At 32.5% G+C, this 122,811-nt stretch overlaps 9 protein-coding genes and 1 long non-coding RNA gene across 16 annotated transcripts; 6 read left to right on the forward strand and 4 right to left on the reverse strand.

The window, feature by feature from the left end:
* Positions 1–2,474: 2,474 nt before the first annotated feature.
* On the forward strand, positions 2,475–4,954 carry LOC100801053 (pollen receptor-like kinase 4). The gene is made up of 2 exons (XM_003546853.5): positions 2,475–4,007; positions 4,108–4,954. Exons 1-2 carry the CDS (start codon positions 2,660–2,662, stop codon positions 4,752–4,754), a joined length of 1,995 nt encoding a protein of 664 aa, XP_003546901.2. The 5' UTR covers positions 2,475–2,659; the 3' UTR covers positions 4,755–4,954.
* An 8,743-nt stretch (positions 4,955–13,697) lies between these two features.
* LOC100801601 (U-box domain-containing protein 35) lies at positions 13,698–17,955 on the forward strand. Of its 2 annotated transcripts, none has more exons than XM_041009760.1 (10): positions 13,698–13,900; positions 14,539–14,660; positions 14,774–14,895; positions 15,063–15,274; positions 15,366–15,411; positions 15,485–15,767; positions 15,963–16,067; positions 16,154–16,582; positions 16,969–17,724; positions 17,809–17,955. In XM_041009760.1, exons 1-10 carry the CDS (start codon positions 13,711–13,713, stop codon positions 17,953–17,955), a joined length of 2,412 nt encoding a protein of 803 aa, XP_040865694.1. In that variant the 5' UTR covers positions 13,698–13,710. The 2 variants fall into 2 exon arrangements, with proteins under 2 accessions (XP_040865694.1, XP_014622904.1); XM_014767418.3 differs by having other exon boundaries at positions 17,798–17,937.
* Positions 17,956–21,284: 3,329 nt separating this feature from the next.
* LOC100802127 (transcription termination factor MTERF2, chloroplastic) lies at positions 21,285–25,197 on the forward strand. Its single transcript, XM_003546855.5, has 5 exons — positions 21,285–22,187; positions 22,264–22,377; positions 22,638–22,820; positions 23,755–23,972; positions 24,723–25,197. Exons 1-5 carry the CDS (start codon positions 21,300–21,302, stop codon positions 25,069–25,071), a joined length of 1,752 nt encoding a protein of 583 aa, XP_003546903.2. The 5' UTR covers positions 21,285–21,299; the 3' UTR covers positions 25,072–25,197.
* Positions 25,198–27,302: 2,105 nt separating this feature from the next.
* LOC102663671 (uncharacterized) lies at positions 27,303–53,624 on the reverse strand. 5 transcript variants are annotated; one of them, XM_006597017.4, is made up of 22 exons: positions 53,324–53,622; positions 52,429–52,813; positions 51,900–52,016; positions 51,729–51,808; positions 51,217–51,363; positions 50,975–51,123; positions 48,291–48,421; positions 48,064–48,186; positions 47,877–47,950; positions 46,823–47,422; positions 46,590–46,701; positions 46,346–46,483; positions 38,732–39,055; positions 37,149–37,422; positions 35,746–37,001; positions 34,548–34,950; positions 33,525–34,444; positions 33,370–33,435; positions 33,167–33,292; positions 30,315–30,559; positions 29,034–30,238; positions 27,303–27,702 (listed from the first exon to the last, which is right to left on the reverse strand). In XM_006597017.4, exons 1-22 carry the CDS (start codon positions 53,455–53,457, stop codon positions 27,686–27,688), a joined length of 7,026 nt encoding a protein of 2,341 aa, XP_006597080.1. In that variant the 5' UTR covers positions 53,458–53,622; the 3' UTR covers positions 27,303–27,685. The 5 variants fall into 5 exon arrangements, with proteins under 5 accessions (XP_006597080.1, XP_006597081.1, XP_040865695.1 ...); XM_006597018.4 differs by having other exon boundaries at positions 52,429–52,805; positions 53,324–53,542; XM_041009761.1 differs by lacking the exon at positions 53,324–53,622 and having other exon boundaries at positions 51,729–51,827; positions 52,429–52,566.
* Positions 53,625–60,767: 7,143 nt separating this feature from the next.
* Positions 60,768–62,360, forward strand: LOC102664241 (uncharacterized). Its single transcript, XR_418200.3, has 3 exons — positions 60,768–61,252; positions 61,347–61,526; positions 61,612–62,360. It is a non-coding gene; the product is annotated as an uncharacterized lncRNA (long non-coding RNA).
* A 1,831-nt stretch (positions 62,361–64,191) lies between these two features.
* On the forward strand, positions 64,192–69,167 carry LOC100789593 (E3 ubiquitin-protein ligase MARCH1-like). The gene is given in 8 exon segments (NM_001253187.2): positions 64,192–64,290; positions 64,514–64,832; positions 64,950–65,035; positions 65,247–65,393; positions 67,581–67,683; positions 67,875–67,987; positions 68,256–68,351; positions 68,838–69,167. Coding segments are annotated over 6 exon segments (774 nt in total). The 5' UTR covers positions 64,192–64,290; positions 64,514–64,600; the 3' UTR covers positions 68,349–68,351; positions 68,838–69,167.
* Positions 69,168–71,405: 2,238 nt separating this feature from the next.
* On the reverse strand, positions 71,406–75,217 carry LOC100820076 (uncharacterized membrane protein At1g16860). Its single transcript, XM_003546062.5, has 5 exons — positions 74,921–75,217; positions 73,505–74,390; positions 73,075–73,230; positions 72,233–72,444; positions 71,406–71,846 (listed from the first exon to the last, which is right to left on the reverse strand). The coding sequence occupies exons 2-5, from the start codon at positions 74,363–74,365 to the stop codon at positions 71,654–71,656; spliced, it is 1,422 nt and encodes a 473-aa protein (XP_003546110.1). The 5' UTR covers positions 74,366–74,390; positions 74,921–75,217; the 3' UTR covers positions 71,406–71,653.
* A 3,268-nt stretch (positions 75,218–78,485) lies between these two features.
* On the forward strand, positions 78,486–96,686 carry LOC100802659 (calcium-transporting ATPase 9, plasma membrane-type). The gene is made up of 33 exons (XM_006597023.4): positions 78,486–79,137; positions 79,218–79,334; positions 79,417–79,456; positions 79,699–79,817; positions 79,906–80,037; positions 80,162–80,251; positions 82,787–82,856; positions 83,723–83,793; positions 83,865–83,948; positions 84,178–84,255; positions 84,334–84,405; positions 86,007–86,090; positions 86,204–86,286; positions 86,380–86,488; positions 86,564–86,619; positions 86,734–86,776; positions 86,872–86,955; positions 87,708–87,845; positions 90,309–90,374; positions 90,465–90,563; positions 90,798–90,908; positions 91,226–91,393; positions 91,820–91,879; positions 92,095–92,259; positions 92,444–92,560; positions 94,097–94,195; positions 94,799–94,936; positions 95,033–95,133; positions 95,204–95,249; positions 95,332–95,466; positions 95,534–95,641; positions 95,719–95,810; positions 95,888–96,686. Exons 1-33 carry the CDS (start codon positions 78,931–78,933, stop codon positions 95,979–95,981), a joined length of 3,276 nt encoding a protein of 1,091 aa, XP_006597086.1. The 5' UTR covers positions 78,486–78,930; the 3' UTR covers positions 95,982–96,686.
* A 145-nt stretch (positions 96,687–96,831) lies between these two features.
* LOC100789772 (protein MANNAN SYNTHESIS-RELATED 1) lies at positions 96,832–100,118 on the reverse strand. 2 transcript variants are annotated; one of them, XM_006597024.3, is made up of 6 exons: positions 99,822–100,118; positions 99,273–99,402; positions 99,128–99,198; positions 98,970–99,055; positions 97,539–98,118; positions 96,832–97,364 (listed from the first exon to the last, which is right to left on the reverse strand). In XM_006597024.3, exons 1-6 carry the CDS (start codon positions 99,924–99,926, stop codon positions 97,107–97,109), a joined length of 1,230 nt encoding a protein of 409 aa, XP_006597087.1. In that variant the 5' UTR covers positions 99,927–100,118; the 3' UTR covers positions 96,832–97,106. The 2 variants fall into 2 exon arrangements, with proteins under 2 accessions (XP_006597087.1, XP_003546222.1); XM_003546174.4 differs by having other exon boundaries at positions 99,273–99,408; positions 99,822–100,113.
* An 11,342-nt stretch (positions 100,119–111,460) lies between these two features.
* On the reverse strand, positions 111,461–115,457 carry LOC100778035 (receptor-like protein kinase). The gene is made up of 2 exons (XM_003546237.5): positions 112,103–115,457; positions 111,461–112,016 (listed from the first exon to the last, which is right to left on the reverse strand). Exons 1-2 carry the CDS (start codon positions 115,005–115,007, stop codon positions 111,661–111,663), a joined length of 3,261 nt encoding a protein of 1,086 aa, XP_003546285.2. The 5' UTR covers positions 115,008–115,457; the 3' UTR covers positions 111,461–111,660.
* Positions 115,458–122,811: the final 7,354 nt, after the last annotated feature.

Genomic DNA, 122,811 nt, shown 5'->3' on the forward strand with positions numbered 1-122,811 from the left:
ACTATATGCAAATAAACTTAATTGGATTGAGTTTATTTTTTTTATTTTGTCAATTCAATCTAATTCAATCTAATTCAACTTTAATTGGATTGGATTTGTTAGGCCATTAAAAAATTGTCACCTAAGTCTAGGAATTTTTTTTAAGATATAAATAAAAACTATTATAGTGATTTGTATATATCCATCAAATGAAATATAAAAAGGATAAATCTTAATTTTTACCTCTATGATTTTAAATTCATGATTTTAGTCCCTTATTTTTAAATTGAGATATTTAGCTCCTTTATTTTTCAAAATCAATTTCAAATTAAATTCAAATTCAATAAAAAAAAATTGTTAATTAATTTGTCCTTAATTTCAGTGAATTTTTCCTTAATTTGTTTTTAAATTTTTAAAATTATATGCAATCATATATTTAATTAAAAAAATACATTTAATGAATAGATTTAAATTGGGCCTAACAAGATTTAAAAATTATTTATATTATTATAAGTAAGCAAACCATATAAATTATTTGAATTTTAATAAATACACACTTTGACTAAAATATAAGAAAAAATTATTTAAATAATTAAGAAAAATAGATAATATCATTTAATTTTGATAATCTCAATAAAATATAAATTCATTTTTTTAAAGTACACTTCATATTTAATTGCATAGGACAAAAAAAGAGATAAGACTGTTGGAAATAAATATCTAATATTTTGGATATGGTATATTAAATAAATAAAAATTAGTTAAAATTTACTTATTTAATTTATCACACATAATTATTTTTTGCTTAAATTTTGGTCCCGAAGAAAATATATATATTTTTTAGAATTTGTATAAAAAATTTTAAATTATAGTTAAAGTTATATTTTTATACGAGTCATTATTTCTATACATCTGAAACATTATAAATTTGTTTTTGTTGTTATCGCGATAATCATCATCACTAAAATTCTAAATATTGAAGGTCTATGTAATAATAAATTTTACTTCTTTTAAAATTATTGGCATTACTCATAACACTAATTAAAAATTTAATGATAATCAGTCAAATTAATATGTTCCTGATCCTAGAATTACAAATATTTATATTAACACTGGGGTATGTATAAAGAAATAGGAGAACATAATAAGATAATATTTATTAGATATTTAATTTCATTAAGTGATTAATTAAATTTTAAAGAAAAATAAGAAAAGTCATAAAAGAGTTGTAGGAAATAAATCTTAACATTATAAAATATTATACATATAAAACAATACTATAATTTTAACTGTTATTTTAATTTTTCCAACGTTTTATTTTAAATATTATAATTAATCATATCTTCAACCAATTATTTATACTTTACAATAGTAATTAATAATTTAAAATTTGTTACACTTTACAATAAGTGATTAATATTTAACACGATCCTTTGTATTTTTTTTCATAAATCCTAATTGAATTTTTTTACTAATATGCTTTATGATTATGTTTTCAAAAACACGAGATGAGAAAAAAAAATCCAAGGAATAATGTTATTACTGTCCATGCAAATATGGATCTGGGTACCATTTTAAAAAAAATAATTATATATAATATCAGAATCTTATTAAACTAAAAAAAGTAAAATATGAATTATAAATAAAAAGTAAAATACTTTCTTCATTCTTAATTATAAGACATAATTAACTAATGTACACTTATTAAGTTAGTTAACTTAGTTATTAGCATTAAATTTATAAGTTAGTTAACTTAGTTATTAGCATTAAATTTATTTTATTTTTTAAAATTTATCTTTAATTTTATGGTGAATTTATTCATCTTTTTCAGGCTATATAAGAGAAAAAATAGATAATTTAGCGTATTGTAATTAAAAAATAAGTAATGCACAAGAGAGAGATAAAAAAATATTGGCAATGGCATGTAAACAAGAACGGATGGAACGCATATATTTGTTGGTACAAATATTCATGAATGCTTGTTAAAATATAAATTATAAATAAAAAATAAAAAATAAAACTTAAAATAAATACTTTTTGAACATATATTTAGACTAAAAAATTATAGACTATATAATAAACATAAATAATTTGAAATATATATATATTTATACTAATAAGAAACTAGAACAAATGATTTTTTAAACTAAAAAATATATTGAAAAATTGTAAATTATAAATTTAGCATCCATGAGACAAATTATTATACTAGTTAAACAAATACATACGAATCTAATAATGGAATTGGAAAATCCAATTGCAATCTAAGTCAAAGGACACGGTTTGCTATCTTAAATTACATACGCTGAAAAGAAAGAAGGAACAAAATCAGAGGACCTCCTTAGACCTCTCGCGCAAACAGCTCAACTTGTGAGAACACCCAAAATTAAGATGTCATGAGACGCAACAAAAAAAAAAATTAGCACATTCTCCGCTTATTTCTGTCATCTGTTCTGGATCTGTTCTTACTAGCCTCTTTCTTAGCCCATAATAGCTCCATCGCCATTGGCCTTTGGCCACTAATGATCAGAGATGGTGTTGTATAATAATAATAATAATAATAATAATAATAATAATAATAATAATAATGATAAAGAGATCGAAGAATGACATATAGTTGAATCTTGACTTGTGGGTTTTGGCTCTTTCATCCCGTCATTATCATTGTAATTGTCACTCAATGGTAATGGGCGCGCGCTCTGCTTCGCTCGAGCGCGCACCATCAAATAATGTCGTCAAGTTGTGGTTCACCTTAATATTAATATCATGTTCGTGCACATCAGCGATGTCTTCAGATGCTGAGGCACTGTTGAAGTTCCGGGATTCTTTGAGAAATGTGATAGCCCTTAGTAGTTGGGACCCATCCATAAACCGAAAGCCACCGTGCTCTGGCAACATCCCCAACTGGGTGGGCCTGTTTTGTATGAATGACAAGGTTTGGGGGTTGCGGCTTGAGAACATGGGCCTAACAGGCAACATCGACGTAAAGTCTCTGGGTTCAATCCCCGCTCTCCGAACGGTTAGCCTAATGAACAATACCTTTGTGGGTCCCTTGCCTGACGTGAAGATGCTACCAAATCTCAAGGCCCTCTACTTGTCCTATAATCATTTCTCCGGACAGATACCGGATGATGCGTTTACGGGTTTGAATAGATTGAGGAAACTGTATATGTCCAACAACGAGTTCACAGGTCAAATTCCTTCCTCTCTTGCCACCTTGCCCAGTCTCCTCATCCTCAGGCTCGACTCAAACAAGTTTCAAGGTCAAATCCCCCAATTTCAACGCAATAAAAGTTTGAAGATTATCAACCTGTCTAACAATGACTTAGAGGGGCCCATCCCGGCCAATCTAAGCACCTTCGACGCCTCCTCATTTAGCGGAAACCCGGGACTATGCGGGCCGCCCCTGACCAACGAGTACTGCCAAAGGGGAGCCCCAGAGGCGTCCAAAATGCGCCTTCTAAAAATTTTACTTGCTGTGATCGCCATAGCATTGATAATAGCCATCATCCTGGTTGCAGTCCTATTGGTGATATGTCGGTTGAGGTCACAGAAACATCATACGTTGCAGGGCCAAGCCTCCCAAAATTACGCTCCTCCCATTTATGTCAAAACTAAAAGCCTAGCTGATCACTATGCTGCTAGTCCCAGGCTGGTTTCATCATCAGATCGCGGTGGCCATGGACATTCCAGGAGGGGGGAACAAGCTGGCAAACTGACATTCCTCAGCCATCACCAACCCAAGTTTGATTTGCAGGATTTGCTAAAGGCCTCCGCCGAAATTTTAGGAAGTGCCGGTTTTGGGTCTTCCTACAAGGCCGTTGTTTTGGACGGTCAAGCCGTGGTTGTCAAGAGGTACAAGCACATGAACAATGTGCCAAGAGATGAGTTCCACGAGCACATGAGAAGGCTGGGCAACCTCAACCATCCCAATCTTCTCCCTCTTCTCGCCTATTATTATCGAAAAGATGAAAAGTTTTTACTCACTTCCTTTGTTGACAACGGTTGCTTGGCCAGCCATCTTCATGGTACGTACTTCATCAGTTACTTATAGATCGCCTGTCTTGTCTGTTTATATATACTTTAGCAATTAATCATCTTTTGTATTATTTCATGTATACTATGAAGGTAATCGTGACTATCAAAGGCCAGGACTTGATTGGCCCACTCGCTTGAAAATCGTGAAAGGTGTAGCCAGGGGTTTGGCTCACCTATACAGTTCCCTCCCAAGCGTGATTGTGCCTCACGGTCATATCAAATCTTCCAACGTGCTTTTGGATGAATCCTTCGAGCCCCTACTCACTGATTATGCCCTCAGTCCCGTCATCAACCTTGACCATGCCCAACAAATCATCATGCCTTACAAATCTCCCGAGTATGCTCAACTTGGTCGCATTACAAAGAAGACTGATGTGTGGAGTTTTGGAATTCTGATACTGGAGATCTTGACCGGCAAATTCCCAGAAAACTATCTCACACTTAGGCATAATACTGATTCTGACATAGCCAGTTGGGTAAATACCATGATTACTGAGAAGCGCACCACTGACGTGTTTGACGTAGAGATGGGAGGAATCGGAAATAGTAAAGCTGAATTGCTCAAACTTTTAAAGATTGGCTTAAGCTGTTGTGAGGAGAATGTGGAAAGAAGGCTAGATATCAAGGAAGCTCTTGAGCAAGTTGAAGACTTGAAAGAGACTGAAAATGATGCCATTATTGGAGAATACTCCTCCACTCTCATCACCACCGAAAGAAATGCTTATATAGCTGTGTGATTCTCACTAGCTTTTCTTTTCAGCTGCTTCACTCCGACTTTATTTGGAACCTACACATTTGTACCCGTGGAAGGTGGCTTTCCCCATGAAGATGAACATATGCCATCAATTAATCTTAAATTCCTTTAATTAATTAATTAGTTTTTGTCTCCATCTGTTTTTCTTGTTAACATAACTTTTTAGCCATTTTTCTAACTGAACCATTTTGTATTTTTACTCCTCCATATAGAACTAGTTAGGAATTAGGCAACCTCTTTCTTAATTTCACAAATCTCTGTATATATAAACATTTCTCCCAATTTTAAATCTCTAGTGCTAGTCATTGTGCAAAACACGCACGTATTAACAAAAAATATTAATTGCTAACAAGTAGTATATGATTAGTAAGGCTAAAGGGATTGAGTCCTAAAAATATTTCATCATTCTCTATTAGATAAGTTACTTTGATTAACTTATAAGTTTTTTTTTGTTAAAATAAATTTGTTTGGTATATATGTTTATTTTAGTAATTCAAGCATGAAAAATAAGTTAGTTTATAATTTATTAATTTTTCTTTTTTTTCATTTTATTTTACTATTTTATTCAGTTTAAATTTTTTTTTATCTTTTTTGTTTGTTGTCTCCAAATTAATTAATTTTCATATCTAATTTTATGTTCTTAAACACACAACACACATGATAATCAACTTGACAATGTTCATGCTACATTATTTCCTAAGATTAAAAATTCTTTAAATTATATCAACTTTATAATTATTTATTAAATTATTCTGTTTTTTTAAATTATATGACCTAATTTATTTTCTTACATAATTTTTATTTTATCAATTTAATTCGTAAAAATGAAATTTGTTAATTAAACTCTACCCACAATTGAATTGATGATGCCCACCCTGAGCAATTGGTACCAAGTGTGCCTTTTTCAATCCATAGGATTTGCTTTGGTCAAAGAAAAAAAAGTTTCCTATGAATTGGTGGTGTACAATAAAATGTTTGATCATCTGATAAAGGCAAACCTCTCACACCATCACATCATCACAAATATTAGAAATATTAAATATGTCATTATATATCATTTAATATTTATTAATTAACCTATCAATTTATCTTATTAAATATTTTCAATTAAATCAGTTAATTTATAAATTTTGAGTTAATATTTAGTTTTTCAGCTCTTATATTATAGTTTATAAGCTTTCAAGTAACAAGTTGATTTTATCAAACATATGAAAGTATCTTTTTATTATCTTATATTTGTTCAGCCATTGTAATCAATTGATTTTGTTTTATATATATATAAAAAAAAACTATAGAGAGTATGTTTGTTAGAGATCTTCGAACTTGAAGAAAACTCAAGAGTCTAATAAGTTATAGTAACATGGTAAGTTATAGTAACATGGTACCTAACATGTGTGAATTGAACATGTCTATTTAAATAGGTTTTCCCCTCTAACCATTCTTGTGATTCTCGGGAGATGACGCAAAGGGTGCCTTGGCTAGATTCCCAGATCCATTAAACTGGATTCATGGATCTGAGGTCCACAAATCCATTGAAATATAAGATTTCTCCAAATGGTGATTGCATAAAGGCTTGTCGACCATACTAGTAGGACAACCATACAAACTAAAACAGCCCGTAAGACCATGTGTGATACTAATTTTAGTTGGACAATCCATATATAAATAATCAGCTCAAGGCTTAATTATGGTAAATATATATTAAAATAATTTGAGATATTCAATGAAGACTACTACCAATTAATTCATATTGAATAACTTCAGGGCATTTTTCTTCTAAAATCAGTATTTGATCAAGTGTGTGCACTAGAGAAAAAGAGAAAGTATTGTTGTAGCAGAAGGAGAAAGAGAGGAATATGTTAATACTAGTACAAGTCTAAGCAAACTTAATTACACTTTTAATATCATTTTATAAATGATAAATATTATTTATTTTACTATTGAAGCATGCGATACTACAATAAAGAGTAAGTACGTGTATTAAATTTTAGCTAATTATACATTTATAGATGATGCGTTTAAAATGGTCACAGATATGAATCCATAAGTAACATCTCATTTTTTAAATTAATTTAAAAAGAATTTTTATTTATAAATAAATAGAGTTTTAGAAAAATAATGAGATTTTTATAATTAAATAAATAAGGAAAAATAACTTTATTAATTAAAGTAATGGTTTGAGAGAAAATAAAAAAAATGTATTTTATTTATTCAATTGATAGAGAATAAAATAGAGTTTTTTTATAAAATAATAAAAAATAAATAAATAGAGTTTTGTGATAGGAACCAATGTAGGGATTCGATGAGATTAATCACAAGCGCGATGAGATAAAATTATTTTGAAAACAATTGAGGAGTCGTGTGTTTTGTACAGTTCATAGATAGAGTCTGTGTACTAAAATGTTTTCTGGGTTGGACCTGAATTAGGAGGGAGAGACTCTAATGGACTCTTCGGAGTGTAGGCCTTGGGGATAAATACACCCGATTTGAGTGGTCCTTTAAGCCTATGTTGATCTCATGTGGTTGGAGCATTCTCGCAAAATAGCGTGATCCTGACTGATCTCCCTATGATTTTACCCAGTGAGAGTGACGTGACTTGATAGTGTGTGATTTGTCTTGTTATGTACTCTTAGGCGCCTGACGAAGTTTTTCACTGACATGGTACCACATTGCATATAGGATTGAGTCTTAGTGTATCTGTTGCATAACACTTGTGTATTGATCGATATTGATTGATTTAATGATATTGTGTTTTGATCATTGAGTACGTTGTGAAAACTAATGAGACGTGTGGTGTTGTGATGTGATGTTGTGGGACAAAGTGATGAAATAACGTGAGTTATGCTTAAGTAAGTTGTATTTTGTTTATATGATATTTATACATATATGTTATCTTGTTTCTCTCTGTTAATTAGAAATGTGATAATTCACTCCCCGTGTGCTATTTATGTTTGGATCTTGTGATGATCTCGAATTTTATGTTCGTAGGAGTAGATGATTAGGTGGATGACTATGAAGAACCTCATGCTAGAGGATACGGGAACACAATGCTCTGATAAGATGTGACACTGGAGTATAGGTTTCTATATTAATTGCATGAAGTCTTGGACGACCTTGTTTTGAGCCGAGATCATTTATTATTTATTTAGACAAGTTTTATTATGATGTTAGAAAATAGAATGTGAGCCTTTTACCTTTTCAAAGACTTGTATTTAAATGTGTTTTAAATACTTCTTTTATTATTAATACATATATGTGAGGGATAAAGGGCGTCACACAAGATCTGATATCTTTTAACTGAGGTTAGACAATGATGCAACCAAAATGGATTTTCTGATTTGGATTGGTCGCTTAATGATGTTGACCAAAGTGTACTCCAATTGGATCAAAATACCTCTTAATTGAGAAGAGACCATAATAATTTTAATATTTAATTTATTTTTCCAAAGTTTATATAATGGTGTTTAATTTTATACATTCAAGAATCAGACTTATATTATTATATACTTAAAAGCAAGATTAGATCGAGATAACAATAACAAAAAGAATAAAAATGAGATATGAGAGAAAAAAAAGAATATATGAATGAATGCTAGTAATAAAAAAAAGGAGAATAATCTTATAGTAAGTCTCAAAATTAAAGTTATCACTTTACTATGTGTAAGTTTATCTCATAGATAAAGATTAATTATAAAAAATATTCAATTTCTCGAATCAATTATATAAAAGAAAGAATGATAGTAACAATATAAATATTTATAACCTTTAAAATAATAATACATTATAAAAGTAAAAGATATTAACAAATAAAATAAATACATCGAATAATTGAATATTTTGTTTTAAAAAAAATATAGTTATTTCAAAGATGAAGACTATAAAAGAAAAATATTTTTTTATAAAAAATATTATATTTGTCTAAAAAGAGAAAAAATGTTATTATTTTTGTAATGAATACTTTTAAAAACAAAATAAAATGTTTTGTTAGGAAATATAATAAAATAGATAAATAATGCTTAAATATTATTATTTCTATAATCCAAGTATTTAAATAAAATAAAAAATAAAAAATTGTGCCCCCCTGAAAATCCTGCGAAAGAAGTTCTTCCGTAAGAATTCCAACCTATGACTTTCAGGTTGTTAGTACAATGATTTAACCAACTCATAATACTAAAATTTCTAATGTATATTTAATGAACATGTAAATTTAAATAATAAATTTTGTGATAATTAATTTTGATATAAAGCATACGAATTATTTAATCCGTATTTTTAAAAAAATAAAAACATTTACTATTACAAAATTTAATATATATTATTGATGTGTCATTAATTATTTAATATATATTTAAATTTTGTAATAGTAAAAAAAATTAATGACACATCAATAATATATATATTAAATTTTGTAATAGTAAATATTTTTTTTATTTTTTAAAAAAAATATACAGATTAAATAATTTGTATGATTTACATCAAAATTAATTGTTACAAAATTTATTATTTAAATTTACATGCACATTAAATATACATTAGAAATTTTAGTGTTATGTATAACAACATTATTTATTTTATAACGCAATTGGCTCATTAGCTTAATTGATTAGAGTGTTGTGCTAATAACTTGAAAGTCACAGGTTTAAGTCTTGCTTGGGCTATTATAAGAGTGAACGGCAAAATTGGAAAAATGAGAAATATTGGGTGCACCTAACAACACCCTTAGTTGAAGTGTACTCCATGTGAATCGAGGTTGGTGATCCCATGATTGAAACACTATACACAAGGATAAGTAGCTACAATAGGGCATGTATAAATAATGATAAAAAAATGTTATGATTAAGTAGGTGTGTTATGTTAGTTCTTTACATATATTTTTATAATTATTATTAATGTGTTATATATTTATATATAATTCTATTATTATATATATTATATGTAATTATTAATTAAAATAAAATGTAATTAATAACTTAATATATAATTTATTTAAAATGTATGAACAAATATTTTTTTAAAAAATGTGAGATGAACTTCTCACAGATTTCCCTAAACTCAATAGAAATGAAATTGTGTTTCATTTTTTCACCATTGTGGAGAAGAGAATAAGGATAGACAAACTCACCCATTATTATCCCTGTAAGGAAATGTTGGCTAAATTATTTGAAAATTTTATTATAACTCTCATCCTTAGTACTATTAATATTTAGAGCAAATCACACTAACTTTTCTTATATTTTTATTCATCCCTTCTTATTTTCACCCTACACTAACCCCTTAATTTTCGGTCATGTGTTACACTAAGATCCCCTAACACCCGTTAATAAATTTAACAAAAACTAAGCAGGTGACTAGCACATGCTTTTTAATGATTTATTTTCCCTAAAATATGCTTATCCTCTTCCTTGCCCTTGTAAACAAAACAACACACTCCAAAAAATTCATCTATCAAGTTATACCTGCTTTACTTTCTCGATCGTTCCTTTAAAAAAGTGCCAAAACCAACTTTAAATAATGCCACCACCAACAAAGGTTTCGTCCTTAAATTTTTTTGGTTGTTGGTGCAAGCTCTTGGAAGGTATGTATCCGAGCTATAACAAGCCATAATACACAAGTAATAATAAGGCTTGGTTCTGTTCAGCAAAAAGCAATAAAAATTGAATAACATCCCACTTTTAAAACTATAACAATATTTTTTTAGAAGAAAGAACAATTCATAAAAATTAAAAGGAGAAAACAAAAATTAGGATAAAAAAATCCTTCTAAAACTAGCATCAGTAGCGGTATGAGAAGTTCCACCAAAAATTCTTTTCCCTCTTAGACACCAGTAGTGGCATTGAAGAAGAAATTACCCAGTCATAAAAAGAATTTCTACCAAAACATCAATCTGAGTAAAAAAACCAGCCAAATCCCAATACTTAAATTGAAACCCAAATCACTGAAGATCTCAACTTTCAACATGACTCTCATCAACTTTAAATTAAAAAACCTAGCAAGTCTATGATGAGGAATTGTTGTTGATGTAATCGCGAGTTCCAGTTATTGCTAGATTGCAAGTTTGCAATAGGGAAAAAAATCAAACATATTAGCTGCCGGCGATCTTGTGCGCGTTGCCGTTGCCGTTGCCGTTGCCGAAAAAGTGCAAATCCATGCACGTCTATGGCAGCAAGAGACGTTGGAAGTTGAAGTTGTTGGTGTGTAATCCAAAAGTCTGAAAGTTAGTTAATATAGTTACAGATTTACACCATCCAGCTGTATGTAGTTGGATATATAAAACTCATTTCTTGTATTTGGATATAGTTAGTTAATGAGAAAAATCTCTATTCTCTCATCTTGCATTTCCTCTTCATGCTTCCTCTTATTCCTCTTAGTGTGCATATGTGTATCTAGCAAGAAATACAATATACCAACTAAATTGGACTCAATGCATGAACGACTTGTGATAAGGGTGGAGATCAAGGCCTTGTTTCGAGGACAAGGTACCTCCTGTGCATAAGCCTTATGGATAATTTCTTTCTTATCTTTTTCATTCATTGCAACCTTATTTATACATTACTAATAACAGGAATTCAAATTCTATAACAAACTCTGATAATAGAATATCCTAACAATCATTGCTTCTAGAATATCCTAACAGAAGCTCTCTTCTAGAATATTACTATAATTCGTAAATTGGTTGCATCTGTGCTTTGAGGACTCTTCTTCTGATTCATGTAGTATAGTCCTTCAAGTAGTGGGGTGGCCGTTTATCTCTGTTGGGCCTTGCAGTGTGTGTGTGTGGGTGTTACTAGTAGTACCCCTGGCCGTGTGAGTGTTCGTGTTGCTATCAACTTGAGATTGATGGACTTGTATAAACTTGTCTTCAAGTAAAACTAACCATGGGGTTTTTGAGATTGATGGAGCATTGATAATTGTTGTGCATTCTTAATTTTTGTATTTAATTTTCACATCAATTATCTTAATTTTTTTTCTCATTTATTGTTTAGTTTGATATCACTTAGTCAAAATTTAATGCTCTTGTAGGTTTTAGTTTCGTGTAGTTAATTTTAAATTTTTTTTAATTAGCTTTTATTGTGTTTTGCAGGGTGTTAGTATATCTAGAATAGAAGTTGAAGATTTGAAGATTTTAGTTGATTAAATAGCGGGTTAATTCACTTGCTCATTGAGGAAGGCGCCCAAAGAGAGAACATGTGGCAGGATGGAAGTTGAAGAGGTCATGTCAGTGCTTGAACTCATCAAGCGAACAAAACTCCCTGTCAAAAAAAGAATTAGGGAGTAGAGATTCTCATCCTATTTAAGATGTCTTTTCATTGGATTAGTATCAGAGTGTCCTAGGATTCTATGTTTGCGGTTGAAGCTCATTTTAGCATTGTCTCTTTATTTCTTCACCTTTACTCTTCATCCCCCCTGTTCTTGTAATTGTTGGTGATTTGTCATGCCAATGAGGAGTTATCTTTCTTGTATTGGGGATTTTGTGTATTAGCAACTATCATGTAATTATTCTCATTATTTATTTAATGAATATTCAATATTATTATTATTTTCTTGTTCTTAATGTTAGTTTGTGATTTGATCAATCATTTGCTTATCTTGTGATTTTTATTGTTATTGGAAAATACTTTAAAATTAGATTTTGAGAATAGTATCTAATGAATACTTCCTTAGTTTATTAGACTCTTAATAATTGTTGATCGATCTTGCTAAATCATTAAGTATACTTGCTAAGGTATTAGGAGTGGGGTTAAGTGAATTAACTTCTCTCACTTGAGGAATCAATGTTAAAAGACATATGTGAATTTTTATTAAATGAAGAAAAACTTTTAATATTACATAGTTATTTGTCTAGTAACACCAAATACTCCAACTAATTTGTTTAATTGTTGCTATCAACCCTTGTATACCAACTGTTTGATTTATTGTCATTGAAAAATCTACCTTATTTTTGGCTTTGTTAAGAACGCGGAATTAAATTTTTGGAACTTATTTATTAAAAACAATACATTCCATTGCCTAGATATTGAATTACACAAATAGCTAGATACAAATAAGTCCCTATGAAGACAATTTTGTACTCATTTTATGAAAATACTATACTAATTGGTATGCTTGCCAACAATATAACAAGCATCTCTCTGCATTTTAATTACCGAAATGGAACCAAATTCATGATGATTGGGTTAGTGTGTTAATAATGTCCACAAAGTACATTAAATCAAATAAATATTAAAAATTCTGATCTGCATTACTTATTTAATTTGAATAACCTATTAAATAAAGTACATTACAAAAATTGAAGAGAAAAAAAAACCTAAATAAATATCAACAAAAGTAGAAAAGAAGAAAAGGTAAATTTATTTGGATGTGGAAAATGGGAGGAATGAAGTTAGAGAGGAGAGAAATAAAGAAGAAATAAAATATTTAATTTTGGCAACAAATGTATTTAGAAAATAAAGATTATAAAAAGATAACAAAATGTTTTTTTATAAATAAACGACACCTAAGTACCATATAAAAAATATCATACATATGATTTTTTATGTATGATATTTCAAAAAATATTTTTTAAAAAAATAATCGACACCTAAATACTATTATGTCTAAAGCCAAATTTCACTAAATAAAAGCAATTACTTCAATATAAATATATCATACATATAAGTTTTTATTTTATGAAAATACAAAAAGTTAAAGGGTAAAGAACCCCAAATATAACATAGTTCCGTTATTGATGCGGCACTTGTTTTTAATTTTTTTGTGTTTCCCTCTAACTGATAGGATAAGAAAAGGAAATTTTGATTGATTGCCCATAAATTAGGGATGGCTTTCTATATATCGTTTTCGACATTCGGTTAAGAACTATTTTGTACAACAATCTTTTTACCTAATAGGATATTTATTAAGATGCACATGAAGAGAAATGTGTGTTAGCTGAAAGAAGAGAAATGTGGCTTCCCAATCCTAAAGCATCAGGGATTAGAAAGGGAGGAGGAGGAAATGGATTAGTGGCAGTGGCTATAGACAAGAATAAAGGAAGCCAATACGCTCTTAAATGGGCTGTTGATTGTCTTCTTACCAGAGGTCAAACTGTTATTCTAATCCACGTTTTGCACGGGACATCCTCACCCGTCTCTAGTAAGTTCTCCTATTTATCTATTTTTTTATTTATTTGCAAAACCGGCCCAGGCCCTTGCTAATTAATTTATTTATAAAAAACGATCATAATTCATTTCATTATGTTCCCAATACTCTCTTCTTCATCCTTTGAGAGCTTCGAGAACGATGTTCATGATGATTCAGCCTTCAGGCAAATTCTACTATGGTCCACGGGGTTTAAACCGTTGGATGTCAACTAAAATAGACAAACCGTAATAATAAGTATTTTTTGTACTGAATAGTCGTTGTTAACCCTTGGTCTCAAGATTGGTGGAGACATAAACATTGCCGAAATATTACAGAAGACACAGTGGAGCAGTTGAGGTGGCCAAGCTGATGACGTGATACAATATTGACATTTTAAAATTCCGGCAAAATTAAAATATATAAATTCACAAATACATTTAAGAAAAATAAATTATTAAATGCTTATCCACTATGTAAATATTTTAATTTTATAAGCAGAATATATATAAAATAAATAAATTAAACCAAACAAAATGTTACTAACAAATTAAATTTCGACCTCCATAATATAAGACTCTTACAGAAACTAGAGGAATGTAACTGCATACTACATAGCATAAAACACTTATAATTTTTTTCAATTGCTACAGGGGGTAAAGAGGTCATTATATGTAACATCAGCAATTCATCTGCATCTCCGGGGAGTTACCAACTTGATAACACTATCAAGGATCTGTTTCTCACTTTCCATTGCTATTGTACACGCAAAGATGTAGGTTTGATAGTTTTTTTCTGCTTGATCTTTTTACTCAAATTAGTAGAATAACATGGCATCAGATTTTTGTTCCCACATTAATTACTTACTGCTGTTAAATATTTTGTTAGATACAATGCCTTGATGTCCTACTTGAAGACACTGATGTTGTGAAAGCAATAACAGAGTATGTCTCTTATGCAGCAATTGAGAACTTGGTGGTTGGTGCAACATCCAGGCATGGGTTTATTCGGTAAGATTCAGTATCTCCAACAAGTTAATTAAGATTGGATTCATAAGTATTTTTAAAAAGGAGAATAATTTTGATATTAGCGGACAGAGTCCTTTTGTGGTTATAGAAGCCAACAAAGGCATTGTATTATGCATAACTGCATATAATTATGCACCTATATTGTGCAGATTTAAGTCATCAAGCGCATCAAGTAGCATTTCAAAGGGGGCGCCGGATTTTTGTACTGTGTTTGTCATTTCAAAGGGCAAAGTCTCTTCAGTTCGGAATGCTACTCGCCCGGCCGCTCATACATCTCCACTTCTGAGCCATATACATGATCTAATTAGCCAGGTCCAAACTCAACCTGCAGAGATATCCTCCAGACGTATGAATTTGAGAGGTTCGTTTCTGTGATATATAGTACTAAACTGTTTGTTGGGCATCTATCTATCCTTGCATTCCACTTATAATCACATGCATACATGTTGCAGACAGGACATCAATCAAACCTCACAGCCAGGCGGATGAATCTTTTAAGTAAGTCTTCAAAGCAATTAAATTTCCTATCCCTAACCCAGAATAACATAACAATATGGTTTCCTTGAAGCAGGTCTCCATTTGTAAGAGGAAGAGGCATGGGTGGAATGTCATGTGTGGACTTCCCAGAATCAGACACAGACATATCATTTGTAAGCTCTGAGAGGCCAAGCAGTGGACGTTCATCCTCCGTTTATGACTACATTGACACAGGCCGAACTTCTCGACTTTCTACCAATTCAGATCATAGCTTTGGATCAACTCGATTGGGACTCAAGTTCAACCCCTATTCACCAGATACGTCATTCTCACATGAAAGCTGTACAACATCATTTTCATATTCATCACAGAGCGTGGTGAGTGAGCACATTTCTTTTTTATATACACCACTTCAATTGATTAGCTATGAATATCTTCTTTCAATATATTAGAGTAGCCATCCGATGGCTAGCAGGTTACGCTATTTGCTTTTAAAAATTCTAGTTTTTCGAGCATATCTTCAAACACGTGACCATTAAAGGTAACCACTTTCTTTTGCTAAAACAATTTAGGATGAAGTAGTAGAAGCTGATATGAGGAGGCTGAAGCTTGAGTTAACGCAAAGGATGGAAATGTACAGTACAGCATGCAGAGAAGCATATATATCACAGCAGAAGGTAGAATCTGAAAAGTATATATAGTCCCTTTTTATATAAACGTGCTATTGCGATTTCAATTGGTACTACTCTTTTGTTTGCTACAGTTTATGGAGTTGACCCACCAGAGACTTGAGGAAGAAAAAAAAATAGATGAGGCACGATTGGCTCAGGAAGCTGCAATGGCAATTGCTGAGAAAGAGAAAGCAAGATGTAGAGCAGCCATGGAAACTGCTGAAGCATCTAAGAAAATTGCAGAGGTGGAAACACATAGAAGAGCGAGTGTTGAAGTTAAAGCTCTTAAAGAAGCAGAGGAAATGAGGAAGCTATTGGAAAATCTAGCCCAAACTGATGTGAGATATAGGAGATACTGTATAGAGGAGATTGAAACAGCCACAAACTTCTTTTCTGAATCCCAGAGAATCGGGGAAGGAGGTTATGGCCTTGTTTATAAATGTTACCTTGATCACACTCCAGTTGCTGTCAAGGTTCTACGTCCAGATGCTGCTCAAGGGAAGTCACAGTTTCAGCAAGAGGTGATCAACCAATGGACATGAGTAATTCTAAACCACTTTTGTATTTAACTGCATCACATGTTTCCGTCGCGTCCAGTTCACTTGAATGAGACCTTGAAAAATCAGTTGAGAGTGATATCCATATAGTTGGATAGTGTCTCTACTTTTCCACATTATTTTTTCTATCTCAAACTTCCCCTTACGTCTCTCTCTTCTTTTCCTTTTCCAAAATTGGAATGGAGACTGCTCGATCATGTAGTGAGTAGAGAGAGAAGGGAAATTTTGGATCTCAAGGGTAAACCTAAAAGCATGCATAATTAAAAGTCTCTAGTTATTAATAATGCCAGGAATGAAATGAATAGCCAAATATGTTGTGGGAGTAATTACTTGTAATCTTATATATGCAGATTGACATACTGAGCTGCATGCGACACCCAAACATGGTGCTTCTTCTAGGAGCGTGTCCGGAGTATGGAATATTGATTTATGAATATATGGCTAATGGAAGCTTAGAAGATTGTCTGTTTCAAAAAAAGAACAAGAGTGTTCTGTCTTGGCAGCTGAGGTTCCGAATTGCTGCAGAGATAGGGACGGGATTACTATTCCTGCATCAGACCAAGCCTGAACCTTTAGTGCACCGTGATCTGAAACCAGGCAACATTTTGCTAGACCAGAATTATGTGAGTAAGATAAGCGATGTTGGATTGGCAAGGCTTGTCCCAGCTGTAGCTGAAAATGTAACACAATGCTGCATGACATCAGCAGCTGGAACACTTTGTTATATTGATCCTGAGTATCAGCAAACAGGAATGCTTGGTGTGAAGTCAGATGTTTATTCTCTAGGGATCATATTTCTTCAATTATTGACAGGCAGGCCTCCAATGGGACTGGCTCACCTTGCTGGAGAGTCTATCGAGAAGGACACCTTCGTCGAAATGCTGGATCCATCTGTCACCGGGTGGCCTCTTGAACAAGCCTTGTGCCTTGCAAAAATAGCAGTCAAGTGTGCTGAACTCAGGCGAAAAGATAGGCCAGACCTCGCCAAACTAGTGTTGCCAGAGCTAGATAAATTGAGAGACTTTGCCGAACAAAACATGAGCATGCCTATCTTTTTAGGATGCACTGCATCTTCACCCAGCCACAGTGAAGCTTTCGTGCATCAGGTATGTACCTTCATTTCTAGCTCTCATCATGATATGTATATATCGGCCTTTCAATTCCATTACCTTGTTGCAGGATGTGATCAGCGACTTGCGGCTTGTACATTCGGAAAGCTCATCGGCTCCATCAACGCCCACAGAAGGAAAACCTTAAACATATATATAGTCGAGGCCAGATTTGTCTGTTTCCATGTATATAACGTGCATGCAGGGGCCATCTCAATTCTCAACTAAACTCCACTACCACTAGAGTCTAGAGATAATGTACGCATTCAACAAGAACTTATTTCTGTTCAATGATGTGTGGGGTGCAAATATAGGTAGAGCGGGCATCGCAATTTTTGTATTATGTAAATATCTTGGGCGATCTCCAAAAGGGGGTTCTTAATGATTCCTTAACCTGAAGAAACGGTTTCTTCAAGAAATTTTCCACTGGAGACTGCCTCCGTGGCAGAACGCGTTCCTTCAAAATAAGATGCACTTCTTATATAACAAACCGATGCTTAACATTAAAATATTATCATCCAACATCAACCCACCATGCACAAAAAAGAGAAAAAATAACGGTGAGAACAAGAACAATCAACACATTCTATCTGGATTCACGACAACAGAAAACCAAATGAAATTTCACAAAAAAATATATATATATTTTTAACCAAACAAAATGGAATCACTCGCAGATCATGAATACAAACCAAGCAATCCCATCTCAGAAAATGTAAATCCTGCAATTTCTAATTTATATACCCTGACAAAAAGTACGACAACTCTTGTTATATGAAATGACAAAACAAGCAAACTGAGAAATATGGAAAGGTAAGAAAATATAGTACTGGATTTTTATAAATGCAAGCACGCATTACGAGCATGCCACTGGCTGGAGGTGGCAGAGCTAGGTGGTTTTGGCAGCAGCAAATAGATGCGTGTTGGAGAACTTAGAGCGAAGATGGCGGATGTTCGGCTGGAGCGAGGACAGAAGGGTAAAGGGAGAAAATAAAATTTTATAGTGGGAGTATATTTACCTACCGTTATATTAAAAATACTTATTTTAAATGTGTGTGTTTAGTTGTAGTTAAAAACCTCCGGAACGTGTCAGTAACATAGATAAGATCATAAGACATCAGACACAATTAGCAAGATTTTTAAATGTGCCAGAATAATTTATTGAAGGCAAAATTCGTTAAAAAGTACAAATGTTGGAGATAAAAGTGTAACTAAATCTTAATAAAAATAATCATTATTTTTTACAAAGACTATATTTTTTGTCCCTTAAATTTTTATATAATTGTTTTTTATTTTCAAATTCAAGTTTTTTTAGTCTTTTAGTTTCAAAAAATATTACTTTTAGTCTATTTCCAGAAAAAAATCTCAATTATCTTGAAATTAATCTAAGATTCTTTTATGAAAAAACTGTAATAACCGTTAAATAATTGTACTTTGATAATAGAAAATAAAATAAAATTGTCTTTAAAAATAATTATTTAGTTGTTATTTATACTTAAATATTAAAGAATTGATGTTTCGTTAAATTTTGGCTGCAGATATAAAAAATGGAAAATAACAAAGAAAAAAAAAAGAAATCAGAAAAGGCCCAGTCTAGTGTTTCGCTCAGCGCGCAACAGTCGCTCAACAAACAAAACAGAAGGCGCTAAGCACGCAACAGACGCTAAGCGGGCAAAACAGAATGTGTTAAGCGCACAACAGGCGCTAAGCGCGCGTAACAAAACAATACTCGCTAAGCGGGAGGAGCTCACTAAGCGCGCGATGTAGTCTGCGCCGAGCGAGGAAGGGCGCGCTTAGTGAGCCTACGAAGGCCCAAAGTCCATTTCAACAGCTATAAATAGGGAGTCAGGCCACGAGAAAATGACACATCGAGTCTTAGAACACTCTCACTACCACCTGAGAACTCCTACTTTCTTCTCTCTTTTGTATCCATTCTTTCTCCCCCCCTCATTGTAAAGCCCTCATGACCATGAGTGGCTAATCCACTATTTAGGGCCTGGTAGGTCTAAAAAGTCAAGCAATGTATGGTGTACTTCAGATTTATCAATGCAAAATGATTCCTTTTGAGGTTTTTCTATTCTATTATCTTTTCTATTTTATCTTGCATTTTCATCTTTACATTCTTTTGGGGTTAGATGCTTGAGAGATGATAACTTCTAATAAGATTTAAAGAAAAGGTGTAGACATTAGTTTTAGAGGTTAGATGCAAGAGAGGATAACTTCTAATAGAACAATAAAGAAAATATATCATAAGAAAATCATTGCTAGACACATAATGGTAATTTATGCCCATGCATTTAGCAAACATCTAGAATTTATTCTTCATGCATTTTATTTATTGAGTCTTTTCAAAGACATTTGAGAGATACATGAATAAAATAGGTTTGTTATCGTGAGGTACCAGGGGACAAGTAAATAGATAGATGTGGGTAGAATAAATCCAATTAAATTGATAAAGAAAAATCATAAATTCATACATCCTAGCTAAACAAGACATACTAGGTCTTAACATTCACATCTCATTTAATTTTCCTCTTTAATTATTCTCCTTTTAATTATCTTGCTTCTTTCTCACTCATTGTTCCTATTACTTCTCCTACTCCTTTCTTTACTGTTTTTTCTTATACATTAAAAGTTATCTCATTGAAAATAACATTTTTAAAAATTGAGGACTAAAAAGTTAAATTTAAACTTAGGAGATTAAAAACAAAGTAACCCAAATTTAAGAGACCAATAAATATGAGTTTTTATTTATAAAAAAATAAGTTAAATTTTAATTTTTTTTCCCTTTTTAATTTTGATCCAGATTTCAGTTTCCACATTTTTTTAAATTTGTAATTTCAATATAATATTTAGTTTTACAAACATTTATTTCTCTTATTTGTATACTTTAATTAATTAAGTTATTTCATGATGATATCTTAAATATATATGTTAAATCCAAAGTTGAATTAAATCAAAATAAAATAAAAAGAGCAAATAAAAAATATAAAATTTTAAATGTGAGGATTAAAATTAGGAAAATAAATAAATAAACAGAATAAATCGCATATCAAGAATTTAAGGAGGAAGAAGGTTAAAAACACATTTTTTAAACATATTTCTTCAAACATCTCTTTCTAAAAAAAACTTTATTTTGGTCTTTGAATGTATTAGATGGTGACAGATTGATCCATGAAAAATGAAAAAGACAAATTTAGTTACTAAATATCCAAAAAATATGATAATTGATCTTGCTGATAATTTAATGATAAATTGATATTTGAACTTTACATTTTAATGTCAAATTAATTATAAAAAAATATAACTTAATCCTTAAATATTATAACTTAATAATAGAATAATCTCATAAATTTAATAATAGATAAGATCAATTTGTCACAATTTATATAAATTAAATTAAAATATTTTATTTAGTGACTGAATTTTAATAAGGAGCAAGATGAGTACTTCACCTAAAAACTTTATGTTGGATTATTGGAAAAACAAAGTTGGCCGGGCCCACTCCGCTTATAGGGTTTAAGATATAAAATGGGTTTTAGGACATGGAAGGGGACGGTTGTAATGTGAAGATGTTGGTTAAAATTCACACAAATTGGTTTGCCCCATTTGCGTTCCCAGTCCGACTGGCACACAAGATTGAGGGTTGTTTTGAGTTGAGTAAGTACGTGTTATTCACGCGTCCTCCCATATCTTCATCATTTGAAGTGGATAACGATAAAGCAAGAAAAAGAAGATCAAGTTGGCGTTGTGGTTGTGGTTCGGAGGAAGCTCGTAGGGCCGTTTCAAGTTACCTTGGAGAATTGGGGGTGTCGGAGGAGGATTCGGTGTGGATCTCGTCAAAGTCACCGGAGTACGTGAAGATGTTGGTGGAAGGTGTGAGGGATTTGGAGCAGTGGCAAATTGCGCTTGCTGGGTTGAGCTTCAAGGACAAGATTATTCATATCGCCGCTCAAAAAGGGGACAAGGGCAAAGTTGCCTACTTAGAGAGTCTGGGCTTTACTCTCTCTTCCTCCATGAACATTGCCAGATATCTCCCCTCTGACACTCACACTCTTCCATCTCTCATGCACAAGGTTACTCGTATCAAGCAACTCTTGTTCTTTTCTCCCACTCCCGACCATCACTTGCTTATCAAAAGCATTCGCCTCATGATGCGCCACCTCTCCATTTCAATTGATGAAGACCTTCAACACACTCTGTCCTTTTTCGAAAAGCTCCAAGCAAAGCCTGGTGGTCTTGGCATTTTGGCTTACAAGAATGCCGCTTTCCGTTCCTTAATCGAATCATTTCCTCGTCTACTTCAGTTATCAGTGGACAACCACTTCACACCCATACTCCATTTTCTCCACAATTTTGGAATCCCCACATTTCGCATCTCAAACATAATACTGGCTTTTCCTCCTCTTCTCTTCTGGGATCTTCAACTCCTTCAAACTAGACTCCTCGTCTTCAAGGAGGTAGGTACTTTCCACTCATCATTTTAATCTCAATTTCCACCTTCATTTAATAAATTTTTATTATATGATTTTGCAGATTGACCTGCCTGATAAAGATTATGCTAAGCTGTTGCTAAAATATCCTTGGCTTCTATCTACAAGTATTCAAGAAAACTATACGGAGCTCCTTGCCTTTTCATATTCTATCAAGGTTCTGTCATGGTTGCATGTGTCCATTTCATTTTGGATGCATATGTAACTGGAGTTATCATCGCTAAAAGCAAACTAAGGAGATTAATTTGAATTTTAAGTTTTTTCATGAAAACATATTCTATTGTGAAATTGAACAGACTTGTCTATACCTTGAAATAGAAAGAACTAATGCATCATATTTAAGAACAACCTCTGGATACCATCATGGAAGAGGGATTTATAGAAGCATTGAACTAATAATAGAATGCTTCATTATAGGTTCCAAAGACACAGATAGACCGTGCAATTGAAAGCCACCCTCATCTATTGAGTTGTTCAACTAGCAAGCTGAAGTCAATGGTGGATCAGTTTGCTGAACTAGGAGTTCGAAACAAAAAGTTAAATCAGGTTATTGCTAAAAGTCCTCAACTACTATTGCGGAAGCCCAAAGACTTTCTACAGGTATTTATTTTTAGCTTCAATCAAGTGTATGATATTTGACAGAGATGTTATAAATGTATAAAATCATTATGCATGTTCACTCAACAATGTAGTCTGTGTTTGGTTTGTAGTTGACACAACTTTCAAGACACCTCAAGGAAAAGCTTGTGTCTTGTTGCTTTGGGTCAAACCTCAGTTTGAGCATTTCAAACATGAAACATTCGTAAGCTTTTGAGATAGCATGTTCATGATATGGTATGACCAAGTGGCCTAGAGTTCAAATCCTTTCTTCATCCATTTTTTCTAGATAAGAAAAGGTTGAAATTTTGCACAAGGTAGGCGGCTTGTGCACGATCTGCCCTTCAAGCCCAAAGGGGTCTTGTGTGAGGGAGCAAATTAAAGAGGTTACTAAAATAGTCATGCGTCTTAAATTGATAACTTAAGCTTTTGGAAGGTTCTTCGTGACAATATGCATGCCATTATTTTTAGCTGTCCATTTCTAGAGAAAGATGTCAGTTTTGTTTGGTTTGCTGTGGGGCGAGCAGAGAAGAGATAATTTTGTTGGCCTGGAGGTTTGTTGCAGGCTTATGATGGAAGGGTGTTTGGTCTTGGGAATTTGGGGTATATAAACATTACTTTGGCGGCAATGTGGCTATGGTAATTTCCTTTACAAACTACCTTGTCTTGGCATCAAGTAATACAGAGATTCCATGACCTTATGGCAAGTTGGAAATGATAAATGTCCAATATCCATTCACTGGTTTGAGGGGAAGCATTGTAGTAGTCCCACTAATTACTTTATAATTATTGTAATTTATTAGAAATGGTTACTATAAGTTTAGCCTTTTTTAGGAAAGTGTTTAGTCTATATAATGTATCACTCTGTCCAGTTTTATTATAGATAATAATATTCGGAAATTTTCCATTCAAGTCTCTTGCTCATTGTTGTGTACAGATTGTTCTATTGTTTGAAAATATGGGTTTTGATAAAGAAACCATCGGAAGAATACTTGCTCGCTGCCCTGAAATTTTTGCTGCCAGCATTAATAAAACTCTACAAAGGAAGATTGAGTTCCTTGGTAGAGTTGGTGTTTCTAAAACTTTCCTTCCTGGGGTTATCAGAAAGTATCCAGAATTACTTGTTTCTGACATTGACAAAACTTTGCTACAAAGGTATTGTTCTGACTCATCTTTTTTATATTTTGCTTACCATTGCTCCAGTATCATATTTGTTTACTCTTTCCCAATCAATGGTTCAATTCAATATTTTGTTTACTCTAGTATTATAAAATAATTCTCCATGCTTTAGATTTTTTGATGATATAACCATGGTATTGTTCAGTGCAAGTTTCACTTTTCTTTGATCATTAGATATGAAAAATAAAAGAAAATAATGATTTCCTGATTTCTTCAACTGCATCATGAGTCATGACCACTGCATAATTGTTACATCGCATCAACAGAAAAGTGAAACAAGAACCTTGTTTCTCACCTGGAGTGATTGAATGATTGAGGTGGTGGATTGCCTTAACTAGTTCTATATGGCAGCATAGGAATCATTTGATTTTCCAAGGAAAACCTTTTGATCCCTATAAAGTCATGGAACATGCTATTTCTTTAGCTTGGTCATGGTTAAAGGCCAATGATAAAGATTTTAGTACTAGCTTCAACCACTGGTCCTCTAATATATCCAATTTCGTTGCTTAGTTGGGTTTGGGCCTGGTTGTTTTTTGCTGCTTATGTTGATGTTTTTCTTGGAGGGTAGCACCTTGGTGCCTTGTAATTTTAATTTCTGGTACCACTGGTACTGGTTTTCTTATTAATAAAATATATATATTTTCAGCCTTCCAAAAAAAAAAAAAAGAATGATTGAGGTGTCATTTTGTTTATTATCTAGTAATTTGATCTGTTGATGCTCTACAGGATAATGTACTTGATGAAGTTAGGTCTTTCAGAGAAAGACATTGCATATATGGTACGTACATTTTCTCCTCTCCTTGGGTATAGTATAGAGGGGGTTCTTAGGCCAAAAATAGAATTCCTTGTGAACTCAATGGAGAGGCCAGTAAGAGATGTGGTGGATTACCCTAGGTATTTTAGCTATTCACTAGAGAAGAAGATAAAGCCAAGATATTGGGTGTTAAAAGGAAGGGATATCAAATGCAGCTTAAAGGATATGCTGGGAAAAAACGATGAAGAATTTGCTGCTGAGTTTATGGGTATTGGAAGGATGCTCGTCTATCCTCCTGTGTCGTCTAATGATAGCCAGTAAATATAATAATAGTGTTGTATTTTACGGTGTCATCTCCCTTGTAGAAATTCAGCTTATCACCGCAGATTCTTCCGTCTCTTGTAGTCATTTTCAAAAAGATAGAAATTCTTTCAATTACATTAAAAATCAAACTTGAGTTTTTTTAGAGCAAAAAAGTGGGCACCAGATGAAATATTAATATAATTAGTCAAAATGAGAAATTAATATATAATTAGTCAAAATGCGTTTATATCTTCTGTGGTCGCTGGTATGACCTAGCTCTAATTTTTATTTTTTATTTTTTTATTTTTGCTAGGCCTATGACCTAGCTCTATTCACTATTCTTAGGGGGTGTTTGATACAGAAGTTCTTGATTTCTTTTGAGGATTTTAGATTAAGAATCGTTTTCCGTGTTTGCTATTTATTTTAAAAAAATAAGATTCCTAATATTTTCCACGAAATTTTTTTTCATGGAGGTGGTGGAAATCTAATTTTCCTGACTAGGAAGAAAATTTTAATTGTATGAAAATATTACATTATCCCTTTTTCAAGTACAAAATATACACACTCATAGTTCATCTTTATCCAAAAGCTTATCTATAATTTTAAACGTTGCATTTATCCACTTGATTTTATCTTTCTTTATCTTTATCTTTTAAAAAACGTAGATCTCCAATTACTTTATTGTAATTATGAACAATATTATAATTCAACATTTAATATGATAGTAAACTATAATAATATTTTAACCAATTAAAACAAGATCATAATTAAATTAAATAATTAATATTTGTAAAATAATTGTTTTAAAATTAGTTTTGTTGGATTTTCTTTTGCATGTTTTTTACATATAAATTTATTTAAATCTTGTAATTAAATTAGGTAAGTGTCCAATTTGTAATAAAATTTTAGTAAAAAATATTTAATGAAGTTATTTTAATCAAGGGTATATTTGTAAAAAAAAATAACCAAGAAAGTTTACTATAATCAAACATGGAAAATTAAAATTCCCAAGAAATAAACTGACTAATCGAACATATTTTTAACTATTTTTAGGAATTGACTTTTTCATGATGAACAATGCCAACAAAGTGGTCTGATACAAGACGGATTTGAGTTCATGATGAACAATGCCAACAAAGTGTTCTGATACCAAAATCTTAGGAATTATCATTTTCTGATTTCTAATATTTTATATTTTATTTTCCATAAAAAATGTATAAAGAACAATTCTAAATTCTACAACATTCTCTTCCCAAGACATTAAACCCATTTTTATTTAATAATTTCTTTAAAAGAAAGCATGACTATTTGTAGGAAGATTAACAGAAAATAAACTAAAAAAAAATATTACTTGCACGTGTATGTTTTAGTGATTAGTTAAAGTTTTGGTAAAATAAAAAATAAAAGCATAGCTTTGTTAAGAAATGAGTTTGCCTAGAGATAAAAGGCAGAAGAAATTTACAATATAATAGAAGACACCCTCAAGGCATCCCCTAGCAAAAGAAATCCAAGTTGGACAGAGAACATGAGTCCCAAGTAACCAAACTTGTAAAATAGGATATCAAAATCACAATTGTACACTAGTCATATAATTACATATTTCAATGTTTTATTGCTCTTTCCTGTACCCGAAACCCCTCAATCTAGACATTCTAATGACATTAAATAAGATCAAGTATGTAATGGTCGTGTATTTAAGCTTTATTATGAATCAAAGTCCAATTTTCTCAGTAAAGAACCTTACAAGATGAAAATGTTGGTGGATTGTCTTAACTTGATCGATTTGGAACCACAGAAATAAAATAGTGTTCCAAAACCACACGCTTAATGGGAGTAGAGTACTGGACAATGCAGTACTTGTACTCTGGTTGTGGATTAAATCTATGGAGAAGGATTTCATTGTACATTTCAATCAATGGTCCTCAAACCTACAGGAAGCTTTCATTAGCTAGGTGGGGATGGGTGGTCTATCTTTATAATCATGTAATAGCTTGGGTCTGTGTATTCACACGAACCAGCTATACACTTATTTCAATAGTTGTATCTCTAGTACCTCTGGTATTATTTCACTTTAATATATATCTATTTTTGCTGAGAAAAAAAAAAGGGGGTGAGGAGTGTTGGTATCAAAAGCATGTTAACGTGCCCGTTGCTTATCACAGCAACAATCACGGTAGTTTCCAATTGGGTTGGTTTTAGCAAGGATATCAAATAGAAGTAGAAAGTATCTGATGAAACAGCTCCAAAAATTCCACAAATTGGTTACTTGCAGTTGGATTTGAGAAACTCAGCAAATTAATCCATCGGGAAAGAAAGAGAAAATAAGTTGTATAATGCAGCCATTTGTTCCTTTTTTCACCCCCAAAAAAGAAAAACCATTATAAACAATTTCTTTCATTTACACAAATCTTCCGCTATATATACAAATACTTATTGCATGAAATCACTTTAAAGTTTCACTGGTCTCCGCTTGAATTGAAATTCCACTCACCATTATATCATTGATGGGAAATCATCTGATGAGAAGCAAAAAAATCTTCATCCAAGGTAAGCCAAGATGGTGATCACAAGAACCATGAAAAACTTCAGCCTTAGTCCTCAGAACAATATTGTTCCTTCCTTGATCCCATGCTCATTGATCTTGTCTTGCTGTAAAAGTGTTTCAAATTCAGGGGAAAATGCAACAAAAACAAATAAGCTTTTATTCGCAATCAGAAGCATGGATTTTATAACAGAAAATATTAGATAACCAAAAATTTGTCAGAATTTTTTACCAAAACGAATTGTTATTATTATTGACTCTTGGACACATGTAGTTTCTACTACTTTGACTTATCTAATAACTGTCCTCAAATTTTAAAATAAATATATAAATACCGTGCATGCTTTCCATTTGTGACTTGAGAAAACACACCACATACGTGCCATGTTATATATTCATAGGAAATAAAGTTGAAAGGTTCTGAGACAGAATACGTTTATGCAATCAACCTGCCCCTCCTTAATCACGAGTAGGCATTAACATCTTACGTTCCCTTGTATCATCTTTGGAGTAACATGATGAAAAATAAAGCACCTTTAAATATATGCAAGTACAGGTGAAAAAAGAATGCAAAAGATACTTTAACCAAATTATTCCTCAATAGCACTTTTAGATGAAATCTGATAATCATCTAATAAAAAAATGACACAAATATTGACCTAACAAGGGAATTTTTACAATTTGAATCTGGGTCTAACTCAACCCTAACAACTAGTTCATATAGTGAGGGTTGTCCTCCATAATTATATACATTATCCAAGAATTATCTCTAGTCAATGTGGGAGTTGAGTTTTTCTCAATAGGAATATCTTAACATTTGGATTTGAGTCTAACTCAATCTCACAAAACCGGTTTGTAGAGGACTGCCCAAGTTTTATAAGCTTTATTTAAGTCATAAATCTAGTCGATGTGAGACTAAACCACCACACTTGAGGCTGCAATTAAGGCAGTCCTGAAAGAGGCCACAACTAAGGCGAGCTAGAGATAACTGATATTAAGGCAGCTTTCCAACACTAACCCTCGCGTCTAGGGCTACTAGCCTAGAGTGTGACAAATGCAGGTAGCCCAACAATTAATCTAGGATAAGCTCTAACACCGTCTTAGAATTTGGATTTGTTTGGGCTTAACTCAGACTCATGAAATCAACTTGTAAGGTGAAGACTGCCCAAGTTTTATAAGCTCTATTGAAGCTATATATCTGGTCAATGTGGGACTAAACCACCACCCTTGAGGCTGCAACTAAGGTAGCTTTTCCAACAGAATATCATCTGTTTTTTTTAGTAAAAAGTTAGAGTTCAGTAAAGCTAGAAAAGAAAACCTAGAAAAAGACTTTTATATTTGTTATCAAGGCTCCACACAATATCATTTTCTTGGCATCCTTGCATTCACATAAAAGAAGATAAATCATATAAAATTAGTAAACATAGTAGAAGTTTACCACTTTTTGTCTTGGGCGGCTTAGTACTCCCACTAGCAACAAATGAGGAAAAAGGCCTTTTAGCAGAAACTTTTGGTAATGTCTCATCCTTCTTTGCAGATATCAAAGATGAGTAAAGAATAGCATCAACAGCTTCACGCTGCTGTTTCCTTTTTGAAATTTCATCAACTTTACTTCGATTAGGAGCAGTACCTTGATCAATGGCATCTCTCTCTTTGTGACAGCCTTTCATTGAGGAAGCAGAAATTTCTGAAGAACTGCTCCTATTCCCTCCAGAATGCATAACCTGTCTGTCTGACACTGAAAGTTTTGATGCCTTATGCCCACCACCTGTCTCTTCCACAGAATATTCTAAATTATTCCTTGAATGTTCGAATTTTAGTTGTCTTTTACCCAATGCTGTCTTTCCCATGCTGATCTTCAACTTATCCTTGCCTTCTCTTCCCCCATTACAAACCTGTTGACCTGACATTGTAAACATGTCACCGCAGGAGCTTCTGCTTTCATATTTTTCAACTTCATATCCCATATCCTTCGTAATGGAAATATGCTCATCTTCAGATTTCCTTTCTTTACATGGAGTATATTTTCCCAAAGCTGAAGAAGTATTCTCATCCACATTACCCTTCCTGTCCCTAACTTCAGAGGCAACACATTTCGTTTTCCTCTCAACAATATCCTTGCCGTGAACCAAAATTTTTGTTACACTCTGACCAGTATCCTTAACCTTCTTGTGCTTCAATCGTCTTGCATGATTATCAGAATTTTCAACATAAGACTTATTTTTATCTGTTTTGAACATTGAATGGTATGGCATCTTAGCCTTCATGATCAAGTTTCTTTCTTTAGCATCCTTCACAAGAGCAGCCCAGTTCTGGTTAGTCTGTAAAGTTCTAGAGTTACCCAAAATCCAAAGTGATAACCTGGCCCTTGTCAAGGCAACATTCATTCGTCTTACATCAGCAACAAATCCAATAGAGTTTGAGTTTATTTCAGAAGCAGTAATGCCTGAATGAGCTGCTCTTACAGTAGAAAGTAGTATTATATCCACCTCTCTACCTTGAAAACCATCCACAGTGTTAAATTCAATATCAGCTACACTCGACGGTCCAAATGCATTAAGAAAACGAGAACGCAGAAGAGAGAGTTGACACTTGTATGGAGTAATAACACCAATTCTTCCACCAACAAATTCAGCTGGGTACCTTAGGATACATTCGGAGAGTTTTGTAAGCAAGCATCATAACAGAAAGGTAAGAGAAACAGACAGTAAATTTGAACCTTTTCTTGAAAAACTTTAGTACTTCAACTGCAGCATCCGCTTCCTGTTCATTACAAAGCGACATTACACCAGAGTTTTTTCCTCGAACCTCCTGGCCATCAATGATATCATAGAATACATATGGCCCAAGACCCTTGGTTTGATGAAATGGTGCTGATTTGTTAGACATTTGGCTGCCATTCAGTAATTTGTTGTCATAGAAATGCAATGAAGGGAACTTGCAAATCTCTGGATGCATTCTATACTGCCATTATGAAAAAAATCATAAAGGGATTCAGCTTTAAATCATAAAACAGGGCACTGTAAACATATAACACTCCAAACCTACCAAAACACACACGTTTATATATCTTTAGAATATTCTAGAGTATGTTAGAAATCATCTCTTGGGATTAGTTTCCCTATTTTTCTTAATTTACTTGTTTTCTCACATTTTATGATTTGTGTGAGAACTGAGAACAGAGAAACAAATATAATCTGAATTTGCTTGAGTGTATCCATGCCAAAACAATTTACAAGAAAACAATTAAGATACCGCTACTTCCTTAGATGCATTGAACCTAACTATACCAAGTATCTAGGCTACTTGGAAAAATAAACATTAAAGAAACTCATCTCCTAAAATATTCCTATTTCCAACAAATTATTTCCTTATTCAGTAAGGATTATAAGTATATATGAGTGAGTATATTGGGTTTTAACATCACATCAATATTATTCAAAGTTTCTTTTTACTCTTTTCTCTCCCTTAATACCCAAAACCGCATCATTCCCACAACAATTATTACTACTTTATTATAAAGGAGAAAATACTAACAGAAGAGGACAAAATATCCTCTTAACAAAGAAGATAAACACTTCCTCCAACATTCCTACCACAGGTTTTCTGGTATTAGGTTGCAGCGCTGGCAGATTTGGTGGATCTCCCTAACATGGCTATTTTGCACCATAGAAATAGGATTGTTTTCTCAAAGGACAGTTTCAACGATAACAAACTAATGGAGGATGCTCTATTTTTCTACTGGACATGGCTAAAAAACCTGGAAAAAGGATTTGACATCCCTTTCCACTACTGGTTCAGTAATATCAGGGATGGATTTTGTAATCAGGGGGGGATTAGCATATAGGTTGGAATCTATTGATATTCCAGGGCAATCACTTTGAACCTTCCAAAGAGATGGATGATGCTTTATTCCTAGTATGGTCATGGTTAAAAACCAGAGAGAATTTTAGTACTTCTTTCAACCACTGGTCTTCCAACCTTGTGGAGTATTTTGGTTAATATGGGTTGGGTATAGCTATCCTATGTGGTGGGGTCAGTGTTGGGTTTCCTTTTGTTTTGGAGGGTGACACTGTAGGTGTCTTGTACTCATGTATATTTCACCAGTACCTCTGGTACTGCTGTACTTTTTATTAATAATATATATTTTCTGCCTTCCAAAAAAAAAAGATACTGGGTAATTTTGTGTCAGGCTTACAGTCAGATCTATGGCTGCTTAATTCTTGCTGTATAGCTTGTATTAGGACACCATAGTTCTGCATATTTTGGTGCTGACTTGTATATACAACAGTACCCCTTGTACTGCTATTTTAATATATAATATAATATTACTTTTGCTGATAAAAAAAAACAAAGAAGATGATAAACACACGCACACGCACACAATGAATACAAATCAACTCATTATCACACAAGAGTTCTTTGATTTAATCCCTTTGCATATCTATCAACATGATTCCCTTGAGAATACCTTGAGCTGAGCATCGATGACAAGAAAATTTAAATATTGAAACCCCCCATTAAAATTTCAAATATTCTCCTTCAGCCAAATACTCTAAATGCATGCATAATACTACCTACAGTCCTATATATATGAAAGATAACATTTTCTTGTTCTTGATTATAAGAAACATAAGATTACTTTATTGCTAAATTTCCTTTTTAGTTTTTACCCCTAATTAATTGAAGTTATTAATGAATAACGATATACACTCATTTTCACATGAAAGTGGGTGCATTTATTGAGCTATCAACAAAACAAGGTACACTCATTGCTTGAAAAATTATCTTTTGAAAAATAACCATATTTTAAATCATTTAATGTCATGGGTAGTCTTGGAATAAAACTAAAATTTATGACAAATTAACCAATCCAACCACTTCTATTGGTCTTGATGAATTAGGTAATTCTTTCTTATATATAAGACCGGAGGTAGTAACATACAACCACCATAAACTCCTTACTTCCGTTGAATGTTCTGAAACTAATCAAAAGAAACATCTCCAAAACTCAAATTCAATACACTACAAAAGTTTCGCCAAACACATGAAAATGCATATTCCATAGGGAAATGACTACCAAGCAGTGCAAAAATAAATGAGCATTCGTTACAAATGCATATGCATCACTTAAACCTATCCCAAAATAAGATTTCTTATATTTTTTGTGTATGTTTTGCAATGTTGTTAAATAACCGCTATGGTGCCACCAAAACACTAAAACATGGCGTTTTTGGACCACTCCTCCATTTGCCATTCATTATTTGCCATTGAATGGTGCTGTCCACCATGACCATGGTGCCATGGTGGTTTGCAGCGTCCATGGCAGAAATTCCCCCTTTTTCTTTTCTTTTTTTTTCGTTTTTAAAAAACCCTTTTAAGGGCTACTTCAGACTTAAAACATATTTGGGTCAGCTACATAGATCAAACAACATCAATGTATTCTGCCAAAAACCATACTATGATGATTTCTCTCAGATCTACTTAAATGTATGGAATGCAATGAAGCTTCAAACTAATAGTTTCCAAATTCCAAGGGACATTTTACTCATCTAGCAGCAAACTATGTACCTGTTCAGTAAGCATAATAACAGGATGCCCAGCCTTCTGTAAACGTTCAAACATGCTGCACGAATAACGAAATTTGCTTGCAACATTTGAGAGGACAGTTGCAGGAAGCTGCTTTGGGTCACCAACCTTGGAAAAATTACAAGGGTCAGTTTAACTATTTAAACTAAATCATAGTTTTAAAAGTTTTTGGTTAGTACTCTTACCATAATGCATTTGGTTCCACTTGACTTTAAAAGCTGAAGAGGAATCAGAGTAGCTGGCTCAAGAGCCTGTAGCAATGAAAATAGGTCAGAAGGTAAAAAAAGGAAACTAGAGAATTGCATATAAATTATTTATAGCAGAACAAAGATATATATACTTGGGCAGCTTCATCGATTACAACAGCATCAAAGAGGGTATGTTCAGATGGACCTCCAAACTTGGAGTTTAACATTCTCTCAGAGCATACCCCATAAAGATCCCCACCACAGCCACTTAATGTAGTTACCACTATTTCAGCTTCCTTTAGTATAGCCTTCCGCAGCTTATTCCTAAGAGACTTGGTTTCTTCATTGGCTTTTTTCTCCTGAGCCTGAACATTACAAAGATCTTTATATATCTGTCTTTTTTGTTCATATAGTTTTCGCAGCTTCATTTCAATTTCCGTCTCAGACATTTCCTTCTCATTTCCCATATGAGAGTCGTTATGCAGAGGACTTTTAACATTAGAAATCCCATCCCTTGAGTTAGCGCGCTTGGCTTCATAGAACCTAATAGAATCAACCAGTTTCTCTAATTTAGACCGCAGCATGGCTGATGAATCTACCCCCAAATCATTCCTCCCATCATTTGAATGCATCCTTTCTTCTGCTACACGTTGATCAACTAGTGTATCAATAAAGAATGGCAGTGAATTTGAATGAACTGTTTTTGCATTTCCAACCCTCACAAGATAAGGCTTGTACATTTTTCCATTACTGCCATAAATACCACCGCTAGAAATTCTTGCCACCAACTCATCCACAGCAGCATTAGATTGTGCACAGATAAGCACTCTTTGTTTTGCATAATTTCCAAAAGATTTTGATGAATTTTGCATATCGTCACCCAACTGTCTAGCCAGGGCTGCATCCTGCCATACCCTCGCAATGGCAGTACTCTGGCTAATCTTTGGTCTTGAATAGGTAGAAGATTTTTGGTACAAGTTTTCATCAAAAGGATTTTTTAGAGAAGTCATCTTCTGTTGAGAAGCTAGAAGGGCACTGACAATGGCAACAATAGTTCGAGTCTTCCCAGTTCCTATGTTTACATAAGCATACATGCAAATTAACAAATTAAAAATCATAAGTAGAAAAATTACAAGATCTGTCTGGTCAAGAGATAGCATGGGTGGATCAACTACCTGGAGGACCCTGAATAAGACATAATTCAACAGTTTTTTTTACTTTGCCCCTTCCAATAGCAACACTTATTGCTTGAAGTTGAGTGACATTAAATGATGACCTCAGAGTTTGCTGCAATGACTGGCACAAATTATTGAGATCTACATCTTTACATTCATTCACACAAAAGGAATTGTTGACAGGATTCAAAATGAGAGAAAGTAAGGGAATGTCTTTTATAGAAGACAATGCATGAAATTCTCGAATTTGTGGTGTAATGTTCATTATACGGCATGCATTCCATTTACTTCGTTCAGTGAGATTCCTTCTAGCTTGATTTAACCGTGAAGAACCATTTTGAAAATAGAACCTGATGAGAATAATACTTGAACCTCTCTTGTTGTCTTTCTCACGCCTTTCAACCTGCAAAAACATATTGAATGCTTTAACATGACTAAGATTTGTTTGATTTTCTATTTTAGGTGGCATTGAGGTGCCAAAGTGGCTTGAGGTTAGCTTTTGCCACGGGGAGTCAGCACAATTTTTTGTTCAACAAAAAGGTAACCCATTGCACATCGAGTTATACAATTAGCAGTTAGCCAGAATCAACTTTACATTTGATGAGTTCTATTTACCACCAAAACAAGATCATAATTTAAGATTGAAAAGAAGTAAATTATGATATAGCAGGAGAATTCAAAGCTAAACCAACGTGTATTGGCAATTGCAATCTTCAATCATGGCTGATTAAAGAACTCACAATCAATTATCAGCAAAATAAACAAGGCTTACTGATCAAGACTTAAGAATTCTTCATATAAGTTCTTAACAAAACACGATATGCCATTAAAGTGGATCCATATGCTAATGATATTATCAAAGAACTTGTACAGAACACTTGGAATATTGTTTGAGTAGGTTGAAAATAAGGAGGGGAGACAAAATTGATAGAGATTGAGAAGTTTTAACTTCTTCACTTCCAACTCAAATAGGAGTAGCAAAATTATGAGAGGTAGACTACAAAAGTGTTATGTTATACTTTCAAGTTTACTGCATTTTTATTGTATCAGAAAGTAAGAAGTGATTTGCCTTCATTTTCAACCTTCATATTTTCCACCCACTCAAACATGCATAGCCTAAAAGAATGAATTGTAGGATGTCATAGGCCCTGGAGAAAAATATTTAAATGATACCAATCTCACATAGATGACCATATACCTTTCCAACCATATGAACATCATGAGAAGATTTTTGTGGAGGATCTTTTGTTAGCAAAAGAAAGTCATTTTCTGAAAAGCTCCTACATTTTGTAGAATCACCATCATCGTGAACAAAGCGAACAAGATGGAAATCATCAATTCTCTCAACTGACATCACAGAAAGGATTCCATAAAACATCTCCTCCCATGAAGACATTTCAAGAAAAGAATTCTGTAGCTGCGCTTTGAACTCCTCCAAAACTAATGGTCGAAATATCTCCACATATTGTTCAGGAGATAGAAAATATATAGGAACTTCCTTTAATTTGTTAACAATTCGGTTTTCATCTTTTCTTGCGGATGACAATCCGACTGTTGCAAAATAATTTATCTCAAGAATAGCTTTAAACCAATCATCCAACCTTGGTGGCCTGAATCTTTTCATTGGGTCCTCCAGTTTACGGAGATAACCAGATTTGTTTTCAAGAGGTGTTTTGAGTTGAATAACTTGTCTTCTCATAACTGTAGGCTTTGGTACATGCAATTGGACACGTCCCACAGATTTCAATGCAGTCTCTAGCGGATCATCTTCGGCATCCTGAATATCACATAACATTTTACTACAAGTACTTGATGAAGTGTCACCAGTTTTGGAAGCCATGCTGCTGCAAGCTTTATTCAAACTTTTAGCATTGACAGCTTCATCAGAAAATTTTGTCAAATTGACCATATCCTTGGATTTTGAGCTTACTCCTGTCCTACAACTGCTTGAGCCTTTTGAATCAATAAATGAAGTCACCACAGGCTTATCATGTAAAGTACCAGAACTAGCCTTTTTCTGGAAGGTCTGCTCCATTTTCTTAGAAGTATTCATAAAAGAAACATTCTGGTTTACAAGGTCGCCAGCTGGTAAACTATTACCAGCATCAGGGGGCATAATATTGCCATCAGATATGTGGGGACCAGCCTCACTAACTGACAAAAAGTCTTTCTTGGAAGAAACTTTTGGTTCCACTTCATCATCTGAAAGAATAATTACACTGTCACTGCTTTTTTTGCCAGTTATTATTTTAGTCTCCACATTTCGTGCGCCTGTATCCTCCATGGATGAAGAATGAATATCTGGAGTAAAACAATCCTTCTCAAAAGGCAATCTTTCAGATACCAATGATTTGGACTTCACATTTGCCTCCAGAAAATTATGAGATCCTTCCCTAGATAAAGAAACGGATAGGCATGACACTTGTGCTGTCAACTCTTCCAAAGTATAACCATCTAAATTGACAGTGCAAAACATAAATAAAATATATCAATTCTCTCAAAGTATAACCATCTAAATTGACAGAACAAGCATAAATAAAACATATTAATGAACTCACAGAATCATGTGGTGGGGAGATTGAGTACATAAACAAAACTCACCGTTCAAAATAAGATTTTCTATGGTCATGATAGTTGACAGAGAAGTTTTATCACAAGAAGCTTTGAACTGATTCAATATATAAGTAAATGCTCGCTTCCAATAAACAATTACAACTTTAAGTGATGACTTTCCCCATTGCATAAGATCATGAAGCCATTGAAAATTCCATTTAGTTTTTACTAGTACTATGAAATTCCCAATCTCTTTATCACCAGATAGATGGAGTTTATCGACAAGAACAGGGAGAATCTCAAGTAACCGAACGCAAGTCATCTGAAAAACACGGAACTATATAGTGAAGAATTTTCTGCTTCTAAAACCAAGATGGTGTAAATACTGTTGACAATAATGGTAGCTAATGCACTTAGTAAATATTATATTCATGTATCACCATGGTAAAATGCATTTAGTGTTCACGAGTTAACTCATGAGTTGACAAACTAAATTTAAGAAAATAAAAAATGTAAAAAATATAAGAGAAATATAAAAAAAATAGAACAACATAAATACAAAATGTCTAACAATACACTAATTAATAATAGAAAACCCAAAGAGTAAACAAATAAAATAAAATAATCTCAAGGATTTATAATTAAAAAAAAGGCTGGCCAGGCTCAGGTGGACTCACCTCAACTCACATGTTAAGTGAGCCAGGTTAGGACAACTCGCAAAAAAAAGAGCCACCATTTTTATAACCCGTTCAACCTGTGAACCGGGTTGACTCAAACCCATTTTGACACCTCCACAAACCAGGCTTTGACACCAAGTTGTGTTTTAAAGGGAAGACTGATTTGTATATAGAAGAAGAAATTTATAGAGGAAAAGAAACAATTTCAAAGGTTAGTGTAAGGAAGATAAGAAAAAGAGAAATTCAACCCAAATGTGATTTTAACCTCAATTATGAAATCTGCAGCAAAAATTGAATGTATCAAATAATTAACAAACAAGAAATGTTCATTAATAAATTTTGTAGTAGTAGAAATAGAGTTCAATACAAGCTGGATGATGCGGTTTAACGGAAGTAGACTGCTGGATGATGCGGTTCTGCTACTTTGGAATGGTCAATTTGGAAACACAGAAACAAAATAGTGTTCCAAAATCACACGTTTAATGGAAGTAGACTGCTGGATGATGCGGTTCTGCTACTTTGGACGTGGGTCAAAACCATGGAGAAGGATTTTAGCACACATTTCAATCAATGGTCCTCAAACCTAAAAGAAGCTTTCACTAGCTAGATGGGGTTGGGAGCTTTTGTAATCATGTATTTCCTGCAACTGCAATAGCTTGGTTCTGTGAATACACAAGAACCAGATATTCAGTTACTTTAAACATGTATCTTTCTAGTACCTCTGGTACTATTATTATTAATAACATCCTACTTTTGCTGAGCAAAAAAAAAAAAAATACAAGCTGTTTTAAGCATAAGTTTGATGACAACAAAGAAACAGAAATTTCATAACTGCATGGCGCTAAATGACAGAAGAACTACAAAAGCACTATGCTACATGCCCTTTTAAATGACCAAGTAGTTTAAAAAAAAAAACTGAACAGAGAAAATAACCAGCAGAAACAAAGATAATACCTGGCAAAGATTGTAATCAATGAAATTTTTGCCATTTACCAGGCACCTGCAGAAAATTGGCCATGCCATTTCACATAGTAAGCAACCAATTTTTTCCTTTATTCTTTGTTCAACATTGACAGCATGTTTACCAACATTCTCAGGCAAGAAAGTTGGCTGCTTTAAAAAGCCGCCTTGTGAATAGAATTTTGGCATTCTTAGGTCACTGTGTGTATTTTCAGGCAACTCTGGAGCAAGTAGACCCTCATCTTTGAGTAATTTCAATAAAAGAAACCAAAAATGATGTAGAGTATGAAACTTCAACAGAACAGAATCCAGTTGCACCTAACATGGATACACAATGGTATTAGTTAAAACGGAAAAAATAAAGGGAATCAGTCAAATGAAATGACCACTAGACAAAATTCATTTTACACCAATTCAATATTTCAAAGGCACGATGAAGCAATTTCCACAAAATTTGAAGACCAAATTCAACTAATCAAATTGGACAAAGAACAAACTTGTAGTTTAAATTCAACAGGCTTCTGGGAAAGACCAGAATTCTGATGCAAATAAGTTAACTTTTGCAGTTCTCTAGTGCATTTGATTAAAGGATATTCTATGAAGCACTAAGCCACAAACACATTTCCAACACAAATATGACACTCGTCAGATGCTTCTCACTACATATCCAATTAAAATATTATTTCTTATCAGTTCAAACACTTTTAGTCTTGAACCAGCACCTTTATACAACTTGAATACTTAAGTTGACACCTCTATATTGATAGACACTTAAAGGACACTAGCGTGTGTGTGTATTCAATTTTTCACCATTCAACAAAGACAAACTAAATAAAATAAATCATAGTAGAATAGCATATAGCGACACGGAGCAAAATGCTAATGCAGGATAGCAAATAGCAACTATTCTGAAAATTTTTAGGTTAAATTACTTTGTAGGTCCTTGAACAATTTGGCCATTTTTAATTAGGTCCCTTAAATATTTTATTTTATTTTTCAATTGGGTCCTTGAACTTGTATTTGTTTTTTAATTGGGTCCTTTTGTCTAACAGCCATTACAGAAAATTAACCACAGGGACCTAATTAGTCCCTAAATCTAGTATTGTCACCTCTGCAAGTCTGTACGAAGTATTCTCACCTCTCCAGGATAATATTCTCACCTTTCCAGGCTAGTATTTGCAAGTTCTAAATCCAGTATTCTCAACCAAGTTCTTCAACCAGTATTCTCACCTTTGCATGTCCTCTCAACCTAACTATTCTTTCACAAGCTTCACCCTACAACAACCTTGCTACAAATTCACACAACTGGTTCAAGCTCTGTAACAACAGTTAGATGGAAGAACCCAATTAAAAAACAGATACAAGTTCAAGGGCCCAATTGAAAAAAAAATAGTTCAAGGACCTAATAAAAATTGTCAAATATTTTAAGGACCTTTGGAGTAACTTAACCAATTTTAACAATTGCCTAATAATATTTTATATTATTTCTACTTAGTGTTATATATATTTCTGGTTATTGTATTAACCTATTTAATTATTACACTTTTTGTTTATTTATTTTGTTTATATATATTTATATATTATCATGTTACAATTTGTTTGTATTATATATAATTATGTATTAATATTTTTCTATATTTTTAAATATTATAGAGTACTTTATAGTTTTATAATAATATTATATATATACACACACAGAGATATAAACAGCGAAAAAGCACCTCCATAATTGTAGGACTATTTAGGCGTGGAGAGTGCCCAATTTGGGGTGCAGGCACAACACCCACTCTCACCCAAGAAACAAAAGAAACACTAGCCTCTTTCTCTGTCTCCCAATAGCTGCCACCCCCTAACTCCATCCTTTTCTTTCTGAAAAACTAATGTTCGTTGCTACTACAACCCTAAATCTAGGGCAGAAAAAACTTTGACTATAGGTTGCCTTGCCAAAAGTTAACACCTCTGCCTCATTGGAAGTTGCAAAATGTCTCTACCTCGCCAGAAAACTAAAAAAATTCAGAACCTTGGAAAAGAGTCCATTCTGCCTACTATTGACCATGAAAATAGCCGCAAAATGCACTGCAAACACCACGACGATCAGGCCTCTAAGATAGATTGAGAGAGAAGTTTTGTGTAACAGAGAGAGAATCTCATATTACTGAATATCACAAAAGTTAGTTACAGAATTAGTTACAGAGAGATATTTATAGGACTCTGAACTAAGAGAGTACAGCTGTTAATAGCAAAGAAGGAGGTGTTGTTAGCAAAAGCTAACAGCTCTTATTAAACTGTTTTAACAGATATACATATATACACTCTAATACCCCCCTCAAACTCAAGGAGAAGAGTTTTCAAAGGAAAAACTCTTCATATTGAGTTAGTCCCTGAGAAATTCAAACCGAGCTGAAGACAGAGGCTTGGTCAGCACGTCTACCCACTATTCCAGAACTGGAATATGAAAGATGGAGAGCTTCTTGGCCAGAACTTTTTCCCTGACAAAAAAGACATCAATCTCCATATGTTTGGTGCAACTGTGGAACACAAGATTATGAGCAATTGACACAGCACTCTGATTATCACAGAAAAGAACAGGAGTGGTAAAAGGGACTTGCAACTCTGTTAGTAAGGCATGAATCCATGTCAGCTCAGCAGAGGTTTGAGCCAAACTACAGTACTCAGCTTCAGCTGGACCGTGTAGTGACCTTCTGTTTGTGAGACCACCAAGATATCAGATTTGGACCAAGAAAGATGGCTCCTCCTGAGGTGGAACGCCTGTCATTCACTTCAGACACCCAATCAGCATCACAAAATGCACGAAGAGCCAAGGGCTTGGTAAGAGAAGCAAGCTGAAGAAGTATCCCATGAGACAAGGTACCTTTAAGATATTTGCTCTGAGTCATAACTATAGAGTTATTAGGCAAATACTTGATCTCTAGGCCCAAGAAATAATCCAAGTGACCAAGTTGCTTGAGAGAGAAGGCATTGTGGAGTTTAGTAGTTAACTGCTAAATGAGAGAAGTAGAACTACCTGTAATGATGATATCATCCACATAAAAAAACTTCGTACCCCATTGCCCAGAGGCTCTTCGCTATGCGAAGGTATGGGGGAGGGATATTGTACGCAGCCTTACCCTTGCATATGCAAAGAGGCTATTTCCAGATTCGAACCCATGACCAACAAGTCACCAAGGCACAACTTTACCGCTGCACCAGGGCTCGCCCTCTCGATGATATCATCCACATAAACCAGAAAATAGACAACATGATGAGACTGATGCTTGTAGATAAAAAGTGAAGAATCACATTTGCTGCCCACAAAACCAAACTAGAGAAGAGTAGACTTTAACCTATCAAACAACTACCTTGGGGCTTGTTTTAAGCCATAAAGAGTCTTGTTGAGTTTACAAACAAGAGACCTATCCCCAACTTCAAAGCCAGGAGGTTGTGTCATAAACACAGATTCTTCAAGAAGCCCATTTAAAAAGGCATTGTTTACATCCAGCTGAAACAGCTCCCAACCATGCGAGAGACCAAGGGTGAGAACAATATGGATTGTGATAGGCTTTACCATAGGGGAAAAGGTCTCATGGAAATCAAAACCATGGACTTGGTGGAAGCTCTTTGCCACCAACCTTGCTTTAAATTTGTTAATAGAGCCATCAACATTTACCTTAACTCTTACATCCAATAGCTTGTCTATTGGAGGGTAAAGGAACTAAGTCCCATCCCAAATTTTGTTTTTCAGAAGAGCATCATATTCTTGTTGCATGGCAGCAAACCAATCAGAATTTCTCAAGTGCACGTTTTACAGTTTTAGGCTCAGAATGAACAAGAAATAATGAAGGATGAAGTCTAGGATTGTGAATCCCAGACTTGGACCTTGTTTGCATAGGATGAGTGTTAACTAGGGCAGGGTTAGCAACAAGCATAGACTCAAAAGGTAGTAAACTAGATGTGGTGAACTCTGATGTTTGTGAGTGCAAAGAATTGGACTCAAAGGTAGAAGATTGTTGAGAGACAAAATGTGATACTGTAGGAGGGTTGACTGGAATAGGAGAAAAACCAGGGGGAACACTGGGTGTAGGAGAGGGGTGGGAAGAAGAAAGTTGGGATGGAGTTAGTATTTCCATGAAAATTTTATCAGGTCCATCAAAGTGAGAAAATTGTTCGATTATTCTAAGGTTCACCAGTTACATGAAAACTAGCACCAAAATCTGGAATCCAGATGGAGTTAGCATTTCCATGAGTTGGAATTGGTGAGCATAGCACTTGGCTGTGTTGAGGCTGGAGCAGCAGTTCCAAATTTGGAATTGGGATTAATCCAAGTATTGAAGGTTCTGACATAACCATAGGAGTAGGGAATAGGTTGAAGTGTTATTGGATCAGAGAAGATTAGGGGGTGTTTGGTTTGGTTGTTTTCTGTTTTTATTTTCACTGAAAACAAAAAATGGTGATGAAAATGTGTTTGGTTGGATTTCTGAAAACATTTTCAGTGAAAATGAAAACAGGAAACAACCAGAAAATGAAAACAATAAATTATCGTTTTCAGTTGAGAACAGAAACTTCATTTCGGGTAAAATGAAATTGCGGTGGCAATGAATATGATTTTAAGCAAATTTAAAAATACAAAAAGACAAGAAGTCAATATATCATAAATTTTCAGTATTTTTATTTCATGAAAACAGAAAATAAAAAGTCAAACCAAACATGTTTTCAGAATTCTAATCTTTTGAAAATGAAAACAATTTTCGGAAAATGAAAACAGGAAATAAAAACAGAAAATGAAAATGCAAACCAAACACACCCTTAGTGATTCATGAGGTTGAAAGCTCATGTCGAACCTAAAGTGACAAACATTTGCAATATGGCCATACTTACGGAAAAATTGACACTAAAAATTAGCAAATCTGCCACCACTGCGACCTCTATCGAAGCCACCATTGTTGTGACTGGCACCACATCTACCGCCACCGCGGTCAGCGAAACCACCACAATTACCACCGTCGCAACCATATGAACCCCGAGAACCACCGGAATCACCAAATTTGTATGAGTTAGAGAGCGAATAACCTTGAGAATAGTTCAAGGATGAAGAACTAAGCCCCTAAGTTTCCTTGTTGTAACGAACAAGGCGAGTTTCATGACTATAGAGTAAAGCTTTAATTTCACCAATGGACGGCATACGCTTCTTGCTTTCAATAACAGAGATCATCGGTGCATAATTGGACTGAAGTCCTTCAAGAAGCGCATCAACATATTCCTCGTGACGAACTGACACTCCAACACTAGCGAGCTCATCAACATAGAATTTGATCTTACGCAGATATTCATCAATCAATTTGCCTTCAAGCGAAATTGCACGCATCGGAGTTTGCAATTGACACGCACAAGATTTCATCTGAAGACTAATGTACTCGTGAATCTTTTTCCCAAATTTGATAAGAATGATTAAAACCAAGAATGCATGACAGAACTGATTTCGAAATAGTAGATTGGAGCCAAACAATGAATGTTTGGTCTTGAACCTCCCACGCTTCATTATCAGGATTAACATAATCAGCAACACGATTTTCTTCGTTGAGATAACACAGAGGAACAACTAGATTCACTACAAAACGTTGTAGTTTACGCGATTTGATTACAAGATCAACATGTTGTCGCCAAAAGAGATAGTTCAAATCATCGAGCTTCTCAGCGATGGAATTAGGAAAGGACTTAGAAACGAAATTCGGAGATGCGGAAGCCATGGACGAAAGGATTTAGAACTTGCGAAGAGAGAAGCGCATCAAAAAATTGGCTCTAGATACCATCTTTTTTTTTTTTTTTATCAGCAAAAATATTATATTTATAAAAGTACCAGAGGTACTGAAAAAATACAGAGATAGTTCCATGCTCATGGTTCCAATAAAAACTACACCAGTTTGAAGAGGAACCATAGAATGGCTACAAAAACTAAACTAAAGATCTGCTGCAGCTCCTACTGGGAGCCACTGAAGCCTAGCCCAAAAAACCTTCTCTGATGTGAGATGACCAAAGATTAAAAGGGAGCTTAAAATCCTTATCCAAATTTGAGAGCCATGACCACACTAAAAAAACTCTAGATACCATCTAAAATAGATTGAGAGAAAAGTTTGTTGTAACAGAGAGAGAATCTCATATTATTGAATATCACAAAAGTTAGTTACAGAGTTAGTTACAGAGAGATATTTATAGGACTATGAACTAAGATAGTACAACTGTTAATAGCAAAGAGGGAGGTGTTGTTAGCAAAATCTAACAACTATTTTGATAAGAGTGATTCGAACCAAGAACGCGTGACAGAACCGATTTTGAAAGAGTAGATTGGAGCCAAACAAGGAGTGTAGTCTTGAACCTCCCACGCTTCATACTCAGTATTGACATGATCAGCGACAGACACAATCTTCTTTGGTGGGATAACATAGTGGAACAACCGGATTCGCTACAAAATGTTGTAGTTTATGCGATTTGATTACAGGCAACGGTAGGGTGCCAATCCACTGCCTTATGATCACAATGCTATCGCAGACAATTGATAACTATGAATAAATACTAAAAAAATAACAACTTTCATTATTTTTTTGAGGCAAATAACCATAGAAGGGCATAAAAATTAGCAAATTGTTTTGAAAAGATGAATATACCAGTGTAAAAAAAAGAAGCAAATATACCTTTCTAGAAAGACGCAATTCATCTTTTTGTTGAGATTTTTATAAAGAGGTAAAGTGCTAACATCATAAAATAATGTCTGTTAATATTTTTTGTGAGGGTCATCATCATTGCAAGAAGGTAAATGTACAAAATATATACAAATCTTGATTATCAATTTAGATATTGTGTTATGTTACTCATTTAATTTTATTTGAGTTTCTCTCTCTTTCACATACACATATACAGTGTCTTAGTGTCATATATTTGGGTGTTGGCCACATTGTTCATGTATGTGTAGGAGTCTCAACTTCATAGGAGGAGAACACCCTTCAAGGGCATATATTTGGCCCCAACAAACACTACAGTCAACAAGAGTTACAGTTTCTCTCTAGGGGACCATTCATGGTTATCTTAAGGGAGTTTAGGATTTGGTATGCAAAGAGAATAGATGGCATTGTTTCTTTTTTGAGCCATTTGGCTTCTGTTTCAGAGGATCCTTATCATTCCCCTAAATCATAGTTCTCTAATGAAATTTCCTTATCACATACACATATACAGTGTCTTAGTGTCATATATTTGGGTGTTGGCCACATTGTTCATGTATGTGTAGGAGTCTCAACTTCATAGGAGGAGAACACCCTTCAAGGGCATATATTTGGCCCCAACAAACACTACAGTCAACAAGAGTTACAGTTTCTCTCTAGGGGACCATTCATGGTTATCTTAAGGGAGTTTAGGATTTGGTATGCAAAGAGAATAGATGGCATTGTTTCTTTTTTGAGCCATTTGGCTTCTGTTTCAGAGGATCCTTATCATTCCCCTAAATCATAGTTCTCTAATGAAATTTCCTTTTACACAAAAACACACGCAACCCCACACACACAAAGAAAGGGTGGACACCAACCACATTATTATCAAGAAAACATTTGCTAAAAATATTACCAGTTTCATAGCATGTTTGAGGCCCAAAATAATTGCATACAATGAGGGATTGTGAGAACAAAGAAACTTCAATCCACTTGAAAGACCCCAAGTATCTGAAACTTGTTCCAACATCGATTTTCCAAATTGTCTAACATCCTGCATGGGAAAAACAAATAAGGAAAAAAATGAAAACAAAATTCATCACATTCCAACAAGGGTAATAAACATCATCTACAAGTTCTAGATAAATTTTGCATATTACATCATTTGGATCCAAAAGTGAAAGGATCAAGCTCTCACTCATCAGTGGTTCCCAAGTCCACTGACTTCGAAGCTCTCCTTGTCTTATCTGAACTAAAAAATGTGTAGTTAACCTGATGTGCAACTCCAGATAATTAGTCAAGAAACTAAAATCGGCTTTTAACTTAAAACCACAAGATGCTCAAACTTTGATTTAACATAACATAAATATAAAGTAAAGCTGGTGTTAGGCACCTAATAAATGTTCTTAATAAAGGAAAAGGCATAGTCAACACTTCAACTGAGTTTTTTGATTTGCTTCCATCTCCACCGTCATCAGATCCAGTTGGAACCTTCCACCCAAATGAAGAGGAAATTTCTGCTGCATAAGATGAAAGGAAAGATCTGATTGGAAGCACCATTTCTGCACCTTTCTCAAATTCTACCATCGGAAAACGAGATCGTGCCCAGAAAACAGCTTTGGAAAATGAAATCGGAAGGATTGAGGGATTAATATCAAGTAAAACATCAACCCATAACATTGGAATGCACATCCACTCCTGGCACTCTTGAGAAGTTATTCCACTTTGAAGTCTGAATTGACTCCAAGAACTACTACTATCCTGCTCTTCACCATCTGGAATAGTTGGCAGCCAATTATCATTTTCATCATCCAACTCAATGACCTCATCTGCAATGCTACTATCAGTGCTTCGAGTTGCACAGCAATTCAGCACTGAATATATTAAAGCAGTAGCATCTGATACTATAATAGTCTGTATAAGGTCAAATGCAGGTTGCCTCAAAGAATTGTGAAGCGAGGAGTCCTTCAGAGATGACACAAGAGCAGGTCCCCTGTCCAATACAGATGTTGAGAACTGTTCAGGTAACTACACTAATGAATAAAAGATTAATCCGAGTATATCATAAATACATTGCTTTGCAGTGAAGCTCATATGTATTACATAGGCAGCAGCAGTTTAGTATTTAGTTTTCAGACAGTTTCATACATACATTAACATCCACATAATTTCTAGGTAAGCACCCCAGTTGACCTTACTGTTTTGGCAATGGAAATGCAGAATTGAAGAAGGCCCACTATTGTGCCTCACCTCATCAAAAATCTCTATTAATTAGAAATGTCCATTTACTTTTCCCCTGAAGTTCTCTCCATTACAGTCAATTTTAGTTCCAAATTTCTATATTGCTAAATTGAAGCTAGGTAAACTTCCTTTTACAGCAAATTACGATAACACAGTTGATAATTTTAATTTTGAACGCACAAAAGGAAGGGGGGCTGACTACATACCACATATGTGCACACTCGAAGGGAGGACAAGGCGGGTTCATCTTGTAACCTCGGTGTACAACAAGAAGCGCTATCTGAAAAGACAATCTTATATATAGCATTATAGAAGTTGAGATAAGCCAAAACAACTTGCAATATCAGGCTACACATTATATACAGCCATCATGCAAAATCTTAATGTAATAACCTGAGATGCCAATTTTCTTGTTAGAACGCTGAAGTTACTGCTCACGGGCACTTGATGAAGCAAAAAATAGAGAAAATACCTACGCTGCTTTTCAAGCTCCCCGTCTTGCAAGGCTTCAAGAGACTGTAACACGGGATCAAATATCTAAATAATGTCAATACAAGAACAACCTTCCTACAATAAACACACACAACAAAGAAACAAACCAAATCATTATGCATACATGCCTGTAGTAAAGGTTGGAATAGACCAAAAATATCTCTATGGATTTTCTCATTGCAAGTATGGAAGCATTGGCCAATTAGAGTGTTGCGCATTACACTTGGAGACAATGTAAACCTTAACCAAAGCTTACAACCTCAAACCAAGCCAAACCAACAAAACAAAAATGTCAGCAAAAGAAATTGTTGAAAGAATGAAAAATAGATGAAAGAGATGATAAAACTGTGTGTCTTGACTACACAAAGGGTGTCGATTTTATATAAGCTGATTGCAATAAATACAAATACAAATAATTATATACCATGGAGCATTTGGAGCTAATATAAACCATAGCAGATGGTGTGGGTGGTGGGTGGCTCTAACTAGTACTATATGGCACCATAGGAATACCATGATCTTTCAAGGAAAACATTTTGACTCCTCTAAAGTCATGGAAGAGGCTATGTTTTTAGCTTGGTCTTGGCTAAAAGCTAGAGAGAAAGGCTTCAACACTAGTTTCAACCATTGGTCCTCTAACATATCGGATTCCTTTGGTTAACCTATGTGGAGATGTCTTTCTTGATGGGTTAGTTTGGGTTTTATTTTGGGAGGCAGCACCAGAGGTGCTTTGTATTTCCTTTTCATTCAGTACCACTTGTACTGTTTTGATTATTTCAATAATATATTATATTTTATGCCTTCCCAAAAAAAACAAATAATTATATACCTGATATGAGATGCTTAAAAATCAGAATCTAATAAATCTGATTCTAATCAGATATCCCTATAATTACAAAGATCCTAATTAAATTAAAGAGAAAATTACAGCAACACCCCCTGAGATTTTCACTAATTACACATGCGCCCCCTCTGTTTAAAACCATTTCTTTGGCGCCCCTCTGTTTAAAACCATTTCTTTCACACACCCCCATGCAATGGTGTTAAGTTATGGTTTATTTTTAAAATTGACTTACATTAAATTTTAAGCTTTTTTTATTAAAACCCAAAATTACCCTCAGTTAAGTTACCCAAACAGAGGTCTAATCCCATCATTTGCCAATGGTCGTGCCTAGGTTCCTCTTTGAAGCTTTGTGCGCGTTCACTGCTCATCGCCGCCATCATCAATGCCACCTGAAGCCACCTCGTGCACCTTGCCGTCTCTGACCACGACACCACCATCCACCGCTGTCGCCTCAATTGAGGTCAATGCCGCCAACCCCGTTTGAGGCGCTGTTCAAGAATGCTGTTGATGGACCAGTGTGTCAAGGGTGCAAGAAGGCAGATTGGGCCTTTGAGGACCAGCTTGTTGGTCTGGCCTTCACCGAGGTTTCTGATGGGAGCAAGTTTGAGGTTTTCTCACAGCGGCTTTGTGGCATGAGCGGTGCCGCCATTCCAGTCCATGGAGGATTGTTTCGGAGAAATGGAATGCAGAAGAGTTTTCTTTTGATTTTAAAAAACTGAAAACTTTTAAAAAGAGAAATGAATCAGGCCGTAGGAAAGAACGAAACTGCCAAAAATGGTTTCAGAGTGGAAGCCTGCGGTGATTGCTGCAAGACAGGCCAAAAGATCTCAACGGTGGTTGGGGGGGCTCAATAAGGTAGCTTAAGGTGAGGTTTGAGTGTTGATGAAGACCATATTAACTTCATGTTAATAGTATAATTTGCAACAACTTTCTAAAGATTAATAAAAAAAATTAAGATTAAAAACTCAACAGAAACTGGATTTAGTTGTCAAAAATTTCAAATCTAAAAACCACCCCAAACGGGGCCTAAGCTTTTAGCTTGTTACAAGAAAATTATTTATTTCCCCACAAATGAAAAATAAATAGAAAACATAAAAATTGAGCTCCACCAAAAAAATAGTTGGAAAAGCAACTCAGGGATGTTGGAGAAGCCAGAGCGAATTGCTAGAAAAATAGCTTAGCTAGATAGCTAGACTGATCTTCAGCCTAAGAGAGATTTCATGGCAAGCAAAGGAAAGTCAGTCCTTCTCAAAACCACATTTGGAAGCTTTAAACCAATAATATCGTCGGAGGGAAAAGTATTACCGCCGAAATGAACGTCGATGGAATAAAAAAGTCACCATTATGATTCATATGTGGGAAAAGAGTCACCGCTAGAATGATCATCGGTGGGGAAAAGGTCAACACTAAAAGGATTCATATGTGGGAAAAGAGACACCACTGGAATGATTATCAGTGCGAAAAAAGTAACAGACGGAAGAGCAAACCCAATGGAGAACATGATTTGACGACAAAACCAAACAAAGGAGACTAGATAGACCACCTGAGTTTTTGTTTCTGGGAACAGGACAGCAAAATAGTGATGGAACAAGTCATGGAGGATGGTACCACTCTGATACAATGTTGAAAGAGAGAAAAATAGATGAAAAGGATGCTTAAAGTCTTAATTACATAACAGAGTCCATTTATATAAGTTGATTGCAATAAATACAAATAATTATAGGAGATTTTATTCCTACATACATGATATGATATGCCTATAAATCAGATTCTAATAATCGGATTCTAATAAGATATCCCTATAATTATAAAGATAAACAAATGATAAAATATAAAAGAAGAATCCCAAGAGATCATCTAGGATACTCTAAAATATTCTAAGATGATATCATAAGATATTTTTCATATTTCTAATAGAAATATAAATGAATTAAGAAAAACATGGAATTGGAAAGGAAAAATACATACCAAGCATTTCAAATAGTAGTCTCAAGCAGGTCACAGCATGTGAAAATTCAAGTGAATCACCACTAATATGATTGAGTACAATATCAACAAAAAAGGGATAGCGTTCCAATATCCCTTCTTCAAAAGTTGAAGGATCCAAGAAGCCAAGCCTTCACAAGACATGCATAAAAGAAGTTCCGTGAAATATAAAGAACAGACTAGGCTAAATATTGATACTATAAATTTCAAAACACACTTCTTACAGTGATTTGATACCAATCCATAAAGACACACGATCCAGTTGAGTTCTTGATGTTGAGGTCTCCAAAGTCACTGGCAAAGCATCTGCCTCTAAACAGCTAATAAATTTCTTAAGCAATGGCTGCAAAGGTTCCAAGTCTGTTGCTCTCCTACACATAGACAAACATAGATCATATAAAAAAGGCCGCAAGGCTTCTAAATATCTCATAGCAGAAAACTAAATGTGAACACAGTGATGATGACAAGATAAGCAATGAGGTTCATTTCCATGATTCCATCAATGGTAATAAGGTAATGACCATATGCTATCGGCATTTGAAAATTCAGGTTTCATGTGTCTTCCATATCTTTCTCTATAAAAGAATAGCCTTGTTTTGAGACAAGATATAGATATTTATGAATACTTTTTGAGGGATTTATAGATGCAGAGAAGTTGCTTTTAGAAAACCCAAGTTCAATGGGGTACCATTGATTTAAATATGAAATCACAATCAGTGAAGACAAAGAAAAATACCTCAGTTTTCCCATTGATCCTGCTAAGCGATATCCAACAGAACGAACACTTCTCTTGCAAAAAAGTAATGCATAAACTCCCTGGAAGAAAATGAATTCACTGTTTAAGCAATATAAAACAGTGAATCTGCTAGCAGAAATACACAGCAAGTAAAAGAAATAAAAAAAATACCGGAAATTGTTGATGCCCAGACAAAGCCAGTTCATGCTTATTGTCAATAGCTTCAACAAACAACTCAAACTCAGTGAATAGAGGCTGATAATCTAAGAGGATTGGGAACATCAATACCTGTGTCAAATGATGGAAGGGGGAAAATGAGTTGATAAACTCTAAACTTCAAATTAGAAAATCCAGACACAAAGTAAAATGAAATAAAGTTATAACTACTAGAACTTAAAATAACATGAAGAGAATAACTATTTTAGCATCATATAAAATTCATCATTTTTTCCAGTCTAACAATATTCAATTTGCAGTTTTCCATGATATTTTCAATCAAGCCTGTACAGAAAATTTCAATGCAAGAGATTATATGTAATAATATACTATGGAAAACAGAAAACATATTTGGATGTAACAATACAATCAACATATTTCATGTACTTATTCAGAAGTAATAAAAATTTCTATTTATAAAGAGAAATCATAAGATGCAATCCTGTAAAATATTATATCAACCATACAGAGCCAGAAAACACACCTCATACAAAACATTGACAACTTCACCATTATCACAAGAGGGATTGTACTTTTCCCCTACTATTTTTGTGTTGATATCTCTCAGATGAAATGTCACCCTCTCACAATCAAGCTTCTGCAAGACATCAAGAAGAGGACCAATAGAGCTAGACTCATACTCTGTGTTATACATGTCTTGGGCTTGATGATGCTGAGAAATGCATTGCAGGCACTGTCGCATTTCATCAGAGATTCTCTTCCATAACAGCCTCAGAGGTGAATCTTGACGATCATCTTTGAAGTAATTGTAAAAAGTCTCCAAAAGGGGCCCCATTATATCCCAAAAGCCACACCAAATATGACTTCCACCAGGCAAACAAATTAGAAAATTGTATGCATCTGCAAACCTGACAGTAACTAAAGTTGTTATGGAAACTACACCAAGGCTCATTGGATATGAAACCAGCAAGACAACACTGCTTCAATGACAACTTTTTCATGCAGAAAAAAAGAATAACGCAAATCCCAATAATCACTTATTCTAGAGGTACTCACACCAGTATGACAGACGATTATGTTTCATAATCAATAATTTATTTGCTTATTCTTTAAGTTCACCGTATTTTAACAAGTGCTTGAGATGAGGAATATGTATAATTCATATGCACCAAACAGAGTAAACATCTTTTTATTTTGTCAACAAACAGAGGAAACATCTGATTTAAGTATAATCACTCTAATTTATCCTGCTATCAGCAACAAGTCAAAATAATTCCCATTAAAAATAAAATCGAAGTTCAAGGGAAAGCTAATATCAACATTGCAATTCCATGATTATTAAAACAAATAATGATAAGTAGACTCTAGTTTGAATTAGTTCTGGGGCTGAAAACAAAAAAGGGAGAAATAGCGATAACCATTGTTCTTTGTTGAGGTGGAGGCTACAAAGTTTGGAAGGATCAGCATTATCGTCGTCGTCGTTCTCCTCTTCTCCCTCGATGTCTCTCCACCGATCCAGTAGCTCCCGCCTAGTAGCAAGTTTGTTCGCCATTGACAATGACACGGTAGGGTTTATCCTACAAATTTCGAATCACATAAATACTACGATGATGAACTAATGATTATCTTTACGATCCTAATTTCAGAAGGTGACGTCCTGAGGACTGAAAAAAAAATTAGGGTAAGAGCATCAGTTTTTTATTCTTATTTTTTTCTGTTCGATTTCGCGCGCTTCATACTTTTACGATGAATTTTGTTTTCCTTTTTCGTCTCTTTTCTTAAAAATGTTTTTAACCTTATATCTTCATGAAATCTTATTTATAGTACTCATAATTTTATATAATCCAATTTAGTTTTTATATTTAAAAAAAATTAGTTCCTCCTTAAAAATAATATTGACATAATTTTATACATAACAAATAAATTACATTATTTATTGGATAAAATGTAATTTTGATCTTGTAATTTCATAATTATAATCTTATGTTTTAAAATTATGACATTTAGTCCCTCCAATTTTTAAAAATTTTGATTTTGATCCTTCCATCCAACTGAAATGGTTGACTGGTAAATTTACTAATTTTAACCATTTATGTAATTTTTTTATTTGGATAAATAGTTATTTTTGTTTCTTGTAAAATGTTAACAAATTTGTTCTGAAAGATGAAAATTTAAATTTTAATTTCCAAAAATGAAAAATATAAATAAATTTATCTATTCGTTAACTTCTGTCTATTATGTCTATTATAGTTAATGAAGGAGCTTACGTGACACAAATAGGCAAAAATGTCATAAAAATATTTGTCAACATGGCCACTGAATAGATTGCACCAAAATGTCACTAAATTATCATTGGACCAAAATGTTGGTAATTTTTCATTACACCAAAATGTCACTAATTATTTTTGAACCAAAATGTTAATATGTTTTCATTGGAACAAGATGTCACTAAGTTAGTATGGAACCAAAATGTCAATAATTTTTCATTAGACCAAAATGAATTTTTTTTTCCATAACATACAATAAAAGCAAAAAATTTACCAAAACATACATCTCCCTCCAATATTTACACAAACATACATAAACATTATTCACAGTGTAAATTCGGGTTAGGAGACCCAAATTTACACTGTGATTTCACAATTTTTTTTCCAAACCCAGTTGAGAGCGTGGTTTTTTTTATTTAAAAAAATAAAATATTTTAAAAAAAATATAAATAAAAGAAATTAATAAAATTAGAGAATATTATGATATAATTTTTTAGTTGCGATATAGGTACTTAAATAAATTGTAAGCTTAAGGTAGTTGAACATGTTGTGAATTATTGGTCAGTCCACAAAGTCCTGTTAGCATGCATCATTATGATTATTAGCCACCATATGAAGGACCATAATTATGTGTTAATCCAACCATGAGGAAAAACAAAAAAGATCGATCAAAGTCAACAAGAATACAAATTAATATGGATGAGAGAGAAAGAGGTCAACCAAAACATTATTTAATCTGCAGGCTAGTCGGTCATTCAAAAAGTAGGTGTCCCCACCATCCCGAAAGTTTCAGTTAAGCAAATTAATTTTTTTATATCAATGTATTTCATTTCATACTATGTACAAATTCAAAAACATTCTTCAACTTACTATTTTTAACTAATTTTCTTTAATTTCCTCTATTTATATTTTTAAAAAATTTAATTAAAAAAACACGTTGAGAATTCGGGTTGAGGGACTCGAATTCTCAATTGGCTTTTGAAAAAAAGTGAAAAATCACAATGTAAATTTGAGTTCCCTCAACCCGAATTTACACTCTGAATCGTGTTTATGTATGTTGGTATAAATAATGGGAGGAGTTGTACATTTTGGTAAATAAAAAATTGTTGCATGTATGAAAAAAAAATTCAATCAAAATGTCATTAATTTTATTTTGGACAAAAATATCAATACGTTTTCATTGGACTAATTTATTAGACCCCAAATTTTGTTTCATCTAAGGATAAAATATATTTTAATCTTAATTTTTTTTATCGTTATAAATATAACATTATAATAAACACTTAAAAATATAGGGAATCAAGCATAAGTTAAAACAAACATAATAATAAGTATAATATTGATTAATAAGTATAATCTATCTCTTGATATGAAAATTCTAATGTGATAGTATTTTATCCAAAATACTAGACTCAAACAAAAATGAACAGTCATCTAGTTAATCCTTACAAAAAATGAGACTCAGCTTAATTTTGTCAATACCTAATGCTCTCACAATATAATTTTTCCAAAATAAACATTCTACCAATGTACAAAAATAAACATTGTAACAATGTATAAATCATTACAAATTTATCCAAATTATAATAATTAGTCACGATCTATTATAAACGAAATACAAGTATATCTCATATTTCACTTTTTTGAATCTTGGCGATGAGACAGCCCTGGTGTGGCTATGAAGCTCATGTAATTCGGTTGATTCATCTTATGAGAATGTACATTTGGGAATGTAATTGAATATAATTTGAATTGGTGCTGAAGGCCTAACTGAAGGTGGTGGTCTAAACACAACTGGTAAAGGTATGAAAATTATTTTCTACAACAATTATAAATAATGACTAGTTATGCATAACATAATTTAACAATAACTAATCAAATATGTGTAAAAGTCACTCACAACACTAGGAGTTTGAGCACTTTGAGTGGTAGTTGGAGTTGGAGCTGGAGCACTTACATCATTAGGAGGTAAAGTACTCTCAAAATTAGATGGAGGTTGTTTAACTTGTGGAACATATTGAGAACAAATTGAGAACAATTAATCTCATTCTACAAATATGTAATATCTAACATAAATAACTTGTAAGTATCAATAAAATAATTAATCAAAATTTTAAAATATGTTATTGGTGTCGTTGTGGTTGCATTTGAGTTATAATGTTTGTTAAAGTAATTATTCTTATTAATCAATATTATATTTATTATTATGTTTGTTTCTTATTTTTTTAAGTGTTAATTTTAATGTTGTGCTTACAATGATAAAAAGGGAGAAAATGAAGATTAAATTATATTTTATCATAAAATGAAACAAAATTTAGGGTTTGAAAAAATAGTTCAATGGAAATGTAGTGACATTTTGGTCCAAAAAAATTATTGACATTTTGGTCAAAAGGAAAATTACTGATATTTTGGTTCAATGATAACTTATTGACATTTCGGTCCAATGAAAACATACTGGCGTTTTGGTAAAAAAAAAAAAACTAACATTTTCTAATGATAACTTACTGATATTTTTGTTCAATTGTAATTTATTGACATTTTGGTTCAATTTATTATCAGTCATGTTAGGCCATTATTTTTGTGACATTTTTATTGTTTTGTGTGATGTAAGCTCTCTTATTATCATGATTTGAATAGGAGGCATGTTGTTCCAATTTACTAAGCTTTTGAGCCTAGCATATTTCACTATGATGAATCCTTAAATCATTGTCACTGTTGATAGCTGCTTCGTCGTCACCTTTCTATTTCCCCTCATAATCCTCTCCCAACACTACAACTCCACCAAAACCCAAACCCATAGTAGCCAGATCTAAACCCACCCAACTCGCTCCCACTTGCGACTTTTCCCTTTCCCTCGCTGTTGTCAATGCGAACTGTTCCTCTGAATCGAACTTCATCAAGATCTCGTGGAAGGACTTCACACACATCGACAACTTCTCCCCACCCTTAAAGATCTATTTGGACTCTCTACCAGAGACGTCACAATGTCGACAAGGAGATGTAGGTTTTCACCATCGAAGATGAAAATTCAAAGATTTGATTTTTGAGGTCAATTGTGAGTACAAAAAGAGAAAGGGGATGTCATTTTTCATCTCCATTTTTCAACTGCGAGTACCTATCAGATTTTGTCAAAAACAAAAAAAAATTGGAAAAAAGAGGTTGTCGGCATTGCCATTTTGTTCCTGTTTCAAATTTTTTTCATTGCTTTTGGAAGAACTAATTTTTGAGGTTGAAGAAAGGGCATGAATTTGGTGGCATTGATGGACTTGAATTTGTATTCATATGAGTAATGTTTTTACTCATTGGGCATGAATTTTGAATGAATAAACTTAAGTATTTGGTAATTTTATTCAATGTTTGTTGGTTTTTGATTTCTTGACTCAGATTTTAGATTTTGATTATTGCAAGTTCTAAGGTTCAGGAAGATAGAGAAGAATCAAGAGAGGAAGAAGAAGTTGACGAGGAAGAAGAGGGTAATTTTGACCTTTCCTTATATTTAAATTATTTTATTAACTTAGTAATTAAAAAAATACAAAAATGAACAATGTGAATGAATTTAATAGTCAACCATCTCAATTGGATGGAAGGAACAAAATTAAGAATGTTAGAAAATGGAAGGACTAAATGTCTGAATTTTAAAACATAGGGACCAAAATTATGGAATTGTTGGGAATGGGGTATCGGAGAAAAGACGAGGATTTGCTAATGACAATTCAAATGAGCATTCAACCTAAAATCTCGAAACAATGTTGCCTCTGCATCTCACCCTCACCCTCCCTTCGAGTCCCTTCGTTGATGCCTTATTCTCCATCGTCGATGACGTTAGCCTAAACCTCATGATGCTAATCTTGAGTTTCTTCAGCTTTGACTTCATCCGTGACTGTCGCTACTTCTCGCAACTCTTCATGAGTGCCATGGTCTCTCTTATCTCCTTCTACACCACCAATATCTCCGGCAAAAGCCTTACAAAGGGGTTCAAGCAAAATAGATTCGTGAATTTGGTCATTGCTTGTTCCCGATTTTACTATCCCTCAAGTGATTAATTTGACCACTAATAAACTTTAACTTTCCTGAAGAATAAAGAACAATTTTTGTGGATGAATTTGAAAAAGGTGTGGTATTTTTTGTGATGATGTAATTTTTTGATAATGTGGGATGGGGATGGGGAACTATACTTTGGTGATTTTAGGGTTAACTAAATTACTTGGTGAACTTAAGGAATGTGGTCATGGTATTCCAAAGTGTTAGAGATTCATTGTACAAGTTTTTTAGTTTTTTAGAGCATCCACAATGGAACAACTCTGGAAAGTTGTTTCCAATGGGACATGCTTGTGCACATAATTTATTTTTACTTTATCCAATACAAGTACCTCTAACCATATCTCTACCATGGAACAACTCTTTTATGGTGCTTTCAAAGTCCCACCAAAAAGCTTATGTCGTTATATCTTATTATTAACTTATTTATTAATTTATAATTATCTTATTTATTTTTTAATTAATTTTTTTTAGTCTATTATTATTTAAAATATTTTTTGGCACAATAAAAAAACATAAATAAATTATATTTATTTAAAATGATAAAAATAACTAACCTTGCACAAATAACACAACATTGAAGACACTAATTAAAATAATAAAAGTTACATATTTTATTTGAGACTCTAACGCAAACTCAAATGACGCAAACTCAAATGGTGTGTCATGCTCTTTTTCATTACATTTGTCTTGTATCCATTGAAAATCCTTGATTCATGAAATGAATAATTGGTTGATACATTAAAATTTATATGGATGAAATAAGGGTGTATGATATTCAAAATTAGCTATATTAGGATTATTTTATAGGTTGAGTAAATTTGGAGAATTTTGAAAATTTAAATTTGTCGATTGTTGATAATTTGACATCAAATTAAACCACATATTCATATGGAAAGAATTTTGGTTTGGATTCATTGAATGAAAACAAATCAAAGAAGTTGAGAAATCTTTTTAGGATAAAAGTGAGAAAAATTTGAGAGGTTTAGTTGTGTATTTTTTTTAAAGCACCCCTATTTATATATAATGGTAAAATAAAAAAATATATAAACTATCCTAAATTTTATCGTTACTAAACGGTCATAAAAATTTTAAATGAAGCATAATGACTACTAATTTGAATTTATCTTCATTTTTTCTTGTTTTATTAGAAAAATCTCGAAGACCCTTGCTTGTTGAAGCAACTTGTGCTTCATTCTAGTAATCCGTACAACGCTTGCAGTGGAAGGTGCAAAAGCTACTCTGCTTCAATGAAGGAGTTGTTTCTCAAGTAATTGTTGTGGCAGCTCTTAGTTTTTTAGAGAAGCAATTTCTAGTAGCTAAAAAGTTTTTAGAAAATGGTTAAAATATTTTAGATGACTCAATCAAATAATTTTTCTAGCAGTTTTTAACCTCTAAAACAAAAGTCACCACAAAATATAATTATCATATCATCACTAATGGTAAAACTTAACGACACATACTAAAGCCAAATGGAAAAATAATTTAGAGATCAAGACTCATCAAATTAAAATTCAAGGATTAAAAACAAAAATTACTAAAAATTTAAGGACTAAAAATATAATTTATCCAAAAAAATTCATTCCCATGTTTTATATTATATATATATAATATGGTAAGTAAAGTTTAAATTTTTCTTCATACTTTAATGAAAAATATTCATCTCCATTTGTTACATTTTTTCCCAAACATTTGACATTCGTAAAAAAAAATAATTATTTAAGTCAGAAAAGTAACAACCATAAACTTTACATGAACAAAGTCATTTAAGCTAAAAATATTATGATAAAAATATATAATATTAAAAAATATAATTTCACAATAATAATTTAGATATTAATGTAATTTTAGATAAGTTGTTAGTCTGCATGAAGTGACTCAAAAATTTATACTTGCTTTTAGAAAAAAAATCCATCCCTATGTGTTATATTTTATATATAATTTTTAGGTTAAAATATGTTTTTCTTTATCATAAAAATGTAATCTGTGCAAAATTTATAATATGTTTTTCATTCCATAATATGTAATGTTTTTTTTTTGTAATTTGTGAGGGCTGAATATTTTGGGATAAAAAAATATCATAAATTATAAAAAAAACGTCAAAAGTTATAGAAAAACTGTTACAAATTACATTTTAAAAAAATTCTACAACTTATGATAAATTTTAACACACACAAATTGTCATATACGTTTATATTTATCTGAACTTAGTTCCGAACCAAATTTTAACATATTTCAATTTAAAAAATGTACTAAATTTTTTTTTGCAGACGTTAATTTATAGTTTAAATTCTCAAGTGTATTAATTATATATATATATATATATATATATATATATATATATATATATATATATAATACGAGTTTTGACAAATAATATTTGTTCTATTTTAAATTATCTATCATTTTAAGAATTTTAATTTATTTAAAATAAATTTCTTATTTCGTGTAAATGGTTAAGAAATGCAGAATGATTTGAATTTTATAATAATAAGGAAAATGATTTTAACGAGTGTGATGTTTGTGTTGGGGGTAATTTTGAGAACCATACAACAGAGGATAGCCACTTATCAACAAAAAGAAAGAATGTAGAGAGGAGAGGTGAGCGATGTTGTTGATCAGAAGAGAAGAGAATTGAATCCATTCCAGATGTCATATTGTTGGCACATACACACTTTGGCGAGCAAGGCTCTTGTTCCAATTCCACAGTCACATGGCAGTATCTGTGTGGGTCTGAGTCAGAGTCAGAGGGTTCCTTGTTCTCCGTGGTGGAGACATCCTCACAATACCACCAGTATCAACAACTATCCCAGTGTCAGATGTGATGATGAAGGAATTTCTAAAATACGAGTGCCAGACAGAAACACATCCCTGTTTCCTAGACGCCATCATCCTCTATATACAAGATGATATTGATGCCAGTTCACTCCAACAACTAGTGTCCAATTCCAATGGCAAGGAGGAAGGAAACCTCTATGACTATCAGCCTGCTTTGGACCTCACCGCTCTTTTACGATCTCTCGACATACCTACCACTTCCTGGTTTGTCCCACTCCCAACACACACACACACCATTACCATTTTCTTGGTTTAAAACGGTGCTTTCCTTGACTCGTTATTCCAAATTTGCTGGCAGAGTTACCATTGCTACCCGTTTCCAACGAGCTTTCATGCAGCTTCTTTCAAATGCACAATTTGAAGAACTATCAGCTAGGGACCTGATGTTAACGTCTGCATTGAACACAGACTATCTCCTTACCTTGCCAACGTATGTTGATTGGAAGAGAGCGTATGAGTCTAATGCCATAATATTTAGGTAATTCCCATACACATTATTTCTGCATGTTCGCCCTTGCATATTGAATTTTATATCTCTGGTTATCAATCTTTTTTTATTGTAGGCGTGGTTACGCAACTGAGAAGCAGAAGGGTCTATTATTAATTGTGGAAAAACTGGATTACTTACAGTCTAAGCTTCTACGAAGGACCTTCTTTTCTATATCAAAACCACTAACAAAACTTGGCACCTGGATGAGCGAGGTTATATTTTTGTGGTAGTTCCATCGGTTACCTTTTCTATTTGTGTATAGAGATAGAGTCATGCCATTTTTTGGGCACGGGAAAGAGAAGATTCTTTACACATATTTTCTTGCATAAGTAGATATTTCAGAAGATGCATCAAATATGGCTTAAATACTTCCACGGTCACCAATCTTCTATTGATATTTAAATGATTCGCAAACAAGAGCTTGTGCAAAGGAAATTCAGAGTCATAAGGTAAAAGGTATAATAATTTTGAAGAGTAAGGAAAATATAACATGGATATGGAGTTATATCAGGAGGATCAGCTGCAGACGTTGTCTTTATATTCATCCACTCAATGCAATTCATTAGGTGCATGATCTTTGCTCTCCTTATATGGAGAATATGATTCAGGGGAACTTAAACTAGATCAGAACCTTATTTTAATATACTGGCATGTAAGATATGTATGAATCTTATTGAGATTACAAGCGGGATCGCATATGTTCAGTCAAGCAAACTAACCACACTGGAAATACTTTTATATGTACTAGTACATGTTGAATTTTGGTTTAATAAAATGTCAATCTATGGTTAGGCTTAAAAATATATTAACTACATGCATATTACCAACTAATACAACTACATTCAAAATTTAGAACTAAATAATTTACTTAAACTAAATAAATATTTTGCACCTAAATAATTTCACTTTTTACTTATACTATATTTAATTTATAATAACTAAATAATTTATAATTTCTACAAAAAATTACACGATAGGAATTACAAAAACACAATAATAAACTTTTTTAAGAAACATCTAATTTAACATAAAAATACTTCAAACAAATACAAATTTTGCACCTTCATAATATCATTTTTTTACTTATATTATATTTAACATGTAATAACTTAATAATTCCTAATTAACAAAAAAATTTCACTATAAGGACTAAAAAAAAATATACAAAATTATAACTAACAACTAAATTAACATTTTACTAATTCAAATAAATACAATTATTATACCTAAATAATTTAATCTTTTACTTACACTATATATAATTTGTAATAAATAAATAATTTACAATTTCTAAAATATGTTATAAAAAATACAACATATTATTAATAATTTTATTAAATCTAAATTATTTACAAATTTAAAAATAATCTAAAAAAAATTAAAAAACAAAATTTACGGATGAAGTACATCCGTATAAAGCATACGGATGTAGTACATCCGTATCCTTTATACGGATGATGTACATATGTATAAAGCTTACGAATGAAATACATCCGTAGGTATAAATTGAAACTTACGGATATACTTCATCCGCATGTTGTAATTCTTACTTACGAATGTACTTCATATGCATACAATTTACGGATTTAGTTTATTTGTATGTTAATAATACTAGATCTATTAAAATACCAGTTACCCAGAAAAAAAAAAATGTGTACCTCCGCCGAAATAAAACCACCAATAGTAAACTTTCACCTCCACCGAACCACTACCTCTCCCAACACTTGCAAAACGACCACCAACAAAAGAAACCGGACCATAATAACAAAAACCAAGCTTTCAAACACAAAAGAAACACAGCAACCGGTGTCAATTTAAAGAAAAAACAGAGAGGGGCATTATTGGCATTTTCAAAATGTACAGGATGCACCATCAATAGTGCTGGGTGCACCTAGCAACACCCTGAGAAGACCCCACCCATGTTGGGCCTATTAGTTGGGCTCCAAATGTCCAAGCTTGAAAAGGATTTTCTATTGGAACTTACTAATGACACTATTGGTGTGGTGCCTTTTTGGTTTATCCTAAAACTGCCCCTAGATCGAAATACAAAAAAATCATGTCTCCGTTTCATATATGGGAGCTGAAAAAACAATCAAAAATGAAATGTAATTTCATTGTAGATTTATTCAATGAAATTGTATTTTCGTTGTACACCCGTAAAAAAATAAAAATAATGAAAATATGATTTTATTATTTAAAATAGAAATAATGAAAATAAAATTTTGTTGTATACTTTTCAACAATCCTTCCTCCCCCCTCCCTCCACGCCTTGTGTACCTCATCTCTGGCTCTGCCGCTGCCCTTGTCCGCAACTCCTCCCCCTCCCTTGTATGCACCCTCTATGTGGGTGGGATGTGCATGACAAATTTGGAAATGGGTGGGGTGCCCGTGGCCTTGATAGTGCTCAGATGGTGCAGTGATGATCAGATCTGGAGTGGTGCGGCGGTTGAGTTGTTTGGGGTGAGGAAGGGTTCTAAACGAAGAGAGGGGAAGGGGAGGGAGTGTGAGGAAGGGTAATCGAGTAATTTTAACGTTATAGTAGCGCCAATAGCAATTTAGGGAGTGCCAATATCAACTCCCCCTGAAAATAACAAAAACAAAAATAGTGCAGGAATAGGGGTTGATATTGTTTTGATTGTTCATTCAAGTTCAAACTTGAATTTGATTCATCTGATCTAACCAATGAAATCAAAATCGGGATTCGATTGCAGTTGCAGGTCTCTCTATTTGGTGCTTATTACTTATTATTAAGGTGAGGTAAGTCTTATCTTTATGCAATCAATCAATCAATTAAGCCAGCTCGTTTTGTTTTTCGATCCAGAAAAATGAAACACATCTTCTACTTGTTAGATCTTGTTTGTTTTTATTCTCTCTACAGCTCTAGCGGCAGATATTATTATTGTTATCAATTAGGCTTAGGCTTAGAAGTTAGAACAACTTACATTAACTAACTTTTTCCCCTTTGCAATTTGTAGGTTTCTTTCTTCTGTTGAAATGGTCTTTAGTAATTATAGTTCTGCCAATGAATCTCATTGTTTAATTCTGATTATACCTTTCCCGAAATGCAATTAGCGTCAAATGGTGACAAGGAAGAATGTTCAGAAAGCGAACCCATCTTGAATCATCACCATCTTCATTTGCCACCACCCGGAGAATCCTCCTTTTCCTGTGAAATTATTCCTATTTCTGCTGCTGCTTCCGGCGATGATGATTTACAAAACGTTCGGGTTGATGAGACTTGTCATCTCGTAAATGCAGATCAGCCACAATGCCGAATATGCCTCGATATTGGAGGTTTATTCACTTATTCATATCCATTCCCTTAGATGATTTCACAACCCAAGATATTCAGAGACTTACAGCCAACTTGCATCTCATATGTATTTTAAACTCTTTACTAACCTTTTTCAGGAGAAGATTTAATTGCTCCATGCCATTGCAAAGGTACGCAAAAGTACGTCCACAGATCATGTCTCGATAATTGGAGATCCACCAAGGTAACTTCATTTTTCCTTCTTGGTCATAATAATAATAATATTAATAATAATAGTAATAGTAATATCTGATTCAAATGCAGTAGAACTATCTATTTGCTTTAGAAATCTAGTGTTGATCTATTCTATGTTCCTTTCATTGTTCTGCGAAGGTGTATGGTGTATTTATGATTCTGCAATACTTACTGACTTCTCATTTCTTCTGTGGTACTAGGAGGGGTTCGCGTTTTCTCACTGTACAGAGTGCAGAGCTGTCTTCATATTACGTGCAAATGTCCCACCAGATCGGTGGTGGTTGAGATTAAAATTTCAGTTCCTTGTTGCTAGAGATCATGCATTCATTTTCATAATTGTTCAGCTGGTATGAGATTGATTACTCATTCATGTATTGTGAAATTCGTACTCCTAAGTCGTAACTCATGCTGATGACATTACCTTTTCCCTTTCTTTCCCTTTTTGTTTTCTGCTGGTTGACATCAATCATCCTATTTGTATTGATGTTTTTCATTTTCTGCTGGTTGACATGAGCCTTCCTATTTGTGTTCATCACTCCCCTATGTAGTTCTCTTGAGTCTCAGTCATTGATATTGCTGCCATATCCCCTAGGAATCTATATAGTTTCATATAGGTGAAGGTGTACTGTGCAAATAGTTGTGATGATGCTAGGAAGAAATCTCAGTTGACAATTTTCCTCTCTGATGTAACAAATCATTTTATGGATCCTCACTTCAATGTGTTTTCTTAATTAGTAGTAGTGCTTTATGGAAGGAAACACCCCTAGGTAATTCAATATTTGTAGCGTGTCTAATTTCTTCCAGAAGCACACACTGATAAATCTAGCATTACAAGCATTTTAGTTTGGTTGTACGCAAGTAACTTTTGGTTGGGAATGCCAAAGTAAAAGAACACGATTGAAGTGGATATGTTCAAGATATTTTTTCCTTTGGAAAAATTGCATGTAAATTTTTTTGGTATTATGACATTTTTAGTCTCCCAAGTATTGTAATCGTGTGATTTTGGTCCCCTAGAATTCAATTGGGGCAATTGAGCCTTTCACGTTTTCTCTCATTTACAATCAAGTCTCTCAATCCTTATTTTGTCCAATATTTAAGCAATGTTTTAAATCCCAGATAGTGGTGCGTAGTGACCGGCTCCAAAAACACTGAAGCAGGATAGCTGCTATTTTGAAATTTTTTATATAGTTTTTTATAATGTATACTATGTACTATAAATTCTAAAAAATGTTAAAGTTACTCAAAATTAATGACATTTATAATTAACAATAAAAAATCATAGATATCTTAAACAAAACATACAAGTAAATACCAACAAAAGTCAAATACAAGTTTCCTAGATAGGAATCGGTAATCATCTTCTAAATCCAAGTCTTTATCATCTTCACTATCATTACAACTGTAGATTTCATTTTTGGAAATTGAAATCCCAAAAATAACCACCCAAAAAAGGCCTAATGTCTTTGTTCAGAGGGATTTTAGAATCAACACGATGCCACTATGGTTGCAATTTGTTCTGTTACAGCCACTACATTAAACCACTCTACTACAGCAACCCTTGACTGCTCCGTACTGTTTTGCCAGTACGGCGTGCTATTCAAAAGCTTGTATTTAAGTCATTAATTTGCCCAGAATGATAAGGCATTTCATTTGTTGTTTTTTGATGTTATGATTATGAATACAATAATTTACCCACAAGTATCGTGAACTCAACAATTAAATCAATACAATCAGATTACCTTTTTAGGTCATTGTAGTTCAAATATTCTATGTTTTTAGTTGGTATATTGTATTTACTAATTGTCATGTCATGTCCAATTTACCTTGTCAGCTAATGCTGTTAAATATTTGATCAAGTCACGAAGAAGAGACTTGATTGTAAATGGGAGAAAACTTGAAGGATCCAATTGGTGCAATTGAAATCTGAGAAACCAAAATTGCACAATCATGATACCGAAGAGACTAAAAAATCAATTAGGCAAAAATTTTGTCAGTGTTATGTGTAGCCATTGGGAGTGTAGGGGAGCTCAAAACAAGAAGCTCCGCCCCTGCTCCCTAGTTTTATGTAATAGCAAATTAACATTAGTTGTTATCTATACAGTGGCTGTACATGGCACATTATTAAAATTTGTAACCTAACAAGAGCTGCAATTGATTTAGTTCCAAAGGCATAATAGTTTGATCATACACAAGTGACTAGAGTTTCTTATAATCTCAGTAACATCACAAATTATTATTCTTTATGATAGCTTTCACTGAAACTGAAACTTGTTTGTTTACTGTGGGTGAAGTGTTATAGACATAGACACATAGTAGAAAGCATATGTTTGTTGATTGTAATGTTAAATATCCCACCTAACCCAAAACCAAATCAGAATGGAGTGAAAGTGTGAAAGGAAGTAATGAAGCAGGATTTTGTTCTCAAGTTTCATTTTGCGGTTGATTTGATAGACACTATTGCTATGCATTTTAAATTTATTAAAAGTACTCACTTGAAAGATTATTTGTTACTCTACCTTTTCTAATTTTAACAGGTTGTTGCTTTCTTGGGAGTGCTTGTGTACAAATTTTATGGAGATGAACTGAGGGAAATGTTTGGTTATGAAGAACATCCATATGGATTTTATACAATGGCTGGTATATACCCATTGCTTCCCTGCAAGAAATTTCATGGGCAATGTTTGTAGCTTTTCTTTCACTTTATGTTTGTTTTATGCTAGAATGTTAAAGTTTGTCAATTAGTTGGTAAACTAAATGGTATATATGTACGCTGGTATACTATCTTAATCACTAAAATGGAAACTTCATTATATTTCTCTATGTTGCAGTTCTAGCCATTGTTTTGGTTGGTTTGCTCTATGGCTTCTTCATAGCGATAATATGTGGTCAAAGAATCAATGAACGCCACTACCATGTTCTTGCCAAACAAGAATTGACTAAGGTCTGCTATTTAATACATGAATTAATATCAATTTGACTTGTAATCTCCGGAAAACAAAAGCGTGTTATTTAAGACTAGTAATATGATTGCAACTAAACAAGTCTCTTGGTCTTAAGATATGCATTTTCAGGGAAATGCATCATTTAAATTTTTGTTTTTGTATCATTTAAGGATTACAATTGATTTTTATAAGGAATAGCAATTTATCTTTTATGAAATTTTTTAGGCATTCAACTCTTCACGTTGTTCTTTACCTTTTCAATTTTAGGAATATGTGGTTGAAGATCGAGAACATGTAAAGAATGTGCCTGAACTTGACCCCAGCCATGTGACAGAGCTAAGGATGTTGGGCCTTTACTAGTTGGTATATGCATATCCCATTCTTTCTCTTTAAAATTTATGCTCTTCATTGTTTAGATGTTAGGTTTAAACTGCTTGGTTTCATTCAACCCATATTAATGTATTATCTGTGTACAGACCTCTTTGTAGCACTTTATAGAAGGTAAATGTTGCATGTTTTTTTTTTTTTTAATCTAAAATGCCAATGTTAGTCATCAAAATCATCCTCCACAATGCACCTCTATCAAATTTTTACCTTGCTTGCAACATTCTTGTGCATTGTCTATGTAAGCATCCCCATAATTTGAATTCCAATTCTTTGATGCCAATGTTAGTCATCAAAATCATCCTCCACAATGCACCTCTATCAAATTTTTACCTTGCTTGCAACATTCTTGTGCATTGTCTATGTAAGCATCCCCATAATTTGAATTCCAATTCTTTGCTTACATTTTATTTTCATTGCATCACTACTGTCATAAGAGCATCCGTATTCCTCTTCTAACTGCAGGATGCATCTTCTGCATAGTCACATTGAATTTGTTGTATTTGCGGCTTGTCTCCATGGTCCCCTTCACATTTGTAGATCACATTGGTCTGTTCAGAGTGATGCCCCATTAATATGGCTGTTTGGGCACCAACTGGCAGTGCACAGCCACATGGGTGTTGTTTATTGTACTCTATTTTGATTCTTTATTTTTAATTTATATTTTTCTGGCGAAACTTGTGAAAGAAACATGCAGTTCACCTAGAAAATTGCTCTTGTGAATCAATGTTGTTTGGTGGAGTATAAAGGAAAAAGGTGCAGATCCTATGAACATGAGATATTTTGTATTTGTAACTTGTATAAGTCCCTTGATGTAACTTATTTTACAATATTTTTTTTCATTTCTATACAAAATATTATAATCGAATGTAGATTTTTCCTTTCCAAAATTTTTAAATCTAGAGCAAATACTTCCTGATTTTTTTTTTCTTTTTCAAATTACAAATAATTCCCCTTTATATTACACTAACACTCCTCTAATATTTGAAAACATTACATTGATATTCTCTTATACATTACACTAACAGCTGCATGAAAAATATTTCATACACCTATATGAAGGTATAGAGGGCGAGCCCTGGTGCAGCGGTAAAGTTGTGCCTTGGTGACTTGTTGGTCATGGGTTCGAATCCGGAAACAGCCTCTTTGCATATGCAAGGGTAAGACTGTGTACAACATCCCTCCCCCATACTTTCGCATAGCGAAGAGCCTCTGGGCAATGGGGTACGAAGTTTTACCTATATGAAGGTATCTACTCCAAAAGCTAAACTGATAAATGCGAGAAATTTTTTTTGGAAAGAGAGAAGACTATGAAAAGGAATGAAAACGATTCAATTTATCCTTAGTTTTTGAAGAAAAAAAAATACTCTCCAAGTGGAATCAATATATATATATATATATATATATATATATATATATATATATATATATATATATATATATATATATATATAAAAGTAAGCTATACGCAGTAATTCGTATCAAAAGCCATTTTATAACAAGTTCTTATAGGTTTATTTAACAGCAGTAAGTTACTAGAACATTAGGACTAGAATAAAATAGGAAGTTTTGAATCAAATTGAGGAACATGTATATATTCCATCATGCAAATTGCAAGGGGAGGTTAGGTCAATATTTCTTAGATTCAACTGAACCTAGTTCATTGGTAGAATCGGACTGTAAAGATAATGGTGTTAACAATTTGATTTATATTGGAGTTTAGGTAAAAAAAAATTATTAATTCAAATATAAAATTAAATGTGTTTTATTTGAATACAATATCAATTTTGATTTAATCCAATATAATTAAAAATGGTTTGAATTGGATAACTTTTATTTTTATTTTTCTATGAAATAACGAATATATCTTGAAATATACAACAAATCTTAAAATATTTTATAATTTTTTCCCTAAATATCTTATTATATTCTCTTCCTTCTACCCATTATTTATCAAAACTTATGTTTCAATAAAAAAAAATCCTGCTAGTCAATTTGGTCGCCCAAGTGATCCTTATGTTGACTAGGGGTTGTGATGACAGCCTTGTCTCGTTTGCTTGTTTGCTTGGTTTGGTAATCATGAGTCATGTCCAATATATAAAAAATCATGGTGAGATTAAATTTAAAAATTCCAACGAAATTCTTATGAACTAAAATTAAATTTAATACCATTATGTTAAAAATTAATGAAAAGACAAAATGACAAATGAAAAGTTTAAAAAACTAAACTGAACCAATAAAAACTAAAGAAGAAAAACAAAATCAAAATTAAAATTAGAAGATTAACTATTAATTTTCTCAACTAAAAGTTATATTTCACATGAACTTGCGACACTTCATGTGAACCTATTACAAGGCACACTTCGATTTCTTTTAAAAATTGTTACTCAATTTCATGTGACAAGTATTCTGTCAACTTTTGACATTATTGGAATAAAAATATTTATAATAATAAAAACAATTGTCTCGCAACAAAAACAACCTACGAATATTTTGTTATATTTTTTTGAGTATTTTGCTTCAAAATCTATCCTATTTTGGTCAAACAGCTTATGTTTAAGCCAAAATCTAAGTCCTGTGAATGAAAAAATGGAATTAAAAAAAGAAACTCTACCGAAAGTGATTAAGCAAGTATCTTGACAGAAATTAATTATTAACATGTGAATATTCGGTATCAATAATATGATAATAAAAAAAAAGTTGGTGTTACGAAAGGTTTCCCTCTTATTTAGTCCATACACAATATGAACGGTCCATAGTCTTGTATGTGAAAATAAAATGCAACGGCATAGTGCAACTTCAATGACATCCCTACTAAAAGCGAAATAGTAAAACATGCATATAATTTATTGTTTGTACAATGCATATCATTTGGCTACCTGCCAGGCATAGACTTCAAAACAGGGGACAAAAGAAGGAAAAGTATTACTTCATGGTAACCCTCTTCCAAAATTCACTGAACAGGAAATATATATCATGCATGATATACCTATGACAATTAAAAGCAGCTAGTCCTACCGACAAACAACTCACTTTCATAAAACCACATCCATTAAAAAGAATAAACTCCTTAGGAATAATAAACGAATAAGAATTCTCATTAGCTATACAACAAACTAGGGGTTGAGAGTAGGAAAAAGAAAATCACTGATGTCAGTTGTAGACTCATCACGCTTACCAATAACACTTACAAAATACAAACATCAACCACCATTTTTTTAAATGAGGTAAGAAAATACTTCTTTAAAGAAGAATACCTAAGAGGTGTCTGGAGAGTGCAACTACACTGGAATGACATCAATCTTTGATGTATCCTCACATCTCAAAATAATACCCTCAAGGCTAGCTGGAAATATACATTTAGCCCATTGGCATCCGGTAGTCAAAGGCTCAGGAGGAGGGACAATCATAAGCACATTGTCGTTTCTTTGAACAACTCCCATTACGCTGACTGTGCTACCTTCTTTGATGTACCTACAAAAAGATCAATGGAAGTTTCATAAGAATATCCTACGTACAGAGGGTTATCCCAACTTTATTGTATTGATGCACTAAAGAGGTTGCTGTTGTCACCATTAGTACCATGATGCATAACATGAATTATACAGGGCTATTTGACACCATTACTATACAGTATACACCAATAGGAAGACCCATGACCAGATATTTGACACAAAGCAACAAGTTTAAACCCCTTCACCCCCCCACCCCCCAAAAAAAAAGAAAATTTAGTACTGTCAACAATATCTACTTTCCCCCCTCCTCAACAACTATTGGAAAAGGTTTAATCTTAACAATTTCCCTTTACACTAATATATAACTGGAGAATTTCAACTCTTCAGCAAGATGAAGAACTTTACCCTTCTTTTAATTGCATCAGTCGATCATCACTTGAAAGATTTCTCTCTCGCAACCACCGAAGAAACTCTGGGGACATATCTTTATTGTCAGGGTTAACATCAATTACAATAGAATCATCAACATAAGGAGTCACCCTTGCACCATAGCCTGTTTTAACCAATGCTCTCAATCCAGATTGGAAATCAGAAATGTAGAAGTCCACCACATGCCTCTGCATTATGCAAATGCCAAGGTAAATATTGAAGGGTGACAAACTTCAATTAACCATATTTATATGCAAAACTTCCCAACACACACAATATTCCTATCACATCAGGCATGAAGATAATACTTAGTGACAGTTAGAGAATACTCACATAATGAATAGCAGATAAAAGCCTTCAAAGTATGAATTCAAAGCTCCAACGAATTAATTGATCAAAAGCAAGGGGAGAAAAAGGCATTCATTGAAATGCTTATGTAGAAAGTTGATAATAATAATAATAATAATTCCCCCCCCTTTTCAAAATGCTTGAATACTCATGGAACAATAAGCTCCCAGAAATTGATCATAGTACTATACAAGTCATTGCTAGGAATAGTTTTATTACAATGTAACTTAAGTAAATATAGAGATATATTGAAGGTTATAAATAGAAGGAAAGATTACATAATTAGGTCAACAGGATATGTTAGACCATAGGAAGGAAAAAATGATTTTTTCTTGCACAAGTAAAGAAAGTTCAGAACAAACAAAAGCTAATATCTCCATGATGGTCAAGGTATATCAAGAGTATTCAAAGGTAATCTTTATTAAAATGGAAAACCGAAAAGAGAAGATTTAACATATTATTGAAATTACCTCAGCTGCTCTTAGTCCCCATGTAAAATGGCGATGCTTCGGGTTGGCTGCTTTTGAATCCCACCCTCGATATTCAAACAAGCTTGTAGAAGTATACACACATCTAGGAACTTTTTGAAAGGAGGACTCCAATGGAACATTACCACAGGTAACAACCTTCAAAATGAATAATAGACCATTGGCATTCCTCTCTCATATATGCTCACACACACAACAACAACCAGAATGGGACAATCACAGATAAAGAGACGAGACACCCAGAAACCATTCAATTCAAGTCATCGATATCCATCACATAATAATCAGTCCCTTATCCACAAAGACAAGGATGGTTAGTTGTGCATGCAATCATGCTTTTTGCATGACTCTGTCTTAATTAATCAAATATCAATAATATATACATGTATGTGTCAATATTTAATATACATACCCCAGAAACCTTCACAAATTGCCCATTCTTGGCAGTTCTAAGCTCAGCATCAGGATAACGAGAAATGAAACCAACAATGGCTGTCCTCCCACAACAACTGTTCCAAGTGAACAATGCGGCAACAGCACCAAAAAGAACTACTACAACAACAAGGAGAATGGCATTGTGGACAGCTCCAAGAATAAAAGCACCAGCAATGAATCCCATAACAAAAATCAGAATTACAGACCACAATATTGGCTTTGGGAAGTTCCTCCTGAAGGAATATTCATCATCTAGGCTAAGAGTGGTCATGGCTGGATTGTGGGTTACAGAAGTGTGTGATTTCATTGATCCTGAAAACTCTAATGGACCGGATACCTTCCTTGGAGCCCCAGATGAATTTAGAGGACCAGATGTAATAAGACCAGTCGTAGGAAGAACATGTGGAATTGGACCAGAGTTTTGGCGTGTCACTCCACCAGATTGCGGTCCAGAAGACTTCTTCACAGGCTCCCCATGTTTATTCAGTGGACCAGAATTGGTCTTTTTCATTGAGAGTGAAGCAGCCATGCCTCCAGAAGATGTGGTATAAATAGAACGAGGTGCAGTATTTGGCAAGATAGGTCCAGAATGTGAAGCAGCAGCTGCAAACGATCCAGTCCGTGAAGGAGCATTATTTAGCTGACCAGATTTTCTAGATTTAGAAGCATCCATGGGGATATCAAACATTTTCCCTAATTCTCCTGATTTCTTGATGTCTCCACCAGTGTAAGGCATGGCAACTGAGGTCATTGTTGGAGTTCTTTCTTTGGGCTGTTCAGGGCGACCTGATACATACAGGCCATTGCTGAGCTGATGAGATGGGAATCTAGAACCCATCAGGCCTGTTTAAAATACCAGTGCGCTGCAACAAAGTGAAAATGACAGAGAGATTGAAAAGCTTAAACGACATGGATTTGAAGAAATCAAGTGAAAAATACATATATTGTAGCAAAGAAATAAAGATGTGATAGATGTAGTGGAAAATAGGTTTTGTATTGGGGAGGTAGGAGAAGATAACAAAGAGAGAATCGAAGGGAAGGGAAGGAAAGCTTGGAGTTGAAGTGAAGAATGAAGAATGAGAGGAAAAACAAAATCATAAGTAGATGACTGACATTGCCTAAATGTAGAATGGTAAAGTGCATTTAAGGAGAAGAGCCAAGACGGTGTCGTCATATTAAGTTAATATTATCTCTGAAACACAAAGGCGTGAGTGTGGTGAATGGAAAATTGAAGATCTAAATTCTCAACTCAAATGAACAGGACAGATTGAGATCTCTACATCTCTCATGCGAGATCCAGAAAAAAATTGAGATAGCAGTAATGTACTAGTCATACAATGCAATGGAGAAGAAGATCTGTACAAAGGAAAGTGAAAGTGAAGAAGGTGTGTACCTGTCTGTCCACAAGAATCGTTAGGAACAGGGATGATGCACAGTCTCAGATACACACAGATCCCATCTTCTCTTCTGCTACTCCACTCACTCACTCTCTCAGTTCCCCAATCACCACCACAAAAAATAAAATTACTCTCTCTTCAACAACTGGTTTGGGTAAGTAAGTAATTGGGTTGTCTCGTCCCCTCTCCATAACTAACACTATACATTAATCAATCAATATTTTATTTTATCTCATCGCTTCGTTACCCGACCCCACATAACTACAACCCTCCTTCTAAATACAGTACTAACGTAGGTAAAAACACTTCATTTCTTTTTTCAATCTATCACCATTTTTTTTGTCTTATTCTCCCCATTTTTTCCGCTAACATGTCGTATTGTCAACATTTTACCTAATTTTAAATTATATACCATTAGGTGACAACTTGTAATGTTACTAATGTACTAGTTTATAAAACAACTGACAGTAAAAAACATTCTAGGCAAATTTATTTTACTAAATATTTGATCACGATTTATTTTATCATATATAATTCAAGTTAATAATTAAATGTGGAAAACACGGTCATGGACATGGTAACATAGATTGATATGGGTTTAAGATTGAGAGACTTAAATTATACGTAACCCTGTATTTATTTTAATGTAATTTTCGCTTAAACCATACGAAAAACACTCTCCAACCACCTAAAACCATACACCATAGTTTACGTAAGGATTTCAAATTTCAACCTTTCGCTTGAAATGGATTTTAATAAGCAAGTATATATTATATGACTTTTTAAAAATACTAGTTATTATACATTATCAATATAAAAACTTGTATATTGTCAATTAATAAGAAATTACTTTTTACATTATTTTGCGCCGTCTAGTTTAATGGCTCTTTTCTGTTATGTTGGCACACCGCACACCAACTGTAAAGTTTATCTGATCTTATAAGGAGTGAAAATGATGAAGACAGATATGTGCATACTTGCCTCAACTCAATTCCAGCCCATGGAATCAGTTCAAATTTTGCAACCGTAACTGGCTTTTAGCTGGAATTTCGAGGGCACCAGCACATGTTACCGGCATTTATTTTCTCTTTCTTTGCCTTCTAGTTTCCTTTTTCTTTTTTGACAGGTCTTATTTCCCTCCCCTCCCTTTCTCTCTCCGATGTTTGTTACCGTGCCATTGTTGTTGGTTTATTATTACTTTTTTTTATTAGTTTTAAATTGTTTAAAATTAATATTCTTTCAATATTATCTCTATGAATAAACTAATAAACATTAAAGGTTTATCTTTCTTTCATTTGCACACCATTCTAAAATTTACTTTAATTAAAAATATTTTATAAAAAAATAATTAATACTCCAAGAGATATAATAAGAATTAAGTTTTTAATTTAGACTTTATAATAGGAATAAGAGAGAGACTATCTATTAATTAGAGCATGGTAGATTTTTGTGAATCCAAAAGCATCATAGATTCATAATGCAGAAGTATATGGCTGCTGCAATTATACTGTTGGTGTACGACTGCAAGCTGGTTTGCGTATCTTCAAAGGCATATCATTTGTGTTTGTTGTTTGGTTTGTCGGAGCGAAAATACAAATTTATTTTACCTTGAGAGTCACCAAAAAAATATTCTCTAGTAACTTTTAATTATTTAATTAACTACTATTGCTATTGGCATAACATACAGAAAGTTTCTGTTCATTATAATTAATATAAAAGAAAAAAAATGATTCGTGGTTTACTCATTTGGGTATAGTTCAAGTTCAAGATTTATCTATTTGTGAGTTTTTTAATAATATTAATTTATCCTGAATCAAGTATGTTAATCAAGGAAATGAAAATATACATATTTAATGAAAAATATTTATTATACTAAAAAAGCATTTCACGTTTTCCTTTTTCTGTAATAAAAAATTATTAATAAAATGTATTAAATATTTCTTAACTAATATTTAAATGACTTAATAGTAAAATTTCCAAAAAAAAAAAGAGAGGTATATATGTTTGGAATATAATGGGAAGGTAAATATTAATAATATAATTTTTTAATATACTCTTTTAAACATATAATGCATTATTAATTTGAATTTATTAAAGCTCACAAAATGATATAGGTTTATTTTTTATTTAACAATCAAGCCTAACTTATCATTCATTATTATTTTATAAATTCCAACTAGTAATAAATAGTAAATTAGAAAGAGAATAGCAAATATTGTATTGTTAAGGATTTGTATCCTTCCCTTATAATAAAACATATTGGGTTAGAGATAAAAAGAAAAGATAACTATCATAATTTACAAATGGCTGTACAACTTATCATTTATATTTTTCTTTTTTTATTTCTTTTAACATGAAAATAATATGTTATTTAATAATAAGAGGATTCATATTGGTTCAATGTGATCCAAGAGGGTTTATATATGTGTGCTTCTTATGAGTCTTTAAGTCGATCTTTGAGTTCAACTACACTATGGCAGGATGCTTCCAATGCGCTAGCACTTGGTCAAAAGGTGGGGAAGAGGCCACCTACGAGGACCTTGATGCTCCAGTTAAAATGAGTAAAAGGTAAGACAGTTAGGGTTTGGATGTACCTAGAGTGTATACCTTTGTTGAGTTTTTTAAGCCTGCCTTAATAAGATGGGTTGAGACAAGATCATTATTTCATTCATGATAAGCTTAGGATTATCATCTTCTAGAGGGAAAGTAGAAGCCTTTGAATTATCCCTCCAATTGATAGGGGAGGCTATTATTAATATCATAGGAAGCAATCTTGAGCTTTTTCGGATTATTCATGTATCTCGACTCTGATTGGGGAAAATGAGCCTTATCAAACATAGGTTGAGTCAAGTCAAAATAATAACCCCCCAAATTAGTAGCTCACGGTATCACGAGGTATTGATTTGTTGATGTGTATTTGCCTTTGGACTTAGGTTAACCAAGTCCTGAACAATAATCATCCAAGTCTTGATAACTCATGGTATTGTGAGGTGATGATTTGTTAATGTTTTGATACATGCTGACGAGTTGTTCTAGTCAATCATCCTTGCCAACCCATTTGATCGATACCATGTAAACTTCCTTCCAATGATCACAAGAGCTATTCTCTTTTAGACTTTTCAACTCCTCCGATAACCTTCTTTTCAACTCTAACTCGCATGGTGAATAAACATTGACAAAAATAACACTTTGTCCACCTTCCTTCCATGTTCCTTCAAGGCCAATATATCCATCTCTTTGAAATGAATTATTCAAACTAAAGTACTCCTTACTCCAAAGACATAACAACCCCCCTGCAGTATTTAAAGATAACTTCATAATTCATTACACATCATAATCTCCCCAAATAGCTTGTCACATCTCCTTAAAAAAAAACTACTCAACCATAACCATAAAGAATAAAAAAAAAGAACATTCAAAACTGTAAAAAAAAAAAAACATGTATTGAGAAGAAAATACTCTAAAGTGATATTGTGTTTTCACTTCTTCAGAAAAAAATGATTTGTTATTTTCAGTTTGGGGCTTTGTTTTTTTTTAAAAAAAAATCAGAAAATATTTTCTAAGTTTTAAACAAATGTATTTTCACTTTTATTTTCTGTTTTTTTAAATGAAAACATAAAACACTCCAATCAAGCCTCAGCTAGCAATTGAAAGTGATTGTAAAATTTGATTGGAGTATATGAAAATCTTGCTATTGTATATTTTTATATATAGAAAACATATTAAACAGTATATATATTTGGCGGGAAGGATGTCTTGGAATTCTATATTTAGAATAGAAGCAATTGGAGAGAGAGAGATGTATGAATGAGAATTGAGATGGTCCGATCCAGCAATAGAAATAGCATAGCATTGGCCAACAATAGGAAATAGGAGAGAGATGCAGCATTGCCAATTTGCCATTGCGTTGGGTTGGTTGGAGTCGGAGAAGGGGGAAATCGAAGGACCACGCCTAGCCAGCATTCTTTGGAATTGAATTGTGATTCGTGAAGGAAGGGATAGAGACATGAGCAACGTTAACATAGCCTCCACCTCGCGTGGTTCCACCTCCTCCTCCAATGGCCTTCTCACCGTCACCATTACCAGCACCAGCCACCCTGACGACCCTCCCACCGACGACAACGATGACGACGACTTGCTCGCTGATCCGGACGATCCTTTCGATATTACGCATACCAAAAATGCACCTCCCGAGGCCCTCAAGCGTTGGAGAGTAATAACGTTACTATAATCTCTCTCTCTCTCTCTGCATGATTTTTTCTATCTATCTTATTAACTGTAATGAATTTGCAGCAAGCAGCTTTCGTGCTCAATGCGTCCAGGCGTTTTAGGTACACTCTTGACTTGAAAAAGGAAGAGGAGAAAGAGCAAAAGAAAAGCATGATTAGATCCCACGCACAAGTCATCAGAGTGAGTAATTAATGTTTAATCTTAATTCAATTCATTCATTCATTCTAACCTTCTTTTCTAATCAATTCAATTCTTCTATTAGGCAGCATTGCTTTTCAGATTGGCTGGTGAACGGGAACTAGGTATGCTATAATTTAACTATTCTTATGTTGATACGCCGTACATGAACTGGTGAGAGACAGAAAGTCGTCCACCGTTATAGTATTGCTGTAATATGAATCTTGTTTCTTGTTTTCTTCTGTTTTGGTTTCTTCATATATAGTCTTATAGCGCTACGTTCACCTAACTGCGTTGAGTTGTGACTAATGTTTTAACAAAAATACAGTACTTATTACCCTCTTTCACTTAATATTTTGGATTATAGTGACAAGTAAAGCAGCAGTGGCATCCCCATCTCCAGTTGGTGAATATACAGTTGGGCTCGAACAACTTGTTTCAATGACTAAGAATCAGAATATTTCTGCTTTACAACAATACGGAGGGGCAAGTCTACTTCAACACATTTTTGTTTGTGACCTTATGTTGAAGCGATCTGCTTTGCTAATATACTCCAGTGCTATGTCTTATTCAGGTTAAAGGCTTATCAAATTTACTAAAATCAAATCCGGATAAGGGGATTAGTGGAGATGATGTTGATCTATCAAAGAGGAAAAATGCATTTGGAACTAATACATACCCTCGGAAAAAGGGGAGAAGTTTCTGGGTATATTCTTTTTTATCTACTTTTTTTTTTTTATTTCTAATTACATTCTAATTACATTACACTTGTTGATGAATCAGTTGCTTTGCTATGCTGATATTATTAATTCTGTCTGGTTGTTTTACAGAGGTTTCTATGGGAATCTTGGCAAGATCTGACTCTTATAATATTGATTATAGCAGCTGTAGTGTCGTTGGTACTTGGAATAAAAACAGAGGTACCATTAACACCCTTATTTGCTTGTGGTAATTCTTATCAATCATAACGGTAATAGTGGGTTGGGTCCCCTGTTTAGTGAAAATAAATCACATGTTTTCATTTGATGTTCCCTCAATTAAAAAGTACTAGTGACAAATAAAATTAAAGAGAGTATTACTTTTTAACCTCCCATTACTTCTTAAGTGGAGGGACAAGGAATCTGCCATACCTAAGCATGGCATACTGCATAAAAATGCAAGATATATCACCACATTTCATTCACAATTCATTAATGGTCACGATCCACTTTTGGATTATGATCTATGCACAAATTATAATTTTTTTAGTCTGATTCGTTTAAGAGTACGTCACTCCAAATCACAATTAAAAGAGGTTATTGAAAATTTCATAAAGTTTTTCCTAAAAACAGGATAAATAATATATTGAATAACTTGTGAAAACATATCATATATCCAGATCCAACAGTTAGATATCAAGGTCACAAATCATAACATCGGCCTTTAACATCCTATCCAAAATATCAACTAATAGTTATGATGGTCATACATACTAATCAAGCGTCTCAAAATATCATAATTACACCATAAGCATATTTATAAAATAGGGTCATCTACATCTCAAAATAAAGAGATTTTCTCTATATCTATTCCTACCTTTATCCCTATAGCTACATAATACTAGAGTCACAAAAAAAATACTCTTCATTAAATGCAATGAAGACCTACCAAAAAGATAAACAAATTTCTAGGTAGTCAACAAATTCTAGGAAGTCAACTACTCAACTACAATGTGTATATGAGTAAAAAAATAATAAAAGAAAAGGATAAGTTACAAAGACTTAGTGAGAGCATAAAATACAAAGCACACAAGAAGGAGAACACGAACTTAACACGAGTCTTTACATCCAAAAAAAATTAAATGATATCAAATAAAGATTTAATTAGTCATTTAGTTTCTATATTTTCCAAACTTATCTCTTTTAGTCTTTAAAGTTTACATTTTAATTTCCAAAAGGTCCCTGTCGTTAAATTTTTTTAACTATGAGTTAAAAAAAATTAATGGCAAGAATCTTTTGGAAATCAAAATATAAACTTCAGGGACTAAAAAATCAACTTATTAATTATAGGGACTAAAAGAGATAAGTTTGGAAATTACATGGATTAAATGGGTAATTAAACCTTAAATAAAAGCGAAATAAATACAACTCACTTTAAGAAACTATTATATACTTTCTTGAAAACTTTTGGAACTACATATAAATTTGTATTCAAGAATAATAACTTTCTAAAAACTTTCATTCTACTGTGTGCACATAGACCATATTATCTCTTCATTGTGATGAACGATACTTATAGAACTATGACATTTAGCTTATAGGTTGCATCATTTTTTCGTTGCAGCAAATGGATCTTTAGGAACTATGAATATTTAACCCATAGGTTGTATTCTCTCTTAGTTGCAGCAAACAAAAAAAAATACATATATTTACTATGAGTATTTGACTCATAAACTACATTATCTCTTCGTTATAGCAAACATAAAACATATACTATGAGTATTCGACTCATAGGTTATATTATCTCTTTATTGTAGTGAATGATAATTGATTATAAACTCACAATAAATAAATAAATAAAATCTAATATCCACTCTTAAATACCTTATCCAAAATCTTAAAGAATAAATTCCAATCAAACGAAAATAAACATTTTACTTCATTCTCAAATATTCCTAGAATTTCAAAGATCACATAAGAATAGATTTTTAAAAGAATATAAAAAATGCTACTAAGTAGATTAACTACTTACTCCAAAAAGAACGTAATCAATGTCTTTTAATATTGTTTGGAGACAACCCATAATTAAACTATATTATAAAATATATATATATATATATATATATATATATATATATATATATATATATATATATATATCATTAATATATTATACTTTTGAAAGCTGATTATTTCATTTTATTTTCCTTCTTTTTACACTCTCTTGCTTCTTTTTTCCGACCTTCTTTTTCGCATCAAAATATTTTCTCACATGTTACAAGAGATAAAAAATAAGTATAATTTTTATTAAAAACAAGTATAAAAATAAAATTTATTAAAAGTATACGGATAGGATAAGTTTTTTATTCTGTGGCCTAATTATATATTGTTATAAATTCATTAATTTCTATAACAATTATTTTAACTATTATATTTAAGATGATTTTAATTAGTTACAAATATGTGAAACGATTATTGCTATTTTATATTTATTTTATATATTTATTATATTATTTTACACTCTTCTTTAGAATTTTTTTCCTCGCATTGTTCAACATTTGACTACGTGTACAAAACAAAGTGATTTGAAATGAATATTTTTAAGTGTTTATTTCGGGACTTGCTGTGGCTCTCTCAGTATGCATGTTTCTTCATGGTGTGCTTGGTATCAATGTAATAGTGTAATGTTTCTTACATTATGTTGACGTTGACAACGTTCACGAATGCTTATATTTTTCCTTTATTTCTAATCGCTAGGGCTTGGAAGAAGGGTGGTACGACGGGGGCAGCATTGCTTTCGCTGTTTTTCTTGTCATTATAGTTACAGGTAATTTATTTAATAGTTTCTTATTGTTTTAATGAATTAGATGTATATAATCTTGGCAAAATATTTCTACGTGTCCATTCGGCTGGTTTGGAATGAACGCTTATTTTTTAATACGCCAATGCCAACAGGCTGCTACTTGTACTTGGGAGCTGGTTTTTTTTTTTCTTTTTCAAAATACCTTTTCTTAGAAATTAATTTCCGAAACTTTAGAAAGTGTGACATCATTGCTAATGTATAAAAATAGTTACATTGTAGAAAGTAAATTTTATTACAGAAACTAGTTTCAATATAACCTTTGAGAATGAAAAAAAAAAGAAAAATCAATACTATATGAAATGACTTGAGAGAGAAGAAAAGAGAATTAAATGAGTGTAATTCAGTTAGCAATCTTATTAGGAGAGTCAAAGATCATATAAAGTGTTAAGAAAAAGATAGAAAGATGAGAGGAAGGATCCAAATTGTTTAGATTGTTCTCATATTATTTATTTTTTCTGTTAAAAATAACAATGTCTATAAAATAATTTCTCCTAAACTATGCACACGTGACTGTGTGGAATAGCTTATTTGTCCTTGAATTATTTATGTTCCTTTTAACAATCTGTAATTCGTATATTAATTAATCTAGTACAAGTTTTAGTTTATGAAATTTAAGGATGAAAGGTTGTTGATCAAAGAAATAAAATAAAACTACTATTGTGAAATGAAAATATTTAATATTTTGGGAATTTAAAAATATTTAACATGTTTTACTTAATAATTAGTATGATTTAATAAAGGTTATTAGAATCCCTGAAGACGAAGGTCAGGAAGGTCCCTAACTTTTACTCAGATATCTATGTTTTTACTTTTGCCTTTTTGTTTGCCAGCTGTCAGTGATTATCGGCAATCTTTGCAGTTTCAGAATTTAAATGCAGAGAAACAAAATATAAAATTGGAGGTGTGTAACATTATACTATTAAAACATCTTGTGGAAGTTAAGCTGAGTATGCACTATTGTACTCATTACAGGTCATTAGAGGTGGCAGAACAATACAAATATCCATATTTGATATTGTTGTTGGTGATTTAGTGCCCCTTAAAATAGGAGATCAGGTGAGTTTGCAAAGTATTTCATTTTGTTGCTCTCCAAATTGAAGGTCTGTTTTTTAGTTGGGGTAGAATTGATTTTGAATAGTTGAATATAATTGAGATGCGGTTAAATTAATCTCAGCTGTAAATTTTACATTTGAACATGTGCTGTGGTGGGAGAAATTGATTTTAGTGTTTAACCAAACAAGGACTGACTAGTTTTCTATGTGAACTACTATATGGATGTTCTCAGGTTCCTGCTGATGGAGTTGTAATCACTGGTCACTCGCTTGCCATTGATGAATCGAGTATGACTGGTGAAAGCAAGATTGTATGTTGTTCATATCTTCTATTGACCTAATTATTAGTTTTTAATCCTTATGATTTTTAAGCAATAAATGTTCTGCAGATTCACAAGGATCAAAAAGCACCTTTTTTGATGTCTGGTTGCAAAGTAGCAGATGGAGTTGGTGCTATGCTGGTATAATGTGATGTTATATCCTGTTATGCTACTCTGCCTGTTATTTGATGAGAAGTCTTTGTTGACATAAGCATGATTGGTTTTATGGTTTCGAATTATTTTAGTGCAAAAAGTTTCTGGTTTATGTAGTTCACATGCTACATTCTGATCTTAAGCAGCATGCATGCTAATATTTTCTTTAACATAATGATATGCTGGCTGCACCAGCTGATCATGAGAACGCTGATTGTCTTACCTTGTTGATTATTGTTAGCTTATTTCCATATTATCATTATTTTTTGGTTTGATTGTCATTTCTATTTTCCTTATTATCTCTCAGGATTAATTTCTAGATTTCCTTAACTTATGATTTATTTCTTTAGTTAATTAGGAATAACTAGTAAGAGTCTAGTACAATTATAAATAAGGATTAGTATTTTATCTTTTATATCACATTGAATAATACATCAACACAAATTTGCATAATTTAGACTTGGTATTAGAGTTATGGTATCCATTTCTTGAGAATAATTCCTCCTTTCTGTCCTAATGAGTTCATGAAACTTGATTATCACTGAACCATGATCTTTCATTTTCGAGTTTTGTCACTTTGAGTTTTCAGTTTTAGGAAACTATCCTGCAATGCCTTGTTGCCACCATTCCAACTTCTTTCCACAGATTGGATCTGTTTAAGTTTGTCTTTTCACAAATTTTCTTTGTTTTAGCCCATCTTTTAGTAGATTGGCTCATTTTTTCAGCATATCTGTTTTGTAGATTGGATTTGTTCCCATCTCTGACCCCAAATAAAGTCTAGCTCTCTCATATGTGTAGTGTGGCCTTGTCTACACTTCCAAATGTAGTTTGACTTGTCTTGGATCCTTCATGCAGTCTGACCCCATCTCTACCAATCAGATTTGACCTTGCATGCTTCTGTACCTTTGTTTTCAAACTCAAGTTGGTTCCCTCTGCTCCTACTTGAGTTTAAGCCGGAATGTTGGCATATTTCTATTATTATATTTTTTTTATTGCCATATTTCTATTTTTCCTTATTATATTTTTGGATTAGTTTTCATATTTATTTTTTATTTTATGATTTATTTTCTTATTTTATTACGATTAAAAGTATAGTACAACTTTAAGAATTCATATTTTGTCTTTTATGTCACATTGAATTTGAATAACACATCAATACACACTGCAAATAGTTTTTTTTCCTCTCCTTTTCCTCACTCAATATCTAAATCAATAAAAGTATTCTAAATTGGTAATAGAGATTTTTATTTTTTATTTTGAATGTGAATCTTCATTGGTTTCAACTGCTTCCTAATATATTTTTTTGTTTTAATTATTATTCTATTAGATTGCTTGTGTATTTCTAATGCAACAAATTTGATTCTTTCATATTTCAATAATTATTTTATTCAAATATAAATTGTCATTTTGTCATTCATGGTCCTTATGGTTATGTGCAAGTTTTATGTACTCCTATTTTGAATTTTTTATGATTCTAGTGGACTCCTATTTTGAATTTTTTATGATTCTAGTGGCATATTTTAAGCACACGAAACAAATTTTTTCAGAATGTTACTACACCCTGACTTATTTTTTACTGTCATCTGTAGGTAACTGGTGTTGGTATAAATACTGAGTGGGGATTGTTGATGGCAAGTATCTCAGAGGATACTGGAGAAGAGACTCCATTACAGGTTCCCCCCTACCCCCATCCAAAACCAAGAAAAGACTGTTGCTTTAGCTGTACCTTAAAGAAAGATAAATGTCACGTTTAAACTTTTAACATATTTTTAGTGACATTTAATAGGTTCGTTTGAATGGAGTAGCAACTTTTATTGGCATAGTTGGGCTTACTGTAGCTGTTTGTGTACTTGCAGTCCTCTTGGGAAGGTAAACATGAGTTGTTCTTTTGTTGGTTATGAACTTATTAATACAAGCTCAGTGCCAACTTTGGCTAGTTGTGTAATGATTTTGGAATGCTAGATATTTCTCTGGCCATACGAAAGATTTAGATGGAAGAGTACAATTTGTTGCTGGAGAGACTAGTATTAGCGAAGCAGTAGATGGGGTCATCAAAATTTTTACCATTGCAGTAAGTGTGAATTCTGAATTATGTTTTGAAACATCTTTTGTAATAGTTTTTTCAACTCAATATAGAGCCATGCAGGTAACAATTGTGGTGGTTGCAGTGCCCGAAGGTCTACCTTTAGCAGTTACCTTAACGTAAGTAAATGTTGCTAGTTATTTCCTTGTACAACACATGCGTAGCCAAAACCAAGCTGTCCGATGTTTCATTCTAATCTGTGTAATTTTCCTCCTTGACCACACCCATGATAGCTTGGCATACTCAATGCGGAAAATGATGGCAGACAAAGCCTTGGCAAGTATCTTTTTGTTCTCCAACAGTCAACACATTGCAATTATTTGTTAATTTTCATATTCAGTTTTGAAACATATTTTCTTACTTCCGTGCAGGTGCGAAGGCTGTCAGCATGCGAAACTATGGGATCTGCTACAACAATTTGCAGTGATAAGACTGGAACTTTGACCTTAAATCAGGTGGGTTCTGTGGCCAGAGGGTTGGATAGTCCAAGAGAAGCTATGGCCATAATTTACATTTATGCATATGAATAAAAGCTCCCAAGAGTTATCTAATTGATGCAGCTCTGTTGGTATTGGTTGCATAACAGATTGGTCATTACTTTTTTCCAAAAAAAAATTGCTTTCTTGTGGTCCACTGCATGTTATTGTTAAGTAAAAATGCAAATGGTTTTCATAATCTATTTTGGTACTAGGATTCTAGAAATTTAAATAATCTAGCTTCATGAAGATTAATACCATGAGATTTTTTTTGTTTTGTTTGCGCTTTGCTTCCACATGCTAGGCTGCTATATATGATCGGAAGAACAATATATTGTGTATATAGAGCTAATTTGGAGAAAGAGACCCAGGGGAAAACGGCTTGGTTGTTGTTATATGGAGAAAAAATAGAGAAGGAACTCATAAAACATATCAGCAGTTCAGTAAATGGCTTCAATTGTATGATAGACCCATTGGGTCAAATTAGAGGTGCAAGAACGTGGATAAGAAAAGAGAATGATGACTTGGTACAGGGTTGAACCTCACCCAATGCCAATTGAGATCAAAGCTTGGCAGTATATCCATAATTTTTGGCAGACATATCTATCTAATAGTTTTACAAGCTGTTTGCTCATTCTGCTAACACCTAGCTACCTGCATTTTCTTACTTCATTTTACTTGAAATCCTTGAATTATCAGTATTTAATTGTAACTTATTTTTTGAATTATAGATGACTGTAGTTGAGGCATGTGTTGGAAGGAAGAAACTAAACCCACCAGATGACTTGACAAAATTGCATCCGGAAGTTTTATCTTTGATAAATGAGGGCATTGCACAAAATACAACTGGCAATGTTTTTGTGCCTAAGGTCTGCCTTTTACTTGACAACAATGTCTAAAATTCCCTTTTATGTTGAGACATTTGGGACTAGATTAGCTCAAGATATTCTCATAATCTAATACTAACTGTTTCTCAGGGTTTGATTGGATTTATTCTTCGAGAATGGTATCTTGCATGTGATTCTTCAAACACACAAATTTATAGTAGATGCTTGCATGCGTTCAGTTGTTTTCTAGAAGATCTGGAACAAATGCTGTAGTACTTAATTAGAATTTAAGTACATTGAGGACAATTCGGAAACTGAAAGTCTGAAACTGATGAAAGACTAAGTAGTATTGATTTCACTTGAACAATGCACTAGGTAGATACAAGAGATTAGAGAAAATCATGAAAGAATTATCCCTTAAGAGATAAGGTGCACATACGAAACTAATATCCTAATCCTACGATGTAACAAACTTCCCTAAATTTTAGCTATCAAGCGATGGTAGTATATCATATACAAAATCCAAGGACCCCGCAAAGACTTAGTGAAGATGTTTCTAGTTGGTCTCTCGAATTCATAGAAGATATTCTGATAATGCCTAAGGGAATTTTCTCTTTGATGAAACGACAATAAACTTTTATGTACTTAGTTCTCTCATAAAAAATTGACTTAGTGAAGATGTTTGCTAGTTGGTCTGTCGAATTCATAGATGCTTTGATAATGTCTAAGGGAATCTTCTCTTTGATGAAACAACAATCAACTTCTATGTACTTAGTTCTCTCATGAAAAATTGACTTTGAAGAAAGATACAAGGCTGATTGATTGTCTCAAGCAAATACCATAGGACCAACCTCACAAAACTTAAACTTTTGAAGCAAATGCTTTAGCTAGAAGGGGTCACAAGTAGCGTGAGCTATAACATTATACTCTACTTAATGGTGGATCCAAGACCCTAAATCAGTGGGTCTAAATTATAAAAAACAAAATTAGGGGATTCAATTATATAAATATAGATAAAATAAAATACAAAAATATAAAATTTTATTTACAAATTTGATAAATTTTAAAAAATGAGATAATACAAGTGTACCCCCTCAAATGAGCCTAGGTCCGCCACTGACTCTACTTTTTGTTCTCAACCTCACAACAACAGACTGTTTCTTAATGTTAGATGAGATCGTACATATATCCTAATAAAGAAGGAACACAACTAAGAACCCAAACATAAAAAACAATATCAAAAGGAAATTCAGTCCGATTGTTGACTCTATTAGGAAAAAACACCGTAACATGCTTGCTGAGTTGATAGGACTCACGCAATGTGGATTGCAAATTCGAAAGTGGAGGAACCATTTGCTTGAAGTTTTCTAGACTTGAATGACCAAAACAATGATAAAAAAAAATTAGGAGACTTGGTAACAAGACAAACAATGGATTGAGAGGGTTGAACGTAGTAAAGAGCGATTCAAATTTAATTAGAGGCGTGTACTATGAATAGACATGGAAATTATGAGATTGAAACTGTTAAAGTGTAATATTATAACCATATTTAAGTGTTATAATATTGATGATTGAACATTTATGTGTTATGGTTTTTTATTATGAGATTTTTTTTGGTTATGTTGAAGAATGTAATCTCCTTTAATGTCATAAATCATGCTTGTTTGTATTTTTTTCATTTATGTTTTAGTCGTATTCATATAAAATAAAATTATTTATTTAAAATTTATTATAAGATATATAGAATTTAAATAAATTTAAGATCAAATTTATATTTTATTTTATTAAATAGGTTATTGAATATGGATAATTAAGTTGGTTAATTTATATTCTTGTTTTTAAACTAAACTCATTTGTGTCAAATTTGATAAGATTTAATAGAACAAAAACAATGAAATACATGTATTTTTTATTTTTATTTTTTAACATTCTAAGCAAAAGATTTGGTTTACAAATTAAATAAAACCTTAGTTATTATATTTCCCATCACACTTTAATATTCAAATAGCTATAGTATAACAAGATCAGAAGCAAAGATTATTCAAATTTATATGCGGGGTTTGAAGCTTTATAATTGAATATAAAAATAACTGTTCAGTCGCAAGCACTAAAATATCTCCTGTGGCTGTAAATTTTGTCTGCCTGTGGCATATTAGTGAAGTCCTTCTTAAGTTACTCTAAAAATGGGAGTTATGACTACGACTAGTGGTGTAGTGTGATCGTGGCCGGTTTCTTTTGTATTGACTAATATGAACCAAATACCTTCTATAAGCTAAAAAATAATAAACAAACTGGATTTATTGATTTGTTTTCACTAATATGAGATTGCACTGGTCTTCTTGTGAATGATAACGACATACAAGTTGATTGATGATTCTTTACTAACCTGCTCTTGTATTTTTAATTAACTGGCGTTACATCTTTGGTTCTTATTTCACGAATGTTTGAATCATGGCATTAATATCTATGTATCATTACATTCTGTGCGTGCACTTGCTTTGGTAGGATGGTGGAGAGGTGGAGGTTTCAGGGTCTCCTACGGAGAAAGCAATTCTTTCTTGGGCAGTGAAGGTACCCTTACTGTTTTTCCCCCCATTTTTTTATTTTTTTTGCTTTGCTTTAGCTTGGTAATGATTTTGATCTGTTGAGCCCTCTTGGCAGTTGGGGATGAATTTTGATCTTATTAGATCAAATTCAACAATTCTACACGTCTTCCCCTTCAATTCTGAGAAAAAGCGAGGAGGCCTTGCTCTGAAACTGGTAATCATTTGATACAATTATTTTGCAAATCATTGCTTATTTATTGTATCTTATTGCCATTATGATAAATAAATATCCATCCCATGCGCTTTCAATTTTAGGCTCTCATTTTGAACCTATTTATTGATTTACAGAAGTAGATTATTATGTTTACTTTCTAATATCGAATCATTTGATGTCTTCCATCATCTTTCGTATGATAATCAGAAGTACTGAATGTAATTTGCTTGGCAGCCGGACTCTGCAGTACATATACATTGGAAAGGAGCTGCGGAGATAGTTTTAGGAACATGTACTCAATATCTTGATTCTGATGGTCACTTGAAATCTATTGAAGAAGAGAAGGTTAGAAACAACAGCTTCATGTGATAGAAAGTTTGTTGAGGGAATTAAAGTCATTGACCCGAACCAATGGAGATTAACAAAAAAAAACTTCTTTTGGTTGATAGCTAACTAAAATTTAAAATCTTTATAAGGCTACCACCAAATCACTTTATCCATATCCATGCGGTGAATTGTTTTTCAAGTTACTCCAATGCCAAGTTATGCAATTATATATTGGATATTAATAGACTCATTTTTCCAAAAACTTAGCGACTCATGGCAGTTAATTAAATTTGCAGCATTTTCCTTTTCCTATTATATTTATTTATAAATTCCAGGTATTCTTCAAGAACTCTATCGAAGACATGGCTGCTCAGAGCTTGCGTTGTGTTGCCATTGCATACAGATCGTATGATTTAGACAAAATTCCATCAAATGAGGAGGAATTAGACCAGTGGTCCTTACCTGAACACGAGCTTGTCTTGCTTGCTATTGTTGGAATAAAGGTAAAATGCAAGATTCTTTTTCATTTTTAAAATGTGTTAAAGTTGTTGAAATTTTTTTGTGCTCTATAACTTCCATTTCTCTGAATAAATAGGGCAACAAGATTTGTGTTCTAGTTCATATGCTTATAACATATCAAGTGAGACTGTAAGTGGTGAAAGGAAGTATTCTAGAACATCAACTAAGATTAAACTCTCAAGATTAGTTCTTCTCATATTCTCACTTGATCTGTTCTACAAATGTACTTAAATATCACATGTTTAGTGAAGATGGCAAATTTTGAGGTTGAAAGTATTCTGGTATAAAAAAATTGAGTATGAATATGGTATTTTTATATGTACTTTATGCTTTGGAGCTTACTTTGTCCTTAATACTTTCAAATCAGGCCTCTTTAGTCCTTCATCTCACACATTAATCTGCATGTTCAGGATCCTTGTCGCCCTGGAGTCAAGGATGCTGTGAAAATATGCACCGAAGCCGGTGTTAAGGTAATACGTAATTTTATGTTTGATGAGAATAGTTTTCATATTGATTAAACAAGAAGATTTTTTCATATTTAGATTGATGTTCATTGAAATCATTAATGGCCGTGTTGGAATGTGGATTCTGCCTTTATAACTTGCGCATGAGTGTTTATCCATATTCAATTCCTAAATATTAAAATCAAGGCAACCCAACACATTGTATATCTGTGAACTCACAGGTACGGATGGTTACGGGTGACAATCTTCAAACAGCAAAAGCAATAGCTTTTGAGTGTGGAATACTGATGTCAAATGATGATGCTGTTGAGCCAAATATAATTGAAGGAAAGACATTCCGTGAACTATCTGAAAAGGAAAGGGAACAAGTTGCAAAAAAGATAACAGTATGGTTCTTTCATTGTGATTTTTTGTGGTATTCATTCCCTAAAATATTCGAGAATATTATTAATCCACTACTATCCTTACATGCTGTCCACGCTTATTATCCATACTACAATAAATCCCCCACATGTTTAATATATGCTTTTGAATTGATTTGCAAATATTTATATATATATATATGTATAGGTTATGGGGAGGTCTTCTCCTACTGACAAGCTGTTGCTCGTGCAAGCACTACGTACAGGTGGTGAAGTTGTTGCTGTCACAGGAGATGGCACCAATGATGCTCCTGCACTTCATGAGGTCTGTATATTTCTTGGATGTAGAGAGGTCTTTAGGCCTGAAAATACTTTGAAGTTTTTTCTTCTTTTTTTTAGTTTCTTTCATAAGAATACTGCATGGAAAAAGTGCACGGACACACATATTTATAATACGAGTTGGAGCTTCTGTAATTTGATTTATACCTTTAGATAGATTTGATTCCTCTAAAGTATGGAAAACATAAATTTTTGACATTTTACATGTGCATATATTTTATTTTAATATAACTATGAATTTTCTAATCAATATTTATTATTGCACTTTATTTAATTTCTAAAATCCACTTCATACTTTAGAAAAGTCAAATCCTATATTACTTATTTTGAGAGTTTTTTTCTTCTGCTCAACAAATAATAGTAAGTTTGATGTTTCTTTATCTAGAAATTAATGAAAAATCAAACCTGCAATTCTAGTAGTTGTTTATTTTTTATTTTTTTAATTTGTTCATAGGAGTTGTTTTCTGTTGTTGTTTGTGTAATTGCTTGTTCTAATTAAGATAGAGAAATAGTTATACCAAGTCAAGGAAATTAATTAATTGAGAATATTTCATCATAAGTACATTTCAAAAACTTTACTCAAGTGAATAACACTCTTTAAAGACACTTTTTTTCTATTAGTTAAAATTTATTAAAAATTACAAAATTAAGAAAGAGAATTATTAAATAGAATATGAGACTCACAAATTTTTGTGGTATTCAATAGATTTCAACCAATAAAAGAAAGTATGTCCATAAAAGAAGGTTAGAGATTAAGTGTGTTTTTAATATTTCTCAACAAAATAATAAAAGAATTTGTTAATGCATATAATAATAGCTATCATCAAAGAATTTTATAAACCATAAAACACCTATATTCAAATTCAAAATATATGAGGGTCATGCTGAAAAATTAATCATCAAATAACTTAAATCATGCAAACAGATTGTTTGTGTGCTTAAAAGTTGAAATTTAAAATTCATTATCAAAACCTAGAGTTTATCAATTCTATTAATTTCCTTGGACAAAATTACATTTTTTATCCTCCAGTTTATCTCCAGTTTCATATTTGGTACCCCAGTAGTTTAATTCACGAATTGGGTCCTTCTATTCTGTAAAATCATGCAATATTGGTCCATCAGGCCACAATTGGACGTTGACCGTTACAAATGAAGGTTGATTGTCACGTGTCACTTTCTTATTAGATGATGATTGTTACGTGTCATGTTCTGATTGGTCAATAGAAACAATAATGCATTTCATCTTTCATGGAGTTGACATTTAATCAGAACATGACACGTGACAGTTATCATCCAATAAAAAAGTGACACGTGACACCGTCAACGTCACTTGCTAACGGTTAACGTCCAATTGTGACATGGGGGACCAACATTGCATGATTTTACAAAATAAAAGGACCTAATTCGTGAATTAAATTATTGGGGTACCAAATCCGAAACTGGAAATAAACTGGGATCAAAAATGTAATTTTACCATTTTTTTATTATAGTTTATACAATGTTTTACTATTATGTAATTTAGGCAGATATTGGTCTTTCTATGGGCATCCAAGGAACAGAAGTTGCAAAAGAAAGTTCAGATATTATAATCTTGGATGATAACTTTGCATCAGTAGTAAAGGTAAGCTTGTTGTCTTTTTTTTGGTGTCTGTCATTGGTACATGATTTCACATGCTCAACTTAAGAACTTATATACATTTCTTTGGCAATGATTTGCCTAGCTTTTATTTTATGTTAAATTGTTCAGTAGCTTCCTGAAATTTTATTAAAAGTAGGTCATAATAGGTTATAAAAGTTTTTAACGTGCTCTGTATACTTCTAAAAATGATTAAATAGGTTCTTATTACCGGCCTACGACTTATTAGAGTAAGTCAATGTATGTTTACAATCATGATTCATGAATCATCAATATGACATTCGGTGTTATTGGTAAAAAAAGTTAAGAATTATTTATAAAATTTATAATCAAAAACTTAATTGATCGAAAAATTAAATAAATTATAAAAATTTACTAAAAACTTTTAAAAATATAAAAAACCCTAAAAACTCCAAATTATGTAGATATATTTTAAAACTTTAATTCACGGATTGATTTTGGCTGGAGTGGAGGACTAGTTGTGATTTGATTTTGGCTTCATCTTGGATTAAGAGATAAATTTATTTCATGGAGACACAACACGAGCATTCAGCAGATTATCTGAGATGTGTAGTTCACTTTGTGTAGGTTGTTCGCTGGGGCCGTTCTGTATATGCAAATATTCAGAAATTTATTCAGTTCCAGCTCACTGTTAATGTAGCTGCTCTTGTAATAAATGTTGTGGCCGCAATATCTTCTGGTGATGTTCCTTTAAATGCTGTACAGGTACCCTGCATTGTCATCTTCTATTGTTGAATAGTATATGATATGATTCAAATAACAAGATAAGAGTCACATTTACAATATTCGATTTGTGTATAGCTTTTGTGGGTCAACGTTATCATGGACACACTTGGGGCTCTTGCACTGGCTACGGAACCGCCAACAGACAACCTTATGCACAGATCACCAGTTGGCCGAAGGTTTGTTTGGCTTTTTATTTCAAATTAAAAGCAGACTTGGGCTTACTAACATCTTATGTTTGGCTTTCAGGGAACCTCTTATAACAAATGTCATGTGGAGGAACTTGGGCGTACAGGTAAATTCCATGCATACTCAATAGTTAAGATCATTGAATCGGAGAAACTTGCATATATAGATCGAATAGTATTGCAATGCAGGCTCTCTATCAAGTCACTGTCCTTCTCGTTCTTAACTTCGGTGGTGAAAGTATTCTACGTAATGATCAGGATTCTGTAGCCCATACCATACAAGTGAAGAATACTTTAATTTTCAATGCATTCGTCTTTTGCCAAGTAAGTGAGATAGTAGTATTTGGCTGGTTGATGGATTGAAACCCTCTATAATCAATTGATTTTACAGATATTCAACGAGTTCAATGCTCGAAAACCAGAAGAGATGAATGTCTTCCGGGGAGTGACTAAGAACGGTCTCTTCATGGGAATTGTTGGAATGACCTTCGTGCTTCAGGTGAATGAGTATTAATTTATTCTTAATTTTGAGTGCATTTAATTTCTGACTGACTCTGGCTACGTCAAAATGTTTAGATAATCATAATAGAGTTCCTTGGAAAATTCACAACGACAGTGAAGCTTGATTGGAAGCTGTGGCTTGCTTCTCTTTGTATTGGGCTTTTAAGGTTGGTTGGCTCTCATTTTACATAAGCTCTCTCGCTCAGTCTCATTCATGATTAAATTAATTACCTTGTTTTAACAGCTGGCCTCTTGCGATAATTGGAAAATTCATTCCAGTTCCCAAAACACCACTGTCCCGATATTTCAGGAGATTCAGCAAGTCCAAGTCGCAATAGAAATGGATCCACTTGCACATTCAAACATAACTTACATCAAGTCAAATCAAACAATATATAGATTTTTTTAGGCTTCAATATTTCTAGTTTTAATTGTAATAAAATAAATAAAGAAGTGTGAAACTTCATTTTATTGAGAAAGTCTCCTCAATCATGTATGTATGTGCCGGGTCAACTTTTATTAGAGACTAACCTGAAGAGGCCTGGCAAACGTAGTGAGACGTAACTTTTGTCGTTGTAGTGGCACTATGTGGTTGGCAAGAAATGATATGGCATTCGTATGAAAACTGCTCTGAAGCTTCCCCAGAAAAGAATTCTCTAACTAGTCTCTCCTGGATTCATACCTACCAATTTGGCAAGAGTCTTCGCTTCAAGATAGTAATGGTTAAGCCACTTGCTTCCTGCACCTCTAGACTGCTTTCTGCACCTTAATCCGGAATAAATTTTTACATTACATTCCAGATTACATTTCGTAAAGGCTAATCTTGAATGTAAAATTACATTCTGGATTAGGCTTTTGGGAAGGCTAAAAGGGTGCAGGAAGCAATTACCCGTGGTTAACGCTCATAAACACTGGTTGCCTTAGCAAATTTAGAATTTTCAATTTTTCGGGCTATTGGCTTATAAAGGCTGGACTATTTTCCCCATGGTTAATGGTATGGTTATTGAGGAATTGTCCCCTCATTACGTCACCAAAAAATAAGTTTAAAGGGGTTAGGAAAAAAAAATCTTTTCATAAATGATTACTATGATTTGATATGATATAATGTTCAAACACAATACCTTTTTACCACGAAAAAAAATTATCCTACTACCAAGAAAAAATATACCTTTTTACCACGAAAGAAAATTCCAATACATGCGATGCCATTATACCATGGAGATCAAACAAATACATTATCTTTAGTTTCACCACCACCAATTATGATAGATAAAAAACTGAGGCAACCAGAATTTTACAACAAAATGTGATGAATAGAAAGCACTCTGTACACATTTGACGGTGAACCCTTTTTGGTGAACGCCTGGAAAAGCAAAAAGCCATAACGGGCAGGTAGTTTGGGAAACTGAGATTGTGTCTTGGAGCATAATAAATAAATAAAGTTGTTGTTGTTGCTGCTGCTGCTAACAGTAACAAGAATAAGCAAAGTGGTTTTTGTTGGAGACATAAGGAGAGAGGAAATTGGAGGCAGAAGCAGATGTAGCTGGAACCAGTATGCGTGTTTTTCCAGAACCTATTCTCTTTCCAACTACATTCGCATAGAACAGACCTGAAATTGCTGGTACGAACACATCACTCTCTGCACTTACGTAAAAGTCAATCACTTTCTCAAATTCAGAATCTAGAAACTTTTTCTTCTTATCTGCCGGCATGATGGCTTCCTGCACCAACCAATAACCAACAAGGATTTTTTAGATTTCTACTTTCTAGTTCATACAAAACAATGCTTCAAGTTTGTATAATTTCCTTTCAATGTCACAATGGAAAAATGAGTGTTAGCGTGAGCACTTGTGAGTGTGTCTGTGCGAAAAAGAGAGAGGAACAACTTAACTCACCTTTGTGTAAGTCTTAGGGAACAAATCCTTGAGAGAATCAAGGCTGCTATCCCACCTTGATTCAGTCACATAAACTGTGGTATCCTTGTCAAAACCAATCTGCCTCAAAAATACTGCAATCTCTTGTGCATTGTAGCAGCTTTTCTCCCCATCAATATCACTATTTTGGCAGCCCTTCTTATTCAACATCTCAACCCTCAAGTCCACAGCTATGAATTGCCCATCTGAATTTCGGCTTAAAGTTCTTAGTCTTTCAACCATTGAGTCAACCACTTCATGCATTTCTGGCTGCAACTCTAAACTTCCAAACATTGCTAAGCATGCAACAGAATCAGTGTCACCCTTTTTCCCTGCCTTTCTCATGTTTATTGAAGGGAAGTAAGTTCCAAGTCTTATACTTCCCTTTGTTCTGTATATTGGCTCCACATGTTCAGCTATGTAATCTTCTGTAACCCGATTAGGGACTTTCACAGCAGCAATATTTCGTGTTGATATACGAGTAGGAAGATCCTTTACCACTCTGACCACCCCTTCCATGCTTTTCATGAACACATCAACATCATAAATATCCTCAAAATTCCTGACATTTCAATTATATTAGTTAGGAAAATGTACTTCATTGCACTTAAAAAGTAAATTAGACTGAATTCAAAATTGAGTTTAACATGAGCTATTCATCAATAACATCTACGTTTAAGCATGCTCATATTGAGCTGCCTCTGAAGCTAGCTTACAATAACAAAGATGACAATTGGACATTGGTTGTTGGTTAATAGAGTGCATCAAGCTTTTTAAAAAAAAAAAAAAAAATAGCCTACAACTTGACCAAGGATTTTGGCCCAGCCCTGGCTTCCCTCACCTCAGCCAACAATGTGTTAGTATGTTTAAATAAGGGTGAGAGGGCATCTAAATGAGAAATAAACCTTATAACAATAAAGAACAAATGAAAGTTTTTTTTGCCAGGAATTTTGATCTTGTGGCTGATAAAATCAAACAACCCCCACTTTTCCACGTGATAATTACTTCCATCAATTGTATAATGTTTCATAATGGCAACACAATAGATGTCCAGAGAATGATTAATTAAAACAGACTAGCAAGTGCATTACTTATGTCAAACCAGACCCTAATTATTTGCAAACAAAAAAGCAGGAACAGAATATTTCTTTGGCAGTTGAGAAATAAGCCTAGCTCACTTTTGGCTTATTGTTTACATCAACAGCTTGCGCACATTGGTTGATGACACAAAAATATGATCAACATCAAACATAGAAAGCAACATTGTTATGGTTACTCATTTGAAAACAAAATCAATTTAGACTAAGCTATGCAGAGGTTAAAATATGGAGGGGTTTAAAATAAACATTTTCATTAATAGACACCTCTGTCAAGTATATCCTTCATCTTTTATAGAATAAAATGAACACTAACCACTTGTCACCAGGTTGGCTTCCTCTGATGTCAGGCATCACAAGCGTTGCCCCCAGATTTCTAGCAACAATCACTGCGTCTGCTATCTGAATAAGGCATCACTAGAGTGTCAGAGAATAAGGAAATAATAGCTGCAATTACATGATTGAATAAGTTACCTGAGAAATATGGTACTCTGGGCCATTGGTTAACGCAAAAGTAACAAATCCTTGGGTCTGCTCCACATCATCTGGCATCCATGACAATATAAGTGTCTGTCTAGTATATATGATATGATATAAGTCAACAATTTGTGAGTCTTACCAGAAGATGGCTTAACCCAACACGGTTTTAGGTCATCCACATCTCCCTTCCAAAGCCCTATATTCTTTCTTACATGAGTAGCATCAAACGTAGCAGTCTCAAAGTTGGCATCTTCCGATCCTCCTGGAAGCTTTTCCTTGTATAGTTAAAAAGTAAAAAGCAAAAATGAAATGAAGTAAAAAATTGGCAGTGTGTTCTGAAGAAAAAGTAGGAAGAGTTAACAACTAAACAATATATTTGGCAAGAGAAATTGACTGGCTAGCAATAGGAATCGAATTCACACCCAACTGGAAGGACTGCCAAGTTCAGATATTGAAGTCAATCAATAACCGGTGCAGAAGAGGTTCAAACTATAAAGCATTTTTATTGAAAACAATTATGGTCTCCTCTCCTAGTTCTAGTTTGTAAGTGTAAACAAGGGATCTATAAGCTCAGTGGAAAAAAGGCTTTGGTTTTCATTATTAAGATGAACTTAGTTATAGTGTTTTTTTGGTGTGAGCGGGCAAATGCAAAAGAACAAGTACCCAGAGAAAAAGATGGCGTGCTTACTTGAAGTGAATTATCGAAGTGGTCTCTTTTGATCATATTTCCAAGCATGACAAACATTGTGAGGGTGAGGACACCTGCCACCACTTGTCTCAAATCCACTCCCATCTCTTCCTAGTTCTTACTTCTGCTTCAAATTCCTAACCTTTTAAGAAAGGAAGCTTGAGAGAGATTCAATTTCAAGTTTCAGCAAAAGATAAGACCAACCACAGACAGAGGCTGGAGCAGCCCACAACCCAAACTCTCTCACTCTACAAATACATACATGATACATATACAACGCTAATACCAACTTCCTCACTTTCTATTTATTAATATTAATATTTATTAATAAAGCTTTCTACTTTTTACACCACCGACACTTCCCCTACAATTTACAAAATTAAAATCATGTCCAAAACCCTTCCTTTTCTCTCTCTCTTTTTCTTCATTCATATATCTTATTTTTTACGACTAGACAACTTTCTTTTACCTTTTAATTTTGGACATTTTTTTGAATATATACATATAAAATTATAAATGAATAAAATGTACACATTACTGTATATACTTTCAAATAAAATCTCAGTTATTTCATATTTATAATATTTGTGCCTAAAGATAAAAATTATAATTTCCTTTTTTTGAAAAATATAACCAATTATTGTGAATAATTACTATTAGCACAATGATTTAGACCATGCATTTTCAGATATCATGTTTAAACCCAGGCTTATGCCATGTTCGAACCTACGCTTCGATAATTTGAGAAATTATCAGCAAACCACAAGATAGAAGTTGCCACCATGTATTTTCAATTCTTACAATAACTTTGTCCTTTATTATATAATATCTTTTAATTTTGATTCAATTGTAACTTGTAAGCATCAATGTTTGAAACGATCACAAAATTTAGAAAGTTTGCATTAGAATTGTTTGTCTTTAGAGACCTTCAAATTTCGAAGAACCATATCAGAATAAATTTATTTAAATGGCCGGTCAAATGAATGAGAAAGTATTCCTAAATGATCATAAGTATCTATGAGAAGGTATTTCTAAAAATAATTATTTAAATTGCAAGTATCAATGTTCAAAACGATTATAAGGTCTAGAAATTACAAATCATAATTGTTTGTCATTGAAATCTCTTTTTTTAAGGTGTTTTTGAATATTCTTAGTGTCTTTGAAATAGATTATATAACATGGATCATATCTCTCTCTCCACATCTAACATATAAAAAAAAAAAAAAAAACAGATTATAAAAAATGCAGAAACATTCTTTTGTTACTTCAGATTTACGTGTGTCGACCTGTGTCGTTGGACGTAGTTCCAAACATACTATTATATTATACTTCAGACAGCTAGATCAAAACAAATTATTGAAATGGTCATCCCAGATGGGAAAGTATTCCTAAACATTTTTTGTTGTTTGTGTATTAGCGATATTATTTTTTCATAACTATTCTTTTATGTTACTAGAAAACATTAGATGCATTATATGAAGTAATTTGTCTGATAAATTTAAAACAATATTAATGGAGGAAAGATGTTACAAACTAAAAAACTTAACAATGTCGCTAAACAAGTACAAATACAAGACAACCAATCATTCATAAAATTATAGGTAAGTCTGAATCGATGATTTTTTTTTTTTTTTTGCGTCTGTTTATCTTCACAACATATATGGATATTTTTTAAACTAGTAAAAACGATGCATACTTAGTTGGTAATATTAATGTTTTTTTTAGACGTCGCTGGAGTATTTACTAAGGAATAGTTGATTGAATACAATAGCGATGAAAAACTACCTTTTATGTCATTGTAAAATTAGCTTTAGTTGATTTTTTTTTTACCTAAATTCAATTCGTATTATAACAAATAATTTTTTGTTCAGCTTGTGCACACCCTAATTATGTTGGTTATCAAAAAATAATATTTCATTCATTTTACAGGGTACTATACTTAATGATTATGCAAATAAATTACACTCACATAATTTTTCTTCCAAATTACATATAATACCACTATTTTATATTTAAAAATGTTACAGCATCCCTTATATATTACACTAACCTCACTAGTGGTTAAAAAAGTAAATAATATTTATACAATTTTACGAAAACTCATAGGTGGTTAATATAATTTACCCAATATACATATTACAACTGTCGGGTTTTTTTTTTTTAATTTTGAAACTGATTCTGAATATTATTTTAATCAATAAATTATTTATTACAATTTGATATCGAAAATCTCTTCATGAAGCATGGATTCATTCTAGAATACATTTAGAAATTATACAAGTAATAATTAAACAATAATTATTTATACATGTAAACTTTATTCTACTAAAATTCTTAAATTCTCATTTTTTTTGTCTCATGTGTTTTTTAAATTAATTTTGTAAAAATTCATAAGTAAAAGCATCACAAGTTATATAAATATAAATATATTATAAAAATTATGGTTATATAAATGTAAATAATATAACACATTTATGAATATATATATATATATATATATATATATATATATATATATATATATATAAACATTCATAATTAATCTCACATATATTTTAAAACATTTATACTTATGTCTACTAACATATATTTTTTGTAAAATTATAAAATAATTAAAATTTATGTAACACACAGATTATTGCCCTAGTTAGATTAAAACTGATAGTTCAAATTAATTGCATATTTAATTATAAATCTCATGTAATTTTCTTTCTTTTTAACTAAAAATTATAAAGTTTTTTTAAAAAAAAATCATGTATGTAATGGATAATTATATATATTTATATATGTGTGTGTGAGAGAGAGATGTGTTAAACAGGGGAAATATTTTATTATTCTTTATGAAGTTAACTATGTTTGAGATATTACTAAATATTGAGTGTAGACACTTTTTTAACTGGAGATTTGAGTTTTAATTCACTATGTTGTGAATACTAATAGACTAATCCTTTTTCACTAAGTTTAACTTTTGTTCATATTTAAAATGTTATTTATTATATATATATATATATAATATAAATTATTCTAATTGATGCTCTAAAAATATTATTCTACTTTAAGTACGTGTACGTTAGAACTGTAAATTTAGATCATAAATCATAATAGTTAAAATTGAAAATTAATATTATTTTAATTTTAACTATTTAAATAAGACATAATTATTTATATTTATTCTTATGTTCCACTGAAATCTTTCTATATATGTGCTGTGGTTACATGTCTTCGTACAAAGACATCTCAACTTGTTCAGTCTAAAGTCTCAACTTTTTGAAATGTACAAAGACATCTCAACTTGTTCAGACTAAAGTCTCAACCCTTTTTGATACGTGATGTTACTAATACATTTGGTATTTGTTATTTTCATATTGGTAGGTAAAATATCAGGCTGGGTAAGTTTGTTGCAAGTCTTGAATAGCTTTTTTTAGTGTAAACAGTGTGCGATTATTGAAAGTGACTGCAACCTACAAACTATAAACAATTTGTGAAACAACTAATCAATAGATTATTAGATTTAAGGTGAATTAAGTTTTTAGTTTTTAAATTTTTTAAAAATTTGGTTTTTAGTCTCTAAATTTTTATTTAACTAATCAAGGTTATTCAACTTTTTTCCATTAAAGTTTTTAGTCTTTTGATTGATAAATTTTTTAAAATTTTTAGAAATTTCAGCTTTTAAGTCTCTAAACAAAAGTTTGAGTTCATCATTTTTATTTATTTAATAAGGTTTCAAGAATTAAAAACTGAATTTTTAAAAATTTATGAACTAAAAAACTTAATGAAAAAAGTTGATAGACAATAACTGGTGAAACAAAAATTTAGGTATTAAAAATTTTAATGAAAAAAATTTTGAGAAACCTTAACTAATCAAACAAAAATTTAAGAATTCAAAACCAAATTTTTAAAATTTTAATGAATAAAAAATTAATTAATTCTAGATTTAATTAGTCACTTAGACCATGTTCGCTGGTCAGTTTCGCGCGGTATCCTTCCTTTTTCTTTGATAAAGATAAATAAATGATACATTATGAAAGCAAAGGATAACTTGGCTTTTGTATCGTGACAACTAGAGTTTAGACAATTTTTTTTAAAGAATATCAACCAGTGATTTATAGCTATATATAGCCCACATTTATCTCTTCTAAAACCAGTGATTTATGAGTTTAGAGAAAAAAATTTAAAGAATCTCAACCATTAATTGAAAATTAAAAACTAAATTTTAATAAATTCATTATTTGTTATGAATATACATGTAACATTAGTGATTGATATTATTTTCCTCATTAAACCATACAGTTTGTCATGTATTGAGTATTCCATTTTTATCTGTTTATTCATTTAAATATTATTACTTAAATTTAATTAATGTCAATTAGATTTTAAATTTTAAATTCTAAAACATCATGTCAAATTAAAAAAATCAATTTTTTAATATTAAAAATATAATATAATTATATATATATATATATATCATCTTTAAAATTCAAATATGATCTTAAGTCCTAACGTGTATCTAATATATTATCTTATATTTTTAATATCAACTAGATTTTTTTAACTTAATTATAAATATTTTTAATTCTATCTTTTTCAACATCTTTAATCTTAACTTGGATTTGAATGTTTTTTTTAATTATCAATAATTAAAAATAACAATATATCACAACATAAATTATTTATCATAAATCTAAAATATAATTTATATGTTAAAAAATTATTATAGATTTTAATTATAAATATTTGCTTATTATAAATTATAACTTTTAATTGTATAATTTTTTAATGTGTAATGCATGGGCTAAAATACTAGTAATGATATGTTTTTCTAGTTTGCTTTATTTTTTTATTTAAATTAAAAATATTCTTATGCAATATAATAAATAAAGTTATTAATTTATTAAAAATAAAAAATATAAAAGATATTATAAAAGCAAGTAAGCAACTAACTAACGGGTGTGAATAGACCAGTTTATATTCATTCATTGAAATTTATTCAAGGATTTGGCTATGCCGTGGACTGCGGGTGGAATGCAAGTGTCAACTGGTAATACACGAATTTAAAAAATAAAATCGAGTGTGAACAAAATTTAGATTCAATTTTTTAGGTATTTTTAGCATTATTTTTTTAAACTAAAATTGGATTTCATTTTTATAATTTTCATAGTAAAAATTTAATATTACAAGTTAATATAAATTATCGAAATGACATTCTGATTATAATTAAAACACCTAAATAATCAAGTCTAAATTTTGTCTAATGATTAATGAAGATAATTGATGGGAGGTGGGGGGAAGGTAAGCAGTAAGATCAAATCGCGATTACCAGAGCAGTAATTGTATTATTATATGTGACGTGTGCTTCAAGTGAACTGCTCACTTATTTATATTCATTAATTACTAAAACCAAATGCTAGTAACAACTAAGAGCCATCATTATTTTTTAATTGAAAATCTTCATTTCGGATGGCCACCACACATGGACAGTGGTGTTTGTAATAATTCTTTAACAATGAATATATGATCTCTCAACTAATCTAACTGCGCTTTTATTCCTGCGGTCCTTGAAGAAGAGGTTCTTGCTTTTAACAATTCTCTGCTTTCAAACGTTATAATAAGCATCGAGGAAAGGCAATTTATCAGCTGCCACTGCATAATCCTTAGGCATGGCAACAGGGTGGATTTGGTCGAGTTTTGCTTACCCATCTCCATTTCTGACTTCTCATTTTCCTTCTTACCCTTATCTCGAAATTCGACGGGATGTATATTTATTTCCATCCTCGTCTTCGATGGGTTAGATTTATTCTACCCAGACATATTTATAAAATTTTATTAAAAAATATAATTTTTCATAAAATAAAAAATATAATTTTAAATAACAACTATAATATATTTTTAGATTGTACGTGACAACATAAAATCCAATATAATAGTTTTATGTTTTAATGTGTTATATATATCTAATGATATTTTTGTAAATTAATTATTAACGGGACGGGTTCGGGACCGGTATTAATAATCTCATCCCGACTACTAACCCAACTTTGGTTATGGGGGACTAAAAAAATAATTTTTCAAGATTCATGAACTAAAAAAGCACACACTCAAATTCAGGGATTAAAATAGTAATTAAATTTTTTAAAAAAACTAATATAACTGTTTTTGTAAAAAAAATTGTTCTATTTAAACCAAATCTAAATTTATATTGGGTAAAGATGTTTATGGTATGTATTATCCGGGAATCCGAATTGACTCAGCCCAACTCATATAATTTATGTTGAATATTTAGTGAATTTACGTCGAATTAGGACTCCAACCCATTCAAATTTGTTGACTTTTTTTGTTGGATCAATGTTTTGATTTGTAATGTTGACTTGTTCATTCAATATGTGAACTTGGTGTTTATATTAAATTATTATTATTGTTATATATATTTTTAAATTAAAAATTAAATATTATTACTAATATATTATATTAGTCGTAATAAGGGCTAGTGGACAACACATTATAAGATTATTATTATTATTTATGTATTTTTTTTATCCTTTTATATTAGCATATAAATTTGGACAAATAAAGTATATCTTCATCTATTATACGATACTAGTTTTATGGTGAATTCAAATTAATTTCAATAAAGTTTTTAGCTTATACAAAAATATTAGATTTTAAAATATTATAAACAAAATTTAGATCTTCCATTTGTCTATCGTGAAACAATCCACTCGTATACGGGTTGGGTTGAGTTAGACTTCACAACAAATTTTAAAATCCTAATCTAACCCAATTGATTCAAATTTAATTAGGTCGGTCATGGGTTTGGTCAAATTAGTTTGAATCTCACCTACAAACACTCTTAATATAAAATATGTTTTTATCTTTTAACTTTTTTATCAACTGAAAAGTTTGTTTGGTTATTTACTAAATAATTTTTTTAATAGCTTTTAACTTTTTTTTAAATGTTATTTCAAGTTTTTTTTAAATGCTAGGTTTTAATTTTAGTTTATTATATTTTTTATCTTAAAATATTTATTAAATTTTCTTACCATCTTTTAAAATAAAAATATAGGGTTATATTATTTATTACATTTTTATTAAATTTTTTAACTTAACTATTACACTAATAATTTTAGCATTACACATCATGATATTGATAATGAATTTTTTAATTGATAACCATTAATGATAGGTTTATTTTATTTTTTTATTATATTTATATTTTTAATATAACACTATTTATTTTAACCATTATACTACTTATAATATTTAATTTATTATTTAAAAATTATATTTCATGAAATTGATAATCATAAATGTTTTAAATTTATTTATTTTTTTATTATTTTTTGAATAATTTTATATTAAAAGACTTATTTCAACTGTAACACTAATTAATGTAATAAAAGTATAATGTCAATTTAAGTGTATATTCTTTTTCTTTATCTTAAGCTTGATTAAAAATAATTATATTACTAGTAGAATCTATTATGATTTATTTATATAAAAATTGAAACTATAATTAAAATAATTTATCTATAAATAAAAAAATTGAAAAGTTTAAAATCGATTAAAAAAACTTAAATTATAACACCTCAAAATATATTTTTATCCATAAAATAATATTTAAATTTATATAAAAATATTATATAAATATACTCATTTATATCATTTTATATTTTTTAGTTACCAAAACAAATAATTATCAAGTATTTATGATTCAATAAACTAATTTAAAACCTTTCCGTTATCAACTATTAACTGATTCTTTAGTTGTCAATTACTTTTTTCAAACATAACCATAATTTTTCAAGGAAAGTTTTCTTAATTTTTATCAGTTTTTTTTTATATTTAGTCAATTTTCGATATGTGTTTTTCTTAAGAATCAATGTCAATAACAATCTTACACCAAGGGTTGTAAATCATATCAAGATCTATTTTACAATATGATCTCAACATTTTTTTAACCCAAACTCCTCTATACTAACAATATACTCTACTGAATTAGTTAACCAAAACTTTCAATTCTAAGTACACTTTGTTTGAAGCATGCAATATCTTAAAATCTAGGTTATATTGGAAAATCTATTTCAATTAGTTTTTAGTTTTTTTTATAAGCTAAAAAAATTTATTTGACTGTTTAATAATAAAAAAATTTAGTAGCTTCTAGAATTATTTTTTAAAAACTAACTTCCATTTTTTTATATTTAATTTCTTATTTATTTTTAAAATATTTCTTAAATTTCCTTATTGAGTTTCCTTTTGAATAAAACATGTTTAAATATTTTAATCATTATACTATTATTTTTCATACATATTTTCATATTATACTATTAAATTTAACGAATGTACTATTTATAATATTTAATTTATTATTTCTACTTTATATACTTCAAGAAATTGTTAATAAAATTACAATGTCTAATTAAGTTTATGTTTTTTTACTTTATTTTAAACTTGATTAAAAATATTTTAAGGCGAAGTAGTATAAGATTAATAATAGAATATATGAAAATGTAATAATTAAAACTAAAAATATAAAAAATAATATATCTATAAATAAAAATTATAGGAGGTTAAAATTAATTGAAAATCAAAATTATAACACCTCAAAATATGTTAATTGTTCAAGATTACCAACGACTTTAGCCTAATTTGTCACAAATAAAAATAGTTTGAGACATGTAATTTATCTTTTCAAACACTTATTTATATATTCCTAGTTTCAAGCAACTATGACAACAATTTCAAGCACACAATTTTTTTTAATGTTAATTAACTTTTTGTTTATGACTGTGAGATCCTAATTCTATCCGGAAAAATTATTAAAAGAAAAAAGAAAAAAATAACGAAAAAACAAGTAGAAGAAAAACATAAAAAGAAAAAAAGGAAATAAAAAATAAAAAGAAAAAAGAAAAGAAAGAAAACAAAAAAAGGATAGAAAATGAAAAAAAAAATGAAAAACGAAGAAGAAAAACAAAAAAAAAATAGAAAGGAAAGAAAACAAAAATTAAAAAAAAAAGAGGAAAGAAAAAAAAGGAAAGAAAGAAAATAAGAAAAAAAACGAGAAAAGGAAAAGAAGAACAAAAATAAAACATAAGAAATAATAATAAAAAGAGAAAGAATTATAAAGGATAGAAGGAAAAAAAATACTATAAAAGGAAGACTTATGAACATATTGACCTAGACATAATTATAGAGAATAAAAGAATTACACAAAAATATATAAAGAACACATAAAAAATAAGAAGAAGAGGCACAAATAAGAATGTAAAATAAGTTCACGGAAAGGAAGAGCCGAAGAGGCACAAATCCTCTCGTTCCTTTTATTTCATCTATTTCTTTCTTTTGGTCTTCTGCTTGATTCGTTTCAATTTTTCGGTGAACCCTTAGTCATTGATGAGACTCTTAGAATTTTTTATTTTTTTGTAAATATTTGTTGTCCATTTTTTAATATAATAAAAAGCAAAAAACAAAAAAAATGAAAACAAAATAAAAATTGCTATTAACACCATCTTTTTCTTTTGGTCTTCTACTTGATTTGTTTCAACTTGTCGGTGAATCCTTAGTCGCTGATGAGACTCTTAGAATTATTTTTTTTTGTAAATATTTGTTGTCCATTTTTTTAATATAATAAAAAGCAAAAAAACAAAAAACAAAAAAATGAAAACAAAATAAAAATTGCTATTAACACCATCTTTTTCATATATACAGTTTTTTCTTTCATTTTGTGCATGACCGAGGTTTTAAAAAAAATAATTGTAAATAAAATAAATACCACTAGTTACCACACCCCTACTTCTTTCGGCATAGTTCAAATGAAGTATAAAAAATTATTTACACCACCCTTTTTCCGATTTGGCTCTATTATTCTTTTTTTATTTATCATTGTTTGGTTAGTTCATAATGTATTGTAAATATTTCGTCACTTATTTATTTTTCCCATGTTTTAACCATGCACCCTTAATTACTAAGTATCTTCCCCGCTTCTATTTTATCTCTTTCTATTATCATTCGATTTATTTATATATGTCTCATCTATTGATTACTTAACATTATGTTAATCATTTTGAAATTCTATGTTAGTACTCTTTAGTACACACTCACATTTAACAAATGTTATGTTGGCTCTCCAACTTGCTTGACTTCGCAAAGTTTACTGCAAATCCAAAGTCTTTTTTTCACATTTTGTGCACTTCATGTTGGGTCTCTAACTTGCATGGTGGTATTTTAATAATGTGTGAGTAAAATTTCGTGAAAGTAATATTGGGCCTCCGACTTACTTGATTTTACAAAGTATACTTGAGATTCTCCATTTTCTCCACAAACAAATAATCATTCAATTCTTCTTTTTTCTCTACAAAATATGCACATTACTTGAGATTGCTTCAAGGTCCAATGCCTTAAACGATTCTCTCTCATGTTTTCTTAAAATTCAACGTTGTTTCAAGGTCTAATGTCTTAACAACTCTTTGTCACACAATTAAAACAAATCTTTAAAAAAAAATCAATCCAACACACAAACTGTTTTCTATCTAAAGAATTACGTAAGTTTGATTTTTTCATTACACTTGAGGATACGTAGGAGCGATGACAAATCCATCGTCGACCTAAACAACTAACAAAACATAAAATTCCCTTTTTCTCTGAAAAATAAAAATTCACTTTCTTTTTCTAAATAAACAAAAATATAATAAACATAACTCATATTCTCAAGGGAAAATAAATAATTAAAAAGTCACTTTATTTTTAGAACATTCAATTAAAGGTTGTCGTCTTTATGACGAGTGCGTGGAGTGCTAATACCTTTTTCGCACCTAAATGACTCTCGAATCCTTTTTCTCAAACGGTAGACCATTCCTTATCCTTTTTGGATTTTTCGACGTTTTTCTTATATAAACGTTGGTAGCGACTCTCTTAATTTTTCTTTTTGAAAGACCTTTTTTATCACCGTCCTGTCATGACCCATGTTATGACAATGATAATTCTTAGATTTTTTTTAAAACATATAATTTAATTTCTATGCACATACATATCATGAATTTGCCAATTTTTCTTTATATATAAAAAATTATAAATTGATTTTCTTTTAAACAAATTTTATTAAATTGATTTATATACATACAAATGTTATTGATTTAATTTCTATTATTTTTTAAGAGTTTAATTTCTACTATTATCGTTGATTGTTAACCTTTTCTACATTAATAATCAAACACGTGAATCAACTAACGTACGATTGTTTCAGCATAACTAGATGTTTGGAGTTTGTGTTCTCAATAAGCAGTTGTATTAAATACTTAGAAGAAGAGATTTATCGTTTATAATGAGCATACCTGACTCAAACAATATTACTTCAAGTAGATGATATCTTTGGTTTAGACAAAAGAAAAAAAACCTATGCATTATGATTTTTTTTTTTTTTTTGCTTTACTGCATTATTTATTTAATCGTATAGTATATCCGGTTCAATAAATTTTTAACTATATGAAGTAAAATGAGAATCCTACGAAGTAAATTACTATATGTTTAATCCCTAATTTCCTTTTGAGGATATGAAAGGATAGTCAAGACTCAAGATTATGTAGCTAACCTCTACCGCAATGTTCCTATGCAATCCTAACTTAATTGACCAAAGTCCAAATTAACCAAACGGTAAGGAGCGATTGCGCAGATAACTATCTATTATTTATATAGTTTGTGAGATAATCAAACACATGAAGAAGTATTTAGCAACTGAGATTCAAATGGCACAAGCACAACTAGTAGCTACAGCTTGCCTATGTAAATTGCATCCACGCTTGTGCCAGATAAGGAGGAAAATGCATTCTCATAGATACCATACCATTACCTAGCCCTTTGTACTTCTTGCCCGTGGATTAGCATCTGCTAACTGCTTGGTAACATCTCTCATTGTGGGTCTCTTGTGTGGATCCTTCTCAGTACATCTCAGAGCCACCATAAGCACTTTGGTAATATTTTCCATTATATGGATATCTAGAAATTCCTCTGCAAGGCTTGAATCAACAATTTGATTAATGTCTCCTGTTTCCCTCCACACAGACCTAACCCAATCCACTACTATAGTACCCTCCATGAAGGAAGGATCTGATTCTGCTGCCTTCTTTCTGGTTATCAGCTCAAGCAAAACTACCCCGTAACTGTATACATCAGACTCCCTACTATTTGTTGTTGTATAAGCATTCTCTGTCACAAGCCAATGTAAACATGTTTATCCATAAGAAAAGGAAAGAAATGTCCAATCAAATAATAAATAAATGTACAAGAGTTACCTGGTGCAATATAACCAATTGTACCCGGAACAGAAATGGAAGGATTTGAAGCAGAAGACTGATCCAGAAGTTTGGCAATACCAAAGTCAGCAATGTGAGGCTCCATATCAGAGTCTAGAAGTATATTGCTTGGCTTGATGTCTCGGTGCACTATGGGAGGATCACAGTCATAATGGAGATAAGCCAATCCATGAGCAATTCCAACAGCTATCTTATTCCGGACATTCCACTCTAAGGTTAGTGGTGGTGTCTTTTCGTGCAAAACATCATGAAGACTTCCATTTGCCATGTAGCTGTACAAAATTATACCATAATCTTCTCTCAACCAAAAGTCTTCCAATTTGACCAGATTTCGATGCCGAATTTTCCCAAGGGTTTCAATTTCTCTGGCCATGCTCAAGTTCTTACCTTTGCTCGCAGCAAATCCTATCTTCTTCGCAGCAAAGGCTTTGTCTGGACCCACCAGGGCTTTATAAACAACTCCATAGGCTCCTCTGCCAATAATATACCGATCATTTAGGTTTGCTGTAGCCTCCATGACTTCGTTAAGAAGGGAAGAAGAACCCCCTTCAGCAAAGATATGGACTTCCTGGTAAGCTTTTCTTCCAAAATAAAAAATATAAACTAATCCCAGCAACAGCAAAACAACAAGTATTGAGGACCCGAGAGCTATCATCACAATTTCAACTTTACTGAGGCCTTTCTGTTTAGTAGATTTGTCATCACATGGTTTTATAGAGCTTCTTGCAGTGCAAGCCAAGCCATCAGATGCTGAACACCTGGTGGTGGTACATAGGCCAGGATTGCCCAAAAATGATGACAAGGGAGACTTGAGCAATTTCATTAGCTTCTTTGGTACACGACCATGAAAAGAATTGTATGAAATATTGACTTCAACTAAGGAGAGGAGTTCACCAAGAACTTCTATGCTTCCGGTCAAATTGTTCTGAGACAGATCCAGTCTTTCCAAAAAGTTCAAGTTTCCAATCTCAACAGGAATGTCTCCTATCAGCCCATTTGAACTCAGATTCATACCATACCTCAAACTCTGCAATGCTCCAACCGATCTAGGAATTCTGCCACCAAACATATTGCCACCAAGTTGTAGTTCAGAAAGCATTTTATATTCCGACAAGAAAGCTGGGAGGCCCCCACTAAAGTGATTCTCACTCAAAATTAATGTGGTTAGCCTTGTCCAGCTCTGCAGACCTGATGGCAATGAACCATTTAGGAAATTAAATCCAACATCAAACCTGTCCATTTTGGTACACTTTGACAGCTGAGAGGGCAAAGGACCTTCTAAGTTGTTGTGAGCGAGATTCAAAGTTTGAAGATTGACAATGTTCCCTAGCTCTGAGGGTATAGGCCCATTAAATTTGTTCATGGACAAAATTAGGTGAGTGATATGTCTGCAATTTCGCAAACTTGATGGAATTTCACCATGGATTTTGTTGCTGCTGATATCCATATGTTCGAGATTTGGATTGCTTTTGAAATCAGGAAGAGGCCCAGTAAAGTTATTTTGTTGAAGAATTAACCTTCTAAGGGTTGTACATCTCCCAACATCAGGAGGAATGCTGCCTTGAAGTTGGTTGATGCCCAAATTCAGGATGTTTAATTTCTTGCCAAAACACAGATTTGGTGGGATGTTGCCAGTGAATTTATTATTTGTAAAATCCAAAAGAACTAAACTGCTGTTAATTCCCAAGCTTTGCGGTATGACTCCGGAGAACTGGTTGCTAAACAATGAGATGTTTTTCAGTTGCTTGAGCTCTGTCATCTCCAAAGGAAGTTCCCCAGAAAGACTGTTATTATACACAAGGAGATGCTTCAGAGATTTAATCTTCCAGATGCTGAGTGGAATTTCACCCGTCAATTGATTTGAAAACAATTCAAGATCCACTAGTTTTCTTAGTTTTCCCAGTTCACTTGGAATGTTTCCCTCAAGTTGATTGGAATACAGATGTAACTCTGTCAAAGACATGCAGTTGCCAATTTCTGGAGGTACTTTTCCAGATAAGTGGTTCTCGGGAAGGTATAGAATAGAAAGCTTGGTCAGTAGACCAAAGGAGGGAGGAATATTGCCATCCAAATTGCAGTTCACGGCAGAAAATTCAGATAAAGCGCTACAGTTCCCCAAGCTTGAGGGAAGGCCTCCACTAAAGTCATTGAATGAGAGATCCAAATTCTTCAAATTTTTACAACTGGCAGCAGAACCAAAAGGAATGGTACCCTTAAGTCTATTGCTGGCAACATCAAAATAAGCAAGATCATTGAGATTGTTAAGACTCTGAGGCAGGATACCCTCCAAGTGATTTTTATCCAAAAACAATTCTTGTAATTTGCTGCAGTTCCCAATGGATGAGGGAATTGTCCCAGACAACTGGTTACTCTGAAGATACAACTGCAAGAGCTGAGTCATGTTCCCAATACTTGTGGGGATGGATCCACTTAAAGTGTTATGAGAAAGATCAACAAGATTTAGTTGGGGAGCATGAGTCAAGGAATCTGGAATTTCACCAGACAGTTGATTATATGGAAGGCTGAGTAAATTGAGGTTGTGCATGTTTTTGAAGGCGTCAGGTATTTGACCAGTAAGGTTGTTGCTAGCAAGTTCTAAGTACTCTAGGCGACTTAAATTTCCAATTTCAGGTCCTAATTGACCAGCAATACCATAATCTGGGAGGGTAAGGTTGACGACATGGTGGGAATGGTCACATTGTACTCCTACCCAGGAGGAGCATGGAGTGGTATCGGAGGCAAGCCAGGTGGCGTTTATGGAAGGAGGCACGGATGTCCAGTGCCTCAAGAGTGACAAGAGAGTCACCCCATCGGAGGTGAGTGAAGAAACAACAGCACAAGACATGCAAGACAAGGAAAAGAAAACAATCCAAATCATGGACATGGTGGAGAACAGCTTCTGCTTTTGCTTTACTTGAGAGGGAGATAAATAAGCATAAAGAAAGCCCTACTTACCTTGGTTGCAGATTACATGCAAGCACCACTGCAAACTGCAAGGGGGTAAGGAAGAGTTTTGGGCTCTGACTCTCGGTTGAAAATGTGAAGAAACTACGAGGCGAAGACTCATGTGACTGAGGCACTGCTGTCCGTTTCATTTGTCATAAATAAACGGTGTCTCATTTATTCAAATTTTCACACTCACATTCACATATTCATTTAATAATGATATTCCTTTAAAAGAAATAATGCTAGTTCGAGTAGTTTCTTGCCAGTTGCAGTTTCAGTTGCCATCCCTGTTTCTGAATATCATGAATGAACAACCGTTTACTCAAGTCAAGTCACTTGAACAAAAGAACCAAAAAAGCGAACCAATTCCACATCTCAAGTCTGAACATTCATAAGAAGCTGAACCTATATAATAAATTTTAGTTACTTGTTTTGATATTAAATTATTTTTTTAAATAGCTGTCGGTGTTTCAACTTGAGTGTCTTTCTGGGCTTTTTTTTTATCTGCATAAATGGTGCAAGTGAAAAAGATTTTGCTAAAAAGTAACGTAAATCAACAATCAGAATGTCAATTTAATAAAGTATAATTTTTTATTTTTAATTTAGAAAAGTCGACCAATTCATTTCTACTTTTTTTTTAAACTTGAAAATAGACAGTTTCATTGTTATTTTATTAAAATTTTAGAAGTACAAAATGACATTGTCCATTTTGTTTTTAAGTGTTCAAGTTGATCAATTACTATAAATACAAGTATCTAGTATAGTCTTTAATTATCAAGCATGCCTTAAATCTCAAGACTCTAATTTTTTAATTTTACAAAAAAAATAAAGAACAAGTATTAATATATTAAAAAATAAATATTATATTAAGGCGACTGAAAGAAAAGAAAAGAAAAAGTAAACGAAGTCAAGAACTGCAATGGGAAAGCAGTGTTTTGACCTGACTCATTGTCATTGAGGACAAGAACAAGAGTCGTGCGAAGCAATGCTTTCTGCTTTGTTTATCATAAATCATAAATAAATACATTCACATTCACATTCCCAAAATGATATAATATTCCCTTTTCTTTTAGAAGATAATAAAGAATGAGAAATGCTAATTTGTACAGATGAGAATTGATTATGGTTTCTTGCCACGCCATCTCCGTTTCTGAATCGGGTCTTTAACCATTCAACCTTCCTTTTTTTGTCCCTTCCCTCTTTGCTTTTGTATGTTTTTAAATTCGGGTTAGGCTTCGTGACGTACCTAGAGTTGGGTTGATTTATCCATCATCCATCCACAGGTAAATCTGTCCAATTTATTCATCACAAAAGAAAATTTAAATAGATTAATCCAATCCATCAGTTTATTTTGCATATGGCTAATGATTTATTCATTATTTTTTCAAAATTCAATAAATTGATTCAACTTAATAATTAAATAATTTGACCACGCGCATTCAACGTTGTTGGGTTTATTCTTCGACGTGTCCAAAACATTGTTGTTGATCACCAAGGCGTTGAAGAATGAAATTAACAATCTTAGAGCCAGAGGCTCTTCTGCTGCTGCTCATGCCGCTGCCTCTACAGTGCTGTGAACCGCACGAACTGAAGGTGAAGGCCACTTTGCTGGTACCTGCCATTGTTAATTTTTCTGTTTAATTTAGTGAAAGATGTTATGCAACACACTTTGTCTTTGATCTAGCTTGGCTTGGCTACAAATGCTAATGTAAAGGGTGTTGCTAGGTGCCCCAGCATTATTGCTGGTGCACCCAGCATCGTTAACAAATATTAAAACTGTCCCTACATTATTTGTTTTTATGGATTAATTTGATCAATAAAAGACTGTATTTTTAAAAAATTTAAGTTTTATTTAAATAATTTTTCATTAAATTAATTAATTAGTAATAAATAATGTAGATACGTTTTAATTTTTAAATGACATTTCTAATTTACTAAGGCAATAATAATATAACATTTCTAATTTAGTTACTTCCATTCATAATATTTCGATAAATTTGGAATGAATTTCCAATCAAGTAATTTAAACATAAATAACATCTAAACGTTAATACTAATATTATTAACCATAATAACTTAAAATATACAAATGTTCAGTCAAATACATCGTCCAAAACTGATAATATTAAAGGTGTGAATAAACTATGGCTGATCCGTGCACCGTCTACGTTGAGACCTCACATACAGATTGTCGTCTTCTGTGACAACCCTGACAATCCTGAGACATTTTTGGATGATCTCATGTGTCGATGTGTCTGGCGTGACTTCATTTAGATGCTGCTCCAACGTCTTCGCGATGACATGCCTCCTGTTAAATTGAAAACAAAGGAATTATACAAATAAGTATTAAAATAATTCAAGTAAATGACATACATGTAACCAAATAGTAACACTTACAACTGCATGTCTAGGCTCGTCCACATCAATTATAACCTAATTTAAAAACCTAATTTAAACTTTTTAAAATTTAAAAAACTTCTTGCGGATCAAGTTGATCCGCACAAAACTTGCAGATCAACTTGATCCGAAGGAACTAGATGGCCAAAAACGCTTGCAGATCTATTTTTTCCTAGTGCGGATCATATCAATCCTAACCTACACCACCTACGGAAGACCTAAATCCCTATGCGGATCAATACTAGCCTACACTACAATACCAGAAATGCAGCAGAACGAAGAAGAAGAAGAACGTGCTTACCTCGACGTCGTCAGCAATGGTGAGCAGTAGAACGAAGAAGAAGAACGCGCTGCAAGGTGAAGCACCACCACCAATCGAGGTCGCACAGGAGGAGGAGGAGAAAGAAGAAGAATCAACCCACGCTGCCAACAAAGGTTGCGTAGAAGGAGGAAGAGAAAGAAGCAGTAAGGTCACGGGAGTTGCTAGGTGCATGGTCGAAGGAAGAAGGAAATCAATAGGCGCCGAAGAAAGCTGGGCACTACTGGGTGTACAATTTTTAAATAAATTAGGAAGGGATATATATGTTATTTCCGCTTAAGTGCTGGGTGCACCTAGCAACACTCTAATGTAAAGCCAACCAGGAGACAAATTTTCTTCTCCCCTTTTATTTTTGTTGTTTTACGTACAAAGATATTGTTTTAAATGTGTAACGGAGATAAGCTTGTCAGTGTTACTTTTTTATTCTTTTCAGTTCTATGTATTATCTTTAGGGTTGGTTAAACTGGGGTTAAACAACTCCATATTCAATAACGATAATTAAACTTAATTTATTTTGGATTTAACGTTAACGTAGATATTATCATAATTAATGCATCCGTCTTAATTACTCTCTTGTACTAATTATGTATAAAGCTAAAATTTCTACGTGATACACGGAACTTCTTTATCACACTCTTTGTTATTTTTATTTTATTCATTTAACAACTTACAAATATTGTAATACTTTAAAGCTTCTTTTAAAAATTTGCTATATATAATTGTTAAATGAAATTATAGGTAGAGTATAATTGTCAATTTAAAATTATAGATAAAAATTAAGATTAATTACTATGTTTTGATTATCATACATGTCCTATACTCTTTATTACTTTAATAGATAAAGAGTAAAAACAATTGTTAATTGAAAATTAATAGATAGAATTATACTAAAAATACATAAGTATATATAATAAATTATAAAAATATTAAAATTTTAATAACTATTTTTAGTTAATTATAAAAAGATATACTCATTACTAAACCTTCTCTCGAGTCCTTCTAAGGCCTTAGGACTCCCTAGTGGATGGTATTATCTAACATGAATACTCTAATTATACCTAGTTGTTGAATTAAAAGGTTAGATTTAAAAGGAGGTGTGAAATGGATACCCACAAAATTAATCTTTAATATATTTAATTTTTTTTCCAGTAAATCTTATAGATATATCTCTTTGATTGCTTCACTTTTGGATCAATACCAGATGTTGTTCCTACTTTTCCATTCTCATTTTTTAACTTCATTTTGCTGCGGGCTGAACTACATTCACATAAGATTATAAAAAGGGACTTTTGGTTTTCATTATTCCTTTCTGATTTTTAGGCTCACAAAATCTGGTTATACTTGTGTTTCTCTGCATAATGTAAATGGAGAACTTGATCCAAGACTTCACATTTTGTTTCAGAGGCAAGCTCAGGAACCTTTTGTTAGATATTAATTAGAAAAATGATAATAACAAGTTTTATGAGCCTTAAATTGTGGAAGATGAAAGTTGTAAGGTTGTGAGTTACAAAATCTTGAATAAACAATTATGTGAGCATTTAGTATTCTTGAATAAGCAAATTATGTGAGTGGTCACTCTATTTTAGTATAAATAGGGGATCATACTCTTATATTTGATGTGGCAAATGAAATAAAATCTTCTTCTTCTTCCAACAAAGTGACATCAGAGCTTGAGTTCTAGAGTGTTGAGAGAGAAACACTTTGTGAGTTGAGAGATGGCAAGCAATGACTTGAGTAGGTTTCAATTCCCTCGTCTTACCAAAGAGAATTATGATAATTGGTGTCGTCGCATGAAAGCCTTGTTAGGTTCTCAAGATGCATGGGAGATTGTAGAGAAAGGTTATACCCAACCTCAAAATGAGGCTATTTTGTCACCAAATGAGAAGGAGACTTTGTTGAAGTCGAAGAAGAAGGATCAACAAACACTTACTTTCATTCATCAAGGTTTGGATGAAGCTATGTTCGAGTTGGTGTCAAATGCAACCACATCCAAAGAAGCATGGGAGATTTTGAAAACCTCCCTTGAAGGTGTTGATAAGGTAAAAAAGGTGTGCCTACAAACTCTACGTAGAGAGTTTGAATCATTGCATATGAAGGAATCTGAATCTATCTCAGATTTTGGCAACAAGGTGTTGGCTATTGTGAACCAAATGAAGCGTTATGGAGAAAATATGGAAGATGTTCGTGTGGTGGAAAAGATCCTTCGCTCCTTAATCATTAAATTTGATTATGTGGTTTGTGCTATTGAAGAGTCTAAGGATTTAGACTCAATGACCGTAGACCAATTGATGGGTTCTCTTCAAGCCTATGAAGAAAGGTTCAATAGAAGACATGATGAGCCATTGGAGCAAGTCCTCAAAGCCAAAGCTTATTTGAAAGAAATGGAGGAGAAAGTAGTCAAAAAGCACGTGGACGTGGTCGTGGACGTGGTCATGGCCAAGGAAGAGGAGGAAGAGGAGATCGTGATAATTTTGACAATAATGAATGGAGGAGCCATCAATCCACTAGAAGTCGTGAAAGAGGAAGAGGAAGAGGTAGAAACAATTATGAAAAAGCATATGAAAGGAGGTATGATAAATCTAATGTTGAATGTTTTAATTGTCATAAATATGGCCATTACTCTTGGAAGTGTAGAACAAATGTTGAAGAGAAGGTCAATCTTGTTGATGATAAAGAAGATAAAGAAGTTGAAGAGTCAACACTACTACTATCACTTAATAATGGTGAGAAGGAAGACAAATGCTTATGGTATCTTGACAATGGAGCAAGCAATCACATGTGTGGATGCAAAGAGAAATTTGTGGAACTTGATGAGAAGGTGAAAGGAAATGTTTCTTTTGGAGATTCTTCCAAGGTGCAAATCCAAGGAAAAGGTACCATTTTAATTTCTTTAAAAGATGGTGCTCACAAATTAATCACGGATGTTTACTATGTTCCTAAACTAAAAAGCAATATTTTGAGTTTGGGACAACTTGTTGAAAAGGGGTATGAAATTCATATGAAAGATTGTTGTTTATGGCTTCGAGATAAAAATTCTAATTTGATTGCCAATGTGTTTATGTCAAGAAATAGAATGTTCACTTTGAACATTAAAACCAATGAAGCAAAATGTTTGAAGGCTAGCATAAAAGATGAATCATGGTGTTGGCATATGAGATTTGGGCACTTGAATTTTGGAGCACTAAAATCCTTAGGAGAGGAGAAGACGGTGAAAAGGATGCCTCACATCAACCATCCTAATCAATTGTGTGAAGCATGTCTCCTTGGAAAGCATGCAAGAAAGAGTTGTCCAAAAGAAGCTAATTCAAGAGCAAATGAGCCTCTCCAACTTGTTTACACCGATGTGTGTGGCCCAATCAATCCTCCTTCATGTGGTAACAATAAATATTTCTTGCTTTTTATTGATGATTATAGTAGAAAGACTTGGGTTTATTTTCTAAAGCAAAAATCTGAGGCATTTGTAGCTTTTAAAAATTTTAAAGCTCTTGTGGAAAAGGAGAGTGGTTATGTAATCAAAACTCTAAGATCTGATAGAGGTGGCGAATTCACATCAAAAGAATTTAATGAATTTTGTGAAAAATATGGGATTCGTCGCCCTCTAACGGTTCCTAGATCTCCACAACAAAATGGGGTAGTGGAGAGAAAAAATAAAACTATTCTTAATATGACTAGATGTATGTTGAAGGCTAAAAATATGCCAAAGGAATTTTGGGCCGAAGCTGTTGCATGTGCCGTTTATTTTTCCAATCGCTCCCCAACAAAGAATGTCAAAGATCAAACACCACAAGAAGCATGGAGTGGAGTGAAGCCAAGAGTTGATCACTTGAGAGTATTTGGGAGCATTGCATATGCTCATGTACCCGACCAAGGAAGATTCAAGCTTGATGATCGGAGTGAGAAACATGTGTTCATTGGCTATGATGCAAGCTCAAAAGGCTACAAATTGTACAATCCAAACAATGGAAAGACAATTGTGAGCCGAGATGTCGAGTTCTATGAAGAAGGCATATGGAATTGGGAGGAGAAAGAAGACACTTATGATTTTTTCCTGTACTTTGAAGAAATAGATGAAGAAGCCTTGACTCCAAATGATTCAACTCCAGCACTTTCACCAACTCCTTCAACCAATGAAGCCTCATCATCTTCCGAAGGAAGTTCAAGTGAAAGGCCAAGAAGAATGAGAAATATTCAAGAATTATATGATGAAACTGAAGTTATAAATGATTTGTTTTGTCTTTTTGTTGACAGTGAACCCTTAAACTTTGATGAAGCAATGAAAGACAAAAGGTGGAGACAAGCCATGGAAGAAGAAATCAAAGCCATTGAGAAGAACAACACTTGGGAGTTATCAAGCCTTCCCAAAGGTCATGAAGCAATTGGAGTCAAATGGGTGTTCAAAATCAAGAAGAATGCAAAAGGAGAGGTTGAGAGACACAAAGCAAGACTTGTAGCTAAAGGTTATAAGCAACAATATGGAGTTGATTATGATGAAGTGTTTGCACCGGTTGCCCGCATGGAAACCATTCGTCTTCTTATTTCCTTGGCAGCTCAAATGAAGTGGAGAATTTTCCAGCTTGATGTAAAATCGGCATTTCTAAATGGCTATCTTGAAGAAGATGTCTATGTTGAACAACCAATGGGTTTTGTCATCGAAGGTCAAGAAGGAAAAGTCTTGAAATTGAACAAGGCGTTGTATGGTCTAAAGCAAGCACCGAGGGCATGGAATACTCGCATTGACAAGTACTTCCAAGACAATGGGTTTGTTCGTTGTCAAAATGAGTATGCTCTTTATGTTAAAACTTTTAATAATGGTGATGTCTTATTTATTTGTCTTTATGTGGATGACCTTATCTTTACCGGCAATAACCCAAATTTGTTTGAAGACTTCAAGGAGTCCATGTCTCGTGAATTTGATATGACAGATATGGGACTCATGTCATATTACTTGGGAATGGAAGTGAAGCAAACGGAGAATGATATCTTTGTCTCACAAGAAAGCTACACAAAAGAAGTGTTGAAGAAATTT

The sequence above is a fragment of the Glycine max genome, chromosome 15 (assembly GCF_000004515.6).
Source record: "Glycine max cultivar Williams 82 chromosome 15, Glycine_max_v4.0, whole genome shotgun sequence".
Lineage (NCBI taxonomy): Eukaryota > Viridiplantae > Streptophyta > Magnoliopsida > Fabales > Fabaceae > Glycine > Glycine max.

Coding starts and splice junctions, on each gene's coding strand:
- LOC100778035 (XM_003546237.5), bottom strand. CDS start 115,007: ATGTCCATGATTTGGATTGTTTTCTTTTCCTTGTCTTGCATGTCTTGT. Junction 112,017..112,102: donor AATTGGTTATATTGCACCAG/GTAACTCTTGTA, acceptor GGCTTGTGACAG/AGAATGCTTATACAACAACA.
- LOC102663671 (XM_006597017.4), bottom strand. CDS start 53,457: ATGGCGAACAAACTTGCTACTAGGCGGGAGCTACTGGATCGGTGGAGA. Junction 48,187..48,290: donor TATTCCAACCTTTACTACAG/GCATGTATGCAT, acceptor CCCGTGTTACAG/TCTCTTGAAGCCTTGCAAGA. Junction 46,702..46,822: donor TTATTAAGAACATTTATTAG/GTGCCTAACACC, acceptor GTTGCACATCAG/GTTAACTACACATTTTTTAG.
- LOC100802659 (XM_006597023.4), top strand. CDS start 78,931: ATGAGCAACGTTAACATAGCCTCCACCTCGCGTGGTTCCACCTCCTCC. Junction 83,949..84,177: donor CCCTTAAAATAGGAGATCAG/GTGAGTTTGCAA, acceptor GGATGTTCTCAG/GTTCCTGCTGATGGAGTTGT. Junction 86,956..87,707: donor GAACTTTGACCTTAAATCAG/GTGGGTTCTGTG, acceptor TTTGAATTATAG/ATGACTGTAGTTGAGGCATG.
- LOC100789772 (XM_003546174.4), bottom strand. CDS start 99,926: ATGGGAGTGGATTTGAGACAAGTGGTGGCAGGTGTCCTCACCCTCACA. Junction 99,409..99,821: donor ACTTCGATAATTCACTTCAA/GTAAGCACGCCA, acceptor TAACTATACAAG/GAAAAGCTTCCAGGAGGATC. Junction 99,199..99,272: donor TTGGGTTAAGCCATCTTCTG/GTAAGACTCACA, acceptor CATGGATGCCAG/ATGATGTGGAGCAGACCCAA.
- LOC100801053 (XM_003546853.5), top strand. CDS start 2,660: ATGGTAATGGGCGCGCGCTCTGCTTCGCTCGAGCGCGCACCATCAAAT. Junction 4,008..4,107: donor CTTGGCCAGCCATCTTCATG/GTACGTACTTCA, acceptor TATACTATGAAG/GTAATCGTGACTATCAAAGG.
- LOC100820076 (XM_003546062.5), bottom strand. CDS start 74,365: ATGGGTTCTAGATTCCCATCTCATCAGCTCAGCAATGGCCTGTATGTA. Junction 73,231..73,504: donor AATTTGTGAAGGTTTCTGGG/GTATGTATATTA, acceptor TTCATTTTGAAG/GTTGTTACCTGTGGTAATGT. Junction 71,847..72,232: donor CTGATGCAATTAAAAGAAGG/GTAAAGTTCTTC, acceptor ATCTTTTTGTAG/GTACATCAAAGAAGGTAGCA.
- LOC100802127 (XM_003546855.5), top strand. CDS start 21,300: ATGTTGGTTAAAATTCACACAAATTGGTTTGCCCCATTTGCGTTCCCA. Junction 22,378..22,637: donor CCTTTTCATATTCTATCAAG/GTTCTGTCATGG, acceptor GCTTCATTATAG/GTTCCAAAGACACAGATAGA. Junction 23,973..24,722: donor GACAAAACTTTGCTACAAAG/GTATTGTTCTGA, acceptor GATGCTCTACAG/GATAATGTACTTGATGAAGT.
- LOC100801601 (XM_041009760.1), top strand. CDS start 13,711: ATGTGGCTTCCCAATCCTAAAGCATCAGGGATTAGAAAGGGAGGAGGA. Junction 15,275..15,365: donor CAGACGTATGAATTTGAGAG/GTTCGTTTCTGT, acceptor TACATGTTGCAG/ACAGGACATCAATCAAACCT. Junction 16,583..16,968: donor AGTCACAGTTTCAGCAAGAG/GTGATCAACCAA, acceptor TTATATATGCAG/ATTGACATACTGAGCTGCAT.